The sequence below is a fragment of the Balaenoptera ricei genome, chromosome 11 (assembly GCF_028023285.1).
Source record: "Balaenoptera ricei isolate mBalRic1 chromosome 11, mBalRic1.hap2, whole genome shotgun sequence".
NCBI lineage: Eukaryota > Metazoa > Chordata > Mammalia > Artiodactyla > Balaenopteridae > Balaenoptera > Balaenoptera ricei.
Window position 1 is genome coordinate 38,228,850 of NC_082649.1, and position 141,318 is coordinate 38,370,167.

General features: G+C 50.9%; 3 protein-coding genes across 5 annotated transcripts; 1 reads left to right on the forward strand and 2 right to left on the reverse strand.

Moving 5' to 3' along the window:
• Nucleotides 1-13,038: 13,038 nt before the first annotated feature.
• CPNE5 (copine 5) lies at nucleotides 13,039-104,211 on the forward strand. Of its 3 annotated transcripts, XM_059938805.1 has the most exons (22): nucleotides 13,039-13,133; nucleotides 27,928-27,968; nucleotides 29,762-29,808; nucleotides 54,006-54,109; nucleotides 55,582-55,621; nucleotides 55,834-55,910; nucleotides 57,689-57,748; nucleotides 59,878-59,928; nucleotides 60,214-60,277; nucleotides 71,385-71,488; nucleotides 76,281-76,385; nucleotides 84,076-84,117; nucleotides 86,191-86,266; nucleotides 89,866-89,919; nucleotides 93,192-93,253; nucleotides 96,744-96,790; nucleotides 98,413-98,594; nucleotides 99,504-99,631; nucleotides 99,873-99,975; nucleotides 100,731-100,788; nucleotides 101,220-101,293; nucleotides 102,510-104,211. In XM_059938805.1, the coding sequence occupies exons 1-22, from the start codon at nucleotides 13,039-13,041 to the stop codon at nucleotides 102,726-102,728; spliced, it is 1,833 nt and encodes a 610-aa protein (XP_059794788.1). In that variant the 3' UTR covers nucleotides 102,729-104,211. The 3 variants fall into 3 exon arrangements, with proteins under 3 accessions (XP_059794788.1, XP_059794786.1, XP_059794787.1); XM_059938803.1 differs by lacking the exon at nucleotides 59,878-59,928; XM_059938804.1 differs by lacking the exon at nucleotides 59,878-59,928 and having other exon boundaries at nucleotides 98,413-98,573.
• Nucleotides 104,212-107,318: 3,107 nt separating this feature from the next.
• On the reverse strand, nucleotides 107,319-107,974 carry LOC132375293 (pyroglutamylated RF-amide peptide receptor-like). Its single transcript, XM_059940569.1, is given in 2 exon segments — nucleotides 107,319-107,539; nucleotides 107,542-107,974. Coding segments are annotated over 2 exon segments (654 nt in total).
• A 4,062-nt stretch (nucleotides 107,975-112,036) lies between these two features.
• RAB44 (RAB44, member RAS oncogene family) lies at nucleotides 112,037-138,831 on the reverse strand. The gene is made up of 13 exons (XM_059937483.1): nucleotides 138,614-138,831; nucleotides 130,212-130,323; nucleotides 128,334-128,508; nucleotides 126,926-127,072; nucleotides 126,170-126,260; nucleotides 125,668-125,763; nucleotides 123,482-123,669; nucleotides 121,431-122,893; nucleotides 117,531-117,612; nucleotides 116,402-116,516; nucleotides 115,229-115,330; nucleotides 113,620-113,696; nucleotides 112,037-112,127 (listed from the first exon to the last, which is right to left on the reverse strand). The coding sequence occupies exons 1-13, from the start codon at nucleotides 138,818-138,820 to the stop codon at nucleotides 112,037-112,039; spliced, it is 2,946 nt and encodes a 981-aa protein (XP_059793466.1). The 5' UTR covers nucleotides 138,821-138,831.
• Between the last annotated feature and the right edge of the window lie 2,487 nt (nucleotides 138,832-141,318).

The window sequence follows — 141,318 nt, forward strand, 5'->3', positions numbered from 1 at the left end:
TCCCCATGTTCAGCCTCTTTCTCCATCTTTCTGTCTCTTTTCTCTCAAAAACAAAAAAGCAAAACCCATCAACAAACTACGTAAATGACTTTGTAACCTCCCAGAGATGGTTTTGGGGTATAGAGTACTATTCTGGGAAAATAGAAATACATTTCTTTCAGCCTGGACTGGCTGGACATAATTGGACCCACCTCTAGGAGCAAAGAATAAGACACTCAACCACTGACCTTCCAGAATTAGAATCCTGAAAATCCCTGCTTCCACCCAGGTCATGAGAGTGGTGGAAACGTATTATCGCTACTTTGAGAAGTAAAGAAGGTTGTGATTACACTTGGGAAGAGAGCTACACAGGCACAGTTCCTTGTTTCTGGATAAGTATATCATATGTATGCCGAGGTGATCACACATGCAACATATGCCAGTTTTCATAAAGGATGTGACCTCAAAGAGTAAAACTTGAACTGTTTCAGTTTCCAGTGATTCTGCCAGTTAGCCAGAGATGTAGAAATTCCTGATTCTGTGTAAAGGGAGCTTGTGTAAAAGGAATCCTGGTTGATCCCTTTGTCATACGAGTGTCCACACCCTCTCTGGAAAAGTACAGTTAGGACAAGTCTTGTGGAAGTGGGGTGTGCTAGGGCACAGATAGCTCATTTCAGTCACAGCTCAAATAGATCAAGGTGAAGGTAGGTTATGCAGAGAACGCAGGATGAGTTTGTAACTTAGATGGAGATTAATGAAGATAGGTTGTGGGACTGTGAGAGCTAATCAAGGGACAGGAGATATATAGCTTTGGTGGGAAGGATAGGAGATTCCAGACTTCTTAGAGAAGGCTTGACGTTGGGAGTAGATAAGCCAACGAAAGAAGCCTTCCAACAAGTGCCCATGGGATGGGTTAGAAGTTTGGTACCCAGACTGGAAAGTGTGTGGCCCACAAGGGTCCTAGCCCAGGGCTTCTCACTCTTTGCCACACTCAAGAATCACTGGGGAGCCTGCTAGAAACCAGATCCGGATTCAGCATCCAGCTAGAGATTCTGTGTTTCTAACCAGCTCCCAGGAGATGGTGACTGCTGGTCCAGATACTACACTTTGAGTGGTGAGGGCCTAAAGGTTACGTTTGTCAACATGAAATTGGGGTGGGGAGTGGTTCCTAGAGCATGGAGCAATCAGGACAATAACCTTTTCTTCTGCCTCCTAGACCAGTAGTGGTCTTAGAAAACTGAAGGAATTCAAAGCTCTTGGCTTTGGCTGCTAAGATTGAGCTTTAAGAAACAATGCCCTTCCACCTTCCGTTGCCATTTAGTACACCACGGACATCAGACCATGTGTGACACTAAGATCCTGTGAGGGCACCAGAGTGGGTGAGATGGTATGGTTCAGTAGACATCACAGCAATTCAGGGGAGAGGTTATCAGCAATTATGACATTGAGGGTAAAGGGCTCTGGAACCAGACTGCCAGAGTTCAGAGCCCAGCTTCACCGCTTAGCAGCAGTGTGATGAACTATTAATAGTTTCTTAATCTCTCTGTGCCTTAGTTTCCTCAACTATAAAATGAGGATAATGGTCCTAACCTCATAAGGCTATTGTGAAGATTAAATGAGCCAGAGCAGGTACTTAGAACAGGGACCAGCATTTAGGAAACAGCTGTCCTTATTACCGGCGGCCCTTGAAGCCACCACATACTTCTCCTGCCTTTTCACACCAACATTTCAGCAGCCTGACCTTGCACACCTCTCCCTCCCGCTGGGCTAACCTCTGAGAGCAAAAGCCCTTGTCTTATTCCCCTCTGGGAGTTCTCTTAGCACCTTATGCAATTCTTTGAGGTTATTGCTGAATAAATCAAATTAAAAATTGTTCTCTGTCAGGAAAAGATTGAGATCCATTTGCAGAAATAATAGCATTACCCCAAGTCTCCAAACCCAGGCTTTAGCTGGTATGGCAGCAAAGCCTTTCCACTAAGCCCTGTGGAAGTCCTCAGCTGGATTTATTTTTGGACTGTGTCTCCAGAATATGTCAAAATAGCTTTCCCTGCACAAGGGAAACGATTCCTACCCTCAGATCCTCGAGCCAATCTGAGCTGTCAGCGTGGCCCTTTCTGGCACTACATTCTTGCAACGTGTGGAGGAGGAAACATTGAAGAGCACATTTGTTTAAGTGGCAGAGTTTACTGCCTACGAAGCACTTCGTGGCCTCAGAGCCCTGTTGCCTGTAGGGTAGATTACTATTTTTCAGGTAAATATTGGATAGGGATCTTCCAGCAACATTTTTTTTTACAGATAAAAGAGGGGAGAAAAACAACAAAAAAAAGCAAAGTGTAGGGGAAGAAAACGTGTTAGGGTCTCACTCTAAGGCTGGCTTGGTCTGATTTTGAAAAATGGGTCCTTATTTGTTCTTCCAAGTAGGTAATCCATGATCCCTAACTGTCTGAAACCACAGATGGCCAGTTTTGGGTCAGGTTTGTGGACAGTGAGATGTGAGGCTTTTGTGTGACCTTGGGCGAGTCACTTTACCTCTGAAACTTGGTTTTCTAATTCATCAAGCGAAGATCAGAACAAGGCCCCTATTAGCCCTAAATTTCTGAATCTAGGTCATTCTAAGAAGATTCCTTCAGCTGCCGAATTTCCATTTAGAATGCTGTTTTGGAAATTTGCCACTAGAGGCCAGTGTGAATACAGTTTAGCCTTGCAGCTTCTTCAAAAGGCAGACGCCTACCGATGCCTTTTCATGATTCTAAGCCAGGCCTGGCACCCCTTGGGTGTGGAAAACCAGCAGCTGCTCAGACTGAGTGGGGCCAGAATTGAGACATCAGCCTGGCATTGAACAGGCCTGGGAAGGCTCTCTGTCGGCACAGGCCCGCCAGCCCTCTTTCCTGTCTACTGGACTAGATGGAGGAGAAGCCCCCCGTGCATGGTGAGGGTGGATGAGCCCCTGTGCCCGGGGCCTGGTTCTGTAGCATGCCTCGTTGTAAAGAGCCAGCTCCCTCTTAGCCACTTAATGTTGCACTTTACAGTTGAAGCCATTCATTCAGCAAGTAATCTTGGAGCCCCTCTTTTAGGCCCAGCAATAGCAAATATTTTCAGAGTCAACCAGAAGGAACCTTAGAGGACTTCCCTGGAGACGCAGTGGGTAAGAATCCGCCTGCCAGTGCAGGGGACACGGGTTCGAGCCCTGGTCTGGGAAGATCCCACATGCCGCGGAGCAGCTAAGCCCGTGCGCCACAACTACTGAGGCCACGTGCCACAGCTGCTGAAGCCCATGCACCTAGAGCCTGTGCTCAGCAGCAAGAGAAGCCACCGCAATGAGAAGCCCGCGCACCGCAACAAAGAGTAGCCCCCGCTCGCCACAACTAGAGAAAGCCCGCGCGCAGCAACAAAGACCCAATGCAGCCAAAAATAAATAACTGGATAAATAAATTTATTAAAAAAAAAAGTTATTATTGCCCTTTCTCTGTTCCATGGTCTGTGGAAGCTTCTTATATGTATTTTTCTCTTAATCCCCAAAGCCATCCTCTGAGGTTGGCATTATTATGCCCATTTGCAGATGAGCAGACTGAAGACCAAAGACAAGTAGCACTGAGCCTTGTACAAAGTGAATGAATGTATGGAGTAACAGGCCCAGTGTTGCAGGGCTAGTAAAAGGCAGGCCTAGGACTTGAACTTGAGAACCTCTGATCCCAAGTTTAGCCCTTTTATCTCTATCTTTGACATACAGAGGAGGAAGATGAGGTGCAGAAAAAGAGAATGATCTGGTGGCGGGACAGGCGTTAGGACCCAAAACTCCTGCCTTGCAGGCTATCCATCCTAGAGCATCCTCAGCCCAAGCTGGCTGGGAGGCTCCAGCCTTAGCCATCTCCAAGACCCTTCTAAGCAGAGCCTGCACTAGGCCTGCCAAGGCACAGCAGGAGGGGGAGAAGGAGGGAGGGAGGAAAGGAGCACAAATGACCCTAATCAGTGTGTTTATTGGATCATAACGGTATTAGCCTCACCACTCAGCTAATCTCACAGACTCACTTTCCTCTTTGTGAGGATCTGGCCACAGCTCCATTAAAAGCTGCTGGCCCGAGTACCTGTGAGGAAGCTCTTGTACAGCAGAGGTGGTGGGGAAGGAGGGAGAAAGCAGTATTTCTACTTCCTCGTTTAGCTGATGGGGAAAATGGCCATTTCACATTCACTGTATAAGGAAAGCCCCCAAGGAAAGGGAATCCAAGGTTCACAACTGTCTTTGGAAACATTCAGCTCTAAGAGAAAATGTTCCCTTTGTGCGTCCCCTTTTTGAAAGCATTTGTGATACTTTTAAGAGAAAACAAGAGAAGGGAAGAAACTCATGTTTGGGGAACATACCACATGCCAGGTGCTTTACATGTATTATTCCATTTAATCCTCTGAAGGCCCGTAAACAAGACATCATAATGTCCATTTCATAGATGAATCCATTTCATGGATGAAGCTCCATGTCAGATGGCTGGGTCTTGGCAGAGCTGAGCTTCAGGCTTGGGGTCTGCTGTCTCCCTCGGTCATACCGGAAACTCCCACAGGAATGGTTTCCATACCATTCTTTGCCCCCTCCTCCCTCCAGCTCAGAAAATATGGAAGCTGGTTTTCGAGCCAGGTCATTGTGTAACCTCGGCAACTTCCTTGAGCCATAGTTTTTCCATCTATGGAATGAGAGGGCCAGACTTGGTTTCTCTGGTCTAAACCTGGGCAATTTTATGATGGTATTTTCTTGCAGCACATTCTCATCTAATTGGACTCTCATACCAATTTGGAGGGGATGGGCGTATGGGTATCATCATCCCCATTTTTTAAGCTAGGGGAACCTGAGAAGCAGAGATAGATAGAATGAGGGGTTCAAGGTCATAACATGAATAGTTGGGATGGAGACAACCCAGCACTGCCTCTTGCCCCCAGGCAGGCGGGCAGGCGGCCTCTGAGAGGCTGTCAGCAGCAGCTCCCAAAGCCTGACACCTGAGCCTCACCCTGGCTCCTGATAGAATTATCGGAGAACTGGGGAACACATACTTCCTGTAATCAGGGCAACTTTTCTTAGCCAGGGGTGGAGGAGGCAAGATGTGAAGTGTGTCTGATGAGCTCCTCTCTCAGTGCAGGGCCCAGAGTTAATAAAACTCAGGGAAATCACATCAGGCAGCTGGAGATGCAAGCAGACGGGCTCCAGGGGCAGGGCCACTGGGACTTCAGCTTCCACACAAAGCCAGGCTCGTGGCATTTTGTGCACGTTTCAGTTTTCTTCAGCAGCCAGGCAGGCAGATAGAAGCAGCTTGGCATGAAAATGAATTTAGAGCTTGGGGAAAAAAAAAAAGAATGTTTCACCCTTGGTGGCTTTTCAGACTGCCCAGTGCAGGTACAGCCAGGGGACATGCTAAGGAGCAGCAGTGTAGGGAAAATCTGAGGGCGGGGCGGGGTGAAATAGCCCCCCTCCCGACCCCATCAGCCTGAGGTGGGATGGGGCACAGAGTCCTGAGGCCTAGGCAGACCCTCAAGCAACTGTGGCAGGGATTTGGGGGAATAGACTCAATCAAGCCTTTCCAGTTGAAAGTCCAGCTGTTTCATCCCTCACCCAGGCCAATCAGGAAATCATCAAGTGTGTTGGTGGGAGGCTGGGACTTCAGGGAGGGACATAGGTTGCTTTTAAGCTTCTGAAGATTCAAATGTGAGGATTCATTCTCTAGTTCCCAAGATGTGCAAATAAGAGGAAATGGGCTGATATCAAGTGGAGAGAGAGTTCAGGAGGCCCAAGAGCAGACTGGCTGACTGGGGGGTAATATATTCAAATGTAATTAAATCCAGCAAAAAGGAAGAGAGGGAGGCTGAGGCCTGGGAAAGGCTAGGCTGTGGAGGACCAAGATCCAAGACCAAGGCCTTCAGGGCACACCCCCTGCTAGGCAGGAGGAGAGAGAGGTATCTACCCAAGAGAAGTGTTTTGGAGGTTCAATGGAAGGAGAAACTTGGTGACCTTGGGTAAATCCAGGCCAGCTTCCTGGAAGAGATTGTACCTGAAAGAAGGGTAGAATGTGGGCCTGGTGGAGAGGAAATGGCAGGAAGAAAGGCCAGGGCAACCATGTGGCTGGTCCTGGTTGGGTGTAAAAGGCTGATGGTGGGGGTGGGGAGATGGAGGTTCACATTGGCCCTTATCGCAAAAGGCCCAGAGATGGCACACTTGCATTTATAAATAAAGTCAAGGGGACCCATCCCTTGAAGGAGCTGAGGTGAGAAAAGAAAAGATCTAGGAGTTGATTCTAATCTGAACTCCTGTTAGTTTTTACCTCCAGTTGCTGCTTATTGGCAAAACAACCTTGGGCCAATTTCTTTCCCTCTCTAGGACTCAGTCTTCAGATTTGTAAAATCGAAGTGGGTTGCATTATCTTAAAAGTCCTTTGTAGCACTGAGGTTTCCAATACCGCAACTAACAATACTGAGCTAAATACTGGGTTAAATGTGTGTGTGTGGCGGGGGGAGGGCGCATAGTGACACGCTGTGATGTCTATGCTGGACAGGGTGAAAAGTGGGAGGGACAAGACTCTGAGCACAGATCACATGGTGCCGGACTAGGCCCCATGGACATGCGAGGGGCTGTGTTGCAGACACTGAGTCACCTAGACAAGCCCTGAGTGAAGACTGGAACAAGAGAGCCTGGTGTCAGGCGAAGACAGGGGCTTTGGTCTCACACAGTCCTGGGTTTGCATCCTGTCTCTGCCACTTATCCGTGTGAGCTTGGGCAAGCGAAGGCCCATATTCTACAGATTCCTACAGCGTAACTCAAAACGAGTGCTCCAACTCCACTGGACAGAGCTTCTGAGGAGACTGGGTCTCCCTCATCTCTCTATCCCCGGCAGTGAACTAGCCCAGCTCACTGCACAGAGGAGTAAAGTTCCATCAAATGAGACAATAGCATCATAGAGTTATTGTGAGGATTCAGTGTGTGATGGATGTTAAATTCTTATTTCTAAGCTTATTACATGGTAGGTTCTCAGTAAACAAAATAAATAGATAAGAATCCCTTCCCTTCTCCGTGCTACTGGTCAGGGAGCCCAGAGATTCTCAATCTGATAGTTGTCAATTCAACAGCTGAATTTGTAATAGATGCTCAATAAATGCTTGCTCAATAAATGGAAGGCTAGATGTGAGATGTATGTGGTAGTGAAGACTTGGGGGCCATGTTTGGGACTGCTAGGTGGAAGCCAAGGGTCCTCATGAAGGAGTCAGTGTTTCAGAGGGGAGAGATGAACTTTTCATGTAGTCATATGATCACCTGAGCACCTATTATGTGCTAGGCACTGTCTTTGGAGCTGGGAGTGTAACCATGAACAAGGCAAAGTTCTTGCTTGCATAAAACTTGTATTCTAGTGGGGGAAACAGACAAGGATAGTGCTCTGAGGAAAAGTAAAGGAGGGTCAGGGGGCTGAGAGTAACAAGGTACTGTGTTAGGTAGTGTGGCCAAGGAAAGCCCCCTGCAGGGGGGGCATTTGGGCAGAGACCTGGGGGACCCGGGACAAGTGTTCTAGGCTGAAGGAACAGCAGGTACAAAGGCCCTGAGACAGGGGCCTGCAGGGCCAATAAGGAGGCCAGTGTGGCTGGAGTGAGGACTGTGAGGGGGAGAGAAAGATGAGATGAAGTCAGAGAGGTCACAGGCCTTTATGGTCACAGAGCCCATGGCCCATCAAGTCCTTTTACCACAGAGAGAGATGGAAGCCAGGGCAGGGTCTGAAGCAGAGGAGTGACACAACCCGACTCTGGTTTCAAGTGGATCCCCTGTCTGGTGTGAAGATTCTAGTAGCTGGACTGTAAAGGCAGGGAGGCCTCCCTCACTTGGAAAAGCAGGAGAGGCTGGAAGGAGCACAAAAGAAGTGAGAGAGGAAGCCCAGGGGTGGTGGGGGGGGCGCAGGTGGGATCCTAGGGGCAGGAAAGGCTGCTGCACCAGCAGCTGGAAGGCCCTGGGGCTTCCCTTTGCCCAGATGACTGACCTAGCCATGCTGTGATGTGGGGAGAGGCAGAAAGGAGGGGCAGGGTGGGGTTCCAGTTGGGATGGTGGGGCATCTCCAGGAGGAATGGGGGCTGGAGGCGTGGAGAGCCCTGTGGCCAGCTGGTGCCTCTTCCTCCACCCCAACAGAACATGGCTGCTCCCCAGACCTTCTCAGGCAGGTCCGCACTGCACTTGGGTGCCTGACCTTGCTGTTGTTAGTGGAGTTTCTTATCGAGGGAAGAGTCAGGTGACCTTGAGTCCTTTACTCCCCCTCTCTAAACTTTTTAGTGAAAGAAGGGGTTTAACCTAGATGGTCTCCAACCAAGCCCCTTCTAGCATTTCTATTAATGGATGGAATCAGACACTGCATCTCCCCTACCTCTCTACTGCCACGGTGGTTTCAGGTTCCTGTCATGCCGTCTGTCTTTCCATCTCCCCAGGGCTCCCATGTACAGTGGTGCAGGGCATTCACCTCACAAGGGCACCCAGCCAAGGGAGTAAGTGGAGGCTCAAATCAAGCCCATAGTCTGCTCCACAAGCCATGTGCCCTGGCTGGCTCAGGGTTGCATTTACCCAAAGTAAAGAAGGCCTTTTTCCAGCTTGTTCTGAGGTGCAGTATGGACAGCCCCCACTCCCCTGTCCCATGCTCACTCCATCTTCTGCTCCTCTGTGTTCCTTTTGTCTTACCATCCCCAGCCTCAAACAGGGCAGATCTGAGGGCAGCATTTACACGACAGGCCTGGGGGAGGGCGGAAGGCAGCAGCTGCCTCATCTGTGAGCTCTGCCTCCCAAGCCCTGTGGTGCTTTTCCTCTCCTTATCAATGCTGCGGGTTGCCTCTCGAAATTGCCCTGCCGTCATTAACACCGCAGATTAGGTCAGATGAGAGCGTGTTTGCAGTCTTGGAAGGCAAAGGCAAAACGCTGATGCTGATTATTCCAGATCTTCTGGACATGGCCCATTCTGTGCTCACAGTTTGTAATCAGAGGGACAATCATTGGTTACATGGTGGGGTGGGCAGAGCTGTGGTTGGCTCTAATCCGGCTGCCAGGCCCAGACAACACGTCTGCAGCACCTGATGGCCTGCCGGCTGGCTTGCCTGAATATCACAGGTGACCTCAGTTCTTGACACTATCATATCCCTCAAAGAAGAAATGACCTCTCCAATGTCAACACCCATAGACTGCTTTTGAACCATCAGCAATTCATTTGCACGAGGACTGTGAGCATTTTGCTCTGGGCCTGATCAGCAAGTTTTGTGTTCTGATCAAACACAAAATTTTCTGCAGTCACTGGTTAGCTATGTAGCTATGGGGTGTCTTTCAGACCACCCCTCCTTCAGTGTCCCCTTCTGAAAAGCCTCTGTGCCCAGAGGAGGCCAAGGCCCATGGCCTTGCATCATGGCCCCTCAGCTTCTGGCCTCATATTCTATCTCTGCCACTTTCATCCTGTGCTCCAGCCACACTAGGGTCCCCAAACACAGCTCTCTGGCCCTTAATCATGCTGGTCCCCTGCCAGGAGCACCTGTTCAGCCTTGTCTTCCAGGCAGAAGTTAGTTCATCATCCGTAGCAGCCACTGTCCTGTCTGTACCCTCACCTTTACCACTTCAGTGCACTCCAGCCCCACATCCAACTGTCAGCACCTGTACTTCTTTGCCTGATGCTTTCTCTGGCTTCTGGAACATGCATTGCCACTTTGTGCTGGTCAGGCACAGAAGTGTCAGGGAATTAAAGCCCTCCAGAAGCGGCCCTCAGCCACTGAGCCAGTGACTGATGAAAGCTGGTGTATACATATCCCTGCTCCCTCGCCCCTCTGGTGGGCTAAGTGTGAGGTGTGTTTTGTATGGTCTCGTAGAGCTCCTCAGTGGGAATGAGCCTTAGTTGCCCACGGTGATAACTGGTTTGATAAACCACCCTTATAGGCTGCCTTCCTTACCTCACCTCCACACTCCCCACATAGCATTTCCTTAATCTCCCAAATAAACTGCTCACATTTAAATCTTTCTCTCGGGGTCTGCTTCTGAGGGAACCAAACAGACATCATCCATGTCCATCTCAGTGTCACCTCCTTTTTGCAGTTGCTCCTGACCCTCCCTTGTGCCCATTCCTGGGGTAGAGCTGTTGGTCACTCTTCTCTACTCTCTGGGCCCTTTATACCTACCTCAACAGCGCTCCTCATGCTGCACTGTCATTTATTTTCTGCGTGTCCTGGGGTCCCCACTGGCCTGGAACTCTTTGGGGACAGATACTATGTCCTTTTCACCTCTTTATTCTCTGAGCCTAACACAGCACCTGGCACAGAGACGGTGCCCAATATAATTTTTTTCCCCCAAAGAGCCAGCAATGGAAATGCAATGACTAAGAGGGAATGGAGAGAAACAGACAAGTTCCAGAATTTTTCTAGAAAGAGAATCAGGGGCTGCTATGCCAGATGCTGTCACATTACAAGGTTATGTGGTAGAACTTCAGTCTCACCACTCACCTGCTTAATAACCTACAATGGCTCCCACTTGTTGTCCTCCTCAACTGGGCCTAATTTCATGGATGACTTTTAAGACCCTCCATCATCTGGCCCCATCCTAAGAGGCAGTCAAGACTTGTTCAGTCAGGCTTTGGTCTCAATGGCCGGGGTTCAAATTCTTACTCTGCCAGTTCCCAGCTGGGTGATCATGCGCGAGTTACTTAGCTTCCCTGGGATAATAATACCTCATGCCTGTACTTATTTTGAGAATTTATAATCATGCATAGTCCTTGTAAATATATTTGAAACCACGGAATTGTACACAAAATGGTGGAATTTTGTAGTACGTAAATAATATCTTAACAAAAAAAAAATTAAGCATGGTGTCTGGCCCAGGATAGTCTCTTTGAAAACAGAATGGTGGTTATCACTGTTACCAAGGAAGTTTTCCAAGGGGCCCTAGCACCTGGCCAGGCACAGGGCAGGTACTCTGTAAATACTGGTAGAATGAATGGATAACATATTCCAAAAGTATGTCTGGAACATGTCTAGGACAGGTATGGGGTGGGGGGAGGGAACACAGAGTCCAAGCCCAGTTTTGCATCCCTCAGAAAACGAGGCCCAACTTATTATCCTGCAGAGAGGGTCTTAAGCCCAAACCAGAGAGTGGAGCCTTCCGACCCAGCAGGCCCCTACTGCCCTGGGCATCCCAGCACCTTTGTTCTTGTTGTCGGGTCCCAGGTTTTAGAACACAGTGCAGCCAATCCTGAGCCATGGGTAAAAGAAAAACACTTAACCCAGGCCGATGAATGTGTTCTTATTTATCTTTGACTCTGGCTGTATCTGATGTTCTGGGAATTGACTTCAAACAGAATCTCGAGGCGCCTGTTAAGGCCCAGCTGCCAGAGCCAGGCCCGCGGGGCGTGGCTTTTCCAGGGCCAGCCTCAGGCTCTAGGCCTGGCCAGGACCCCTCCCCGGGGCACAGAGGCGCGTCGCGTCCAAATGCCGGGCGGTGGGCGCGGAAGAGGTTTCAGCTCCGCAAGGGTGAGACTGAGGCTGAGGAAGGGTCGCGGGAGATTTCCTGGAGACGACCCTCTGTGCCAAGCCCTGGAGAGATGCCACAGTGCAGCAAACCCAGAAGGGCGAAACTGGGGCAGGGTGGGGCCGCAACGGGCCTGGCTGGGAGGGGGCCGCCTGAGAGGTGCCTCAACTCTCTCCTCGCTCCCACGGCTGGGATCAGAGCCCTGCACACAGCAGGCGCCTACTTGGTGCAGGTTGCAGAGAACCCCGGGGATCTCGGGCCACCCTCTATCTGGCTGGAGGAAGCTTCTAGACCTGGGGGCTGGTTAAGCCGTGTGGTCACGACAGGCCGGGGATGGGGAGGGCGCTGTCGCGTGGCTTAGGTGGCTGACTCCGCGTGGCCAGGCCCGGCGGGAACCAGAGGCGGATGGGGGAGCGCCCATGCACCTACTCTGCCTAGGCCTAAGAACCCTCACTGGGAAACCGAGGCGGCCCCTCTGGGCACTGGGGTCGGCCCCACACGCTTCCCCAGGAGATGTGTAAGCTGTTTCTGGACTGAGACCTGCCCTCCTTTGGGGCGCACCCTCAGCAGATATCCCCCCCCCCAAACCTCTGGTGGGGGGTTGCTGTCTCTTTTGCACAGGTCCCTCCCCACCCCCGCTCCGCATAGACCCTTCTCATACAGATGCCCCTTGGTTCACACATCCCTTTCCCTCCCCGGAGATGGAGACTCCTCAGGGAGGTGGGGAGTGGAGGGCGGGCGCAGACGGAGACGCGCACGGCCGAGACCATCTCTAGCTGTCACTCCCCAGGCTCCCAGCATCTGGAGCCGCGTCTCCACGCCCGCCACACGCACAGAGATTCACACGCTCGCACGGACACACTCACACTAGCGCGCAGACCCCGCCCGCGGCCCCGCCCCGGCCCCTGCGGGCGCCCCCTCCGGCGCTCGCGGACCCGGCGCGCAGCCCGCCCCGGGTGGCGGGAGGCGGCGGCTTCGGGCAGATTTGATTTTCCCGCAGCCCGGGAGCCCCGGAGCCAGAGCCCGAGCCGAGGAGGTGGCGCTCGCAGCCGCGTCCCCAACCCCGCCGCGGAGACCCAGCGAGAGGCGCCGCAGCCACTGCGCTCCGCGCTGCCTGAGTCCGGCCACCCCCGCAGCTCGCGCCCCATCCGGCCCCCCACACCCCTCTCCCTCTCCTGCACCCTTTCTGTCCCCGCCCCAAGCTCCCCACCCCTCTCCCGGTGCCCCCTCCACGACTCCGCGCGTCCCTCCCGGTGCCCTCTCCCCGCGCCCCTCCGCCTCTCCCGGCTGCGCCTCAGCTCCCTGTGCCCTTTGCGCCTCTCCGCTGGGCCCCCAGCCTCCTCGTCGCGTCACCCGCGCCCCCTCCTGTATCCTCGGCCCCCGCTCCCTCCGCCCCGCTTCCCTCTCTCACTTCCCACGCCCCCTCTTCGCTCTCCTCTCTCCTCCCTTTGCCGCCCAGCCCCGGCTCCGGAGTTGGGGGCGAGCCCAGGGTTTCGGTTGCTCCTGAGGAGGCGTGAATCGCGCAGGGATTTACTAATTTGGGGTGGGGGGCGCGGTGGGCTATGGAGCAGCCCGAGGACATGGCGTCGCTGAGCGAGTTCGACTCCTTGGCGGGCAGCATCCCGGCCACCAAGGTGGAGATCACCGTGTCCTGCAGGTGAGCCGCCCGCTGGCACCGGCCCCCCGCCCCGCCCCTGGCCCCGGAGCCCCTGCGCCCCTTTGGCTCCGACCATCTACCTCCGTGCGCCCCCTTCCAGAGTGTCCTCTTCTCCAGGACGCCCCTTTGCCTGTCCGGCAAAAGCCCCTGCCCAGCCACGGGTGGCGACCGCGGATTGGGAAGCCAGGCTTAGGGTCGTATCCCAGAAAGTTTGCACTCTGGGCCGTTGTTGCGAGGAGAGAAGAAGACACAGGAACGGGGGTCCAGACGCCCGTGTGGGGAGAGGGAGGTAGTGAAAAGACATAGCAGGGTCTTCACAGCAGTCTATTTCTGATCATCCCCTCCCCAAATCCAGAAGAGAGTGATTTGCCTCATCCCTCTCAGGCGTGCCCAGCCTCTGCCTTCTGTGCCCTCCTTTCCTCTCTTCTCCCCCCTCCTTTGCCCCAACCAACACCCTCATCCTCTCCTCCCTTACCCACCCACCATTCTAGACCCCAGAAAAACCTTTCTTCACCTCCAACAACAAAACTGACTCTCAGGAAAGGATCAGATTGACTCATTCATACTGAGATGTGGATAATTGATAACAACTTAAAGTTGCACCATTAAAAAAACAATAACTGGGGTACAAAATCTTAAGCCAAAGGACTAGAACAATGAGTGTGGAATTTTAGAGTCCAGCAGGGGAGGGGGAGGAGAGTTTTTGTGGGCTACCACCCCCAAATCCTCAGTCGTGTCACACAGGCTTTGGGAGTCACTTCTCCATCTAAGCTGGGTCTCCCCCAGGTTCTCCTATCTGAGAGGAAGGCTGCCCCAGGCAGTAAGGGATACAAGTGGGGAAGGGGGAATTTATCCCTAGTGCAGTCACCCTGTGGCTGGCCTAGGGTCACTGCCTTGCTGGGATTGTGAGGGGGCACTGTGGCCTACGCAGAGCCCACCTCTTGAGTTTCCGCTGGAAATGCCATTCCCCTGCCCCAAGTGACCAACAGCATTTCCGGGGTCCTGGGTGTGCACTTGTTCCAAATCGCCCAGGCCTCTCTTTGGTCAGACCTTTCACCCACCCTCGTGGCACCCCAACCCTGTGTTCCCAAGTTGTGGCATTGGGGAGGTGTAGATGGAGCCAGGGGAACTGGGCTGGGATGTGAAAGAGGGAAGGACTTGGGGGGGGGGGCGGCTGCGGTTTAGGGTGTGTGGGAGTGAGGGCTGATGGAGTTGAACATAGCTGGCCCCTGCATCAGGCCCTTCTGGGGCCTCCTGTGATAACCCCACATGTCTCCCCTATGGTCCAACACACGGTTTTGTCAGAATTATCTCCCAAGGCCATTTGCATCTTGCCATTACTCTGCTGGGAGATTCCTGACTGCCCATTAGCTCCGGTCTCACCTCCTCAGCCATCCACAGCTGCCCCAGCCTGTCTTCCCTTCCCTGCTGGTGCACAGCCCTGCGCCTGATGCTGCTTCCCAGCCTTCAATCATGCCTGTGTCGGAGCTGTCTCGGGAGGCTTTTCACCTCAGAGCCTCTGAACAGCACATTCTCCATCCATATCTCACTCTGCCTTCATCTCTGCTAGTTCGTGTCCCCCCCCATCCTGAAAAGCCTGGCCTCGTGCTCCCCACTTCCAGCCATCCTTCTCACCCTTGAGACACACGCAGCCCAAATCGCTGCCTTCTGTGTTCCCTGGGTCCTGAGCACTCAGCCTGGGCCACTGGGTCTCTCACATACTGAGCACAAAACCTCTGAAGACATCTCAGGTGTGTAGACTTCATTCCTCTTCCCCCAAAGCAACTTTGTAAGCATTTGAGGGCAGGGATCCCCACCCGGACTCAGACCCACGAACCCAGAGGAGGCAGAGGGCACAGGGCATTGTGGCTTTGGAATCAGACACTTTAAAATGGAATCTGCTCCACCACTTGGGGCAAACTTTTAGCCTCGCTTTCCCCCATTTGTCAAGTGTAAACAGCGAACCTGTTATTCATGGAGAAACCTTATTCACAGAGGTAGCCCTCATGCTTGGAAGCATGGCTGGCATGTAGCAGGTCCTCACGGAATACTGTTGGAGGAATTAATTTACTGGAGTAGAGGATCATGAAGCATCCAGCACGCTGCTTTGCACTTGCTTTGCACACAGTAGGTGCTCAATAAATAACTACAATGATTACTGTAAAGCAGTAGCACTTGGCCCCTCCTGTTTGCTCTCTGGAAGCAGAGGTGTCCAAAGACTCAAACCTTTTGCCTAAGCGGTACCTAGGGATGCAGTTGAGTTCCTGGGGGATGTGGTTCTGGAATCAACCCTAGTGTTTATTCCCTTTCATGGGACATCAACCTGAGGAGGGCATGACCCAGGCTCTGCTCCTGCCCTCCCAAAAGCCAGAGGGTGGGGAATAATGAGTTTTGGTAGGAAGGGGTGAGGAGGGAGGAGTCACCTGGAACAGAAGGGAGGCAAGAAAACAATGTGGGTAAACTTGAAATTGTAAAGCCATCTCTTTGCCTCAACCAGGTCTAACTATCCAGTTTCTAGAACAGATCGAGAGAGGGAGAGAGAGAAAAGGAAAAGGAGGCAAGGAGCAGGAGGATGGGGAGGAGGGAGAGCTGCACAGAATGGCTTTCTCCAGCATATTCTATACTCCATGGCCACCAGTTAATGAGAGCCAAGGCCTCCTCCCCTGCATCTCATGGTCAGCATTGACTGAGCCCAGGGGAGGAGGCTACAGGGTGCCCCTGCCCTGAGCATCTAGGTGACACCTGCTGGTGGGCAGGGAATAGTAGGGCAGGCAGAGGGGTTGGTGGACTGAGAGCTCCAGGGGGCTTCAGAATGGGCATCTGGGGATGAGGGGGCCAGTGTTTCAAAGAAACTGGAAACTAGCATTCCTGGGAGCTAGTTCCCTTCCCTTCTGCTCCTTAGGAAGGTCCCTGCCATCCCTTGCAGCCCTAGGAGGTCTCTGCTTTTGCCTAGGGGAGGACCTGACCCCCACCATGCCTATCCTAGGACACTCCTAGCTGAGTAAAGCTGCCTGGCACAGGGGCATGTCTGAGCCCCAGCACAGGACCACAGCAGAGGCCCATCCAAGCCTCTGCTGAAGGCAGGTGACACTGTGGGATGGACATGTTTGGGCCCCTGCTTCTTTGTGTTGGGTATCTCCTGGGCTAATCTATAGTCTACTCCCAAACAATTGTTTTCACTGATTTTGGTAAACTCGGGCCAAAGATTTTAAAGCCTCTGGTTGCCTGGCTCAATGCTTGTAAGAACATGAGTCTATGGGGTCTGTCTACCTGGGTTCAAATCCCTGTGATTTTGGGTAAAGCACTTAACTTGGGCCGTGGTTTCCTCACCTGTAAAGTAAGTGTAATAATCCTTATCACAGTAGAAGGATTAATGAATGAAGCCATGAATAGTAATTTATGTTGCCTATTATTTGACACCTGAAAGTAAATAAAAATCTGTCTCTATAGCTGGTTTGTGTGGGTCCTGGAGATCTGATCCATCTAGAAAGTTCTATTTCCCCCCACCCCCAGCTTTATTGACATATATTTGACATACTGTGTACATTTAGAGATTCTGAGGGGTTGTTTTGGGAGTAAGGTAGATGGTTTGTGAAACCAGATTCCAGCAGACATCGTAGAAAGTGTGAGCCACGAGCTTCTCTTTCCTCTGATGGTCTGTTCCAGACCTTTCCTGACTTTATTAGCCTCCCTGCAGACCCAGTCAAAACTCACCTGTCCAGTGTCCCGTTCCCAAGGGCCCCACTATTTCTCTATGCCTCGTCTGATGCAGGGATCCAGACCAGCGTGTTGGTTAGAAAGAGCAATTTGCATTTTTTATGTAACAAGAAACCTGTGCACTTCTGTGGGGTCTTGCTGGCAGAACCACTGCACGGTTCTACATGGCGGGGCTCCCGAAACCCACAGGGAAGGCAAGGAAGGGAGAGTCCAGAGGCAGGTGGTGGCTTAGCCCTGCTGGGATCTCTCAAGCAGCTGCCCTCTCCCCTCCAGCTGACATGGGGCTGGTGGGCAGCTGTGCCTCTGCCCCAGAGATGTTGTTTTCTGCTGTCTGTTCAGGTTGGCATTTTGGAGAGGCAGCCTAGCTCAAGAGCTGTGCCCTCAGCCTCTCAGAAGGGTTGTGAATGGGCTCAGAACACTGTCTTCTGACAGGCAGGGGGAGGGTGGCTTTGGGGGAAGGAGGAGCCTGGGGGCAGTGTGGCAGCTGTTAGAGCCATTGCTAGGAAAAAGAGGTCCATTCAGCCACTGACTACATTAAGGTACTGTTTAGTGGAGCCAGAGGAATAAAACCAGTGGGATTTATTGAGTGCTTACTACATGCCAGGCACTTAACATCTGTACTAGGCTGAACCATATGCAATTGCCTGTACTCAGCTGTTTTTAACCTACTCAAATAGCAATTTGGTACAAACTCAGACTATTATATTAGTTTTCAATTGCTGCATAACAAATCACCACAGTCCTAGAGCTTAAAACAACAGCCATTTATTATCTCACAGTTTCTGTAGGTCAGAAGCCCAGGCACAGCACAGCTGACTTGTCTGCTCTGGGTCTCTCCAGGCTGAAATCAAGGTGCCTGCAGGGGCTATGATCTCATCTGAGGCTTGGGGTCTAAGCCAAGCTCATTTAGGTTGCTGGCAGAGTTTAATTCCTTGCAGCTGTAAGATTAAAGTCCTGTGTTCTTTTTGGTTGTTGGTTTGGGGCTCTTAGCTCCTACAGGCCACCCTCAGGTCCAGCCATGTGGGCCTCTCACAACATGGCAGCTTCCCTCTTCAAAGCCAGCGGGATAATCTCTCCAGAGTCTGCTACTTGATATAAAGTAACAGAAGTGAGTATCCTATCATATTCCCAGGTCCCACTCACACTCAAGGGGAAGGGATTGTGCAGGCTTGTACACCAGGGGGCGGGAATCTCAGGGACCAGCTTAGATTTCTGCCTACCACAATTACTGCATCTTTTTTAACCTTACAACAATCCTATGAACTAGAAAAATACGCGTAGTATTTTTCCCTTTTTGCTGATTAGGAAATCAGGGCTCAGGTTAAGGAACCGGCCCAAGGCTGTACAGTTAGTGTGTTTTGGAGAGGGGGATCCAAATCCAGTTTCCTCAGACTTCAAAACCTTGAGAGCCTCTTGAGTTTGAGGATTGGGGTCTCCAAGCATGAGAATCATGATAGGGCCTGGGTACCAACCATGGTAGATGTAGCCAAGAAGTAGGTACTCTATCTCCAGGGATGAGAGAGGCCTTCCTTGCTCAGGAATGCCAGGCAAACCCAGAACCAGAGGAATCCCTAGGGAGCAGAGACCAGAGAGTGTCATGGGATGGCAGCTGGCCTTCCCTGGCATCTAGACCATATGGTAGTAGCTTACCATCTGTCCTGTCCTAGCCCACAGGTCTCCCTGCTCAGACCTAAGGCCATTGCTGGAGATGACCTACCATTGGGAAGAGAGGGTGGGGAGGAGGTGAGGGGAATAAGGCTGGAACAAGCTTTGGGGCACAGAGGAATCAGATTCAGTTAGGAATGCTTTGGCTGTAGGTAACAGAAAATCTGATAGTAGGTCAAACCCAGAATACATTTATTTTTCTCAGATCACAGTGAGTCTGTACGTAGGTTATCTCAGTTCTGGTTTGTCAGCTCACTTTGCCATCAAGGATGCAGCTATCTTTCTATTCTGCCATCATCCAAATGGTGGGCCTCATTGTTACAAAATGACTGCCTCTTTTCTAGGCATCATGACCACATCCAAAGACAGGAAGCAAGACATTGGACCAAAGACCTGTCTCTGAAAATTTCTTTTTATCTAGAAAGCACAGTCCCTCCCAAAGTCTCTCAGCAGACTTCCCCTTCTATTTCAGGCCAAAGGCAGGTCTCATGTCCACCCCAGGCCAGTATATTAGTCAGTTTGGCTGGCAAAACAAAATACCATAGACTGGGTGACTTAAACAAGAGAAAGAATTTATTTCTCAGTTTTCAAGGATGGAAGTCCAAGATGAGGGTGTCACATTCTGGTGAGCACTCTTTCCTGGCCTCAGATGGCCACCTTCTCACTGTTCTCGCATGGCAGAGAGAGAAGGTGAGAGCAGAGAGCAAGCTCTTCTTATAAGGGCACTAATTCCATCGTGAAGGACCCACCCTCATGACCTCAGATAACCCTAGTTACCTCCCACAGACCTCATCTCCAATACCAGCACATTGGGGGTTAGTGTTTCAATGTATAAATTTGGGGGTTACACAATCAGTCAACAGCAACAAAGGACAGGAGCCTACCTTCTCTGACTTCAGGCCATCTGCATCAGATACCTGAACCAGCATGGATTCTATTAGGAAGGGAGTGAGGAATGCTTGCTGGGTGGACAGCCATGGCCTCCACCACAAGGAGGCTTTCCAGGTGACCCACAGACTACCTGAGATCCCTGGGGCTACAAGGGGCCTCGAGTTTGGTGTCTTTGAGGACTGACTCCTCAGATTTTCCTGCAGTCAGTGGACAGCCAGTGTTAAGTGACTGGGGACTGATTTTCCAAGCACAGCTTGGCTGGACCCCTGACAACCTCTTTTCCTGCTAGTTTCCTGGTCAAGAAAAAAAGACTTAGTGTGATTCCAAAACATTGCAAGGTGCCTCTGTCTCCTAATGTCACTCGCCTCTGCTGGCCTAGCATAGTGCCTGAAGGTCCCAGTAGGAGAAATTTTAAGACTTGATGAATGGGGTGGGGGGGTGGGCATGAGGGAGAGAAAAATCAAGCACACTTCCTACATTTCTGTTGTAAGCTATTGGCTTCACAACTGTACAAGGCAGGTATGTGACTGTGTGCACAGATGAGGAAACTGAGGTTAAGTAGCTGGTGCAGGGTCACAGAATTACCATGTGGCTGTGTGGAGATTCCAGTTTGAATGGATCTGAGGCCAGAGCTCAGGCTCTTTTCCCTCAGTCACGTAGCTTAAGAGGGACAGGTATTACAATAATTAATAATAACAAAAATGCAAATAGCTCCAGGAAGGAGAGCTCTTTAAGCCACGTGAAAATTGCTTTTAGACCTTGGTGAGGTTGCCTGGCAGGGAGACAGTGCGCGGGGGTGAGGAACAGGATTTGAAAGGGGAAATGGGCGAGTGCCAGGGGCTGGATGCCAAGGTCCCTCTCCTCCCCGGCTCCCTCCTCACCTTTCCTGGGATTACTTCTGCCTGTTAGGACAGGGAGCAGGGCAGGGAGAGATGGAAAGCCCTCCAGTCCTCTTCAGCTGTTCCTTTGCGAGCACCCCTGATGAAGCTGGGGGTAGGAAACGGGGGAGTGAGGATGTGAGGGGCGCTGCTGGTGGGGATTTGGGAGACCCTGGATTTTGGTAATGCAGGCGCCTCTGAATGGTCTCCGGTTTCAGAGTTCAGTCTCGGTGCTCCTGGCAAGCTGGGTGACACTGGCACACCTCAGCCCCAGCTGTCTTGTCTGTACAATGAGGCAATGTCTACCTCCCAGCATTGATACATAGGGTGAACAGGGTGTCAATAGGTTAAGTACACAACAAAGGATTTGGTGCCGATTATATCCACGGTTAATGTGGCCCCCTCCCACCCACTTTGCCTGCTTGGGATTAACCAGATGTTTGGTGTTGAATTGCTCCATGGAGAAATAGGGTGCATCTGGAGGGCCCCTCAAGCTCCGGGGTCTCTCCAGCCTCTTCTGGATTCCTGTTTCTCCCTGATAGTGGCTCACCTGTCCCCAGTCTGCTCTCCTCAATGAAGGCTGTACAACAGCCAGGTGGACCCTGATGGGCGAGGACATGCAGGTGCTCCAGGTCCTGATCAAGCCCAGCAGTAGGGAGCAGGGAGAGGAGAACATGGGGATTCCCTAGAAGCCACCTTATTCTCCACAGGGCTTTTGTGAGCATTTATTGTATGCCAGGCACTTAAATGCAAGTTAGTATGTGCCAGATACTGTTCTGTTTTGCATATATGAACTCCATTAATTCTCAGAAAACCTGTAGGAGAGAGGGACTATTATTACTCCCACTTTACAGATGGGGATACTGATGCATAGAGACGCTAAGTGAGGTCATACAGCTAAGGGGTAGAGCTGGGTTTTGGACCCAGCATTGAAGATCCAAGCTATGTGCTCATCACCACCAACTTTTTGCCAGAGGTTGGAGGGATGCTTAGGGAGGCTTGTTGGAAAGAAGTTAAACCATATTTTCAGGGACTTCCCTGGTGGTCCAGTGGTTGAGAATCCACCTTCCAATGCAGGGGACGCGGGTTCCATCCCTGGTCAGAGAACTAAGATCCCATGTGCCGCGGGGCAACTAATCCTTTGCGCCACAACTACTGAGCCCGCACACCACAACTAGAGAGCCCACGCATCGCAACAAAGAGCCCTCACGCTCTGAGTCCGTGCACCACAACTAGAGAGGAGCCCGTGCGCTGCAACTAAGACCCGACGCAGACAAAAATAAATTAATTAATTAAATACATTTTTAAAAAAAAAACCCAAAACAAACAAAAAAACCTCCCATGTTTCCTTAGCCTTTGATCCTCAGGAACCTCTTTGGGAATATGATGAAAATTCTGCAAAAAAAGTATGCATCCATATGGACCAATATGCCACATTTTGCTTATAGTTTCAGGGGGGTCCGTGGACCTTTATTAGGGACCGCCAGTCCAGGAAAAGCTGAGATTGAGTGTTCTTGGTGTGTTTCCTTTTATTCTATAGCCAGAGTCATTTGCTAGTAAATCCACGGAGCATGTATGGGCTTCGCTTAGAGACAACCTGAATGTGTGATAATCAGTTCACGGAGCAATTTAGCACAGGAGGGACTGTGTCTCCCCCCTCGGACTTCCTGAGACACAGCTGTGTCTCTTCTCAGACTGGGGCTCCCTGAGGGCAGGGCCGTGTCTCCCCTCAGACTGGGGCTCCCCGAGGGCGGGGCCGTGTCTCCCCTCAGACCGGGGCTCCCTGAGGGCGGGGCTGTGTCTCCTCTCAGACTTTTGCTCCCTGAGGGCGGGGCTGTCTCCCCTCAGACTGGGGCTCCCCGAGGGCGGGGCCGTGTCTCCCCTCAGACTGGGGCTTCCTGAGGGCGGGGCCGTGTCTCCCCTCAGACTGGGGTTTCCTGAGGGCGGGGCTGTGTCTCCTCTCAGACTTTTGCTCCCTGAAGTGAGGGCTGTATTTCCCCTCAGAGTAGGCCTCCTAAAGGCAAGGCTGTTTTCTCCCTCTCAGACTGAGGCTCCCTGAGGGTAGGATTGTTTCCACAGGCTGGGGCTCCGGAAGGGTCTGGCTGTGTCTCCCCTCAAAGTGGGGCTCCCTGAGACAGGACTGTGTTTCCCCTCAGACCGAGGCTCCCTGAGGACGGGGCTGTCTCTCCCCTCAGACCGAGGCTCCCTGAGGACAAGGCTGGGTCTCCCCTCAGGCTGCAGCTCCCTGATGGCATTGCTGTTTTTCCTCCGACAAGACTTCCTGAGCGGAGGGCTGCGTCTCTTCCTCTTTCTGACTGGAGAGCCCCAGCTTCTATTCTGACTCTTTTAAGCTTCTCGTTGCGAAGGTGTCACCCTCAGGCCCTGTCCTTTAGCACCAGGCAGGAGTTCTCATGTCAGCCTTTCCAGTGCTTTCTGTCTTTGCTGGGGTCTTCTCAACACCCAGTGCATGGTCATTCTTCCTGCAACTGTTTTTTTGTTTTTTTAAAAAAATTAATTAATTAATTAATTTATTTTTGGCTGTGTTGGGTCTTCGTTTCTGTGCGAGGGCTTTCTCTAGTTGTGGCAAGCGGGGGCCACTCTTCATCGCGGTGCACGGGCCTCTCACTATCGCGGCCTCTCTTGTTGCGGAGCACAGGCTCCAGACGCGCAGGCTCAGTAGTTGTGGCTCAAGGGCCTAGTTGCTCCGCGGCATGTGGGATCTTCCCAGACCAGGGCTCGAACCCGTGTCCCCTGCACTGGCAGGCAGATTCTCAACCACTGCGCCACCAGGGAAGCCCCCCCTGCAACTGTTTTTGAAGTGATTTTTGGGGGGAGAGCAGTGAGGAAAAGAGCATTTTGCTCTGCTCCCTGATCTTGATTTAAGGAACAAAAGAAGCCAAGCTTTAGGCTGTCACTTGGACATCTGAAGAACTTTATGCTTTTTTGGGGGGAAAAGTACATTTGCCTGTTGGAAAAAAAGTCTCTTTGAGCTCTCCAGAGAAAGATAGCGGAGAAAAGCACTTATGGGCTGGTCTCTCTGTGTCCTTGCGGTTTGAGCCCTGCTTCGCGTTGGAAGACCTGGTTTTTCACCCCTTGGCTTCTTACTGCCTCTGTGCCTGTGGGCAAGTCACTCACCATCTCTGAGCCTTGGAGTCCTCAGTGGATCAACCCCAACAGGGCACTGGGAGTGTATGTGATGGGATGGGCTTCCTGGGACCTGTAAGTAGAAGTGGCTTGTGTCGCCCGTCCCGTCTCTCCTTTGTCACCAAGAGAGCCTGAGCACCCACCAGGAGAATGACCGCTCCGCTCAACACCAGGCCGATGAGGACGACTAACCTGTCTGATGAGCCTCACTCTGTCCAAGTGCTCCACAGCAGTCCTAAGGGAGGAACTGTTGTTTTTTTTTTTAATTTTTTATTTTTTTAATGCTATTCTTGTCTGCTTACATTCTTTTTTTTTATGTATGTATGTATGTATGTATGTATGTATGTATGTATGTATGGCTGTGTTGGGTCTTCGTTTTCTGTGCGAGGGCTTTCTCTAGTTGTGGCAAGCGGGGGCCACTCTTCATCGCGGTGCGGGGGCCTCTCACTATCGTGGCCTGTCTTGTTGCGGAGCACAGGCTCCAGACGCGCAGGCTCAGTAATTGTGGCTCACGGGCTTAGTTGCTCCGCAGCATGTGGGATCCTCCCAGACCAGGGCTCGAACCCGCGTCCCCTGCATTGGCAGGCAGACTCTCAACCACTGCGCCACCAGGGAAGCCCGAACTGTTTTTTAACTCCACTTTACAGGTGGGGAAACTGAGGCACAAGGAAGGCAAGTAACTTGTCCAGAGGTGGGATGTGAACCCAACTTGTCTGACTGCAGTCCACATACTTAACCATTAGGCTCTACAGCTGAGAGGAAGTATAGGGGCCGGCCCTGAGCATGACCATGTTGGGAGACAAGAGCCTTGCTCACCCATTGGCCATTCCTTTTGATTTTCCTTCATCCATCCAATTTGCCAGGACCCTGCTCTGAGTCAGGTGCCGGGCTGGCCTGGAGCAGAGTTGGGGTCCCTGCCCTGTGTGAGAGACAGAGGCACCCCTGATTTTGCAGTCCAGGGTGTGCCAAGTATGGTAATGGGTCCTATAAGTCAGAGGATGGCACAGTACAGGCCAGAGAGAGCTCAGAGGAAATGGTTGTTGGTCAGTGTCTGTCCAAGGAAGGCAGAACTGAGGAGAATGAACAGGAATGGTTCTGGAAGGATGGTAAGGATAATCTCAGCAGGGTAGGGGGAAGAGGGTTTGCATTATCTTCAGGTGCCATGGCCAGGATGACCCATGCCACAGGGCTCAGTGAGAGTCCCGAGGTCACTGGGCAGGGAGCCACCGAAGCTAGGTGGCTGGATTCTATTTCTTAGTCCAGCTGTGTACCTCTCACCCAGGCAGGTCCCATCTGCTTCTCTTTGAAGGTAAAACCCCATATCTGTATCTCTCTCTTTCTGTCAATCTCTCCCTCTCTCTTTCTCTCTCTCTCTCTCTCTCTCTCTCTCTCTCACACACACACACACACACACACACACACACACACGGTCTCACTCTCTTTCTCACTAGCTTAGACATGACTGAACCTGAGTTCCAGAACTAAACTTGGAGGAGGCACAGACCTTGGAGAAGTCAATTGCCTTCTCTCTGAGTCTCACATTCCTGATTTATAAAGGAATTAGAAAAGGTGACCTCTGAGGGCCTTTCCAGATTGAACATTCTAGAATTTTATGTAATTATAGAATTTCATTACAGAATTCAAAGATAAACCTCAGCACTTGCTTTAGTAGGAGTCCCCCTCACCCCACCCCCTCTTCCCCCATCCCCCAACCCTCTTTATTACTTTCCAGCTCCTCACTGCATCTCAGGTTCCACCACTGTACAGTCATCTTTGGAATTTAGGCATTTTGTCCTTTGTTTAAATCAAGACAGACACTCCTGCCCCGAATCCTAGCACACTACAGGAGGGGAGGGTCAGCCCAGGTCCAGGTCAGCCCACCTCGGTGTGGATGAGCATATATCAAATTGGTATCTTACCTGTAGCTCCTGCTGCCTACTTTTCAGAGCTGCCTGTGTATCATTTCATCTGATGCCCACTGCAGTGGGCTGGGAGGTTTATCAGATGGTTTCCAAAGGGACAGCCGCTGGGAGCAGGTCTGGGAGAGGGGTGATGGAGGCCAGCAGAAGGGTCCTGTGCCTTTGGGTCATGGAGGGCTAGCAGGGTAGCTGCCTTTGGGGAGAGGGCCCTGAATGAAGAGACTGGAGCAGAGGACGGGAATCTGGTCGGGGACCAGAGCTGGTATGATTGATGAGCACCATCTGGGACCTCCCCGGGTAGCAGAGGATGCCGTATCCTGGCACCAGGCTGCTGTTGCATCTGTCTGTCTGTTGGTTGGTCTTTGGCTCCCACCTCAGAGTGGGGAGCATGGGTGGTGGGGTTGACTGTGGGTCAAGTTGTCCAGACAGGCTGTCACTGCTGATGGCTTCAGTGATGGTGACTTAGGGTGAGGTCTCCTTCTAGACCTTTCTGGCTCTGCCACTGCTTGTGCAGCATGGCCATTCCCTGCCCCTTCCTGGGCCTCAGTCTCCCCCTCCTCAAGGAGAAGTTGGAACAGATGATCCTGAGGGGCCCATCCAGCTCTGATATTTGGAGTTGGCTGGCAGGAAGCCACATAGCCTAGTGTTTCTCCTCCCTCGGGAAAGGGTACAAGGGACATCGGGGCCCGTGGGAGAGTAGGGGAGTGGAGGCGGGGATGAGAAGACCCCCGGGGACATCTGGGAGGGAAGTGGGACATGGGTAAGATGGTTGGCAAGGGCAGAGCTTGACTTTAGGGCAGTGTAGGAGGGAGTCAGTAGCTCCAACAGGTGGGAGGGCTCACAGGAAGCCCCTTCAGCAATAAAGCCCTTGCCCGAGTCAACAAGGGTCTTCAATGAGCAGGTCTCCCGGTGGGCACCTCTGGGAGGCGGTGTGAAGCACAGCTCAGAGCTGTCCCGGGGGGCGTCAGGAAGCCGGGCATTTATCCTCCAACTCCTGCCCATCATTGGTTGCCATGGGGAGTATAAACTTCCTGGTATTTGCAGCCCTGCCTCCCCGAGAAAGCCCTCAGAAGAGAAGTAGGAGGAAACTGGGAGTGTGTACAGGAACTAGGAGGGCTGAAGGGGTAGGGCCGCGCATCAGCAACCTTCAGAGCTGGCACTCTTATCTCTATTGTACAGATGAGGAAACAGACTCAGAGAGGTTGAGTCACTTCCCAGCCAGAGACCAAGTTTTCTTCGAGCCATGTTGCTTCCTGACAGCAGCGGGTCACTGTGGAGTGAGGGACACCAGATGTGCCGGACATGCCCTTGCCTGATCTCCCTATGATCTCCCATCTGTAAGATGGGATAATGCCTACCCAATACTGATCTTGCAGGACAGCGTGAGAGTTGGGAGCTAATATTTGCAGAACGCTTAGCGCAGTGCCTGGGGTTCAGTGAGTAGGAGCCATGATTGCACAGAGGCAGGGCAGGAGGGACTCCGCTCCTGTTGTGAGACCTCTCTGCCCCCAAACATTGTGTCCATCATTTTTTTTTTTTTTAATGTTGAGTTTCTTTAGGAGTTTTTGTTTAAATTCCTCTACTTTTTTTTTTTAAATTTATTTATTATTTATGGGTGTGTTGGGTCTTCGTTTCTGTGCGAGGGCTTTCTCTAGTTGCAGCAAGCGGGGGCCACTCTTCATCGCGGTGCGCGGGCCTCTCATTATCGCGGCCTCTCTTGTTGCGGAGCACAGGCTCCAGACGCGCAAGCTCCGTAGTTGTGGCTCACGGGCCTAGTTGCTCCGCGGCATATGGGATCTTCCCAGACCGGGGCTCGAACCCGTGTCCCCTGCATTGGCAGGCAGATTCTCAACCACTGCGCCACCAGGGAAGCCCTGTCCATCATTTTTTGTTTGTTTGTTTTTTTGGCCACGCTGTGCGGCTTGCAAAATCTTAGTTCCTCAACCAGGGATTGAACCTGGGACCCTGGGAATGAGAGCACGGAGCCCTAACCACTGGACCACCAGGGAATTCCCAGTCATCTTGCTGCATGAGTTCAAGTCTAATTGTTAGGACCATGTGTTAGCTCTGGCCTTGACCACAGAAGGACCCTGTTCAAATGCGTCTGCATCCCCTGGGAGGTATCATTAATTAATCCAATGGCACAGGTGAGATGATTGAATAAACTGGCTGTAAGTAGACCCCTGAGAGAATGGGACATTGATGGCTTGATTTCACTTTATTTTTTCAGAGACAGAGAAGTGGTAAAAGGAGAATTTCTAGAACAATTTCTACAACATTGGGCAGATTGGGTTTCGGTCCAAGAGCAAGGGGCTGTGGGATCCAGGGCATCAGGGTCCGCAGGAGTGTGTGTTGGTGGCGGGGGTGAGAGACAGGAAGCACCACACACCCTAGGAGCTGAGCTGAGGAAACTCTGGGGCCCAGCCAGCTCCAATGAGTCCTAATAAACTGTGCTGAAGGAGCCTCCTGCTTCCCGTTTGCCTGAAGCCAGGCCCGAGGCAGCCTCCGGGTCTCAGTAACAGCCTGAATCCCCTGAGATCCTTGGGCTGTGCTAACTCCTGCTCTCTCCCCCTCTTTCAGGAACCTTTTGGACAAAGACATGTTCTCCAAGTCTGACCCATGTAAGTCCTGCACTGACAGTAATAACAGTAACAACAACAGCAACAGCATTATGTTTTATTTTTGTCTTTTCCATGATAGTTTATTCCAAGATATTGAATATACTTCCCTGTGCTATACAGTAGGACCTTGTTGTTTAACTATTCTATATATAGTATTAATCCCAAACTTCTAATTTATCCCTCCCCCCTACCTTTCCCCTTTGGTAACCATAAGTTTGTTTTCTATATCTGTGAGTCTATTTCTGCTTTGTAAATAAGTTCATTTGTATCACTTTTTAGATTCCACACATAAATGATATCATATGATAGTTTTCTTTCTCTGTCTGACTTACTTCACTTAGTATGATAATCTCTAGGTCCATCCATGTTGCTGCAAATGGCATTATTTCATTCTTTTTATGGCTGAGTAATATTCTACCATATATATGTACCACATCTTCTTTATCCATTCATCTGTCCATGGACATTTAGGTTGCTTCCATGTCTTGGCTATTGTAACTAGTGCTGCAGTGAACATTGGGGTGCATATATCTTTTCAAATTAGAGTTTTCTCCAGATATATGCCCAGGAGTGGGATTGCTGGATCATATGGTAGCTCTATTTTTAGTTTTTTAAGGAACCTCCATACTGTTTTCCATATTGGCTGCACCAATTTACATTCCCACTAACAGTGTAGGAGGATTCCCTTTCCTTCACACCCTCTCCAGCATTTCTTCTTTGTAGACTTTTTGATGATGGCCATTCTGACTGGTGTGAGGTGATACCTCATTGTAGTTTTTCATTTGCATTTCTCTAATAATTAGCAATGTTGAGCATCTTTTCATGTGTCTATTGGCCATCTGTATGTCTTCTCTGGAGAAATGTCTATTTAGGTCTTCTGCCCATTTTTTGATTGGGTTGTTTGCTTTTTCTGTTATTGAGCTGTATGAGCTGTTTGTATATTTGGAAATTAAGCCCTGTTGGTCACATCATCTGCAAATATTTTCTCCCAGTCTGTACATAGGCTGTCTTTTTGTTTTGTTTATTGTTTCCTTTGCTACAACGACATTATGACTACTACAGTAGCCAACACAGGAGCCTGTACTGAGTGCTCACTATGTACTAGGCATCGTTCCCGGTACATCAAGGCTGTCTAATGTTTCACCGATACTGTCTGGAGAAAGAGAACTTGGAGGTCTGACCCTTCCCAGCCCCCGTACTTGTGAAGCCTCAACACAACCAAGTGGGTAGGGAGGGCTCAGAAGAGCTCAGTCCCAGGGAAACCAGGGCATTTAAGAGCCCCAAATGTCTGTGGCCTAGGGGGATGAGCACTGATTTTGGAGCCCAGGGTTCTAGCCCTAAGCAATGCCGCTCAAGTATATGACCTCAGACAACTCATTGGCCTCCTCTGATCCTCAGTTTCCCCATCAGGGAAGTGGGGCTGATGATAATAATAGGCCCCATGAGGCCACCTTGGGCTCTGAAGGGACAAGCGGGTTTCAGATGCTCTCTCCTGCCACACCTCTGCCACTCAGTCCTCCATCATGCACACCTGTCTACCTGCCTCACACTTTACACTTGCTCTAGCCTAGATGTGAGTGACCCCGACCCTCCTCCCAAAGGGTGCCCCTCCCAGACACACCTCTGTTCTGGACCCCCTCCTCCAAGCCGACCCCACCCCCACCCAGACCCAACACTGCTACCCAGGCTGTAGTGTCCTGAGGCGCCTGACCCTCCAGGGCCCTCTGTATCTGGGGCCCACACCTTCCTCTTGGCCTGGGGTGTTAACGCTTTTTTCTCTCCTCTCCTCACAGTATGCGTCATGTATACTCAAGGGATGGAGAACAAGCAGTGGCGGGAGGTAGGTACAGCCCCTCTCCCACCGTGGAAACATCAGCCTGTTCCTGATTGTCTGTCTGTCTGTTCATCTAACTCTGCAGTCATCCCACCTGATGTGTTTCCAACTTCAGCATCTAAACCCCCGTGAAGGATAGTAAGGCATGCAGAGTCTTGTCCTTGCTGATGCAAGAAGAGACTGAAGGTGGAGAGAAAGTTCCTGTCCTCAGGGAGCCCCAGTCTGAGGGGGGAGACAGGGAGTCCAGGCCCACCAAGATCATGTCCTGAGACATGGGTACAGCATCTAGCACCATGTCTCAACCAGAGCAGCCTTCCCGTGGTTTTTTACTAACGTGAGTGAGTGTGGCTTTAGTTAAGTGATTCCCCTGCTCAGAAACCTTTGGTGACTCCTCTCTTCTTTGAATCAAGTCTCAGCTGCTTAGTCTGACTTCCAAGCTCTGCCATAACTCAGGATGGCCCGCTTTTCCAGCCTTGTCTCAATTCCATTGTCCCCACCCGAGGCCTTTTGCCCCTTGTGATAGGGTGTTTAAGGAGAGGGCAGACTTGAAGGGCTCGCTCTTAAGAATCACAGACACTTTTAGCGGGTGGCTGCTAGATACCTTCAGTCTATTCCCCACCCAGAAGCCAGAGGAATCCTATTAAAACCCAAGTCAAATTCTGTCCCTCCTCTGTTCAGAACTGTCTGGTAGCTCCCATCTTGCAAAACTAAAGTCTCTGTGGTGGCCCAACAGGCCCTACAGGGTCTGACTTCCTTTACCTGACTGAGCCATTCCCTACTGCTCACCCCCTCCATCACTCCACTCCAGCCACACCTGCCTCTTCCTGCCTCAGGACCTTTGTACTTGCTGTTCCTTCTTCCTGGAATGCTCTTTCCCCAGATGTTCACGTGGCCCCTCCACAGTTCCCTCAGATCTTGACTCAGACATCACCCTATCAAGGCCTTCCCTTGGCTACCCCATCTAACATTTCAGCCTCTCCACCCTTTCCTGCTTAATTTTGCCTCCTTATCACTTTTCACCATAAGCCATAAACGATACTCTGGTTTACTTATTTATCTTGTTTGTCATGTGTCAGCTCCATGAGGGCAAGGATTTTCATCTGTTTTATTAACTCTTACATTTTGAGCACCTGGAATGATGCCCAGTACACAGTAGGTGTTAATAAATGGCTGTTGAAGGAATGACTGGATTAGGAAAAGGAGCCAGGTGACAGAGGCTGGCAAGGATGTGGCAGCTGTTGTCTTGTTCCTGTCTCTGCTTCCTTCTTCCCTTAGACCTTCTGTCCCAGCTGGTTTTCAGGTGCAGAGAATAAAAGGGGGAACTGGTTAGGGGGGAGGGTCCTTGCAGCCCCTGGCTCCTGTCTGAACAAAGAAGGAGCAGACCTCCTCACTCTTGGAGAAGAGGATCTGGCCAAGCAAGGATGAGGTCAAAGTCTGGGAGGTGAAGAACGTTTTCTTCCAGGGTTGAGGAGGTGGGGGTGAATTTACTGGACTCAGAGCTGAAGGGGGTTTCCTGTGGCCTTCGTAGCTGTGCTCACTCCTTCTGGTGATCAGAAGAGGCCCAAGGATGGGACGAGAGGGAATTTGACCTTGGCAGCCCTACCCATGCCCTTCTCTACCCAGACCTGGGAGGGAGGCCCAGGGGCTCCGGATAGAGACTCAGCTTGGTGTCTCCACTGAGAGAGGGAAGTACCAATGGCTAATGGAACAGAGGCAGCTCCAAAGAGCAGAAGGACACAGGTCCAGACCCCAGGGCCTGCGGAAAGGGAAGGAAGAGGAGTGGTGCATGAGATGACCAAAGCCAAGAGCCCACAGGGGCGGTGGTCCCAGGTGACTTGATGAGAATGAGAACGGCCAGTATAGCTTCAGTAATTCAGACTTCAGAAATGAACCTCCCCTTCCTCGTTGGTGGACTGACTGGAGCGTCGCCTGCCCTGCTCCCTGATCTACCCTCCCTCAGGCTTGGCAGAAGCAAGCGGCCAAAGGGAATGAATTTTATCCATAAAATGTATGGGAAATATTTCCACAGGGGCTGGGCTAAAGTTGACTTTTTCTCCCTCTCCAGTACTCTAAGCCAATTAAAGCGTAAACCAGATTGCTGGGGAAATGTTTAGCTTAAAGGAACTAATTACTTTTGAGACCTTTTGGCCGAGCTTCATAGAGAACAGTAGTGTCCTAACGTCTCGGTGATTCATTCAGGAAAGTCTGGAAGGGCCTCTTCAGAAGGGTGCTGCTCCATGAACCCTTAATTACATCCTGTAATGAGACTTGTCTAATTTGGGTCAGGGCCCATGTTGCATCTTTTTTTTTTTTTGGCTGCGCCTTGCGGCATGCAGGATCTAAGTTCCCCAACCAGAGATCGAACCTATGCCCACTGCAGTGGAAGTGCAGGGTCTTAACCACTGGACCGCCAGGGAAGTCCCCATGTTGCATCTTGTTATCACACACACTGCAGGGTGGAGTAGAGGAATGGTGACAGGCCTTGGAATCAGATACACCTGTGCTTTCACTTCTGGCTCCAGCCCTTTCTGGAACAAGTTGCTTTTTTAAAAAATTAATTTATTTTTTTCCCATTAATTAATTAATTTATTTATTTTTGGCTGTGTTGGGTCTTCACTGCTGCACACGGGCTTTCTCTAGTTGCGGTGAGTGGGGGCTGCTCTTTGTTGCAGTGCGTGGGCTTCCCATTGTGGTGGCTTCTCTTGTTGTGGAGCATGGGCTCTAGGCACGTGGGCTTCAGTAGTTGTGGCACACGGGCTCAGTAGTTGTGGCACGTGGGCTTAGTTGCTCCACATCATGTGAGATCTTCCTGGACCAGGGCTCGAACCCGTGTCCCCTGCATTGGCAGGCGGATTCTTAACCACTGCGCCACCAGGAGAATCCCTTTTTTTTTTTTTTTAATCACAGTGTTTATTTATTTTTCTTTATTTCTTTAATTTTTGGCTGCATAGGGTCTTAGTTGTGGCACGCGGGATCTTTGTTGAGACATGCAGGATCTTTTGTTGCGGTGTGTGGGTTTCTCGCTGTGGCGCGTGGGCTCCAGAGCAAGTGGGCTCTGTAGTTTGCGGCACGTGGGCTCTCTCGTTGAGGTGCGCGAGCTCAGTAGTTGTGGTGTGCGGGCTTAGTTGCCCTGAGGCATGTGGGATCTTCCTTCCCAGACCAGGGCTCAAACCCGCATCCTCTGCATTGGAAGGTGGATTCTTTACCACTGGACCACTGGGGAAGTCCCCTGGAAAAAGTTGCTTTTAACCTCTGTGTTTCCACATATGTAATACGGGGATAACACCTACCTTGTAGGCCTGTGGTGAGGGCAAAACAAGATGATGAATATAACATACCTGCTGTGTAGTCATTGTCTGGTAAATATCATTGTACAGCATCATCCAGAGTGTTCGGGCCTTACTGGTCCCTCCCCCATTTCAGTCAATATTTACAACAGTAAGCATTCTTGAGATGGCGGGTGGGGGAAGAGGGAGATAGGCCAAAAGAAAAGTGTTTCACCGAAAGCGCAAGATGGAACTAGGGAGTTTGCAGCCTAGAAGGGGAGATTCCCATGCATGAATAATGCTAACAGAGGATGTGATGAGAGGTATTGATGAGAATAGAATGGGAGTTCAGAGGAGAGAAAATTACAGCCAGAATGTCATTTGGATTTTTCAGTGGAATTTGAACCTCAACACCAGCCATCTGGCTAAGGGATGCATGATGTGGAGCAGAGGAGAATGTGGGTTGGGAGGAACTTCAGGGCTCAGCTGGTTCACCCTCCTCATCCTATAGAAGAGCAGGATTGGCCTCAGGTGTTGGAATCAGGGTGCTTGACCCCAGTGCAGTGGCAGCGTCCACTTGGAGGAGCTGGGTCGATCTGGGTTTCAGTGAAGCCGGGGGGCATACACAAGGGCCCAGCATCAAAGATGGTGGTGAGGGCTTCCCTGGTGGTGCAGTGGTTAAGAATCCACCTGCCAATGCAGGGGACATGGGTTCGAGCCCTGGTCTGGGAAGATTCCCACATGCTGTGGAGCAACTAAGCCCGTGTGCCACAACTACTGAGCTTGCGCTCTAGAGCCCGCAAGCCACAACTACTGAGCCCACGTGCCATAACTACTGAAGTTCGTGTGCCTAGAACCTGTGCTCTGCAACAAGAGAAGCCACCGCAATGCGAAGCCTGCGCACCACAGCGAAGAGTAGCCCCCGCTCGCCACAACTAGAGAAAGCCCGCACACAGCAACGAAGACCCAACGCAGCCTAAAATAATAAATAAATAAATTTGTAAAAAAAAAAGATGGTGGTGAAAGCAAAGGCATGGAGGTGGCTGGAGTAAGCAGGCCAGTCCAGGTCCTGCAGAGTTGGGAGATATAATAAAGGGCTAATTATAAAGGAGTGGGCGGGATTCAGGGAAACCAACGTGGGCTGGTGAATCACAGGGGCTGGGGACAGTGGGACTACTCCAGGCCTGAGGAGGTAAGGGGCGGGGGTGGTTCCTGGAACCCTAAGGGAGCTTGTCTACAGGAGCAGGGGCCCTCAGTGGAGGGACATGGTCAGCCTGGGCAACCTCACTCTCTCCCCACCCTCTGCTCTCCTGCCTTCACCTCCCATTGGTGGAACCCCACTGGAAGACTTAGAGCGGGGGGCAGCTGTTGATCCAGTCCACACAGGTCGGCCTCCCGGGCACATAGCAGGGTGGGGAAGGGCTGGAAGTAGATCCAGAGGGCAAATGGAGACCATCCAAAACAGGGTGAGCAGATGAGTGAGGCTGGTGTTCAGGGTGTGAGGCTGGTAAGATACAGGGAGAGGCAGCTGAAGGGAGCTCATTACTCTCAGACTGAGGACTGCTGGGGTCATAGGGTCAGAATGTCAGAGAGGAGACTGACCCCATTTACAAGGGACCATCAGCACCATGCCCAGCCTTCAGGGGTGACGGTGGCAGAGCTCTGTTGCATGGGCTACCCCTGGGACACAGGCTTCAAGCTATTTCTGTAGAAGGAAAGATACCCTCGAACATATCAAGGCCCTACTTCTTTGCCTGATTCTTTGTGTGACCTGCAGAGGAAAGTATCAGGAAGGGAGAGTTTAAAGAATAATCCAGATCCATCTCTATGGAACTGTCCCTGGGATGGAAGCCTGTTTTTCCCAGTAAACACGAACCCATTCCCATGGCTCCACCTGCTAGTTCATTGCAAAAAGTCTCTCTGTTAGTGGAATCTTGGCCAAGAGATACTCATTCCATGGCCGGAGGGAGTCAAGTGCAAGCACAGCAGTTTCTCCAGGTAGGGTCTCCCATGTTTGCATAAGGCCACAGAAGGATAAAAGCTGCTCTCACAGCCCCTGGCTGCCAGGTTTCAGCTGATTTTAACTGTTTGGGTCATTTTAATGCCTTCAGAGAAAGCTTCGTCTTCCCATCACCTAAATCTGTCACTGCACTTTGTGAAAATTGACTCAAGATGTAATTTTAGCCCAGGAAATCGACCACTATTTGCATCAAGGCTTACTAAGCCCTTCTGCATGTCCCAGGAAAGGCAGGATGGCCAGGTAGGAGGAGTCCCAGAAACTCTCTCACTAGGAAGAGGGAGCTGTGCTTGGTTCCCCATTTGAAAAGTGTAGGGGTGCAGCCAAAATAATAATAATAATAATAATAATAATGAATTTCACATTGGGAATTCCCTGGCAGTCCAGTGGTTAGGACTTCATGATTTCACTGCCGAGGGTGAGGGTTCAATTCCCGGTCGGGAAAATAAGATCCCGCAAGCCCCACAGCCAAAAAAAAGAAAAAAGAAAAAAAAAAAAGAAAAGTTTAGGGGTGATCCCTGCCCCTCCCTTGCCAGGTGGCTATCCAGGCTGAGGGCCCTTCAGAAAGGAGGAGATGGGTATCATGGAATCTTAGGGTGTCCCACTGATCAACCCACACCACCTGCAGAGCATGTGGCCCCAGCCGCCACGCCCGCATGTCCCTGCCTGAGCACTCAGTCTATTTTTGAGCAACCTCAGCCCGCTGAACATCTTCACACCAGCTGGGAATGACAGTTCATCTCTGAATATTCGGGATGATCTTCCTCGGAGCATCTTGACATGAGCCTCCACATAACTTTGACTCAACTTACTGTGTGCTGGGAGATGAATGCTGGGGACACAAAGGGTGACCAGACACTGTCTACAGCCAGAGCTCACTTTCAATTCAGGGAGGTAACAAAAACAACAATAACTGCAATAGTAATGCTAATAGCAAACACATATCTAACAGTGATGTACCAGGCACTGTTCTAAAAAGCACTTACTGTAGTAACTCATTTAATCCTCACAACAACCCTGTGAAGGAGGTGGCAGCAGCATTATTATTGTTATTGTTATTATTATTATTGGCCCCATTTAACAAAACAGGAAACTGAAGCACAGAGTAGTTAATGTGAAAGTAGTTTCTAGAACATGACGTCAGAACTATAATAGAGTTATATATAAAGGGCAAAATTCCACTCGTTCCTAATTCCACACTCCTTAGATGTGCAAGTATGTTGATTTTCTCTTCCACATATTCTTATTTTTTTTTAAAATTTATTTATTTAATTTATTTATTTTTGGCTGTGTTGGGTCTTCGTGGCTGTGCGTGGGCTTTCTCTAATTGCAGCAAGCGGGGGCTACTCTTCGTTGCAGTGCACGGGCTTCTCATTGCAGCAGCTTCTCTTGTTGTGGAGCACAGGCTCTAGGTGTGCAGGCTTCAGTAGTTGTGGCATGCGGGCTCAGTAGTTGTGGCACAAGGGCTTAGTTGCTCTGCGACATGTGGGATCTTCCCAGACCAGGGCCAGACCAGGGCTCGAACCCGTGTCCCCTGCATTGGCAGGCAGATTCTTAACCACTGTGCCGCCAGGGAAGTCCCCCACATATTCTTTCAATGTTTGAGGACACCTCACATGGCCCTGTTAGTACACTTTGGGGCAGACCTAGAATGTGACAATTTCTATCAAGAGTTCCTCTTTATATAACTGTCTCTTGTCCCTTTGCCAATCTGGGCACACTCCCTGGAACACACTTCCATTTGTCAATGTTCTTCCCAAAGTGTGTGTCCTGCACCATTCCCTTCTCCAGCTCAGAGCAGCATGGGCTGGCTCCCTCCTCACAGGGGCTTGGACTAGACAATCATGCATTCTGTGTGTTTGTTTCCAAGGGTTATATATCTATCGACATTACCTAGAATTCCACTGGCCTTTTTGGCAGGTGTCTTCGACTTACTTCATATTGAGTTTTGGGGCTCCTGTATCCTCCTCAAACAAGCTGCTATCCAAACAGAATTCCTCCAGCTCAGATTTGGCAATTGAGTTTTTGAATCTAGATGTGAAATTTTACATTTATCTCTGTTACATGTCATTTGGCAGATTCAGTCTGTTGTTATGGTCTGTGAAGATCACGTTGAATTATGACTGTGCATTCAGCATCTTGGTTCTGCCTCCTTGTCCTGGGTCAGCTGCAGTCATTGTCCGCGTGAGTGATAGGGGTTGAATGGGATGGAGTGCTGTGGTCCTCCACTAGAGACCTTTTCCCAGACTGATCTCAGTTATCTAGTTGACCTTTGGGGAGTGCTGTTCAGCCACCTAGGATCTACATAACTTTGTTATAACCCATCTCGTATTTCTGCATCTGGTCCCTAAGGACATCATGAATAACAGTCAAATACCTTGTCAGTTGATGCCCTGAACTTGATGCCCATCCCAGCTCTGAGATTTACCATGTGACCTGGATGAGGTATTTATCTTCTCCAAGTCTCATCTTACTCATCTGTAAAATGGGGTTAGGAGAGCTTCTTGGAAGGACTAACTAAGATAATGCTTGTGAAATGCCTGGAAATATCAACTGCAGTGTGCCATTGCCCAGCTCAGGCACCCTCCTCAGCCTGGGGCTGTAGGACCTGATTCGCTCCAAGGAGTGAGGGCTTCCAGGGGGAGAGGGGCTTGAAGGGAAGCATCCCAACCCTGTGTGTGAGGAGTCCCTCATCAGGAGGGGCTCTTTCAGGAAAGGCCGGACACAGGGATGTCATCCCTGTGTCGTGCCCAGAGCATTGTAGCATGGCATACCAGCCACCAGGATGGTGGCTGCGGATGGTGCAGGAGCCCCGCTTCCAGCCTCTGTGGCGCCTTTGTCCCCTGCTGGTGTTTATCCTGGGTATCTCCTCTCAGTCTGCCCGCGAAACCCTGCCTCTCTGGTGGTGGCCTGTCTGCCTCCTGCCCCCTATAAGACCCCGACCATCCTCCCTGGCTCTGGCCCCAAAGGTCACCCCCAGGCTCATCCCCAAAGTCTCCTTTTTAGCTCCTCCTGAACAGAACAGGGCTTTTTCCTGTGGCTCTCCAAATCACAGCTCAGGAATTCACCCATTTCCCAAGGCTCTAAGACAAAACATCAACTTCTTAGCCTGGTGTTAGAGCCTCTCCCACTTGGACTACCCTAAACATGGCCATAAGACAGGAACTACCATGGATTCAGCACTTGCTGTGTGCTCTGCTGGCACATCCCTAATGCTGCAGCCAACTGTGAGGAGATGTGATTGGCCCAGATCCGAGGTAGGAACTGAGACAGGGAAAGCTGAAGCGGCTTGTGCAAGGCCATGCATTTCATCAGTGTGGGGCTGGGACTCAATCTGTTATGAAGCCACCTAACCCTGGTTGGCCGTCCACAGCTGCCAGGCCTTTGGGACAGAGACCTGCAGCCTCCCACAGTCAGGAGTGGGTGCAGGCACATCTCTGCTTCTGCTCAACCTCGACGCCAGGGCCTACACAACCGTGAAAGCAGGTCTCAGGCTCATTTCTGCCGCACGCACCTGTGAGTTAGATTGAACCATATGAATCTGCAAATTGAAAATTTTGGCAATTTCATATGGTCTAACAGTTAAGGTTAGACTCTAACCTAATATTAGTAAGTGGCCCCTAGTCACACACCTGTCCTTACAAGCTCAGAGAGGTCCCTGGGCCTGCCTCTTGCCTGAAAGTCTTCTGGAAGCCGGCCGAGGGATGATGTTCCAGGGTTGGTAAGGATCAGGCCACAGCAGCCTCCACCTGTGGGAGAACCCAGGGGTATCAGAAGCCCAGGCCCACTCCCCAAGGCATGAGGTAACTGGTCTCTGCAGATTCTCACTCCCTGCTTGTGCAAGTGCTTAAGTGCTTGTACAGCACTCCTAACCATCCAGATGTCTCTCTACACCTTCCTGTTGGTTGTGAAAAGTCATTGCTAACATCCCTCTGTTAATAGGGCTCTCCAGTACCCAGGAGATAACGTATTAAAGGTGAGGCCTCCTAATTAGGGTCTTTCAAATGTAACTCCCACTCATCAGATGGATGAAACTCATTAAAAAATAATTTAAAATAATGTGTTACAGACAGTAGAACAAAATCCAAGCTATTTGACTCCAGGCTTTTCCCTCCCTACCTCAGGGCCTGTTACCCGCTATCTTAGGGAAGAAGCTCTTCTTAGCTCTGTCCCTCTCCCTGCATCCAAACACTCATAGCTCCCAGTCTGGCGTACTGCCCACCCTCACTCTATTCCTCCAGAGGAAATTCTCCACCGTGCCCTTTCCTTTATCCAGCTCTGATCCACCTTAAGCTCTCTCTGAGCTCCCCAGACACCTCTGTCCCAGCAGCCAAGATTGCTCCCTGATAACTCTGATTATTTAAGTTACTCAAAGAATCAACCAAGATGTATGGAAAATCTGTGTAACAACAGGCATCCTTTACTGAGTGCCTGCCATGTGTCCAGCATCTCATACTCATCATCCCTAATCCTTATAACAACTTTGCAGGCAGGTACAGATTATGCCCAGACCATGGAGGAGGGGTGGGGTCCTGGGCAGTTTTAAGAGTCAGACAAACCTGGGTTTGTTTCAGGACCCTGGTACTTAGAGCTGTGTGGCCTAGACACTTATCCCCTCTGAGCCTCAGATTCCTCACATGTAATATGGACAACTAACAATACTTATCTTCTGGATTGTCTAAGGATTTGAGATAACATAGGATAAGTTGGAGGAGCCAAGTAGGCACTTGGTAAAAGATAGCTCTTGTTAATAGATCACTGATGGTGCCGGGCAATGTACCAGGCAGTTTATATACTTTATCCCAGGTAGCCCATTCTATAAATAGCAGCGTGGAGGCCAAGAGAAGGGAAGTAACTTAGGTAAGACACTGTGGTATCCTCCAGGGTGCAAAGCTGTAGCAGGGAGGTCCCTGCCCTCAGAGACCTTACAGGGAGCTGGGGAGAACAGACACATATATAGAAGGATTTATTTATTTATTTTTTAAAATTTGTTTTATTTATTTTTATTTTTTGGTTGTGTTGGGTCTTCGTTGCTGCACGCAGGCTTTCTCTAGTTGCGGCAAGTGGTGGCTTCTCTTTTTGCGGACCATGGGCTCTAGGCACGCGGGCTTCAGTAGTTGCAGCGCGTGGGCTCAGTAGTTGTGGCTCATGGGCTCTAGAGTGCAGGCTCAGTAGTTGTGGTGCATGGGATTAGTTGCTCCGCGGCATGTGGGATCTTCCTGGACCAGGGCTCGAACCCGTGTTGCCTGCATTGGCAGGCGGATTCTTAACCACTACGCCATAAGGGAAGCCCTATAGAAGGATTTAAAAGCCTCATTTATTCATCTTGTTGAGGGTGTTGGAACAGATCCTCTCTGAGACCCCAAGTTCCAGACCACAACTAGTCCAAGAGCCTCCCAAGTAGTTTAGACATGAATTCTCAGCACTTCACAGCAGGGAGAGATCAAGAGGGCTAAGGAGGCTTCCAGGGGGAGACAGCACCATACTTGGGACTTGAAGGATGGTGGGAGGAGGAAAGGGCATTCCAGGAATGGGACCCGACATGAGCAAAACCTGGGGGTGGGAATGGCCTGCATGTCCATGAGCTAGCTGGCTGTGACTCAGTCCAACTGCAGTCCAGGGTGTGCTGGAGGGAGGTTAGAGATCAGCTCCAGAGGGGAGGGTGGCGCCCCCCTGGGAGCCCTGTTGGGAGTATGTGGTCTTAGATTTTATCACAGTTTCCAGAATCAGGAGTCAAGGAACAGGCATTTATTGAGCACTTACTATATGCCATACACTGATCCAGGCATACAGTGGAGAACAAGACAGGCAGAGTCCCTACTCCGGAGAGGCTTAGTGTAGTCAGCAAAGAAATTGGATAATTTCAGGTACTGTTTGATCAGTGCCGTGAAAAAGATAAGACAGTGTGATGAAATAGAGACTGACCTGGGAGAAGGGAGCTGCTTTAGTTAAAGGGGCGTCAGGGGAGGCCCTGCTGAGGGGCTGGTGATGCGAGTTGAGCCCCAAGTGGTGCCATGCATTAGTCTGGGGGTGGGGAGGTTCCAGGCAGAGGGAACAGCAAGTGCAGAAGCCCCAAGGTGGGAACAAGCTCTTTTTGTCAAAGGACCAAAAGAAAGACTGGTACAGTTTGAGTGGTGTGAATAATAAAGACAGTGGGCCATATGGTCACAGAGTTTGCACGGGCAGATCCTGCAGGGCTTTGTAGCCCATGTAGGAGTTCAGACACTGCTCTAAGTGTGATGAGAAGCTATTTGAGGGTTTTGAGCAGGGGAGTGATGTAGCCTTGTTTATGTTTCAGAAAGATAACTCTGCCCCTTGTGTGCAGAGCAGATTGCAGGGGAAGGGGCAGATGCAGGAAGACAATTTGCAGTGTTTGTGGAGCTCCTGGGATGAGATGGGGTGGGCAAGGGCAGTGGGGATCCGCTTGGTCCAATGGCCAAGAGTTTAAATGTGAAATGAAATGACCTTCTGCCCACTAGGCTGTGAGCCCAATTGGGATCCCTGATGACCAGCACAGGACCTGGCCCCCGTCATAAAATGTAGACCTTTATCAAAAGATTTAAAGTAATGAATGGACTGTTATTGTTGCTAAAGCCCAAAGCAGGAGGCAAGCCTCGCTAGCAGGTGGATTCCCAGGCCAGCATGGGGTTGGCTTTCCAGACTCTCCCCTTTTTGCAGAGAGGAGTCTGCCTCTGCAAAGAAAGGGCCCTCTTGAGCCTTGGGTCCCTTGGGCAGCCTTTAGTGGTTTTTGCTCTTGTCACACAGCTGAATTTCCAGGGCCTTGACTCCCTGTCATCAGGAGCAGGCAGTCTAGGACCAAGGCCTTACTTCAGGGACCAGGTGAGTCCACAGGTACCTGTTCCCAGTTTTAAGGTTAGGGCTTTAGAACCTGCTTACAATGTCCCTTCAAATCCTGACTTTTCCACTTCCCTTAACCTCTCTCAGTCCTAGTTTTTTTCATCAGCAAAATGGGACCCTGGGACCCTGATGCCTGCTCATTGGGCTGTGATGGGACGTAATGACAGAATCACCTCAGTGCCTTGTTGTGCTCAATACTTTAAATATTATTATTATGCAATACAGTCAGATAAAGCTATGAGGCGGCTCTGTCTCGGTCCTGCTGATCCTCAATAGGAGGATGACTGACATTCCTACTACCCATGCAGTCTCCACATCAGCAGCACCGTGTGATCTGCCTTGGCCCTCACCACATCCCAGATGAGGAAGCAGTTGGATGGAGGGGTCCTCGCTTCGCCCAGCGACTGCTAGCAAGTGGCAGAGCTGGGGTGTGGTGAGGTCTTCTGAGTCTGAGTCCGGGCTCCTCTCATCTGCCCAGGCCACTGACTTTCAAAATGGGCTTTTCTAGCTCCAGGGTTTGATGTGGTGCCTCAGGGGCCAACTGTGAATTTGTGTGTGGCTCCTGCCACCCCTTCCCCCATTCAGCCAGAGGTGTTTGTTAGTTCTGTGTGATACATTGGACAGGAGCCTAAGATTCCCTTTAAAGAAAGGAGTCTGCCTTTCTAGTAAACCCCGAGGATCTAGGCCAGGTCCCTTGGTAGCTGATAAATCTATTTACTCTTTGGCGTTAGTGTCCAGGCACACTTCATAGCTGCAGCTGAACTGTTGAGAGCGTGGGCTCTGAAGTCAAGGTAACTGGGTCCAAATCCAGGCCACCACCTTCCCAGCTGGGGCGCTTAGGCAAATGCTTAGGCTCACAAGCCTGCTGTGAGGATTAAAGGAGTTAATTCATGTAAAGGGCCTGGCACATAGAGAATGCTCGATAATGGCTCTTCCTATAAGAAGCCCTTAAGTGAGAAACCACCGATGCTATCATTTCACTGATGGTGTATAAGAAGAAACCACTGATGCTATCATTTCAGACGTCTTGATGCCATTTGATAGGAACCATAGACATTTTAGGGTGTGCTGGGGGACAGGTGCGATTGTGGCAGGCTTTCTCAGGCTCCCCCATTCCCCCAGAAGTGCTGCAGCCAGACCCAAGGCTCAGCCGCTCAGGCAGGACCAGAAGGACAAGCCAGTGGAGAGTGTTTTGCCAGCAGGTCGGCAGCCGGGCTTATTGGTAAAAGGGCCACTCCCCCAGGAGCTGGGACAATTTAACAGATTATCTGGAACAATGGCTAATTAGGAACTAAGCTTTTTGGCAGGAAGTCTTTTATTATAAAGCTTGATAAAATTTCACAGGCCACTGCTGGTGTCTGGGGCCAGAACTGGAACCTTCTCTGTCCAGGCCTGAGCACTGCGAAGGCCATTGGAGCCTCAGGTCCCCCATCTCCACCTCTGCCCTTCCTCACCTAGAGGCCTTGACAAAACAGGAAATGGTCTGGGAGGCCACCAGGCCACATAAGTCATGGTTTGCTCTGTGTGCCTTTAGGTAAGCCCCATGCTTTCTCTGGGCCTCGTTTTCCTTACTCTCCAAGGAAGAGATGACCACAGAATCCTGGACCCCTCCCGTGAGAGAACCTGAGAGAAATTTCCAGACCCAAGATGGTGGTGGACCTGGCATGGGACTTCTGTGCCCCTCCCCACAACCCATGCCCTCCTGCCTGATGCCCAGACCTCTGGCCATTCTCCCCAGCCCTGGACACCCACCCAGTCCCCTATTCCCAGAGCCAAGCAGATTCCCTTGTCCTATTTGTATTTGAGTCAGATAGATTTCTGGCCTCTAATTTTAATCCCGGTGAACATGATTCATGAGGGCTCAGGGGCTGGGCTCTGCAGCGAGACGTTAGAATCTGCCATTAAGGAGCCATCAGTAATATATGAAAATTACAGGGGAGCTCCCGCTGGGGAAGGGTGGGCAGCTTGGAGGTAGAGAGCTGTCTGTCAGCTCTGGCCTCCTTCTGTCCTGGCCAGCACAGTCACTGGGGGCTTCGCAGCTGGGAGGGAGGTCTCTGAAGCTTCATCCAGCTGTAATTTGTAAAAAGGCAAGAGCTGCTTAATTCAGGGGCTGTTAAGATCGTTCAGGCTTGCAGAGCCACCCACTCACTACTGAGGCAGGGGATCGCGGTGAACACCGAGATCCTGTCACTCCTGGGAGCCCTGGCCCTCCCTCCCGGCCTCCTGGAGCTCTGTTTCTTCATCTGTAAAATGGGGATGATAATAAAATCATCTCCATGGGGGTCAGTGGGGGGTTAAATGAGATCATGAATGTGTGGAAGTGTTGTGAAGATGAGAAGTCACGATACAAAGCGGAAGGAGGAGGAGGATTTGATGGAAGGGAGAAACCTGGGAGAGGGGGGCATAGACAGGCTTCTGGGACAAGAGGGCACTGCTCAGAGCCAGAGCCCCGCCTGGCCTGGGCTCTTGTCATTGCCCGTTTCCTAATCAGCTATGTGACCTCTGTCAGAGCACCCCATCCCTGCTTCCCTGCCTCTCTTTTCTCATTGGTTGAGAGGATCTGGTTCCTTCTGGCCCTAAGATCTTCAGTTCTGAGTCAACTTGTTAATCAATGAATGTTTACGGAAATCATAGGAAGGACCAGGACTGTGGGTGTGTGTGTGTGTGTGTGTGTGTGTGTGTGTGTGTGTGTGTGTGTAGGGGTTAGAGGTGGGGTGGGGGTTGAGCAGAGGAATAGATCAGGGGCGCTCACCTGTGCCACCTGACCTGTAGAACCACCCAGCCCCACAGGAGGAATTAACCAGGTGGAAGGGACAGTCAGCACTGAAGAAGTTCAGAGGTTGGGCTGGGGTAAAGACTGATAGGACACAGTCCCAGCCTCATTCACAGTATTAACCTCTTATTGGTGAGTGACTCGATCAACTCCTAATTGATTAGGAGCCAGAATGCCTGAGTTTGAATCCTGTTCCTTCCACCCATTAGCTGTGTGACCTTGGGCAAGTCACTCAGTCTCTCTGAGCCTTATCTTAGTTTACTTTTCTGTAAAATGAAGATGATAATAGTACTGCCTCATAAGGTTATTATGAATATTAAATGAGTTAATATATGGAAAACACTTAGCACCTGGCACCTGGTAGGGCTTGGTGACAGTTGTTATCACTGTATTGAAGACCAACTGTGCAACAGATGCTCAGTGCAGCCTTTCATGCACATTTCCCTCTAGCTTTCCCCTGAAGAAGGAAGGATGTTCTGTTTTAGCGATGGGGAAATGCACCTTCCGAGGTGTTACCCAGGTGGTCTCACATAGATAATAAGTAACAGAACCCTGGCCAGTGGGGCTCCTGGGCCACTGGCCTGGCTACCTCTCTGCACCTCCCTGGCTCCAGCCCCCAGTGCCTACCCCACCAGCCATGGGCATCTGTGGGGAGTTGACCGACATGGTGGGAGACATCCCTGAGCTGCTTTCTGTCACTGCCCCCAGCAAGTGGATTGTGAGGAAGAAGAAGAGGACCAGATTTTAGAAATCTGGAAGCAACAGAGAGAGCCTCTTCCCAGGCTGCCTTTGTTCTGCATGTCTAGTGTCTGAGCTGGGGATGAGTGGGCCAAGGGCACCCCTCCCCCCATTCTCATTAGCAGCCTCCTTGCCCAAGGGCTCCTCCTACCTTCCCTTCCCTGCAGTGGCCAGAGTGAATTTTCTTCTCTAGGCCTGGGTGGCTAAGCAAAATTTACACATTCTACTGCCTTTTTTCTAACTGAGGTGTTGAGGGGAGCCCACAGGGAGGGCAGAGCCTTGATCTTAATGGAGCAGCTGGTTTGTAAGAGCAAAGGGCCAGCCCTGAATTTTCCCCTCAGCCTCACCCTGTATGTGGAAGTTATGTGGAGAGAAACCACACAGAACTGGGACCTCCAGGGGACTTAAGCACAGAGGACCCCTTTAGATGGAGCATAGAAACCTTCTCAGGCATGGAAGGTGGGTAGGAAATGTTAGCGGTTAGGGCCAGGAGCATCTCAGAGTTCAGAGACTTGGGAGATATATACTTCCTGGGTGGCTGGGCCAGGATTTGGGATTTATAAAGAACCAGAGTGTGGAATCACAAATTTACAGAGCATGTTTTATGTCCCAGGCTCTTTTCTAAGTATATTACATACACTAAATCAATTAAGCCTCCAACAACTCTATAAAGTGTGGATAAATGGTCATTTCCATTTTATGGGAGAGGAAATTAAGGCAGAGAGGTGAAGGTGTTGCAGGAAGGGGGACCCCTTCCAAGGCCCAAGGGTGGGCTCTTGTCTAACACTCGGAAATTAATTTTCTGAGGAGACACACACGCTGACAAAGCAAAAAACTTTATTGGGAAGGGGTGCCCGGGTGGAGAGCAGCAGGGTAAGGGAACCCAGGAGAACTGCTCTGCCACGTGGAGCACAGTCTCAGGTTTTATGGTAATGGGGTTAGTTTCTGGGTTGTCTCTGGCCAATCATCTTGCTTGGCCCATATTTGGTCTGACTCAGGATCCTTCCTGGTGGTGCGTGCATCTCTCAGCCAAGATGGATTCCAGCGAAAGGATTCTGGGAGGTTAGTAGGACATATTATGGGCTGGCCCCTCCCAAATTCTTCCAGTTAGTTTTCAGCAGCAGCACCCTGTTCCTTATCAGGACCTCCTGTTGTGAGAAACTTATACAAGTGGTTATCATGGTGCCTGGCCAAGGTGGGCAGTTTCGGTCAACGGTTCCCTAACAAAGGGATTTAGCCAAGGTCACACAGCCAGTGAATAGCAGAGCCAGGATTTGAAACCAGGAAGCCTGGCCTCAGACTGCTCTATTTACTACTTCACTTTACTACCTTATGTGGGAACCCCTAAGATCTGCCTTCCAAAGCTAGAATTAGTGGTTCTTAAAGCTTTCTGAAGACATGCTTCCCTTTGAGAAACTGATGAAAACCATGGCTTCTCTCCCCAGAAAATGAGGACATGTACAGATATTTGCATTCAATTTCAGGGTGTCACAGCCCACTCAGAGCTGGTTCTAATCTAGCAGTTGCCCTTCCCTGCTGGGCTCTCTGGCATCTGTGTGGGTGGGGCTGGGATGACTACTTTCTACAAAGCAGAGGCTGTGGTGAGAGTCCCCACCAAGGCCCACAGGTAGGATGGCTGGGCTGGGACCCTGCATCCCAGAGGGCTGTCACAGACCTTGGGTACCTAGGCTGCATGGGCAGGAGTCACACACTTTACTGGTGACATGAACGTTACCGTGTCTAAGAAGAATGGGGTAGGGGTGGGGACCGTTCTTCGTTTGTGTTCAGGTGAGTTGGAAATGGTATGAGTGTGTGCATGTGTTTGTGAGAGAGAAAATATATCAGTCAGGGTCCCAGCAGGAAAGAGAATTCTACTCAGTTGTTTTCACTGAAGAGATTTAATGGATTTCTTTCAAAGGTACGGGTGAGGTTGAGGACACCCACAAGGGACAGTGCAGCACCCAGGGCCTGGCAACAACAGGGAGCTGTTTCCACCCAGGCTTGCAGGAGCAGTGGGAGGAGACAATGTTATTGTGTGTGAGTGAGAGGTGAGCGTGGTGGTGGGCGTGGGGAGAGCAGCCCCTCCCAGAACCATGGTGCTGAGACTGGGCCAGAGACGGAGGAAATAGCCCACATTCTCTCATCTCCCGTCTCCCATCTGCCATCTGCCATCTGCCAGTGCCTCCCACTGGCCAAACCCAACTGGAACCCACAGAGCAAGGGGACCAGGTGATGGAGTTTGACAGGAAACAATCTCCTGGAATGTAGAGCAGGACGGAGAAGGAGCTGGACAGGGTGGGGCAGCAGCAGGAGACTCTCCGGCATGGAGAACAAGCCTCCAAATCAGTCTAGGACTAACTGCCAGCCCAGTGCCCCCTGCAGGTCAGGAGGCCCATGTCTTGACATAGGCTTGCCCCTTCCCGGCCTTGTAGTTGGATGTGGGAAGGGAAGACCTTACTGCCTGACCTGGGTTCTCAATCCCAGCCCTGCACTGGCCCTTGTCCCAGGGCAGTTTGGCGGGACAGCTGCCCACCTGCCCCCATAAATCTCGACTTCTATGTGTAGCACAGCCCCTGGGAGCCACTTAATTTAGTCCTCAAAGAAGTTTCAAGTCTGCCTCCCCTTTGAGGGTCTCGCTCAAACTGACGATATGTAATTAATGCTGCTTAATTGATATTCTTGGGACTTAGTCATAGGGGTTTTAGGAACCCTTGGGAGCATCTTTTGTGACATGTCAGAAGCTTTTCCCACTGGGTTTTGTTGCCAGGGACAAGAAGTAAGCTTTTCAGACGGTGAATACCCTAATTTCCAGGCTTATTTCTCATTTGTACTTTCTCCTCTCTGGGAGGCTGTCCCAGCCCCTGGGGTCAAAGTCCCCTCACCTCCCCGACTGCTCAGCCCCTTCCCCAATTTCACACCACAGCCTCCCCAGTCCACACTTGCCACCTACCCAACAATTCTCTAGGGTTCTCTGTATCAGAATCACTTGGTAAAACAAAGCAGATTTTGGGCTTCCCTGCAGCTTTGTTAATCAGAGAATTCCTGTGCCTACCAGTGTTTGGTGGTCTGTGCCCCAGACTTGAGCAGTGTCAGGCCCCCTCCCATCCTTAGAGACCAAGTGTGGACAAAGGGCTTCAGAATGGAATGGAGGGAGGGACAGGCCCTTCCGGGGACCTGGAAGGGCGTTCAGGGCTGGCTTGGCGCAGGATTGCGAGTGGTGAGGGGTTAACCTACCTTCCCCTCCTCCCCAAGCCCCCCTTAGCAGAGTCAGATCTCGTGCCTTTGCGTGCCTCCCACTGCTAAAACCTCATCTCTCCAAGTCCCTTCTGGCTTGAAATCTCTAATTCTCTATGTAGAACGAAATACAACCAAATTATTATTATTATTATTTTTTTAAACATCAGTTCAGCTGTGTTCTGACCATCATTAATAGGGGTATAAATTGGGTCTGACACGGACCCAGTGGCTTCTTGGATTTTTAAAATCCAAGTTTTCACATTTTGTTTCCTTTGTTATTAGCCCAAGTAATGAAGGCTATAAAACATCTTTAGTAAGTCCCTGGGTTTAAGATTTCATTCGCAGTAGTTTAGGATGTGCATATATGTTAATTACCCCGGCCCTGGTAATTTATCACTGCCCAGCCAGGCTCACTTGTCCCCTTTCCTGCTCTAGGAGATATTGGGTGCCCTTGGAGTCCCCCTCCGTGTCCTGTTTCCAGGGGAACTCCATTTTCTTCTCCAGCAGAGATCAATCTCTAGGGAATTCCCCCCTACTGAGCTTCAAGTGCCATTTTAAAAGCAGCGCTGTCATCTTCCCTAATGGGTGTTTTCCTTGGAGTCTCTGCCGGGAGTGGAGGGAGATGGAAGGCTGCACAAAGGAATACTTGTCCCTTCTGGGCTGGGGTTTATATAAAATTCTGTCGGAGGGATTTTTTTATTGTGTTTGAGAGAGGAAGGCAGTGCATTGAGGAGGAGGTAGGTCCCTTTCTTAAGAGAGGATTCTCTCGAACCTGGGTGTTTTCCTGGAATAGTCTACATTCTAGAAAGCTATTAGGAGAAATTTTCTTTGCATCTGAAGACACGTAGTATTAAGAATTAGAAAGGGCAGGAGAGGAAAATGCAGGAACTCTTTTGCAACCAGAGTTATAAGATCGTTATGGAATTTGTGGGGTGGGGCAGGAACCCAGTCTTATTCAACTCAATGTCCTTCCCATGGCCTTGCACACAGGGAGGCTTCTATAAATGCTTGTGAAGTAAACCTCATCTTTATTTGGCTTTCATAATGCTTGAGGACTCTTGGCAGTTAGATGAAGTAAAAATATAATGAGCCTTGGGGAGTATCTCTGGGCTTCCTAGATGAGATGCTGCCCGATTCGTGAATCATTTAATAAAGCCAATTAGATCTTCAAATTATATATATATATATATATATATATATATAAATATAAAATGAGCTTTGGAGTTAGACATTCTTAGGTTTAGATCCCAGCTGTGCCTAGCTGTGTGAGCTTGGGCAAGTCACTTAACCTCTCTGGTTTTCAGTTTTCTCACTTGTAAAATGGGTAAATGGTCACAGGGTTTTTGTGAGAATTGAATGAGATAATTCAATGATCCACTTGATCTACTAAGCATTCAGTAAGGGGCTCAGTAAATGTTAGTTTTCTTCCTTCCTCCTACCGTGTTCCTACTGAGAATCTGTGGTTCTCAACTCCATCTGCATCTTAGAATCATGTAGGAAACTTTTAAAAAATACAGTTGTTCAGGCCCCACCCATTGAGATTCGGATTTAATTGGCCTGTGGTAGGGCTTGAGCATGGATGGGGTTTTGTTTTTGTTTTTGTTTTTTTTGCTGCGCTTCCCCTACCAGGGATTGAACCCTCACCCTCGTCAGTGAAAGCACGGAGTCCTAACCACTGGACCTCCAGGGAATTCCAAGCATGGGTATTTTTAAAAATCTCCTGTTAAAGGATACGTTTTTTTAAAGATAAAATCACGATTCCCATAGAAATAGAAAATGAACACACGGCAAAGATTTATTCAACTTATTAATCAATGAGGGACCCAGAAAGATGTTATAACTGGTTCAAATAATTCCAACAACACACACATATATGAGATCAGGAATGCTGAAATGAATTTACAAATAGCTGCAAAATTGGTCTGTATCCACAGGGTAATAATCAAATAATCAATTGCATTCCACTGAGGAAAATCCATTTGCATTTCTATGGATAAAATCATCTGCATTACTCTATGCTTTCTGTAATTTACCGAGTTGTAACGTAGCTCAGAGATGATGAATGATGCAGACCTCTATGAAATCAGATACCTGGACTAGTATATGAAACAGGACGCCCTGTAATCTGCTTTTTTGTACATTTTAATAACTTTCACACTTCCCCAGCCAGGGGGGAGCACCCTGCCTTAGACCTTTGTATATAGTTCTGTTAACAGTGTTATCACACTGTATCGTAGTTATTTGTGTTTGAGTTGTCCCACCTATGATAGAGGAGTACTTAAGTACAGGATTCGTGTTCTATTTATGTTTGTAACCCAGCACCCACCGCACTGCCTGGCCTACTTTATAAGTGCTTAAAAACTGTTGAATTCATAATTGAATTGAATTGGATAACTCTAAGAAGCAAGCAGAACGAGTATTATTCTCCATCTTCTGATGAGGAAACTGAGGCTTTGAAAGTCTCCGATCAAGTCACACAGTCAGCTTGTGATGAAGTTGGGACTCAAACCCTCTCATCGATTTCCTCATTCAACCTTACTTCATTCAACAATGAGTACCTACTGTATATATACCAGTCACTGGGAGCAGTGGGCTTCTGCTGTCCTTGCCCTCAGGACCTCAGGATATGTAGGGCAACATGGCTTAGAGAACGTGAGCCAGAATGCCTGGGTTGTGCCTTGAAGCCAGCAATTATTAGCCATGTGACCCTGGACAAATTATTTGGCTTTTTGGTGCTTTCATTTTCTCATCCATAAAATAGGGAAGCCTACCAAAAAAGGATTAAATAAGGTAATACGGTGTGAAGTGTTTACTGCAGCTGCTGGTGCTCTAATCATGTGGGACTGTGAGCCTGTGACTCTGTTAAACACTGTGTCAGGTCCTGAGCTGCAAAGATGAGGAAAACTTGGATCCCCCCCCCCATTGCTTGAGAAGCTCAGTCTAGTGGGATGGAAAGAGTAGATCATTATTAGGTCTTGTGATGAGTGCAGCCATAGGGATGTGAGGAGGATTATGGGAGTGCAAGGGAAGGGGTGGGAGTTAGAGAGCTGGACTTCCGGGGAGCTGAGTCCTTAAGCATTAGCGATTGGCCTACCTGGGGGTACCTGCCAGGAGGTGGCTATTGCAGTGATTGAGGTGAGAAATTGAAGAGTCCTGACCAAGGCCACGGAAGAGAAGGCAGGGAGAGGGGAGAGATTTAGCTGATGGAATTGACGGGAATGAGAGATTGATTCGCTGTGGGCCTGAGGGCAGGAAGGTGCCAAATCTAGTGCTCCCCAGATGACCCCACACTGCCTTGGGTGGGAGGTTCTCTTTGCAGGTTTCTAACTTACTTCAGGGGAGAAGGGGACACCTAGCTATGTCCCAGATAACTGGAGACATGTTAAGAATGATTGACAACCTATTTAAAATATTTTCATTTTGTCTGCCTATCTTGTTTAGTTTGGGGAATATCATGCCCTACCATCCATCATGGAGTGTACAGTGCTTTTACACGTTATCTTTTAGACCCATATCCCTTTTTAAAAATAAAATCTCACCAAATATATCTAGTGGATTGAAGACGTAAAAGAGCTGCTTTGATGGAACTGGTAACCCGGAGCGGTGCCCACACTGCCCCCCCGTCCATGACATGGGAAGGCTCCTGGGAGCTCCCAGCTCTGTGGACCGCAGTCTAGCCCAGTGGTTCTCCAAGGGAGGTCCCTGCACCAGCAACATCAGTGTCACCTGCATTTTTAGAGGTACAGATTCTTAGCCCTCATCCTAAACCCACTGAATCAGAACCTACAATCTATGTTTTAACAAACCCTTTAAGTAATTCTCATGCCCAGAAATGGGGAGTGACTTGCTTTAAGTCATTCAGGGAGTTTAATGCGATTTAATTATTGAGTGTCCAGTGTGTGCCAAACTCTAGTGTATATGTTGCAGGGGTTACCAAGAAAGTTAAGTCTCTGAATTAGTTATGCATTGCTGAGTAACAGATTAGCCCACAGCTTAGCCACTTAAACAACAGGGTCATGGATCTGGGTGTAGCTCTGTGGAATCCTTTACGTCAGGGTCTCTCACAAGGCTGTAGTCAAGGTGTTGGCCAGGGCCTCAGTCTTCTCAAGGTTCAGCTGGGGCAGGATCCACTTCTAAGTTCACTCAGTGGTCTTTGGTAAGATTTAGATTCTCAGGGGTGGGTTGGCTGATAGCCTTGGTTCTTTGCCACATGGGCCTCTCCATAGGGCAGCTCACATCATGGCATGTGGCTTCATCAAAGTGAGCAAGCGGGCTTCCCTGGTGGCGCAGTGGTTAAGAATCTGCCTGCCAATGCAGGGGACACAGGTTCGAGCCCTGTTCTGGGAAGATCCCACATGCCACGGAGCAACTAAGCCCCTGAGCCACAACAACTGAGCCTGCGTGTCTGGAGCCTGTGCTCTGCAACAGGAGAGGCCGTGATAGTGAGAGGCCCGCACATCGCGATGAGGAGTGGCCCCCGCTAGCCGCAACTGGAGAAAGCCCTCGCATAGAAACCAAGACCCAACACAGCCAAAAATAAATAAATAAATTAATTAATTAATTTAAAAAAAAAAAAAGTGAGCACGCAAGAGAGAGAGGGCGCCCAAGACGGAAGCCATAGTCGTTTATAACATAACCTTGGAAGTGACTTGTGCTCTAGTCCAGTCTTCATTAGAAGTGAGTCACTAGCTCCAGCCCACATTCAAGGGGAGGGGATTACACAAGGGCATGAATACCAAGAGATGGGACCTTAAAAGATCCCACAGTCTCTGTCTCTGCCTTGCATTTACAATTGGGGCATCAAATCAATACACACCTAATGAGGAATCAGTCAGAGAAGGAAGGTGGTCATAGAGGTGGCACAAGTTCAGTGGTGGCTCAGAGAGAAGTAATTCTCTGGTTGGAGGAATCAGGAAGGTTTCCTGGAGGAGGCGGCATTAACAACGGACCTTGAAGGAGTGGAGGATGTGCCATTGACTGAGAAGGGGAGGCCTGGTGGAGGACACAGCCTAGGCAAAGGCAGTGAGGTGAGCAAGTGAAGGGCCTGCTCAGGTATCCAGGTATCAAAACCATCTCACTTGAGTGGAGCCTATATAGAGAAAGGGAGAATAAAGTGACACTGGAGATTGGAGCCATAGGTGGACGGCTTCCACTGTAGATGTGGGAGCTCTCCCCTTGATGGGGGGGGTGGGGCAGGAGCTGGGAGAGGTGTGGCTTCCATCATTACGGGGTTCAGGACTGAGGGGCTCCGAGCCCAGTGCTTCCCTGTTCCACCAGCCTGGCCGTGCGATCCACGCCCCATCTCCTCTTGTAGTTCGGACGCACTGAAGTCATCGACAACACACTCAATCCCGACTTTGTGCGCAAATTCATCGTGGATTACTTCTTCGAGGAGAAGCAGAACCTCCGTTTTGACCTGTAAGTAGAAGATAGTGCTGAGGATGGAGCTGGGGAAGGAACCATGGCTGGGAGGTGGGGCTACAGGACCTGTAGTGGGGCGGGAGTTTCCTCACTAGGGAAGGTAGGGGGGAGCTGTGATAGTAGAGGAACCCAGGGTTGGCCTGGGATAAAAGTGACAATTAGCTGAATCCAGCCCCACCTTCATCAGGAGGTGGAAAGGAGGTGGGGAGGGGGAACAAATGCACCCCCCCCCCATTTGTCTCAGTGTGGGAGGGTGCTGGGCAAGCTACCTGATTCGGGGGGGTGTTGAGGAAAGATCTTGGGGGCAACCCAGCTCTAATTCTGGGGAACCCTTTTCCCCCCAGCTCCTCATTGACCTCTCCCTCTGTCAAAGCTTGTTCTGGGAGAGGGTCCCCTCCAGTTCCCCTCCTGCAGAGGTAACTTGGCTGATGGGGCTCAAAGCATCTGTGTGTTTATCACGAAGATGCAGAGTGCCCCTCTCCTGAGGTTAAAGATGATGGTGGGATTTTAGTCTGATGAGCAGGTGGAGGAGTGGTGTTTTGTTGTTTTTTCGGGGTCTAGGGTGATTAGAAAGGACTGTGCCCTAGAGAATTGTGAACTGAGTGGGGAAGAAAAGAGGGGTTGGCACCTGAGAGAGCAAAGGAAAAACATGCAGTGAAAGGAAATGACTTTGGAGGCAGTGATAGGAGGACTTGAGGCCCAGAGCAGTCAATGCAGCCCATTGTAGTGAAGTCACCTGGTGACACTTTGGAGAGAGGAAGTGCTCAGGGAAGGGGACTGGCACAATGACGACTGCCCCTCAGCAGGAGTTGTCTGTACCTAGAATGACTGTTTGGCTACACAGATGGCCAGTGTGAGTAGAGGCGGGATGCAGGAGGGAAGGGCTGCAGGTGAGGCTGTGGGTGAGCCGGCCCCAGGTGAAGGGAGGTGCCCAGCTGCAGGATCAGCTGCCTGTGGCGGGCTGAGGTACAGGTATTCATGCCTCCCTCTTTCTTGAGTGCCCAGGCCTGAGGGCAGGTTGGGCAGGCCTGGGCAAAAGGGAACAACCAGGGAAGGTCAAAGGCAAGGTACTGAAGTCCAAGGGCAGCTGAGCCTTAGCTGGGAAGATGGGAGAACAGTCAGTGAAGAGCAGGGTGGCTTGGGTACCTGTGAACCAGCCAAGGTGGCAGAGCAAGTTTATTTTATTTTTTCAATTTTTAACAAGTTATGACTTATATATAGTGAAGTGCCCAAATCTTAATAGCGCTACCCCAATGATGCATTTTGATATCCATTTACCACCCAGATCAAGAGACAGACTAGCACCTTAGAAGGCTCCCATTTGCATCTCCCTGCTATTACTCCCAGAAATATCCACTGTGTTGGTGCCTGGTTTTGGGGGAGCAGGGGTCCTGGCTCAGCTCAAGAAGCCAGGCAATTTGGGGCAGGATGCCCCAGCTGCCTTCACCATCTCTCTGTGTTCCCTGCAGATATGACGTTGACTCCAAGAGTCCTGATTTATCCAAACACGTGAGTTCTGCCAGTGCCTGCCCAGCAATTCTGAAAGTCTCTTAAATGCCAAACTGAGTTGGCCTTGGGCTTCACTGTGACACAGAGTGTGTCTGATGCTGCATCCTGTCATTTCAGAGCCCTCATACTTCCAGGGGTGGGGTGATGGGGGAGGTGGGATGGCTGTGAGCAGAGTGGGTGACAGTGGTCTTTTCTGTACTCTGGATGTGCAGGATTTTCTGGGCCAGGCCTTCTGCACCCTTGGAGAGATTGTGGGGTCCCCTGGGAGCCGCCTGGAGAAGTCCCTCACGTAAGTGTTCAGGGGAGTGGGACCTGTCTGGTTTGCTTCCTCAGTGATGGGCCAACTTCCTATTCATCCTTGCTGAGGGCTGGCTCAGGGGAGGGGCAAAGCAGTCAGCCAGTCATAACAGACAATCGAAAATAAGGAGACCTCGTGGGCCTTGCCCTTGCAGGGCTTTTAACCCAGTTATCTTGGAGGGACCCTGGCTCAGTTATTAGAACCCCATGTTCCTTAGCATGGCCCGAGATACTATCTACCCCACTCCCACACCCCACCCCATCATTGTACAGGGGAAGAAACTGAAGCCCAGAGAGGGAAATTGATTTGCCCAAGGCCACACAGCTAGGAAGTAGAAGAGCTGGGATTTGAACCCAGGGATCTACTCACAAAGAGTATTCCTCAGATTGTTCATACCTTGTTGAGGCCAGAGATGGGCATGGTGAGGCCCTCCCTATCCTGCCCTGCCCCTGCATCATAGGGTTTTAAGAGCTTTTAGGGGAAGACTGTTATTACACTGAGCAGGCTCTGGGATGTGGAGTCCCAAGGCTTCTCACAGTGGAGCCTGAGGGTGGCTTCAGGGACCAGCCAGGTTGGCCAGGTGATGGGGTGACCTCTCTTGTCCCTGTTTCAGGAAGCCCCAGGAGTAGGGCCCAGGCAAGAGAGGCCTGCACACTAGGACAAGTGTCCAGATCATAGGGCAGGGTGGGCAGAAAAGCCCCCCACTTGCTTCTGCCAAGTTCACACTGGATGCTGTCCCCTCACCGTGATCAATAACTGCAGAATGTGTTATTGTGTGTGTGGGGGGGTGGTCTCTCTCCCAGGCCCTTGTCTCTGACCCCCAGTAACTATGTGGTAACTTCCGGGTCCCCAGAAAGGCCTCACTATCCCCCCAAAGGTCTCCTCCTCTGGGTTCACAGAAAATAGTGATAAATAGCTATCATTTATTGAGAACAGGGAGTAAACTTATGTTTTGGGGCTCTGAAGTTTATAGAGTTTGGGGTCCCAGGAGTGAGTTTGTGTCTGCCCCTCTCAGCTCCCCACAGCCTGGATCAAATGCACATGAGTTATTTGGGTCTGTGCTGTCCCCTGGCCCACCTTTGGTGGAGGGACACACCTTCAGGAGGGATCAAGGAAGACTTGGGGTAGGGGATGGCTAGTGGTAGGAGCCTTAAAGGGTAAGCGGGATCTAAAATGTCGAGATGCTGGGTGTTGGTGAAGGAGGGGGGATCTACTCTCCCCACTGAAGACACATGAAGTTTTCATGTGTCTAAGTCTAGTTGTCTCCCAGGCTAGACCTATGAATGGCTCCCTTTCATTGGGCATCTATTCTGAACCAGACAGTCTTTTGTCTCCATGGCCTCATGTGATTAGCTCAGCAATCTCCCCATTTCACAGCCCGAACACTGAGGCTCAAAGAGGTAGAGCAGAGGTTCTCAAACTGTAGCAGGCATCAGCATCACCTGGAGGGCTTGTTTAGTACAGACTACTGGGCTCCAACCCCAGGTCTGGGCAAGGGCCTGAGAATTTACATTTCTAACACATTTCTAGGGGCTGTGATGCTGCTTGCCTGGGGTCCACACTTTGAGAACCCCTGGGGTTGGAGCTGCCCAGGGCTTCACAACAAGGTTTGGGAAGAAGACCTCTCCTTCCTCTGGCCTGTGGCTCTTGGTCCTGTTTTGATGTTTGACCCAGAACAGAAACCCGTCTCCAAGAATCTAGATGCCGAGTGCTCTGGCCTCTCAGGATGGGGGTACTCAGCTCATGACCTGCTCTCTCTCTCTCCACAGAATAGGAGCATTCAGCCTGAATTCCAGGACAGGCAAACCCATGCCAGCTGTATCCAACGGGTAGGCCACCAGACATCTCTGGCCCTGGAGTCCTCAGACATTCAGCCAGCTCTGCAGAGAGGGCCTCAGAGCCCTGGCCCAGTCCCTGCTCCTACCACTGTGCCTTCAGCCCTGGTCAGGGACACAGAGAGGGTCCTGGGTCCCTCCTAAAGTGGCACTTTGGGCCACTCCGCAGCTGGCCCTCCCCCCGTCCAGGCTAGAGCTCCCTCATCCCCAACCCTAGTGGCTCATAGGACTTCAGGGAGCAGGGTGGGGCTTAGAGGTAGGGGCTGTTTCTGGGAATCAGCAGGGGCTGGGCACTCTTCCTTCCCTTCCTCTCCCCCGGCCAGTTTTCTTCCACCTCCCACCTCCTCTAACCCTTCCCCTCTCTTCTCTTCATCTCCTCCCCGTCTTCTCCATTGCTTCCACTGCTGGATGTCAGCCTGCTCACAGAGTGGCTTCTGCTAAATCCTTACTTTCCGCATTTGCTTACCAGCTGCGGTGGGCTGGCCTTGTTCCCTCAGCCCCCACCCTGAACATCTGCTTTTGGCTGGCGTCACGCAGATATGGCAACAAAGACCCTCCCACTCTTTCCCTTTCCTCTCCTGGTTGGAGAAAGGGTCCTCACCTGGCAGGGGTGGGGAAGCCAGGGTAGGGAACATCTGCTTGGGGGACCAGCCTGGAGGTGCCTCTGGAGACGAGCATTTTGGCTGAGTAAGCAAAGCTCCACTGGCCTTTGCAGAGGGCTCCTAGAAGTTGGGGTCCCAGCAGCTGGATTGGCCACCAGACTAGCGGGATGTGGGAAAGAGGCCTTCAGGGGACCCAGGGATGCTCACAACCCAGGAAGTATATGGATGCTGGTTTATAAGAAGAGTAGAGAAGCAACAATTGGAGAGGGAGCAGGAGTCAGAGAGAGAAACAGAAAGGGAGAGCAAGAAAGACCAGAGAGAGGGAGGGAGGGAGAGAGAGAGAGAGAGGCCGAGCGAGCGGGTGGGAGCAGATTGGGGCTGAGAGCGTAGAAGGAAAGATTGGAAATAGAAGAGGGGCTAAGAGGCAAAGAGAGGAGCAGATGGAGAACCATTGGACAGAGGAGGCTGGTGTGAGGATTCTATCTCCCTGGTCAAACAAATCAATCTTTACTAGCAAGGAGGGCCAGATTGGGGGGCGGGGGAGGTAGGGAGGGGCTTTGGGTTACTCAGATTAGCTGCCCAAGTCTAGGGGGACAAGCTGGCAGGCACTGCCACCTGCCTATGGCAGGGGAACCTCGAGATGCAGCCCCTGCTCTGCTCACCTGATTTGGAGAGATTTGGGCTGTCTCATCAGCCCTCAGGGCCAGCTCCCATGCCTCCCCTGTTTGAGAACCTCTCCCTTTAAGAGCTGGCACGGGGGAGAGCTCCATCAGTGGTTCTCAAAATGTGATCCACAGTCAACATGCTGGTGGCCCTGAGGCTGGCCCAAGTGTGGGGCTGGATTTTATCAGCTTTGCACAATTGTAAAGGAAACCGGGCAGGGAGAGAAATGGTGCTCTTGAGGGCCTTCTCTGTGCCAGGCACTGTGTGTGTGCATATTAGTTAGTAAAATGGATGCTACAATTACACCCATTTTATGGGCCAGGAAACTGAGACTCAAGAGAGGTGTAGTAGTGAGCCCAAAGTCACACAGCTACTGGACAACATGCCATTTTCTTCTCCCTTCCAGTGGCCCCTGGCTGCACTGGGACCCCCCTGGGTTAGTCCTGAACATCGGAGTGGGATGGGCTGGTGCCTGGGGGAGGGGTCCCTCCTGATCAAAGGAAGAGGTAGTGCAGATCCCCTGGGTAGAGCCCCACCCTGGGAATTGCCCTCCTAGAGGGGATTCTCTGGGTAGGCTGACTTCATGTCCTGGTTGCCTCCCTCACAGAGGACGCACATGATTGGCCGGGATCTCTCTCCCCCAGAGAGACCCCAGCCAAGAAGTTTAAGGGGAGGGAGCCATGGGAGAGGGCCCAGCAAACTGCCACCAAGAGTATACCAGTCCTCCTGCTTTACCCCCTCTTACTGCTCTCCCACCTACGATGAATCAGAGTGGCTCAGAGCTGGAATGTTCCGGGACTCTGGGGATCAGCTGGGCGCAGGGTGGGGTGGCTAGCCCACGAGGTCTTTTGCCCACAGAAGTGGTCTTTGGATGGAAAGTTTGAGGACCACTGGTCTGGAAGCCTCCGGGTGAGTCTGGATGCTTTTCCAATTCTAGGACTTTCACTGCAGACAGTACCCTTCTTGGCGGGCTCTTGGGGAGCAGGGGGCGGGGCAGCTCCAGGCCTGGGGGCCTGGCCCAGGAAGCAGTGCCCTAGGCCACAGGAGACTCTGTCTTCTTAGGGGCTTTGGGGCAGATCTGCTGGATGGTCGGTGGGGGCGGGAGGAGGATGAAGAGGGCTGATTCAGGGAGAGTTCAGGCTTGTGTCTCTGTCTTTGTCTGACTTTCCATTCTTTCATCTTCTCCTCTCCCAGTGGTGTCCCAGGGAAGAAATGTGGCACCATCATCCTTTCCGCTGAGGAGCTCAGCAACTGCAGGGTGAGTGGCTGAGGGACTCCAGGACAGGACCTGGTGGGGGTGGGGATGAAGCAGTGACAGAGAGCAAGCTGGCCTCTCTGTGACCCTGGGACCACAGGGTCGTTATGTGTCGTTGGAGGGACTGGGGGAAGACAGGGCTCCTCAGTCTGACCTGGCTGTCGTAGAAGTCCACAACATCGGAACTAGAAGGTGTCTTCCCTTTTTACAGCTGAGCTGAGGCCCAGAGACAGGAAGAAACTCGCCCACAGTCAGCAGCAGAGCTGGGCTGGGAGCCCTGGTCCACTCCCCATCATGGCCACCGCTCACTTGTCCTTGAGCCAAGACTGCCTTGGCACTGACACTGGCAACAGAGGGGCCTTTTCAGTCTTGGAGCCTGGGCGCTTGGCATTTAGTCGTCATATTTCACTTTTAGCTCTGGAGTAGAGTGACACCCCTGCATGGGGCTGAGGGAGTGAGAGCATGTGGTGTGTGTGTGTGTGTGTGTGTGTGTGTGTGTGTGTGTGTGTTGGGAAGCCAGAGTCTGCAATCCTAGGCAGCCCTTGGTTTTGCTTCTTCTGTGGCACCGTGGAAAAGAAGGAGATGGGGACAGCTGGCAGGTAGCCAAGCACCGAAGAAGGGGCTCAGGGGACCCAATAGCTAATAATGCTGATAAAATGCAGTAATGATGATAGTTTCTGTCTGTCAATGTCTGGGCATTTTACATGTTATCACTACTTCTGACAACAATCCTAAGAGGTAGGGTAACCATTGTTATTCCCATTTTATGGTTGAGGAAAGTGAGGTTCAGAGAGGCTAATCACCTGTTCAAGGACAATAAGTGGTAGAGCCAGGGTTCTAATCCAGGTCAGCCTGATTCTGAAACCCAGGCTTATTCCCCTAAACTACCCAGGCTTGCATGCCCCTTAGGTTAATTAGGAGCCACAGGTGAGAACATAGACGGTCATAAGGAGAAAAGGAGACAGCGACAGTGTGAGCACAAGACCAATTCTGGGGTAACCTGGGAACTCAGCTTCCTATGGGGCTGGATCCAGCTCAGATTAGAGGGCCTGGGAGGGATGAGGAGAAACAGCATTTTCTGACCTTCCTGGGAAGGCAGTATAACTATTGTATCCATTAGCTATCAGTATTTACCATATTAGAAGTTAAAATTGAGGGACTTCCCTGGCAGTCCAGTGGTTAAGACTCCGCGCTTCCACTGTAGGGGGCGCAGGTTCAATCCCTGGTTTGGGGAACTAAGATCCCACATGCAGCAGCACAGTGCGGCCAAAAAAAAAAAAAAAAAAGTAATTTAAATTATGTATTAATTCATTTAAAAATAACAATAGTTTAACCCATTATAGGTTAACAGAAGTAACATCTTTTTTGAAAAATAACTATATTTTCCAAAATAAAAGTCATTTAGTGAGAAGGGTGCTTTGCTTTATATTAAAAAAAATCGCTTTAACGTCTGGCTTAACAGAAGAGCTGGGTTCTCATATCAGCTTCTGCAGTCAATCTGTTATGATATCACTGTTGGATAACTTCTAGAAAACTCCATGTCTTATCAGCATTATTATGAAAATAGCTTTGGCCTCGTGGACTCCCTTGGGGGTTCCTGGTCCATACTTTGAGAACTACTGGTATGTATGGAGGTATAAATTGTTAGCCAACATTAATTGAGCGATTATTCTGAGACACACACTGCGCTAAGTGGTGTATAGTATCAGTTTATTTATCTGATATATGTATCCGTAGAATGATGTATTATAATATCTGATGTATTATGGTCCTCATTTTACAGAGAGGTTAAGGGACCTGCCCAAGATCACACAGCCACTGAGTAGAAGAGATGTGAACCCAGGCAGTCTGGTCCTAGAGCCAGGGTCTTTAATGACTAGGCTGTAGTGTCCCAAACTCTGCTTTCAGGGGCTTCCAGTTGGAAAATAAGACACAGAATTTTTAGGACGGGGCAGTATAACAATGACCAAATCACCTCAAACACAATTGCTCAATCTGGTTTCTCTACTTGTCTGTTTACCTCAGTGGGTCTGGAGGAACTTGACCGCAGGACTAAACCTCCCCCTCGTATACACCCAGCAGAGGGCGTGGCGTGCAGTAGGTGATCACAGGGCTTCTTTCGTGAATCTGTGATTGAATGAATAGGAAGCACAAACCAAATGTTTAGTAGCAGGTGATGATGAAAACTCCTATGCCTATACGTGCTGGCGACCTCAACGCTGTTAGAGTCCCAACAAGGGAGAGAATGCAGCTGATGTGTAGACTAGAGCTTCTGTTCAAGCTTCCTGAGCCTCAGTTTCTCCACATGTATGCTGGGGCTGATAGGCTGGCTGTGAGGATTAAAGGAGATCGTGAAGGTGACTGTGCCTAACAGGGGCTGGGCTCCTAGTGGGTGTCTGGGAAAGGTTGAATCTGAATTCCCTGAAGCCTAGATTCAGTTTGCCCCCATGCTTATAACTCAGTCGGTGACTTCCTCCCTAGTTTATAATTAAAGTAATGTAAGTGAAAGTGCTTTGGAAATTCTAAAGCTGTAGACAGTGCTGGGTGCTGTTATTGGTCTAGTTTTCTGGGATTGGTAAACAGTCTGAGTTTAATACCCATTAGGCTCTGCCTCCTCCTCCTCCTTCCCCACTCCTCCCTTCCCCTCCTTCATCCAGGGATGACAGCAGTTTCTTTGATTTAAGCTGTTTCAGAGCAAGTGGGGTTTGGGGGGGGGGCTCCCTCCCTTCCTCTTGATATTGTCAGCTCCTTTTCTTTTGGGGCATCTTTGGCTGAGTTCTGTCTTTCCCTAGAATACTTGCAAGGAAAAGAGACTAATTCCCAGCATCTGGCTGAATTAAAATAATTACATCTGAACGGCTTTGCTTCTGTCGTTCCAGCATTCAGTAGGAGGATCAAAGGAAGAGGGTGGAGTCTGAGAGATGGTTTTTCACCAGAGCAGGGCTTCCTGCTCAAATGAATATATTCTGCCAAAGCAGACAAACCCTCCCTTCATCCATGGGGATGGTGTGGGCGGGCAGGGACCAGCAAAGGATTAGAGTAGACTCCAGCGGGTCACCAGCGTGCTTTGATGGGTTATAGAAAAACCCTTCTCATCTGGAATTTAAATACCAAGAAAGTTCCAACAATCCGAATTTGATCCAAAATATTATTCAGTGATGCTTGATGTTGACAACGACGAGTTAATCTCCTGAAGGGGCTCTGAATGACCAAAGAATTCATTATGCTCATCAGTAAAACAATGATTTTTCTGTGTAATACTGAGCAATATTTGCATAGTCCTCAGAGTTGACCAAGACTCTCATGTTAACAGTCTATTTGATTGTCACCATGGGGCTCAGGCCTGGGTAGGTGTGAGTAACCCAGTGTACACATGCAGAGAGGTTGAAGTGACCTGCCTAAGATTGCAGGATTCTAGCCCAAGCCTTGGTTCAGGGAGTCTTTCCCTCACCCAGGGAAGTCCCGAGTCTTCATGGTACATGGAACAGCTGTGGGCTTTGTGGTCTTTGTCAGGCCAGTAGCCTTTAGCAGGCATGGTGAGTGGCTGGGCTTCTGGAGAGAGGCAGGGGGGTGTTGCGGGTGCAGGGAGCAGAGAGCTCCTTGCCTTCCCCTCCCCAGACCCTTAGCTACCCTTAAGGCTGCCAGCCACCCAGACCAGCCTTGCTCTGGAGCCAGGAGATCCTGGCCGGATGCACATTCTCACTGCCTCCCAGTCAGGTCCTTGCACACACTGGCCAAAGTGTGGCTCACCTCTCACAAGCCAAGGGAGTCAAAGCTTCACACTGCAGCTGCCCCTCCCCCACCTCTTTTAGGTATCACCAGCCTGCTCGTGTATTCATTCATTTCATTTCATCAGATATGCTTTGGCTCAGTTCATGCCCTCCCAGAGTTTCCAATTTAGTATGAGAGACAGAAATTGCCAACCAGCAATCAATCACAGTACAGCAGTGGTCCTCAACCCTGCCTCTTTTTTATAACAAATATTTTATAGCACTCTTTAGTATCCTGAAGGAAAATTCATGGATATACTATACGCTATTCCAAAATACATACAGGTGAGGCAATGAGCCCTTGCAGCTACCTGGGGGAAGATGGATCCAGGCAAAGAGATTAGCTCTTGCAAAGGCCCAGGAACAGGAGAAGAGTGATGAGTGACATCAGAGAGGCAAGGGTGTGGGTGAGTGTGGGGGCCAGGTTGTGTGGGACCTTGTGGCCGGGGAGCTTAGCTTTGAATCCTGTTAAAGTCAGAACTCTCATTGTTCTAAAGACAAACTTCAGAGAGAGCCCAGTGTCTCTATATGGGAGGCTCAGGAAGAGTCCTGGGAGGGAGGGAGAAAGATAAGAAGAAAGAGGTAAGGTGAAGTGGGGTGAAGTGGTGAAGGTTTTCTGAGTGTCAGAATATGCAGGTTGATGTTTGGGAAAAATGTGTGTGTGGCCAGCATGGGTGTAAGTGTCCTGCATGATAAATGATCAGGATTCAGACATCACCTTTTAAAAAAGTTAATTTGTAATGTTTTGGTCTTAGAAATTATCTTTCTTTCTGGTTAAAAAAAAACAGAATGAAAGAAAACAAAACAAAAACATTTTTCCTGATGCTAGAAAAATAACATGTTTCTAACAGACAGTTGGAAAATACAAAGAATAGAAACATCAACAAGAGATAATCACTGTTGACATTTTGATGCATTTCCTCCAAGGTTTTTTTTTCTGGGCGTACAAATATATAGTTTTTTCTTATAATTAGTAGAATATGGTAACCAGATTTATTTTCCCATGTCACTAGATATTCTTGGAAGACATTTTTAATAGCTGTATATCATTTTTCTGTTTATGGATGGGCCATAATTTATTAAAGCTATTCTCTTAAAGGAAACAGTATAATTAATACTGCAGTGAACATCCTCATAGCTGAATTGTTCCATTTTCCTTTGAACTTTAGTTGATGGATTTTGGTTAGTATCCCAGACACACAGGCTCAGTGAGCAGGAGGAAAAACGGTCAATCTGGACTATTCAGCCTCTGAATGACCAAATCAACAGTTACACAACTGTTGGATTGCTTGAGAAGTCAGTCATTAAGACAGCAGAGAAAAACCAGCTTGACCTCAAGGTGGTTATTCCCATCAATGTGTAGCAACAGGCCTAGTCTCCTAGACCAACTTTAATACTCACCATCTGCATTAGAATAAACTCTAGCCTATGGGGTCTTTGCTTCTATCCCTGAATGCCTACACCCTAGGTCTCCTGCTTCTGCAGTTTTATCCAGGCGGGCTGGGGCTCTGGGCCCCTCTGTGAATGCAGAAGCCCTTCTGAAGGTCACTGGTCACAGAATCACCCCCAGCTCTGAGTTGTGTTTCTCTCTACTGGAACGCTAAATTTCAGAGTTGTGGCTAATGATTCTTTTTATTTTTATTTTTTAATTTAATTTTTATTTTATATTGGGGTATAGTTGATTTACAATATTGTGTTAGTTTCAGGTGTACGACAAAGTGATTCAGTGATACATATACATATATCCATTCTTTTTCGGATCCTTTTCCCACATAGGTTTTTTCTTTTTAATCAATGTCTTCTTTTTTCAGACTAAAAAAGACAATGTACTAATTCCAGGAAATTTGGAAAATGCAGCAAATATTAAAGAGAAGACAGTAAATGTCACCATGGTTCCACCATCTATTTAAAAGTGCTTCTTAGGGTACAGCGTGTGAGCAGTAGGGCAAAGTGGTTAAGAACTTGGGCTCTGGATCCAGACCAAATGCCATTGCTTACGAGCTATGTGACCCTGGGCAGGTTACCTGACCTCTGTGTGCCTCAGTTTCTTCATTTGTAAAATGACTTTATTTAGATTTTTGATATTTTATGTATCATGGATTTTTGCATTGATTTTGATTTTTAAAAATATCGCATTAGGGACTTCCCTGGCAGTCCAGTGTTTAAGACTTCGCCTTCCAATGCAGGGGGTGCGAGTTTGATCCCTGGTCGGGGAGCTAAGATCCCACATGGCTCGAGGCCAAAAAACCAAAACATAAAACAGAAGCAATATTGTAACAAATTCAATAAAGACTTTAAAAATGGTCCACATCAAAAAAATCTTTTTAAAAAAATATCACATTAAAATCTTTGATTATTGAGATTTTTGGAGTCCCTTAAATTTTGCACTTGCCTTATCCTTGCTCTGATCCTGGGGGCTGCCAGCAAGACGGAAGCCAGAGCAGCCTTCCGTTCTCCTCCCCGCCCCGGGTGTTGCTACCCTCTCCCAGCCTTCAGCCCACTTGCTGACCTCCTGGGTCAGGGAGGCCTAACATGCTGGAGTGGGCCCGGCCACCACCCCAGAGAGAAAGGCTGTTTGCTGTGGTCTCCCAAGCAGCCTGATTAACATGCGGAAAGATGCAAATTGAGGCAATCCTGTTGTTTTAGAAGAACTTAATATGCTTTTTTAAAAGATAGGGTGAAAAGGCAGAAATTGCAGAAAATTATATATTGCAGGAGCTGTTTTATCATCTCTGCAGTTGATTCCAGAGATGCTTCTGGTTTGGGAAAGGCATATCATGTGTTCAGAGAGCCCCACTCTCAGGCTGAGAATGTCAAACAGCAGGACCTCTGACCCTCAGCCAGAATTTGCTGCTCCCTGATCCTGCTGGCCCAGTGCATTTTATTGCCGCTTCCCTAGCCTCTTCCTGGGGTCACATGTATATCAAGGGTTGATTCATTCATTAACCCTTGTTTAAGGGGAACAGTTGAAGCATAGTAAATAGGACTATTGACATAACCCAGAGGCACCTTCAAAAGCAAGTCCCCAAGCAGCTCCATGCTCCTTGTCTCACGGGCTCCCCATGGGCCACACACCCATTAGGGAGGAAGCTTTCCTTGGTTATAGCCTAGAAAGCTCTCTGAAGTTCTGTCTTATGCCCATGGATTTGACAATGGCCCCATACAGTTTATCATAATGGGCTTTTGGCGAATGTTTCTGGGTCTGGGTGGTGTTAGGGAAGGCAGATCAGGTTGAAGAACGAAATAAGCCCCCAGCAATGCCTCACACATATTTGCCATGGGGGTGGTGTGGGGGAATGAGATGTGGCTCACTGGAGGATGTTTCCAGTTAGATGAATTTCAGAGTCAGTCTTTTTTTTTTTTAACTAGCTTGCATAGAGGAGACTTTTCTAAAATGGATTTCACACTTCTCTGACTTCTCAAACTGAGGCTACAGAACATAATTAGACTTATCTTGATGATTCGGGGTCATCATTTGGAATCTCAGTTATTAATCTTTGGAGCCAGACTGTCTTGTTTCAATCCAAGCTTCTCCTTTTACTAAGCTTTGTAGCTTCAGGAAAGGGTATTAACTTCTCTGTGCCTCAGTCTCCTCAGCTTTAAAATGGGAATAACGATTGTAGTTATCGTAGATAAACACGAGTTGAACATTGGCAATTCCATATGGGTCAGCCCAGGAGTAGATGGCACTCGGCGAGTGCTGGCTTCTATTCTTTTAGCTGTTCTATGCTGGGCACTGTGGACTGGTACTTAACATATATCATCTCCCTTGGTCTTCCCAACAGTCTCACAGGAGGCATTATTACTTCATTTTTCCAGAGGAGAATACCAAGACTTAGGTTAAATTGCTTGCCCCAGGCTGCTCAGCTAGTAGATGGCAGAGCTGGGGTTCCAACCAGGTGTCTGTGGCTCCTTTGTACTGTTCTCTCTGTCAGGTGCTGTGCTGGGACCGTGGCCCTCCCAGTGGAGCACTAAATAGTCCTGGAAGTTAGGGTCTATTAAGTTCTTCATTAATATTTTTCTGATATTCCTACTCCCCTCCCTGATCTTGCAGGGCTCACAGGGGTTCTCCTAGGAAGGAAAAATAAGAGATTAGCCTCTGGATTTTGTGGCATCTGTTTTGGTTGTTTCAAATATATGTGTGTATTTCGTAGTCAACCAGTATAGGTGTCGTGTGCGGCTTGCCTGTGTTCATTCAGGAGAAGGTGTCACACAGGTGACCTCCAGACGTGGGAGAGGTCACTGTGATAACCACCAAGCTATGCCTGGGGAGGCTGGAGGGATCCTGGATTCCCAGACTGTCCCCTGAGCACCAGCCTTCCCCAGATGCCACCCCTTTCCCAGTATGCTCCCTGTGGCATCAGCACCAAAACCTAAACCGCCCAGCTGAAAAGGACAGTGGTGATCATCCTGTACAGTGCATCACTTTATAGATGAAACAGGCTCAGAGGGCTTGAAGGACTGCTGGGGCAAACTAGAACTCAGAGCTTTGCATTCCTTGCTGGGGCTCCTACTCAGCAAAGTCTGGTCTGTTTTCTGATGCCGCTGATGGTTCCATCCATGGGGAGGAGCCAGGGCCCACTTTATGGGCATGTGATCTGTTCAGTCACACAGGACCTGCTCTTGGTTTAATGCTCTGCTGTTACAGTCTTGAAATCTCTTAATACTCTTTGAACAAAGGACCTCACATTTTCCCTTTTTACTGGGTCCCACAAATTATATAGCCAGTGCCGGGAGAAGCCTACCAGGTCCTAGGCTTCCTCCTCTTTCTAGGCCTTGGGATGGAACTCCCCAGGATGGCATTTAAAGTGCTCCCTCCATCCAGAATGAGATGGGATTGGAACTTTCTCCCTGGGAAAGTTAGTGACTGCTGGGGATGGACTTAGAAGACTAGAGATTTTTCTGGGAGGGTGTGAGGGAAAGCCCTGAAGTCTAACTGCCTTTGTTACCACCACTGTGTGATCTTGGACGACCTCTAAAAGCCTCAGTTTCCTCATCTGTAAACTGGGGAGACTAGAGGAGTTACTTCATACTGTTATAATGAGGACTCAGTGAAATAATGTATGTAAACAGAAGGCTTAACACAGCACCTGGCATCGAGTAAGTGCTTGATAAGTCAGCCATTCTCTATTCCAGGTCTGAAGTCCTAGATTTCTCAGGAGGCTCTCAGATTCCTGGGGCTTCTAGGCCTTGGAATCCCCCAATCTGGCCTCCTTGTCCCTCTCAGGTGGGCGATGCTGAGGGACATGATAAAAGCCATCATTACCTGGGCGCCTCCGTGTGCTGGCCACTGTGCCCCAGCACTGCCCCTCAGGGCCTCCCTTCAGGAGACCCTCTCAGCCCAGGCTAACCTGAGTCCAGCCCTGACCCGAGTCAGAAGAAATCAGCAACTCTAAAGATACAGGGAAGCGGGCCACGTGAACTATAGTGTGCTCTGTGCTGGAAGAGGCATGACTTTGAAATCATGTTGAGTTCATACATGTTGAATTTCTGCTCCACCAGTTGCGAGCTGGTGATCTTGGGCAGGTTACCTAGCTTCTCCAACCCCCAGCATCCTCATTTGTAAAAAGCAACAAAGGGTTATTCTGAGGGCTAAATATGATAAGGCTGTAAAGCACTGAGTTCAGTGACAGGCCCACATAGATGGTATCTAATAAATGTTTGTTGAATGAATGAATGAGCAAGTGAATGGAGGGATGCTCTGTTTGCTGTTGTCAGATGTCCTTGAGGGAAGGCATATGAGGTGGTAGAGGTGGGAGTGGGGCAGGGACAGAGACAGAGACCACACACAGTGCGCGGGGGGAGGGGAGAAATATCCAAATCATCATAACTTGTGCACACACAGTACTTAGTGTGTGCAATATACTGTTCTCAGCGCTGTACTCAATTAACTCATTTCATCCTCACAAGCCTATGAGGTAGGCCTTGCCTGTACCCCCATTTTACAGATGAGGAAACTGAGCACAGAGAGGGTGAGTAACTTGCCCTAGGTCACACAGCTAGTAAGGGGGTGGAACGGAAGCAGGCAGCCTGGCTCCAGAGACCACATTCTTAACCATTATATCATACCCACTGCCCCAACCTTTGACCATGTCCTTCAAGCTGTGAGAGGTTGCATCTTTATCCCTGCTACCATTTTGGTCCTCACTGGGCTGTAGGACACTGATCTCCAGAGACCCTCTTCGCCACTGAGAGGAAGCGGGCAGCGTGAGAGAGCTGGGTGGCTTGCTTCCTGACAGGCCTGGCCCTTGAGGGCAGGCCAGGCCCCAGGGATTATTGACAGAGCCTTGAGCTCTGGCCAGTTGGCAGCTGATTTGTCGGGATGCAGAGCTTTCAGGTTGAAGAGATCACAGGGGGATGGGCAAAGAGGAGGACACAGGGGCATCTCTGCCCAGTGCCCTGTTGGCTGCAGCGAGCTGAGGAGCTAGGAGCCATGTGAGAGGAGAGGTCAACTGATTCTCACTAGGCCTGGTACCTTCCTTATGCTCTTGGGTTGAGTGTTGGGTCTGGGTCAGCCAAAGTCGTGAACTAGTCAGGGGAGTTAGAAACCCAGGGCTCTGTTTGATAAACTTGTAGGGGTTGCTCCCTGCTCTGAGCTTTAGGCTCCTCAGCTGTAAAATGGGGGGGGGGGGGGTCGTGGTCCAGCTATAGCTACCTCAGAGTTAGATGAGCCTCTTGTGAGTCAGTGCATGTGAAAGTGATACTTAAACTTGAATGTCCTCTAGGAACCATACAGTCATGTAAGGGAATGAGGCGATGTGGCCAGCGAGGGCTTGGGGTTAGGGCGTGGGGTTAGGTGACCAAGCTCAGAGTGGCTTGAGTTAGTCATTGCACCTCTCTCTGAGCCACTCAGTACAATAGTGATGATACCTCGTGCATGAACCTTGACCGAGTGGGTGACGTGCCTGCGCTCTGCTCCAGACTTCGCACACTTGATCTCATTCAGCCCTCACCACAGCCCTTTGAAGTGTGTACTGCAATCAGCCCCATGTTACAGAGGGGAAACTGAGGCTCTGAGAGGTTACCTCCCTTGCCTGGTCACACAGCTACAAAGTGGTAGAGCCAGGATTCAAACTGGGGCAGCCAGCTCCAGAATCCACCTGCTTCACTGCCCGGCTGCTCTGCCAGACCTGCCGGGTGGGGTTGTTTGAAGATGAAATGAGACCCTCCGAAGTGTTAGCTCAGGGCCTGGCACGTGGTGCGGGGCAGTGTGAGCTGCTGTCCTTTCTAACTGGCTTGGGGCCCAGAATCCCCAGGCCCTGGGGCTGTGTTCCCATAGGGGCGGGGCCCCCCTCCAGCCTTCTGTGCCTCACACCCCTCTTCTCCCTCCTTCCCACCAGGATGTCGCCACAATGCAGTTCTGTGCCAACAAGCTGGACAAGAAGGATTTCTTTGGGAAGTCTGACCCCTTCTTGGTGTTCTACAGAAGCAACGAGGATGGAACGTGAGTTCTCCGGCAACGCTTCACCCCCACTTCTGGGGGCATGGGCTTGTGGAGGAGGGATGGACCGTGGTGACCTGCCGGGCAGGGTGGCTTGGGCCATCTCCTCCTGCTGCTGCCCTGAGGCCCCTGCTCTAGAGAGGGCAGGGGCTCTAGGAGGTCAGGGGCTCCAAGGTAGTACCCTGGCCGCACAGATGGGGCTGGTGGGGGATTAGGGGCAGACTGCAAGCGCACAGTGCCATTCTGAGGGTCATTACTAAATGGCTGGCGCTGGGCATGTCAAAGATGGAGGGAGCGGGCAAAAACAGGGCTAGGGCAGGAATGAGGGGCCCCTCTGATAGTCCATTCCTTCTTCCACATGCATCAGTCCACATCTCTAAGCCTTGTCCTCGCTCACCCACAGCCTTCCTAACACCCCACTACACATATTCCCCCCACTACTTCCTACTCAGCATGGCAAATCTGGACCCCTTTCCCCCCTTGGCCCCAGGCTTCATTCAAAATCCCTCCCATCTTTGAAGCCCCCATTTCCTTCTCTCCTCTCCCTAATCTGGAAGCCACCCACAATATGAAGGAAAGACACACAACTCGTTGGGCAATGTAGGAGGTCAGTGATGTACACAGAGGGACAGATTCTAGGTTGAGGGTCTTGGGACCTAAGTCCTCTTCTCCAACCTGCTCTGTGACCCTAGACAAGTATGCCCCCTCTCTGGGCCTGTTTTCTCATCAGTAAAATGATCTGGTTAGATTAGGTGGTCTCCATGGTCTCTAAGCACCACAGCTCTGGAAGGCTGCGGCTGCTTAGCTGGGATTCTGCAGAATGAGGAAGCGATGGGACCAGGGAGGTTAATTAGAGAAACGCTGCTGGAGAAGGGAACTAGGAAGAAGGTTTTGAGGGAGAGGGAAAAAATGGGTCCACGGGGTTTGGGGGTTGGGGGTGGGGGGAGGAGCAGGGAAGAATAACAAGCTAGAGAAACAGTGTGTGCAAAGCAAGTGTGCCCTGAACAGAGGGCAAGGAGGCCTCGCTAAGTCCCCTAGAATCTGAAACTCTGGGTGTGTGTGTGTGTGAGTGTGTGTGTGTGTGAGTGTGTGTGTGTGTGTGCGTGTGCGTGTGTGTGTGTGTTGGGGGGCAGGGCAGCAGCAGGGAGGAGGTATGTTTCAGTCGAAGGGAAAACTGATTTTTAAACGAACGTACAAAACAAGGGAAATTAGGTACGATCATTTGCATAACAAAAGGATTGTCTCACCGTAGGACTCTTAGCAGGATTTCTTTAAATAATTCTTGTTGACTTTGACTTGACTTGAGGGAGGGAGGAAAAGGTCTGAGTGATGTTCTGGGCGCCCATGGAAATGTCCATGCAAGTCCCCTCCAGAAAGGAGGGCAGGGGCCTCCCCAGGGCTTGTCTCAGCGGCGAGGGCTGACTGGCCAGCAGGAGGGAGGGATTTGGGTTGTGGAACAGGAGATGGACATGTTGCAGAGTGTTTGCCAATGATTATTCTAGCAGAGCGGTGTGTAGGTTGGGTGGGGAGGGGGCGGGGGAGAGGGAGAGACTCGTGACTGACGTGGTGAACAGGTGGGAGGTGCCGTGCCAGGCAAGCTGTGGAAATGCAGGGGAGGAGGCAGGGAGGGGAGGACATGGGCAAAAGGGCAGGGCAAGACCTGGCTCTGCGGAACTTGGGTGGGGACCGCCGTCACCGCCCCCTCCCTGGCAGACGAGCTGCAGGGAACCCAGACTGTTGAAAATGGCAAAAGAGCTGGTCAGATGGGGCAGGCGATGGGAGTTTATTTGGGGGCGAGTTTCACTTAAAGCATGGGCTGGATCTGTCTGGGGTGAGGGGACATCAAGGGCAGCCAGAGAAACCGATCCAGAGGGACCAAAGGGAGTGAAATGTCACGCCTGCCACGCCAGGAGGGAAAAGGGCAGGAAGCATCCACAGAGCACCCGTGCTCCTGGCACTGCACATACCTTGTCTTCTTCAGTCAGAATCACTGGTCTGGGAGCAAGAATGTGGTGATGGAGAGCGGGCTCGGCCAGTCGCTGCCAATCATTAACTCTGTAATTTTATGCAAGTGTCTAACCGAATGGAACTTTATGTGATGGTGGAGATGTTCTGTATCTCACTGTCCTTATGGTTGCCATCAGCCACGTATAGCTGCTGAGCCCTTGAAAGGGGCTAGTGCGACAGAGGAACTGAATTTTTTATTTCATTTCATTTCAGTTAATTTAAATGTAAATAGCCACGTGAGGCTAGTGGCTACCATTCTGGACAGTGGGGCCCTACCCTCTGCGGTTCAGTTTCTTGGTGTGTGTGACGGGGAGAATCATAACACCTCCCTCCCAGGGAAGCCGTGAGGATTAAATGAGTTAATTCCAGTTATTAGAACAGGGTCTGGCAGCGTTAGTTACGGTTCTTTGGGAAGCTCAGTCACTTGCCCAGGGCTGCACAGCTGGAGGTACTGGTCTTGGGACCGGAGCCCACATCTGACTGACCCTGTTGGTTCACACCCTCACCCCACAGCCACGTCCCGAGTGTGTGTTGAAATGAATTGAGTTGAGCTGGGAGATGACTGCAGGGACCATTTCCACACTAGGGTCTCATCCCCCACGGCAAGTACATCTGGGGATCGAGGGGCCTGTGAATTTAGTGATGGCAAAGGGGGATGGGGGTGGGGAGTTTAAAGAAAGTGGTTTCAGGCAAGAGTCTGAAGCAGAAAACAGACCACACAGGGCTCAGGAAGAAAGACCTAGGGAGGAAATGTGGCTAATAGCTTAGAAGACTTGGTCAGGCAGTTTGGCTGGCAAGCGAGAGGAGCTAGAGAAGGCAGTGGTTCCAAAGAGGTGGGGAGACGGGGAGGGTCCACAGCAGGTCTGTGCGACTGTTCCAGGTGGGAGGTTAGGGCTTCTGCAGGGTGCGAACCTCCCTCCCTTCACCACCAGTTGCTGCTCCTGATTCTCCCTCCTGCCCCCTCCCCCAGTCCAGGCTCCTCTTCTTGCCCGACCTACTGCCCCAGCCATGGGCAGCTGTGGCCCCTCCTTTCCCCGTCCCCATTCCTGTCCCCATCACCAGCTCTGGAGTGTGTGGGGAGGTCTCCCACATGTACCTCACACTCCAGTGGGTGGGCGAGAAGGAGCACAGAAGAGAAACGCTGAGCCACGGTGACAGGAATGACATTTTGACTTGAAAATTGCCAGAGAAGAAATGGCACAGGCTGTGTGGGTATGGGCGGGGCCCAGGCACCTTCCTGGGTGACCTTTCCAAGCCAGGAGGTAGCTGGGGTGGATGCTGGGAAATCTCATGGGGACAGCCCCTGCCCTGAGCTCCACTCTGGCTTCTGGCTGCCCCTCCACGTGGCAGGGCAGGCTTCCAGGGCGGGGCCAGTCAGGCACAGCAGGGGGAGTGGGCAGGGGCGCTGGATTGGGGCCCAGCTGGGATTAAGCCAATTCTGCACTTTTAGTTTGCAAAGCAAGCTCATGGATTCAGACTACAAGAGCTGAAAGGGTCTTAGAGATCATCTAAGCCAGGGGCTTTAATTTCACTGGCTTGAAATGCCAGTGAGAGCTATGGAAACTCTCCTCTGAGAAATACATTTATTCATTAGTTCATTGTGAAAAAAATATTACATGAACACCTTACTAAGTGCCAGGTGCTATTCTGGGCACTAGAAATATACCAGTGAACAAGGAAGACAAACCCTTGCCCTTATGGAGCTTACATTTTAGTGACAGACTGTGAAAGAAATAAGGAGAAAGATAGACCATGTCAAATGTCAAATGGTGACAGATGGGATGGAAAAAGCAGTATGGAAAGGGACTAGGAGATCTCAGAGTCAGGGGACCAGGGGGCTATAAATTTTAGATAATGGTTCTCAGGGCAGGTGCTTATGTCAAAGAGATGACAGTGGAGCAAAACCTGAAGGAAGTGAGGAGGTGAGCCGTTAACATGGAAATTTGGGAGAGAGTCCTTCAGGCAGGGGAACAGCAAGCACATGAAACTCAGGCAACCAGTTCCACTGACGATTTCAAGGGTTCACAGACCCCTAAAGCCCATCCCCAGATCCTTCCATGGATCTCAGATGAAAAAAGTCTAATAGTGGCCAACTCCCTGGGTTTAGAGGCGAGGAAATAGAGGCCGAGAGGGGGACAACCTTGCTCAAGGTCACACAGAGAACAGGGGCCAGAACCACATCTCCTGACACTCCTACCTGGTGCAGGAATCCTTTCTGTAGTGTTATCAAGAAATGGCTGTCTAGGAATAAAGATGCAGATGTAGAGAATGGACTTGAGGACACGGGGAGGGGGAAGGGTAAGCTGGGAAGAAGTGAGAGAGTGGCATGGACATATATATACCACCAAATGTAAAATAGATAGCTAGTGGGAAGCAGCCGCACGGCACAGGGAGATCAGCTCAGTGCTTTGTGACCACCTAGAGGGGTGGGATAGGGGGGGTGGGAAGGAGATGCCAAAGGGAGGAGGTATGGGGATATATGTATACGTATAGCTGATTCACTTTGTTATACAGCAGAAACTAACACACCATTGTAAAGCAATTATACTCCAATAAAAATGTTAAAAAAAATAAAATAAACTGAAGTTTATACAAAGATAAAAAAAAAAAAGAAATGGCTGTCTAGCTTCTGCCTGGATGCTGCTAGTGACAGGCAGCTCATCACCTCACGAAGCCATTGTTTCTACTGTCTGGCAACTGCAGAGATTAACAAGCCAGCCCCTCTGGTGATCTGAATTCTGCCTCCCTTGGGGTCAGGACTGACAGTCTTCCCTCTCTTCTTTGCCAGGTTCACCATCTGCCACAAGACTGAGGTCATGAAGAACACCCTAAACCCAGTCTGGCAAACTTTCTCCATTCCTGTGAGAGCCCTCTGCAACGGGGACTATGATCGGTGAGATGAGAAAATGTCCCCTGTCCCCAAGCACAGGTGCGGGGGGCACGGTCACGTTGATGAGGGCCACCCCATCAGTACGAGCGAGCAGAGCCTCCTGGAGCTGCGTGCTGCTGGCCCTGCACAGGGTGGATCTGGGGATCCCTCTGGCTCCCTGCCCTTCCCTCACCACACCCCGCCTTTTTTCCTCCCAGTCTGACGTTCCCATTGGTGGAAGACCTCCCAGGCTGGGGGGATGGGAGGTACCAAGGATTTCAGAGAAGCCCTGGTGGGTGTTGGGCGCCCTGCCCGGAGCTCAGTAGCTGGTCTTTTCATTGTGCCCAGTGAGGGGCAGGTGGGGGCCAGACGGCAGCTGCTCTAGATGCAGGTAGAGGTGACCTGGTCCCCGGCAGCCCCAACTCCTGGCTGAGGGACTCTGGGGAGTCAGGATCCCAGGATATGCGCTGCCAGATGGATGAGTTGCCATAAAAAGGGGGTGAGGGGTGCAGTGCAAACAGCTCATGGAATTTTTTGATGCTACAAAGCCTACTCATAATACACGTCGTCATTGCTTGAGGGTAGACTGTGGAGTATAGATACCGGATACCTAGTTTCCAATCCTGGCTCTGTGACGAGAAAAGCACTCTCAACCTGGGCAAACTTTGACCTGTCTGAGCCTCAGTTTCCTTATCTGTAAACTGGGTACTTAAACATCCACCTACCTTGTAGGGCTGCTTTGAAGCTCACAACCTACATGCTAAGGCTCTGGTATGCATAAAATACCGTTCAGCATTTCATCCACAAACGTTTATTGATGCCCTACCATGTGACAGGCACTGCACTAGATGCTGGGAAGTCAGGAGGAAACAAAACACACAGTCTTCACCCTTCACCCAACCTCTTGGAGTTCACATGCTAGTGGGGGAGGCAGACATTAATCCAATAATTGCACAAAGAAACATAATTACAAATTGTGGCAAGTGCAGGGGGGAGAGGGGACACGTAGGATGGGAGCTGTAACACGGTATTGGTCTGTGTTAAGTCACAAGAACCCAGCCTGGTTTCCTGGTGGTTGCTATAGCAGGGGGGCAAGCTGGCAGGGGCTTGTCGGGCAGGGCTGTCCAGGCAGCCCTGAGGAAGCTGGGCCTCTGCTGGCCACTCCGACAGGAGCCCTAGGGTGTCAGAACAGATACCTCAGGACATCCTGGCTGGGGCCTTGGCATGGGCTCCCTGGCACTCTGTTCACAGTGGCTACTGTCAGGGTATGTGCGGTGGGGTGAGGGGACAGGCATGAGCAGACGGATGGCCTCCAGGCACCCCTGTCTCCCTCCCTATTAGGATGCTGACCCAGGAGATGAAGTGGCTTCTTTTCCTGCCTCTCGGCTGGGACAGAAAAGCCAGTCTGTTCCATAGGTGGTCATTGAGCACCTACCATGTGCTCAGCACTGCGCCTCCAGCTGTGCGGCATTCAAGGGAATGTAGCCGCATTTCCGTCTTCAGGGGGCTTACAGGGAGCTCAGATGTGCACACGTATATTTTAGATAGCTAAATAGTTGTGCAAAATGAGACTGGAAACAAAAATAGGCACTTCAGCCAAACAAACCGCTGTTCCGTGTCTGGCCAGGTCCTGGGGCTTCTGGAGTGGTGGGGAATGGGAGGGGTTGAAGCAATAGGGTCTAAAGGAGGCTCAGGGCAGGGTGGAAGGTTAGGGGGGCGGCGTCAGTTCCTGGGGACAAGGGATGTAGGAAAAATGGTTGGGATAGAGAGGAAGGGAGGGGAAATTCAAGGTTGGGGGATGGGAGAACATGGCAGCTCCAGTCTCATAGGGGTGGAAGGAATTGGGATTTCTGACCACACTGCCTAGAGGTTTCGGGGGGTGTACAGCTGACCCCCCACAACCCGCATCCCAGGGAAGGCCTCCTAGGGCCTCAGAATCCAGCCTTGTCAGAGGCAGTAAGGAGGGCAGCCCAGCTCAGAGGCCTGGGCTCTCCATTCAGCCATGGGAGGAGGTGCGGGTGTGGGGGCGGGGGGGGGGGGAAGGTGCAGGCTTTGCGGAAAGCCCAGGTGGGCTCCCATCCCCCTCCCAGGCTGAACCCTGGACTGGCTTCCCTCCAGGATGGCTGGGCAGCTTGGGCCCTCCTCCAAAGCCAGGGACAGATGAACTGTGATGTGACTGACAGTGGTGCTAATGGAGGTGTCAGGTGTGTCACATTGGCCTGGTGAGTGAGCAGGCCTGCCCCCTGCTGAGCCCTAGGGTCACCCACATACCCAACAGCCACTCAGGAGGTGCAGGCATTTGGGAGGCCCCCGTAGGGCAGGAGAGGGTGGGCCTTGTTCAGGAAAACAAGGCCGCTTTCCTCTACTTCTGAGGCACCTCTTGAAGCCTCACAGTACACATTGGGTTTAATCCAGCAGCCCTGTCTTCCAAGCCAGCCAGGCACCAGACACCGTGTTGGGTGCTGTGGGCACAGTGAGCTCTCAGACCCAAGTCTTCTGAGGTTGCTCCCAGGCTAAGGTTGGAGACATGGGTCATAATAATAACAGGAAAGGCTCCTGTGGCACTTCGGAGGTAATTGATGTATGTGAACTAATTTAATCCTCCCAACAATTAGTACCTCTTCTGAAAAAGGTACAAATACTATCCACATCTCGTAGGTAAGGAAACTGAGGCCCAGAGAGGTTAAGTAACTCACCCAGGGTTTTACTGCCAGTAGCACCAGAATCTGGACCCAAGCAGGCTGGCTCTAGGATCTGTGTTCTTAAACTCCAGTGCTCTGCTGATGAATGGTCAAGGCGTGGGGTGAGTGGGGTGGGACACTTGGAGGACAGCTCTAGGAGAGTTTGCTCAGGGGCTTGAGCAGGTCTGCTTCGAGACAGGAGTTAGAAGGAAGACTCAAAAGGCCTTGACAGCTGCCTGGATATGGGAGTGAAAGAGACGTAGAGATTATTAGGGTTTGGAGTTTGGAGGATGAGAGACGATGGTACCACTGGTGGAAATGGGAAGTGTGACAGGGAGCCAGAGTGTGTGGCTATGGGACAGGTACAGTGGTGTTCTTCCCAGGAGAGAGGAGAACAGAGGTCTGGGAGTCCCCGGGAGGGGGGCTGGCAGAGGTCAGGAGTAGGGGGATGTCAGAGAGATAAGAGGGGACCAGGGGGAGGGCAGCCATAGTCAGGGAGTTGAGAGAAGAGAGTTCAAACAGAAATATCAACTACTATTGTGAAAAAGAGGGCCAGGGGATGAGAACCAGGGATCTGCTGAGAAAGGGCAGTTTTCTTGGAATGATGGGGATGGAAATGAATTAATCTTATTAAGCTTTACTGAGTCTTTAGGACATGGGCCAAATTGTGTCCTAATTGGTTTAAATACAGTATCTTATTTTGTGAGTTTAAATTTCACAATAACCCTAGAAGGTGGGTACTAGTGACATGCCCATTTCACAGATGGGGAAACAGAGGACCACAGATTATGTCACTTGCCAGGGCAAGGAGAAGGTGCATGTTCCTTCTCCAGAAGTCACTTCTGGGCTGGCCCTCTAATTTGGGGTTCCCCTGGTTTGGGGTCCCCCTGCCTTTACTGTGTTTCCAGTCCACACAAGAACAAACCCAAGTGACCCAGCTGAGCAGAACCTGAGTCAGAGGAAGTGGACTCAGGGTCAGAATTAGTCTAGCCCTCCAGTGGGGTGAAGTGGGGTGAAGGGTGATGAAGGCACTTCTCTTGCCTTCCCTGAAGTCCCCCTGCTCTGTCCTTGAATATTCTGCAACTTGAGGATTTGTCCCTGTTAAACCAAATTCCTCTGGGTTGGGCTGCTATCACTCACTCACACCTTCATGGTGAATAAGTAGGTTTTAAAAGGGTGTTAAGGGTACTGGGTCTTCACCTGGAGAGGGGAGAGGGTTCCCAGGAGCTGGGGGGCTGTCACATCACCCAAACTTCGGCCCCCTGGATTGAACCAGTTGCTTCTCCTTTGAACCCCACCACACACTGAACACCGGGAGGGGCTGGGCCCAATACCATGGCCTCAGTTAGGAGTGTCTTATCCCTGGTTCACACATGCACAAGCTGAACTCAGACACAGGAGCCACAGTCAGTGCAGTACAGCTGGGGGTGCACAGCACCTCTGCCATCAAGCCTCACTGCCTGGGCCTGTGAGGCTCGATGCTCTTCTTCCTCCCAGCAGCTTCTCAGAGTAATGGACTGACTCAGTTAGTTTAGGGCGAACCCCTCAAGGCCCGTCAGCCCTCGGGACTTGTAAGCATCAGGGAAACATACCTTTTCCTGCCTGGGAGAGGGAGAGGCTCATTAGGAGCAGACCTGCAGCTCGGCTCAGAGGAGGCTACGGACAGAGCTGCTTGGTGTGCTGGGGGGGAAGCCTGGCGTCTTTGCCAGCATCCCCCATCCTTGCTGGCCTGCTGAGGCTCACACACCCCGCTCTGTCACTCCTGCCCCACGCGTTCAGAGACCCACAGGACACTGGCTCCCTGCCAAGAGGCCTGGTGCTGCTACTGACCAGCTGTGTCTGGCTTCTGCCACTGCCTTCCCCTGCCTCTGGGCACCTCCTTCTTCCCCAGTTCTGGAGATTTCGGTCTCCGAGCTAATTTGACTCCCTGCAGCCATCCCTGGAGCCTTGGCTGTGATTGCTACTGGGGTGAGTTGGCACAGGAATCTCATACTCAGTGGTCTCAACCTCAGCTGCAAGTTCAAATCCCCTGAGGAGCTTTTAACAATTCCCCTGCACAGGCTGCACCCCCAGACCAATTGATTCTGAATCTCTGGGGTGAGGCATCAGCATCAGGATTGCTAAAGCTCCCCGGAGGGTCCGATGTGTAACCAAGTTTGAAAACCAGTACTTTCATCTAGAGAGGTTAGCGGCTCTGGAAGCACATTAGAATCAGCCAGGGGACTTTTAAAAACTACCTGTGCCTGAGCCCTATCCAGACCAATTAAATCACGGCTTTTGGCAGTGAGATTTAAAAAAAATTCTCCCCAGTGATTTTTTTGGGTATCCAAGGCCGTGGCTATGACTGGGGTCCTCCTATAGCCTCTGAGCATGTGGCTGTCACTGATCTAGTCACCTGAGGGACTGGTGTTGGTGGTCTGAGGAGAGGCACTCTTTGCTGGGGTCCCTGAAGGTCCCCTGCAGAGCTGGGGGGCTCTGGGGAAGGACTGGGAGGCTTCAGCATTGGGGGGCAGGGTCCTGGCTCAGACCCGCACCAGCTGTGTGACCCTGGGCAAGTCACTGGGTGCCCTTAAGGCTCAGTTTTCCCATCTGAAAATGAGGGGCTGGAGGTCATCCCTCCAGAACATGCACAGCAGAACCACTTGGGAAGCCTTTCAACCTAGATTCCTGGGCCCAGTCCAGAGCTGCCAAGAACTGGACCTGGGGGTCTGTGTGTCTGAAAAGCTCCCTGGTGATCTGCCAGGTGGCCAGGCTAGGATGCCACCAAGGTCACTTTCAGCCTTGTCATTCCAGCAATTGGAAGTTGCAGAGCCCAGGTACCCAGGCTCAGGTGTCCCTGATTTAAGTAAATTCTATGTGAAAAACTATGCCAGGGCTTCCCTGGTGGTGAGGTGGTTGAGAATCCGCCTGCCAGTGCAGGGGACATGGGTTCGATCCCTGGTCTGGGAAGGTCCTGCATGCCACGGAGCACCTAAGCCTGTGCGCCACAACAACTGAGCCTGTGCTCTAGAGCCCGCGAGCCACAACTACTGAGCCCACGTGCCACAACTACTGAAGCCCATGTGCCTAGAGCCCGTGCTCTGCAACAGGAGAAGCCACTGCAATGAGAAGCCCACGCACTGCAATGAAGAGTAGCCCCCGCTCACCGCAACCAGAGAAAAGCCCACGCACAGCAATGAAGACCCAACTCAGCCAGAAACAATAAATAAATAAAATAAAATAATAAAATAAATTTATTTAAAAAAACAAAAAAAGGCAAAAAACAAACAAACAAAAAAAACTATCCCAGGTGTGGCCCAAATGCTAAAGTGGAGAGGAGGCTTTTTAAAAATTTTTTAAAATTTTTGTCTGTGTTGTGTCTCCCTTACGGTGCGTGGGCTTCTCATTGCGGTGGCTTCTCTTGTTGTAGAGCACGGGCTCTAGGCACGCAGGCTTCAGTAGTTGTGGCTTGCGGGCTCTAGAGCGCAGGCTCAACAGTTGGGGCGCACGGGCTTAGTTGCTCCACGGCATGTGGGATCTTCCCAGACCAGGGATCGAACCCATGTCCCCTGCATTGGCAGATGGATTTCCAGCCACTGCGCCACCAGGGAAGCCCAGGAGGCATTTTTATAGAGATCCAACGCATGCCAGGCAGTTTTACCAACTTGTCTCCACAGCTATTCTGTAGGGCCGTTATTATCCCTACTTTAAAATGATTTTGTGGCTCAGAGAGGTTAAGTGACATCTCCAGGTCCCAGTGCAAAGGGCCCAGCATCCAAGTCCACACCCCAGCCACTTTCCACTCTTTCCAGATCACCAACCTACCTTTAGAGGCCTAGATTTTATTTTCTTTCTGTAATAATTCTCCTCAGAGAGACATAGTTTTTTGTTTTTCACAAAAATTTAAAAGATTTCTCTAAATGGTGGGCTTCTATGCCTGCCCCATTTTACATTTTGGTAACAAAAATCCAGTTGCTGCACAACATACTGGGCATCCCTTCATTTCCTGAGCAGTTTCTACCCTGATGCAGGAGAATCCGCCTCCCACCCCCATGCCCCATGGAGGCTCATCTGAAGGGAGACAGCGCCTCCTTCTGGGGATTCTGGAACTCCAAGGCCGACTCCCTGCAGACTTGAGGAGATGGGCCGCGGCCATCGGCCAAATGATGAGATATTCATAGAACACAGGCCTGGGCAGCCGCCTCTGTGTGCCCCATTTAGAACTGAAGGCTGGAGACCCAGCTCCCCCATGCCTCTTCCACCTCTCCAGACCCTGACCCTGCAGAGGGACCCTGGCATCTGCCCCATCCCTGGGCATCCCTGGAGGACTGCTGATACCAAGGGTTAACCTGCAACCCTCCACCTCCCTCCTCTGCCTCTGGTCTGCTAGCCTGTTGCCATAGAAACAGGCTAAAAATAAAATGGGCTCCCAAAGCCCAGCCCCAAGCTCAGAAGTCAAAACAAACTAATTAAAGCAGCCAGGCTAAAATGTGAAGATAATTACACCCTCACTCAGGAGCCAGTCTGGCATGGAAAAGCTCAGCAGGCCATCCTGAGTCAGGACCCCTGGGTCCATCCCTGACATGCGGGGTAGCTCCCCACCACTCAGACTCCTCGGACCCCAGGGTCCCACCAGGAGAGCCCACCCTGCTTAGGCCTTGGATCTAGGGAGCACCACCCTCACACTCTAACGGCCCCACCCCTGATAAACTGCAGTATGGCTTCATGCTGGGATCTGTGCCCCATCTGGGGTGGCCAAGGAGAAGGTGGGGTGAACTGAAGTCTGAGGCTGCTTTTCTACATCTTCCCTGAAATTCAGGGAAGTCCCAATGCAGCTTTGGAGCTGCCTCTGTCCCTAAGACCTTTAAAGGCGTCAAGATAGTTCCTTTGTCTCCTGGGCTGCTGCCTCTTCACCGAGGGCCCTCGGAGCCTGGTGGGGGTTCCTCCATCCCCTTTTGGCCCAGGAGCGTGAGAAGGCCACGCAGGTGGCCCCATTCTCAGGCCACGCAGGTGCTGGGTCAAGTCCATCCCACCATGGGCCCTTTGCCTTACAGGACCATCAAGGTGGAGGTATACGACTGGGATCGAGATGGCAGGTAAGCTGGCAGAAGGACAGAAGGTGAGCAGGGATGGGGACAGCCCCTGGGAGGAAGGTGGGTCTCGCCCTCTCATGGAGAGAGCTGTGCCCAGGTCCCCACCCATGGCAGCTTGGGGGGTAAGGGACCTGGGTTTTCCTGTGGAGGGACCACTGCCTCGGTGGCTCGTCTGTGCCCAGCTCCACTGAGGCACCAGAGGGCCTGTGTCCTGCAGGACATGGTGCAAGGAGTGTAAGAGGCCTCTTGTCCTCAAATAGCTGCCTAGCGGCCAGCCAGTGTCTAAAATCTCCCCACGTTTGGAAGAATGTAGGCTTTTCTGAAATGTGCATGTTCTAAGGTACAGGCAGATATTAGTGACCTCCTGAGCATTCATGACCGCGTTCTCTGTGTGAGGCTAAGCATCGTGTGGTGACTGAAGTGCAGAAGATGAGCTTGGCTCTCAGAGACTCCCTGAACTCTAGCAGGAGGCCCTTGACTCCTCAGAGGAGTTGTTTGTGGGGAGCAGGGCTGACGGAGTGGGATATGGGAAAGGTGAGCATATGAATGGACCCCGGAGCGGTAAGGCAGAGCCTGAGTAGGGCTGAGCCTAACCTTGGAGAGGCCAGGGGCTTCCTCTTCTGTGGATCTAAGTGCCCCCAAGGAGCCAGTTATCACAGGGAATTCATAGAAGGGGACCAGAACAGGCCTCTCACAACTTTAGTAGATCCCTCACCGGCTCCTGCTTGTCTGTTGAACCAAATCCAACCAAATCCAAGTATGTCATCCTTCCTGACTTTTGTGAGCCCTCCATCCTGTGGTGCTACCAGGGGTGTCATAGAGGGGCTTTAAGCCCTCTAATCTCCACTGGTGCCTATCAAGTCTGTGACATGGTTGGGGGATGCCGTGAAGGGCTGTGTAAGTACAGCTCTAAATTAGGCCGGAGCTCCTTTCAAGGAGCTCACCTGTCCAACACCTTCCTATAGAGAAATTCTAGTGCCAGCACTACTCTGCCAGCTCACTCTGTCCCGTCCTCTCTTTGCTTTAACCACATCACAGGCAAGTCAGCTTCAGGCTTCCACCCATGATTCACCTCATCATCTTACCCTGGAGTTCCCCATTAACTTTCCTTTACCAGGGAAGCTGGAGACAGCTACCAGATGCCATTGGGTCCCACCATCAGGGAGCTCATAGTCTGAATGCTGAGAGCTGTAAATATGTAGACAAAAGACAGTGTGGACTCAAGGTGGGGCAAGGCCCCAGGGGCACCTCCTGGGCATCACACTCCAGCAGGCATTCCCAGCCAGCAAGTTAACCACTGCCCTCTATCAGGGAGAGTGGTGTCGAAAGGCAGCCGACCGAAGGGGAGATGGGAGTTCTGCTTTGTTCAAGGTTTTGCTGCACTTACCATCAACACACGCTTGTGGGGCAGAGATGCAGAAGGTGTAAACACTGCAGAAGACACCTCAAGCTGCCTGGACGGACCTAGAGCTAATTGTCTTTTCAAAAAATGTTATTGGAAAAATGTCAAGTACACAGAAAAGTAGAGAGAAGAGTTTAATGAACACTTTAAGCCTATCACCTGAATCTAACAAGTGTTACATGTTGCCATAGTTGCCTTATCTATGTTTTGATGTAGTTTAAGTTACAGTTCATGGCATTTTTACCTCTAAATATCTCATTGGGAATGTCTAAAAAATAAGGGCATTTTTCTACATGACTACAAATGTCATTATTGCACCTGACACATTGAACAATAATTCTTGAATACCATCTAATATTCATTTCATGTTCAAATTTCCCCAGTTGTCCCCAAAATACATTCTATTGCTCGTTCGTTCAAATAAGAATCCAGGTATTAGAAGTGGGTCCTATTCTCCAGGACCCTGCTCTTTGCTGGGTGGCTGTTGGGTTTCTTGCTCCATGGGTGACACTGGACTCTTCCCAGGGGCCCACCCTCTCTACTGGTGTGTACCCCTGGAGCAGAGGCCCCAGGCAGAACTGGGAGCCAGGGGAAGGGACATGAGAGGCGGGGGGATGAGCAGAGGCAGCGCACAGCCTGGGCCTCGCGGTCTCAGCAGCAACTTTCCCTTGCAGCCATGACTTCATTGGGGAGTTCACCACCAGCTACCGGGAGCTGGCCCGTGGGCAGAGCCAATTCAACATCTATGAGGTGAGGCAGACACCTGAAGGCTGGGGTTTGCTCTGACTATATGTAGCTCCCAGTTGCTGAGGACTAACAGTGAGCCATGGCTGGGGTTTTTGCATGTTCTCCTGTGAGGTGGGTGTTATTGTCCCATTTCACACTTAAGGAGACTGAATCTCAGACAAGTGAGGGGACTTGACCAAAGCCCAGTAAGTGGCAGAATCAAGAGGCAAACAACCTAAGCTTATCTGACTCCAAATCATTGAGGTATAGTGTCCCCCCCGAGAGAGCTCTTCCAACAAGGCGGGGGAATAAAAGTGCAGGTGGGGCAGAAGGTGGGGAACAGTATCAGAAGGTTCCAGGCCCAAGACCTGAGGTCCTGAGTTCAAGTAGCCTTCTGCCTTTAATCAGAGCGGTCTCAGGGCCTGCAGAATATCTTCTCTTTTCTGGAAGGAAAGAGAGGAACAGGAATCAGGATACCTCCATCTAGACCAGAGAACCTTGGACAAGACACCCTATCTCTCTGGAGATAATATAGTCTGCCCTCCAAGGACACTTTCTACTGCTGAGCCTTTGCCTGTGTGTGTGCTCTCTCTCAGGATACCCTCCCACCTTCCACATCTAGCTCAGGTCCTACTCCTCTGGTGGCCTATTTTCTCCCACTTATGAACTTCATGGACAGCATAGTTCATGCCAGACCTACTGAACTGCAGATACTTATAACCCTAATTTACAGCCCAGGGTTCATATCATGACTCCACCATGTATTAGCCTTGCGACCCTGGCTGAGTTCTTGCCCCACTCTGTGCCATGCACACTGAGAATTAAATAAGTTACTAGAACACTGTCTGGCCACTAGTGAGCATTACGTCAGTGCTATCTCCTAGTTTCATCTGTTGAGCGCTTGGGTGCCAGGAGATTTACATTTCACAACCATCCTACGCTGGCTCTATCTTTACGTCACTCAGCTAGAGCTGGCTTTGCCTCCCATCTCTGAACCCTAATCCCTCCATGCATCCACTCTCTCAACCTGTATCTCTGTTCCGAGTGGGCAGGTCTTGTGTTCCAACTAGACTGAAGCTCCCCAAGGGCAGACAAAGTGACAGCCCTTCCTGTTGCCCTGGTCACATTGGCCTGGGCCCTCCTGGGCAAACAGTAGGTGCTTATTATACATTCACACTGAATTCAATTGAACAAGGCAATTTGTGAGAATGGAACGTGGATGGATTTCTTTGAAAGAGCTCTGATCCTCACAGTTAATTGCTTTGCTTTTTGTAAGGACAAAGGACGGAGCTGTCTCTGTCCCCTCACCCAGGCAGAGAGAAGCAGGCTCCGTCTTTGGACTCTTTTAAGGAGATTTTTAGGGAAGTGAAGGGAAGGGGTCAGGTCTCTTGGAGTTTGATTCTAAGGATGCTTGACAGGCTCGGATGAGGCCACGATCTCTCAGGCTTCAGTGACTTGTTTTCTCAGTCATTGATCCCTGCCCCCTTGCAATCAATGAGAGAAACTGCAGCGCTGGTGAAAAGAAGTGCTGTCTTTACACATCGGAAACGCCATCAGGTAGAAAAGGAATTAAACTCTGGCAGCCCCGGGGCAGGCCTTGCACCATGGAGGGCATCCCTGGGAGGCCTGTTTGGGCTCAGGAAGGCCTTTCTAGAGTCAGAAGTGCCTGAAGAGAGAACAGGCTTCTGCCAGGAAAGACCCTCATCTCAGGCCCTGGCATCAGCCTGGGTGTCCAACGCATATGCCCAGCTGTCTTCTGGCCACTCCTTAGACTCAGACTTCCCAAACTGAATGCACTGGCTAAAGTCCCTGCAGCCCTCCTCTCCCCGTGGCCAGCCAGCTCCTCCTCCTGTGTTGTCATCACAGCGGTCATGGCACCTGGGGAGGCATCCTTGACACCTCCTGCCCCTCATCCCACACCCAGTCCATGACTGAATCCTACTCCTCCTGCCACCTAAATATTCTGACATTTGTCCCCTTCATTCCCGTCTACCCCCACTGTCACCGTCTCCCCTGTGTAGGGGCTTTGTGACAGCCGCATAATGGCCTTTCCGCCTTCTCCCGTCCTCCACTCAGTAACCCAAATACTCCTCCAAAATTGTAATTGACCACATTGCTGCCCTGCTTAACACCCGACCGTGCATGTCACCCACTGCCTCTGCCTGGTTCGCACAGGGGAGGGGGGAGCCTCCACACCAGCTGAGATCCTAGAGGGCCCTTTACGTACAAGGTGAGTCCAAGCTCCTTCACACGGGTGCCATGCCCCAGTGACCCGCAGTCTATGTGCAACCGGGGGCGTGTGTAAGCAGCCATATACATCACAGCTCTAGGAGCCCCTAGGGTCTAGCCCTGTCCGCTTCCCTCTACCCATCCCCACTTTCAGCCCCATCACGCCATCTGAGGCTCTCTGAACCTCCATGCTGGCTCGGTCTCTGTGGCTTCATTTGTGCTGGTGCCTCCCTTGGGGCTCCCCTTGTTCTTCTTCACCTGGTGGGGCCTCCTGGGCCTTGGAGACTCCCTTTGATGTTCTTCCCTCAGGAAGCCTCCCCCTGCACACCCACTCTACCCCAAGGTCTGAAGTGAATGCCTCTCCTTGGTGCTCCTGCTCCACCCCCCCACCCCACTCCCATACCTATTACCTGTTTATCATACTTCCTACCCCCTCAAAGACCACGATGTCCTCAGGAAGGGGGGCAATGTCTTACCACTGTATCCAGAGCCAGCACAGCTGCTGGTCCTGGGAGCCACTCAGCGCCCCCTTGCACAGGAGGGCAGACCCCACACCTGCCCTGGAGACCCTGGGGATGTGAGGAGAGGGAGAGGAGAAGGCTTGGAATTCCAGCTCAGGAGTTGGGAGGTTGCTAGGCTGGCCCCTAGGGGGTGCTGGTCCCCCATAAGGAGTTCGGGTGCAGCCGCTTAGGGCTGGAGAGGCTGGTACGGGGGGGAGGGGCTGTGTGCCGGGTCATGCATGAAACCTCAGAACAAACAGGATGCTTTCTCAGTGCCCACTTCACAGGAAGATCTGAGAACAAAACAGTGCTTTAATATTAAAACAGTTGTAATTAGAGAGTGGAAATGTGGAATACAGGCAAATTTAAAGAAAACAGAGAAGACTTCAAAGAAATGTGCTTGTGGCCAGAGTTTCTGGCGACGCCCAGGCCCCCAGGAGTCCATGTTCATTCTCCTCCACTGGGAGGGCTACTTCGGAGTAACAGTTTGAGGTCTGGTAAATTCTAAAAGTTCCACACCCTCATAGAACAGGTAGGGAAACTGAGACGCAGTGTAGTCTTGGGGCTGCAGTGTGCCCTCATCTCAACAGGCTGCCTAGCAAGCTGTCGTCCCACGAATATGTCAGTGAGCGCCACGTCATCTGGGTGACTTTCATGCCTGTGCTGGCTCCAAGGTTGTTCTGGGCTTCTCGCCCCAGGCTCTCAGTTTCCACCTGCACAGGCTGCTAGCCTCCCACCTGCACTTCCCACCTGTGCCCGAAATCCAGTTCTTTCTTCCTTCTGTGTCTACCTAGTCACCCATGACTCCTCCCTCTCTCCTGCCTTCAGGGCCACGCACAGCCCTGACTGCTTGGAAACGCTCCTTCTTACCTGGTAACCGGTTTTTTTCTGCAGGTGGTAAACCCGAAAAAGAAAATGAAGAAAAAGAAATATGTGAATTCTGGCACAGTGAGTAGCCACCCCCTTTCTGCCATGGGTGTAGACATCCTGAGCCCGAGCTAGGTCTGGTGGCAGGAGTCATGTGTGTCTGTGTGTGCTCCTGCGGGGTGTGGGAACCAGACCTGGAGGGTTAGGGGTGGGGAGGGATGGGGCCGATGGAGGTAGACGTGCAGGAGACGCATCAGGCCCTGTGATACAGAATGAGAAATCCCAGAGAGAAACTACCATGGGGACTTCCTGTGGAAGGAAGAGGAAAAGGAGTCGCATTTATTGGGCCCTTACTCTGGGAAATTCCCCATTTGGCTGCTTTTCACAGGTTGTTTCCTTAAGAGGCAGACATTATCATCACCTCATCATGAAAGCGGAAACCAAGGCTGCAGGCAGGGAAGTGACTCAACCAAGGTCACAGAGCTAGAAGGTGGTAGACATGGCAGTGAGCACAACAATTAAATTCAGAGCTTGCAGCTGCTGTGGGCTGTACCCCTGGTTAACCATGACCATGCTGGGATTATACCGGCCCAGTGGCTTCTGGGGGCTGATCTTCAGGACATTCGTGCCTTTCTTCAACAAATATTTACTGTGTGCTACCATGTGCCAGGTGCCTTTCCAGGCACGAGGGATACAGCTGGGAACAAGACAGACCCAAATCCCTGCCCTCCTGGTGCTTATCGTCTAGTGGGGGGGAGACAGAACACGAATATACACACAAATACCTGTGTGTGTCAGGTGGTTGTGATTGCTGTGGGAAGAAGTAGGGTGAGGTAAATGGATAGGGAATGCGAGAGATGAAACTAGTATTTTATTTATAGTAGTCAAGGAAAGCTTCTCTGAGAAGGTGACATTTGAGCAGAGATTTAAAGAAGGTGAAGGAGCAAGTATTGAGGATATTGAGGAAAAAGAATTCTAGCTGTAGGGATCAGCATGTGCAAAGGCCCTGAGGTGGAGCCCACCAGTGCATTTATAGAACAAACCAGTGTCTTTGCAGTGCAAATGTACCCAAGTCTGTACCCTTCGTGTCCCTCCCACTCTAGAGGGCCACAGCCCCATCACCGAATACAGCCAAATGTAGCCATTTGAGTCAGGCCAACTGCAACTCCAGACTAGAAGAGGTCACAGACAGGGAACTCCAGCGTTCCTCCAAGGAACCTTATTTTCTCCATCTGTAAAATGGGGCTAATACATCATCCCTCCCCTGCTTAATGCACAGGGTGGCTGTGGCAGACACATGGGAGATGCAGGACTGTAAACTGTAAAGTGCTCTGCTCATTCAGAGGGGGCTGACCACTGCTTCTCTGATTGTAATTGTTTCACACGCAGGCTTGGAGTAATAGTTCCTTTGTCTGAAGCTGCAGTGTTTCTCAGTGGGGATGCTGTCGGTATTTGGGGAAGAATAATTCTTTGTCTCACATGACTTCCCCATACATGGTGGGAGGCTTAGCACCCCTGGCCTCAGCCCATAGCTAGCAATAGAGCCCCAGTCATCATGAGACCCCAAAGCTCTCCCTCACATTCCCAAATACCCCTAGGAGAGGCAACACGTTCCCCAGCTAAGAAATATTAGATGTACAGCTAAAAAAAAAGGTTGAAAACCACTGATCTCATCCAGCTGTCTTACTTTAGAAGTAAAGAGACTGAGGCCCAGAGAGGAGGTGTGATTTGTCTCAGGTCACACAGTGAGTTAGGGACAGAGCAGGACTGGGCTGAGGTCTCCTGACTTTCCCTTGCTCCAGTATTTCCCAATCTTTACCATACAAAAAATCACTCAGGGTCCAGGATGCTTATTAAAATACAGATGCCCAGGCCAGTTTCCTGGGGTTCCATTTTAGGAAAGCCAGGCTGGAGCCCAGGAATCTGTATTTGGTGCTTCTCATACCTTACTTACTATGTGCAGAGTCTCCTGGGGATCTTGTTAAAATGCCAAGAATCTGCATTTCTACTCAGCATCAAGGTGATTCTGATGCTGCTGTTCGGGGACCATACTTTGAGTACCAAGTCCCTGGGTCAATCCATATGGCCAGGCAAGTTAGGCAATTACTTCATCCCAGGGCCTGGAGCAGGGTTCAACCCTGGCTGCAGGTTAGACTCATGTGAGGAGCTAAAAAAAAAAAAAAAAATCCAGGGCCAGAGCCCTGTCCCAGAAACCCTCATATTATTGGTTTGGGGTCCTCACTCCAGCTGCAAGATGTTTTAAAAGCTTCCCAGGGAGTCTAATGACCACAGTCAGAGTAGAGGCCACTGTCATAGTCCATTCCTAGAGAAAGGAGACTTTGTCCATCCAGGTGCCTAACACTGTAACCACAGCGAGTGGGGGTCTCCCAGGCCCAGCTCAGTACTCACAGACCCTCCCATTATTCGGGCTAATGGCTCGTCCCCTTTGTCAAGCAGAGGCACTACCTGGCCTCCCACTGAGTTGATAAAGATGACTGAATCTGTACCAGTAGGGGCCGCCCCAAATCCTAGAGTGGAGTTGTCTGACACAGGTAAAAGGTTCCCCGCCCCAATCTTCCCTCCTTTAATTGATATTAACTGCCAACCTTTTCACTTGTCTCCACCATCCTAAATCATTTTCATAACGAGCTGCCAGGTAGCTACCTGTCTTTGGAAAGCTGATGCCAGAGAGCTGCCAGGGGCATAGATCAAGAGACCTCTGCTTGGGAGAGGGGGCTCCAGGTGCTCAGTTACCTCCAGGGAAAGGACAGGCTGCTTAGCAGGAGGGTCTTGTGTCTGAGAGGGTAGAGATCAAGACGCTAGAGGGATGAGGTGGGACAAGTAAGATTTAAAACCATTGCAGACCAAAGAGACACATTTCAGGATTAACAGTTAGCGGAACATGGAAGCATGGAGCTTGTCAGCACTGGCAGATCGTGGTCCTATGTCAGGAAGACCCCCCTCTCCCTCCACACTCCACACCCGTGTCCACTTAGGGGAAACTCGATTCCTTGGCTTGAGCCCCTGTACTCCAGTGACAGAGACAGGGCCCTTCCAAAGATGCAGTTTGGCATCAAGGTCAAGAGCACAGCATCTGGTTCCAGACAGACCTGGGTTCCCATCTCAGTTGGCCATGTCCTGGTAGTGTCCTTGGACACACTGCATCACTTCTTTGAGCCTCAGTTTCCTTGGTTGTAGAATGGAGATAATAATAGTACCTCATAGAGTTGTTGTGGGCACTGTTTGCAGTGAAGTAGGCAAATGCTGGCACGTGCTGGCTGCTCCATAACTGTCAGCAATGCTCTCCCTCTGCCTAGTGCTCCCCGCTGACCAAGCTTCTTTTTGTTTTCAAGGTCACACTGCTTTCTTTTGCTGTGGAGTCAGAGTGCACATTTCTTGACTACATCAAAGGAGGGTGAGAAGAGATGCAGCCTCGTTTCTTCGGCCTCAGGGAGAGGGAAGGGGCCCCGCACATCGACATGAGCAGCTCTGTCCCCACCTGGCCTCTTCAAGGCCCTGGCCGAAGCCCACGGTCATGGGCTCTGAGCAGACCCTCAGACAACTCACCCAGAGCCCTGCATGCCCCTGATCCTGAGTGGCTGCAGAGGGCACTACTGAGCCACGGAGGCCAGCCTGGGTCCCGTGAGGTCCCTGTGCGGAGATGGGACCTGCTGGTGGTAGGGACTCCATGACAAAGAGAAATGGGCTTAGGGAGGTGGAAAGAGCCCCGGTCTGGAAGGCAGGAGGCCCAGGCCCTAGGCCCCTCTTTGCCTTGAATTTGCTGGGTTACTTTGGGCACATCACTCTCCCTCCCTGGGCATCAGCCTCCTCTGCACAGAGAGTTGGAATTAAGTGAATTCTAAGGTTCCTTCCTGCTCTGAGCTTCTGATACCGACGGTCTCTCTGGTGGGGGGCGGGCAGTGATTAACCTTCCCAGTGTCATTAGAGACCTACAAAGGGCAGGAGGAACTGGGAAATGAGCCAGGGGATGGTCAAACACAAGTTTAAGGAGCAGAAAGAACCAGAAGGGTCGGCATCCAGGCAGGCAGAGAAGCCTGGTGGCTCCAGCCAACAGCTCATGGAAAGAGAGCCTGACTCCAAGGTGAGGTCCTACCCAGCACGCTCCCTGCCAGGACAGGTGCCAGGGCCAGGTGTGGGTAGCCGAGCGCACAGGTGCAGGCAGGTGAGTGACTACACCTGTCTGGAAAGGAGACAGGCAGGGCGGTTGCCAAAGGCTCATCCCAGCCAAGCGGGCGCTTGGCCACCTGGTTCTCTGGGGCAGAGGGAAAAGTCAGGCCCTGGGAAGCCACACTTACTTTCTCATGACAAGGCTCCCTGCTGCCTTGAGCCTGCAGCGCCCAGGTTTCGAGCTCTCCTCCTACCCCCTGAGCACATGCCCTTCCTGCAGTCACCCACAGGCTTTCCTGCCCCTCCTCTGTGCCTTCTCCAGGCCCTGCCCTGGCTCCCTTCCCCCACCCAAACTGCTCTGCTCTCTATCCTATTAAGCAGCCACCCCTTATATTCCATGGTAATTTTCAAACAATCCTCATCCTGTTTATCCTTCTTATTTGCATAGTGCCCCCAATTTACAGAACACAATGGGCTGGGTGAAGATGATTATCTCCATTTTACATAACGTGTCCAAGGCCCCAGCACCTAAGTCGGTGGCAGGGTTCTTTCGGTCACCACATGCTGCATTTCTTCCATAGTAATGAACCCCCCTCACAGCTCCCAGGTGAGGTGTGATAGAGACGGATGAGTTGAAGGGCTGGGTGCTGTCTCATTGAGAAGGAGCTCACAGAGGCAAGCCCTGGCCCTCCTCCTCCGCTGTCTTCACACTCTGGAGAACCTGAGAGGCCGACGTGTGTGTCCAGGCAGGCAGCTGATGGAGGCCTCTGTCTAGGGATTCTCTCCTCCCTGGCCTCCCTCCCCCGGCCCCCTGGACCAGGAGGAAGGCTATGGGCACCTCTGCCCCCACGTCAGAGTCCGAGATGGAGCTGGTTGCTGAGCAGCCTGTGTTTTGCCGTTAGGCAGGAGGGGCGAGCCTGCAGGGAGTAACTGTTCCACAGAAGTAGCTGCTTTCCAGTCCCTTCCTTCTCTGAGCTGTTTCAGAACCCAGAGCAGGGTTTTTACTTAAGGAGTAAAAAAAAAGCCTGGGGCTTCCCTGGTGACGCAGTGGTTGAGAATCTGCCTGCTAATGCAGGGGACACGGGTTCGAGCCCTGGTCTGGGAAGATCCCACATGCCGCGGAGCAACTGGGCCCGTGAGCCACAACTACTGAGCCTGCGCGTCTGGAGCCTGTGCTCCACAACAAGAGAGGCCGCGATAGTGAAGAGGCCCGTGCATCGCGATGAAGAGTGGCCCCCGCTTGCCGCAACTAGAGAAAGCCCTCGCACAGAAACGAAGACCCAACACAGCCAAAAATAAATATAAAAAATAAATAAATAAATAAAAGATTACTATTAAAAAAAAAAAAAAAGCCTGACTCTCCCCTCACCCTTTATTTGGAAGAGCCAGGCCAACAATGTCCCTCAGCTGTAGTCCTGCAGGCCAGACCCACCTCTTGCCGCCTTGTGGCTCCTTCTCCCTCAGAGCTTGGAGTCTACTGAATGCTCTGCCCCTAGGCAGCAGACGAGGGGGAAAGAGTGTGGGGAGGACTGTCTCTGGCCAGCAGACCCTGGGTGGGGTCTCCTGCTAACCATGTCCTTCACCTTTCCTGGAGATTGAAGGGTCCCTGAGCAGCAGCTCAGCTGTGATGAAGTGGAAAGAGGGCTGTGGTTTCTTATAGGGACCATCTGCTAAATGCAGGTGAGGTGAGCCCTGCCTCATCTTTTTTTTTTTTTAAATACATTTATTTAGTTATTTTTGGCTGCATTGGATCTCCGTTGCTGTGCGCGGGCTTTCTCTAGTTGCGGTGAGCGGGGCTACTCTTTGTTGCAGTGCGCAGGCTTATTGTGGTGGCTTCCCTTTGCTGCAGAGCACGGCTCTAGGCGCATGGGCTTCAGTAGTTGTGGCACGTGGGCTCAGTAGTTGTGGCTCACGGGCTCTAGAGCACAGGCTCAGTAGTTGTGGCACATGGGATTAGTTGCCACGGCAGTAAAAGTGCCCAGTCCTAATCACTGGACTGCCAGGGAATTCCTAATTATTTTTTCATCTAGTGATTCCCCCAAGCACGTGAAGGATTTGCTAAAACAGATTCCTGCACCGCACCAAGGGATTCTGATTCAGTAGGTCCAGGGGGGGCCTGAGACTCCTCACAGATTCCCAGGTGATCCTGATTCTGCTGGTCCATGGGTGCTCTTCCAGGAGCGCTCCTACAGAATTTCCCACAGACCCACAGACTGGCTTTTACTGGCTGCATCCCCCATGGTATCATTTAACATATTCCTCTATCCCCTGTGTTTCCTGTAAACAACTGGTAGATAGTTCCGGAAGCTCAGTTAGATTCCAGTTCAATTTCTTGGCAAGACGACTTCATTTGTTCTTCCCTCAGGAGATGCACAATGCCTGTTTGTCTTTCTTTTTTGCCAAATAAGTTTTAACCCTGAATCTGACTCCAAATTTGCGCCAGGAACACAGGGAAACCCTACTTCACTGGCCTCAGGTGGACCCAGGGGCAGGGTTTGGAGAGGAAATCAGAAATCGCAGCCATGTGCCCAGCAGAACATAATCATCTTCAGAGAGCTCTCACACTGCCTAACTCTTTTGATGCTCACAACAGTCCTTTGGGGGAGGGTGTAGCTGATGATACTATCCCGGTTTTCCAGAACTGGAGATGAGTGAATTCACCAAGGCTACATACCTGACAAGCAGTGGGGCTGGGGTGGAAGCCAGGTTTCTCACTCCCTGTCCAGTACAGGCCTGCCTTTGTCCAGATTACTCCCCTGCTGTTCTTCCTTTTCTAGGACCCAGATCAACTTCACGGTGGCCATCGATTTCACAGCCTCCAATGGTGAGTGGGGGCATGGGCAGAGGAGCTGAATGGGGGCTGGGGGCCTGGAAAGGGGAGGGCTTTTCAGGGCTGTGGTAGTTGGCCCTAGCTGGGAGCAGATCTCCCATACTCTCTGGCCTCATCCTCACGAAGAGGAGGAACTTAGGCCTAGAGAGCCAAAGATGCAACCAAGGTGGCGAAGGTACCCCCAGATTGGATCATGGTCACTAACAAATCCGGCCTCTGGGCCTACATACCCTGAGCCACAGCCTTGCCCTTGAGGATACCCACTCTCCCTAGGGGAATAGGACAGCTTCTCTGGGTCCATGGAGAGCCCTGGAGCAGAGGTATTTCCTCACAGGATCAGATTGCACAGCCCCTGTGCAGTCCACCCCACAAGCTGGAGGGGAGAGCCAGAGGCAAGACTGAGCCTTGTGGTCCTCAAGGAGGCAGGAACGCCCAGGAGCTCTGGTCCTCACCCTTGCTCGGGCTTCCTTCCTCCTCTGACCTTCTCCAGTGTCAGGCTGTGACCAAGTGGCCGGGAGCAATCAATGCCAAACTTTACACTGTTAGAAACATCACAACCTTCCTTGGATTCTGGACCCCCATTAGCAGTGCTCAATGCTCATTTTTGTGCCAGTCAGAAGATGCCCAGGTCTCGTACTCCACAGGTGTGTCAGAAACCCCCCTTATGGCTGAGGGCCCTCCCATCACAGAGTGGTGGGATGTCAGAGCTGGGAGGGGCCTTAGTATTCATAACAGTGAGGAGAGTTATAATAACGTCTGTTTAATCCTCACAACAGTTCTGTGAGGTGTGGACTGTTATTACCCCCATTCTACAGATGAGGAGACTGAGGCTGAGTGGTTAAGAAACTTATGCAGGATCACACAGCTAGTAGGAAGTAGAACGGATTAATACTTGGCAGTTTGTGCTGTACTGCCTCTTATTAATAAACGAGTAACTAAAATATGGACAATATTAGTGGTGACAAGGGCTGTGGAGAAAAACAAGTCAGGAAGAGGGATAAGGAGTATGGAGGAGGCTGTAACTTTCAATAGGCTGCTCGGGGAAGACCACAGCAGACCTCAAGAGGTGAAGGAGCAAGCCATGTGCACATCTGTGGAAAAGCATCCCAGAGCAGAGGGAACAGCCTTTGCCGAGGCCCTGAGGTGGGAATGGTGAGAGGCCAGAGCTGAGTGAGTGACAGGATGGTAGGAGATGAGGAGAGAGGTAACCTCAGGCCAGATCAAGTGGGGTTTTGTGGGCCCTTGTAAGGACTTCAGATTTAATTCCTGGTGAAATGGGAGCACTGGGGCATTTTGAGCAGAGAAGAGGTATGATTAGCTGCCTGAGTTTTGACGTAGACTCGCTCTGGCTGGTGTGCTGAGTATGGACACAAGGGTGGAAAGACGGAGATCGGGCTGCTGCAGTCCTATGAGCAAGAGGATGGTATCATGGAGGAGGGGAGAAGTAGGTGGGATTCTGGATGTATTCTGAGGGTTTAGCAGCCATGATTTGCTAAAGGATTGAATGTGCGGTAAGAGAGAAAGAAAGGGGTTCCCTTGGACACCCCCTTCTGCATTCTGAGCCTGGTGGCTTGGAGTGTCCGGGCCGGCAAATGTCCCCATGCCCTGTCTTGCAGGGAACCCCTCGCAGTCCACGTCCCTGCACTACATGAGCCCCTACCAGCTGAACGCCTACGCGCTCGCACTGACCGCCGTCGGGGAGATCATCCAGCACTACGACAGCGACAAGATGTTCCCCGCCCTTGGCTTTGGGGCCAAACTACCCCCTGACGGCAGGGTATCCCATGAGTTCCCGCTGGTAGGAGGTCCTGGGAGAAAGGGCTGAGGGCTGACCAGACTGGGGGTGTGGTGACAGGCCTGGGGTGGGGGGCATTCCCATCCTGCCCGCCTAGGGACTTGAGGTGCAGTCTTTGCAGAGGTAGGCTGCCTGCTGGATGTAGGGGAGCTTGTATCAGAGCTTCCAGAAACCCACTCCGCACCTCAGTCACGAGCACCTCCCCTCCATGTCTGAAGCCGTCCACAGTGGGCTCTGCCCTCCTTTTCCTAACAAGACCCAGGTGGAGGTGGAGTGGGGATGTGGCTGAACTATTCCCCAAGGCCCCAGAAATGAGGCTAAAAGGGTGTGGGTTGGGTATGGACAACTGCGGGTAGTTCCAGGAGTTCCCTGGGTTGGTCTGAAATGGGGGCCCTGTGGAGATGGCTCCTCAGGCCACCTCCTTTCCCTCCCTCCCATGAGCTGGGGACACTCAGTCGGTTGCTGGATCACTCACAGCAAATGTCCCTCCCATGCCCGTAGGGTGCCAGGCACTGTGCTGGGCACAGGACACAGGAGGATGGAGCAGCCGCTGGCCCCTCCAGAGCAGCTCAGACTCTGCAGTCATTTTAGGGGGTGGTGGGTTTGCCCGAGGTTCCCTAAGCAGCCAGGGCTCTGGGGGTCGGGGGGATGCTGTCTGAGCAGGTACAGGGAGTAGGGCAAGGAGCAGGTCTGGACCCTGCTCACCTGGAGCATGTGCTGCCCTTCACGGTGGGCCCCGAGGGCTCCCTCCCCTGCCCCGAACCCCTGAAGCCCCACCAGAGAAGAGTCTAGGAGAGCCCAGGCCTGTCGGCCTCCCCAACCCTGGCTCTGCCGCCACAGACCACCCAGCTGCCCTCCTTCCCATCCCTCCTTCCTTCCTGGGCTCAGCCTCCTCGCCCTCTGTGCCCTCAGAATGGCAACCAGGAGAACCCCTCGTGCTGTGGCATCGATGGCATCCTGGAGGCCTACCACCACAGCCTGCGCACGGTGCAGCTCTACGGCCCCACCAACTTCGCCCCCGTGGTCACCCATGTGGCCAGGTGAGTGTGGCGGTCACTGGACCATCCCCACAGCTCGCAAGCTGCTTCCTTCTACCACTGTCCTCCCAGGAAGGTGGGAGGGAGTGTCCCTTCCCACTGGTTTGCTTTTCAGGGAGGCCTGACCCTAAAGAGACCCCCTCCCACCAAAGAGCTGTCCCCACCAGTGTTAAGGGTCCTTGAGTTGGGGGGACGACATGCCCAGAGTCCCACCAGACAGACCTCTGCCCCCACCCTGCCCCAGGAATGCGGCCGAGGTGCAGGACGGCTCCCAGTACTCGGTGCTGCTCATCATCACGGATGGGGTCATTTCGGACATGGCACAGACCAAGGAGGCTATCGTCAATGTGAGCAGGGATGGGGATGGAGCATGGGGAAACCTGGGGGTGCACCTCCCCCCCTCCTTTAGGGAAACCCTTGGGGCATGGCTCCTCCTCTCCCTGCCCTCTTTGGGACCACTCCTGGCTTCTTGCTGTAGAGCCTAGAGGGCCAGCAGTAGGGTTTGGGGGATGGAGGGGGTTCCAGCTGATGAAGGATCTGGCTGGCGAGCTCTCTACCTACCTCTTCATCACACTGGATGGTCCACTCCCTCCAGACTCCTATGGTGCCCTCATTAACCCATCTCTAGGGCTGCTGCCCCAAACCCCAGCCTGGCTTGGCCAGGTAGAAGAGGAGGGAGGTCCAAAGAGGGGGAGGCCCAGGAACATGGCTCCCTATATAGGGGCCCCAGCCACAGCTGGCCCTCCCTCTGGGCCCACGTAAAAGCTGTCCCACATGACGGAGGTCCAGAGGCAGAAGAGGGGACAGAAGAGGGTGTCTTGCAGAAGCAAACCTATGACCCATTTCACCCTCTGCCTCCTGCCCTCTCCACCCCCTCTTCCTCTCTGGTGTCCCTGTATCCTTGGCTATCCTCTCTCCCTCCTCCTCCCCCTTTTCTGTGTTTCTCTGTGTGTCTCCATCCTTCTCTCCTCCATTTCCTCCCTGTCCTCCTGCCTTTCTTCTTTTGACCCACCCCTTCCTGTCCTTACCTGTGATCTCCCATTTCTTTTAACTGGCCCCTCGGCTGGGTACCACCCCGCCCACCTCCCATGTTGTCTCCCAGGCTGCCAAACTCCCCATGTCCATCATCATCATCGGCGTGGGCCAGGCAGAGTTCGATGGTGAGTCCCCACCCACCTAGATGTTCCCCCAGAGGCTTCAGGCCCTTGGGAATGTCCCCTCCCAAAAGAGTGAGAGCTCACATCAGGGTGTGTGCAACTATCTGGATGAGCAGGCAGGGTGTGAGTGTGCGTTTGTTTGCACAGGGAGGGGTGTGTCAAGGTGTGTACCGCACACCCACACACCAAGGCTGTGGGGAGGAGGGCCCAAGTCACTCCTCCCTCCTCCACCCTGGGAGCCTGTGGAGGGTGGGGGAGTGGCACCATGGGCTGGAAGTCAGAGACTCACGTGGTTGGGCTCCTCCTGTCTCCTGGCCTCAGTTTTCTCATCTCTAACGTGGGGGTCTGGGCTGACGGTCTCTGTCCTGCCAGGCCCAGGTGCCCACCAATTAGTCTCCCCACCCCATGCCTTTGCCCCTCCCCCCCCCCCACAGCCATGGTGGAGCTGGATGGTGATGACGTGCGGATCTCCTCCCGGGGAAAGCTGGCCGAGCGGGACATTGTCCAGGTGAAGCCCAGACCCTGCCCGCCCCACGGAAAATGCAAGAGCCCCTCTAGGCAGGCTGACCTAACTCCCCCTTCTAGGGGCTTCTCTGGAAAGGGGCCCTGGAAGGAGGCACTGGGAGCCCTAATGGCTTGGCCTCACAGAAGGAAACAGGAGTCAGTCTTAGGGCTGGACCCACCTCTACCATGGCTGAGACTCACCCCTAACATTGTGTTGCCCTGACTGGAATGCTCTGCCGTGCCCTCCCTAAGCCCCAGGCCTCCAGGGTCTCCTGTAGAACACAGAGGCCTCATTACTTGCACCTTCTGTTATTTTCTTCTGGGCTGCCTTCCTAAGTGAGATGGCAAACCCCATGAAGGGTGGGGGAGGTGTCTTTAGTGTTACTGCAGCCCTTTCCAAGAATGAGTGTTGCTTGGTTGATTGAATCAATATCAACGTCTCCATGTAGGATGGCAAATGTAACGAGCAGACAGGTCTTTGTCCTCAGGGAATCCCTGTCCAGTCAAGCCTCAGAATGCACCTCAGTAAGCACATCCCTCTGTGAATCTCTTGCACACTGAGTCCCTAGTGCTTAGGAGATTCAGAATAAAAAAACTGACATTCTCCATACCACCCCCTCCCCCATTAAAAAAATTTAGGGGGGAGGGGTCATTCCAGGTGTAGAGACGAAAGACAGGGAGCTAGAAACTGGAGCAAGGGCAGTCTGGGAGGTGGGACCTGTGTATGCAAAGGCCTGGAGGCAGGAGTGAGGCTGAGGCACTGGGAAGGGGGCCAGACATCTCCTGGGCTGAAGCCAGAGGGGCCTGACTGTAGGTGTTGGCCCAGAAAGGGGAGAGCAGAAGCAGAGACAGAGAGCGCCCTGCAGGAGAGGTGGGAGGAGACCCGCAGGGCCCATTTTCCAGAAGCCAGGGGATTCCTTCAACATTTCCTGAGTGCCTGCTAAATGCCTGTGCTTGGTGCCAGGACTTCAGAGATGAAGGGATCTTGTTCAGCGGTGTATTGTATCCTGGCATGAATAAGTGTGCAGTAAGTTATTTGTTGAGTGAATGACAGAACAGGGACTCTGATACAGTCCCTCAGAGAATTCACCATGACGGGGAGGGCTTGAGTGAAGTGGGCAGAGGCTGGGGAGGAGTGGGACAGGATCCCAGACCTGGAGATTTGGGGGACTGGTGTCCAGAGGGAGACCTCGCCTGACCCTGCCTCCCGCACTGGACAGTTTGTGCCCTTCAGGGACTATGTGGACCGCACGGGCAACCACGTGCTCAGCATGGCGCGCCTGGCCCGCGATGTGCTGGCTGAGATTCCCGACCAGCTGGTGTCCTACATGAAGGCGCAGGGCATCCGCCCTCGCTCCCCGCCCGCGGCCCCAGCGTGCTCGCCTCCGCAGTCCCCCGCCCGCACGCCCCCTGCTTCCCCCCTGCACACGCACATCTGAGCCTGGTCTGCTCAGATGGCTGGGGCTTAGGCCAGTAGAAAGGGAGGCGGGGTACCCAGACCCAGCTACAGACCATCCTGCCCAGCCTTTGGAACACGTGTGCCTGGGAGGCCCACAGCGGGTAGGGCTTCTGGAGACTCCTTCCCATACTGCCCAAGCCCCTAGAGTTTGGGGGTACAGGTGGTGGAGGTGGGGATCTGCGCCCCTGCTCTTCTCTCCTTTCATTGACACCTGGTTCTGGACCAGCCAGGAAGATGTTAATCAGGACGACTGGGGTCCCGCTCAGCCCACCTGAGCTATTACCTGGGTAATCCCATCTGCTCCTATATCACCCTGAAGCCTGGGCTAAGCCTCCCACCTCTAGGCCCCCTTCTCCCTCCCCTCCTCCTGTGGTGTCTACTCCTATACCTGGCCCCTGACCCCCACCTGGTATCTATCCTGTCCCATTTCCAGTGAACCCTGTGAGGCTGCTGGGTTTGCAGGAGTGCCTGAACATGTGACCCCTCCCTGGGACCCTTGCATGCAGTGGGAGTCCTACAGACCCATGAAGGGTATGCTGTGATAGTGGATGGAGGCCACATGGTGGGCAAGGAATGGAGGCTTTTCAGGCACAGAGTTGCTTCTGGTGCCTCTCAAGCCCAGTATGACGCTGGTTCTAGACACACAGATGCACAGGCCTCTCCCTGGTCTGGGCCCGTAGGTACCTCCGCAGTTGGCTCCTAGCTCCAGGAATCCCCTTTTCTCCCCAGAGACTGCCCAGTGTCCTTTGTCCTTGTGGCACCATCCTCTGCTGCCCACCTGGAGGCCTGGGCAAGAAGCAGCCCAGCTCCAGCACTCCCACACTGCCCTTCTAGCCTATGGGGATAGGGGATGGGAGTCCTGGGTTCAAGTCCTGCCTCCAGCCCTTGCTGGCTGTGGGAACCTGAGCAAGGCCTTTCTACCTTCTGGGTCTTAGTTTCCACATCTGTAAGGCAAGAGGGTTGACCAGATGGCCCTGGGTTTACCTTCAGCTCTGATACCCTGAGAGTCCACATTCATCCCACACCCAGCTTCCCCCATCCCACTCCTCACCAGTGCAACCCCTTAAGGCCGTCTTGGCTTTTAGGGTCACCCTGTTCCATCCCATCACCCCAAATCCACCCTAGTCCTTCAGCCTTGGGCTCTGGCATCTGAGCCTGAGCCCTTGCCCCTGCTGTGGGAAAGGTGAGAAAGATGATCTCACCCCTGGGCCCACCCAGCTGCCCAGCCTTTACCCACATGGTCATGCATGCCAGTCCCTCCTGCCGCATGGGGCTCCTCAGCCCACTGAACCTCCCGTTCCTGGGTGGAGACCAGGCCCCACCCCGTCTGTTGCCAGACACTGCTTCCCTTCCTGTCATGCATGATGGTGGTGTTTCTATGCTGTCTGGTCCGTGCCTGTCTCTAAGACAGTCTCTGTGTGGAATTTGCCTTAAACTGAAGTAAATTTGGTTCTTTTACTAAAGTTCCTTGTTTTCCTTTCTCCTGTGAAAAATAGCACAGATGTTGCTGTGTGACAGAGTCCAGGTTCTCCTCTCTCTTTCTTCCATTCTTTTGTTCAAAAAAATGTACTGAGCAACTACTACGTGCCAGGGTCTATGCTAGGCGCTGAGGATGCAGCAATGAACAAAACATAGGCCCTGTCTCCACATGGAACTTACAACAGACACACAAATAGGACAGGGGAAACACAGTAAGCACATAATAGGTAAATAATATAATTTCTGGTGGTGACAAGAGTCACAAAGAAAAATAAGAGAATAAGAGGACAGAGAATGACAGGGTGATATTTTAAATGAGGTTGGTCAGGGAAGGAGGGCCTTTCTGAGGAGATGACAGTTAGATGAGCCCTGAGGCAAAGAGAGGGAGGCATGCTGATATCTGAGGCAAGAGGGCTCCAAGGAGACTGAGCAGCAAGTGCAAAGGCCCTGAGGTGTGTTTGAAGAACATTAAGGAGGCCAGTGTGGTTGAAGCTGCATTAAGGAGGGGAGAATGCAGGAGATGGGGTTGAGGGTAAAGAATCTGGAATGTTCAGGGCCTTGTAGGCCACAGTAAGGCCTTCAGCATCACTCTGAGTGAATCAGGGAGCCACTGAGGAGGTGAGAGAGGTGAGTAACATGATCAGATTATTCCGTGGGTGACTTTACTGCATTTGATCACTCATCTCTCAACAAGTATTTAGTGAGCATTAGTGCCAGGCCCTGGAGACACTGCCTGACACACAGTTGCACCCTCATGGGCCTAACCCCTGCTCTGGAGCAATAAGCAAGGAAATCCTACCACCCTGGGGTATCGACGCCAAACCAATGAGAGGGACCAGGATCTGTGGCCACCAAAGCGGGGCTCTTGGGGCAGCCTAAATGCCTCACAGGTCATGTGCCCAGGATGACTTACTGCTCCTCTGTGTGATGGGACTGTCACGCCTCCCTTGCAGGATTGTTGTGTGGTCAGAGTGACGTGTAGATGTGCACGCATGAAGCATGTGACATTCACAGGGCCTGCTGCCCTAGGTGCACAGTAAACACCACTTTCCTCCTTGTCCCTCTTCACGTGTAAGTCCCTGTGGCTGTGAGGGACCAGGATCACAGGGAAAGGGGATTTCTCCCTCCTCTGGGTGAGTTTGCTCTCAGATTAGCCCTGCAGGCGGCCATTCCCAACCAGCACATCACAAGAAACTGGTACTAATTATACCAAAGTTTGGGACTTGCTTGCTTCTTAGACGATTTTATGGTAAATTAGAGCTGATTCACCGCGGTCCTTATAATTAGATGCCCCTCTGACTTGCGTTCCGATCCACTTTGAGTGGGTACCGGCTGGAGTCACAGCTCGAGAAGAAGAAAGTTCCCATAACCAGCGGCCCGTTTTTCCCTCACCTTGGGCTCCCGTGGGAAAGCATCGGGAGGAGAAGGCCGCCTGGCAGGGCAGTCGAGGCTCAGAGCCGCTGCCACTGGTGCACCGAGAGTGTCTTTACTGTGCTCAACACGGTAGCTGGGTTCTTTCCCAAGGTGTGTTCCAAGGAACACTGGTTCCCTAGCATGGGTTTTGGGAAACTGCCCACTCCGAGCCCCTCTCAGAGAGTCCCCATGGCCTTCAGGGTATTCGAGGCTTTGATTAGTCCTGTGGCAAAGAGACTATTTTGACTTGGTTCATCCCAATGTTTTCTAAGCTTTTTGACCATGGGGTCGGGGTGTGTGTGTGTGTGTGTGTGTGTGTGTGTGTGTGTGTGTGTTTAGCTGTAACACTATCACCAAGCACAACATGTTGTCTTGGGAATTTCAGTAGAGACAATCTCCCTGGTTCCCAGGCCAACACAAAAGCCTGAGGCTTTTTCCCAGGAGGCCACAGGAGGTCATGGAGTTGGGGAACTTCTCAGAGGGGATGGGGTAGGAGAGGTGAAGACCTCCAGTTGGCTCTGGAGAGAAGGAAGGGGCCTCAAAAGGGGCCCCTGCCCCTGCCACATCAGGAAGAGAAACCACAGAGAAGAAAGGAGGGCGTTCAGAAATTCACAGGCCCAGACTCATGGCTCCATTTTGACTTTACTTCATGATATTCCTTTATCGGGCTGAGAGGTGTGTGTGTGACAGAGCTGGGGGAGGACAGGCAGAGAAGAGAGAGGCAACTGAAGGGTCCGCCTGGGCTATGAGCCCCTACCCAGGCAGCCCATTCAATCCCCAGGCCTTACCCCAGGATTGAGGACCCCAGGAATGATCAGCCCCCAGATCATTCCCCTACCCACTTCTCTGCCTTTAGAAGTCCCTTTACCACTCTCACGTCAAATGCCCCTGAATTAATAAAAATAAGATTATAATAATAATAGTAATGACCAACACTCCTATGTACTTACTAAGTACCAAGCATTCTTCTAAGCCCTTTATATGTGTTAAGAAAGTTTATCTTCATAACAACACCATCAAGAAGGTACTATCATGATCCTATTTTCCAGATGAGAAAACTGAGGCATAGAGAGGTTAAGGGACTTGTTCAAGTCACACTACTAGAAAGTAATGGAGCCTATAGTTATCCATCTGAGCCCCAAGGTGGAATGGGAGCAGCGACCTAGTTGCCATTTAATTGCTGTGTCACCTTTGCTGGGCTACCTGCCCTCTCTGGATCTTAGTCTCCCAACTGGTAAAATGGAGGGGATGGGATCTAATGTCATAGGGGTCTTCCCATCTCTCTTGAATCTCAGCTCTCCCATCAGCCTAACCTCTCAGACCCCCGCCAGACCCCATAGGCTTCCTGGGGCCCTGTCATGTCCAGGCTGGATGCTCTCTATCGCCACACCAGCCCCTCCCACATCCCTGGGATGCCTGGCTGCCATTGGCCTGCAGAAGAGGTCCCTGAGCCTTGCCGGGAAGGGGCGAGAGAGGTAGAAGCAGAGGATGGGACTGACAGCACAGCTGGGGTAGGCCAGGATGGTGCAGAAGCTGGATGCCACAAAAGCCACCGGCATGGCAGGCAGGTCACCCACAGCTGCCGCATAGCCTAGCACAGAGCAGGGCCCCCACATCAGCATGAAGACCGCCAGCGCTACAAGGATGAGCCCTGTGTTTCCTGGTGCTCCCAGATGTTCTACCCCCTGGGGCTACGGGTATGTCTCCACAGGAGCCAGCCCAGGTGGCTGAAAGGGCAGCCCAGCCTCATCATGCAAGGCAGGAAGGCCAGGGCTCCCAGCAGGGTGAAGTAGCAGGAGGTCTGAGCAGGGTTCAGAAGCAAGAGGCAGGCCTGGGCCTCCTCCTCCACGACCACTCGCTGGAACAGCCAGTTGGGTAGCGATGCGGTGAGGCCCAGGACCCACAGAACAGCAGGTGGGCACCCAGGCCAGACGGGAGGGCCACGTCAGGCCAGGCCACTGCCACGTGGCACAGAAGAGCCATGGCCACCATGCCATAGAAGGTGCAGAACATGGTGGCGTTGTTGGCAGCCTGGCTGATGGTGCAGATGGTGGGGCCCAGCCACCAGTCCTGCCGCAGGAAGCTCAGAAGGACCACGGGCACCACCCAGGCCAGGAAGAGCAGGTCAGACAGCGTGATGCTCGCCATGAGGCTGTTGGTCAAGGTGAGGAGTGGTGGGGGGGCGCCCGGACCCCAGCCCACCACCAGCAGCATCGGCCCGTTGGCCAGAAGCCCCACCAGCAGGACGAGGCCACAGACCCCGGCAAAGACGAGTCGGAGCCGTCGCTCAGGTGTAGCTGTGAGCCTGGTGGTGGATGTGGTGTTGGCCGCCATTCTCCTGCTCTGGACACACAAGGACAGTATAGAAACCTGCCCAAGGGCTGCCTCCTTCTTTCCCTGTTGAGCCCCCTCCTTTCACAGACCCCATGCACACAGTGGGTGTCCTTGGCGTGCACCAGCCCCTTTAGACCTCACAACAACCTGATGGGATGGGCTCCATCAATTCCCTGGGTTCAAATACTGACTCTGCTCCTTGGGAGCTCCATGATCTCGGGAAAGTTACCTCACGTTTCTCTACCTCAGTTTCCTCAACTGTAAGGAAACGAGGAAATAAAGGAAATAAAACAGGTGTCAACAGTAACTCACTAAAGGATGAGAGTCAGGTAATTTTCATTTTCTTCTTTTTAATTTCTGTATTTCTCAAATTTCTGCAGGGAGTACAAATTGAATCTGATAAACATTATTTATATATTTAGCATATATATTTATTATAGTATATATATTTAGTATATATATTTATTTATTGTGTATATATATATATATATTTTTTTTTAACAAAACCTTGCCCTGCCTGTGAAATGAGCAAGTTTTTTTTTATATCTTTATTGAAGTATAATTGCTTTACAAAAATGAGCAAGTTTTAATTTGAAGTTCAAGTGGGAAAATGAATGTGCAAGTACTTTGAGAAGGTATAAAGCCCCAACCAGTGGTTCCCAAGCATGTCTACACATTGGGATCAGTTGAGGAGTTTCAAAAATAGTAATACATGGGTCACACCCCCAAAGACCGGATTTGATTGGTTTGGGCTTTGGCAGTTTTGAAAGACCAGCCTGGGAACCACTGCCCTCTGTGGTCATGCTATGCGGGTTACCTGGCGGTGGGGGGGAGGGATGTGCTGCACCCCAGCTGTCAGATCTTCCTCCTCACCCCCACTCCCTCCGACATGTTGAGGACATGGGGAGCCCCCAAATGAGAGAACTCAGGCTGGGAGATGGGGTCAAGGCATCCCAGAGTTGGCTCAGGGGCTGATGTCACCATCCTCTTTTCTCCTACACTGGGGGTAGAGGCTGGAAAGCCCCTCTGGTAGTTGGCTCAGAGCCAGGGCTGGGGGTCCCCTAGGTCCCTCCTGCAGAACCCTGCCTGGAGGACTTGCTTGGTCTCCGGGGCCCAACGGCAGCCACTTGCCTGAAAACAGCTGAGAAGAGACCGGAGGTGGGGGGGTCTCTATAAATTCTGCCGCCGACGCCCCAGATCTCAGACTCTGGTTCCAGGGGCTGCAGGGGAAGGACACTGTTCCTGAGCCACTCTCTAGGCATTTGTCATTGCTTTTTTATTTCTTCTACATGGCCCAGGCTTGCCTGCTAATAATATGAAATATGATTGGGAAAGGGAGAAGGGAAAAGAGAAGGCTCAAAGGACCTTGTCCCTGCTCTGTCTAAGCATCCATACCTTCCTATAAGAAGCTCTATAACTTCAGGGTTAAGCTTATGGGGCACTGGAGCCTGGGGTTAAAGCCTTGCTCAACCATTTACTTAGCTATGTAACTGTGGGCAATCTACTCAATCTTCTATGCCTAACTTTCCTTATCTGTAAAATGGGGATAATAACAGGCCCCATCTCAAAGGGTTGATGTGAGGATTAAACGAGGTAATACAAGCTAAGTGCGCAGAACAGTGCCTGGCACATAGTAGGTGCTTGGTAAATGATGGCTATTGTTCTGATCCTGCCCACCCTCAGTTCCAAAAAGCTCTCTTCTCTGACACCCCTGCCCAGGCTCCATCTTATCCCCCTGCCCTCCCCTTCTCACTCCACACCCTGAGACCCATCAACCTAGTCCCACCCTCCATTTCTTAATCAGCCTCAAGCTAAGTTATGACCAGAGCCCCCTTGGCTGACATGCCCTGAGAACTCACCACTTGCCTGGAAGTTCACTCTGAAGTCTACCTTGAGTCCCTCCTGCTGCTCTCCTCACCTTCCTTGTGTTGCTCTGAGGTTCCCGCGCCCTGCTTGGTGACTTGGAGCCCTTTGACACCAGGAAAGTCTAGCGCCCCCTCTGCAGCTGTACTCTGCACAGAAGCTGGATCCAGCCAGAGAAAGCCAGGAGAGGCTTCTGGGCAGGTGTGCAGTCCCTTCTAGCACCCCACCTCCAAGGAACTTGAGCTAGCTGCCTGAGGTGGGATCAGAGCTGAGATGGGAGGGGCAGGCAGAGAGGCCATTTCTATACTGGATCCCCCAAAGAATAAGGGCTCTATCCACTCTACTGGCTCCCCCAGGAATCACACCCTGCCTACCTGCCTCATTAACTCACTGGCCCATAGGACAGAGATGTTGGTGCCTGCCAGATCCCCAGACCCCTGAGAGAGAGCCATTAGCAACAGTACGACCTGCCCCCCACTCTCAGCCAGGGCCAGGCATCATTTACCCCAGCTCACCTCTCCCTATCTCTCTGTCTGTCTCTGTCTTTCTCTGAGCCTACTACAGCCTAGAACCTGCTCAGAACAGGAGGAGGCTTGTGGGCTGACAGGATCCAGGAAGGGAGAAGACATTGGAGCTAAGAAAGAATCAGTGAGCAGGACCAGTAAGAGAAATGGCTGTATCACAGGAATCATTCTGCATTTACTAGTCTAGAGATTGAATGGGATCCATTAAGGGCATCTGATCTAACCCTCAGGTGGCTTCTGATACCTGAATCTTCCCCAGCTCACCTCTTTGCCAAGTGTTACCTGGTTTGGCTTGTATGCCTTTAGTGACAGAGAGCTCGAAGTCTTTTAGAACTGAGCAGAGGGATAGGGGCCAAGAGCGGAGACTCTGATTAAACTGATTGGAGGTCTCTTTCCTCTATCTCATGCCCTCCTCTTTCTCCTTCATGCTCTCTCTCTGTACCTCTGCCTCCGGAACTGTATTTGCTTGTCTCTGTATGCAACTGAGCTTTCCTCTGATTCAGCTGAGGAAGTCACCAGTACCCGAATGATTACAAAGTACCAAACTCAGCACCCTGCCCACACTGGACCGCAGTACCTGGTGAGCATTATTTTGGTTAACGGTAAGATGAGACAGTCGACATTTACAGCAAACACAGATGACAGGAGATAGTCCAACACCAAGAGGCTGTCTAAAACTCTCAAAGCAAGCTCCCTAAGGGCACTGAAATTCCCAGCCCCAGGCTGTAATGTGCAGCCACCTTTCAGGAGGCAAATGTTGTGCAATTCTGGGAACTCTCACAAAAGCTCCAAAGAGGAACCCTTGAGTAATCTGAATCCAGTTTCCCCTGCTGCTCCCCAGGCTTTACAAGCCACACCCCAGCTGCGCCTCAAGTGTATCCAGAGATTGACACGTCAAGGCAGAGGGCTGCACCAGGGGCACCATGGCATGGGGTCAGGAGTGGGATCCCCAAATGTGGCCCCTTAGAGGCACATCTTGGGGAAAGAGAGTGGGTTTGGGGCTCAGGGAGACAGGGGGTGATGGAGCATATCAGGGGCCATCAGCACATCGCTCTTCCCCAGGAATCGGATTCTGCTCGAAAGAACCCCATGCTTGCAAACAGATACAGTGAGTGTGACAGGGTTCACCGGCTTTGCCAGGCATGGAACAGTGGGGCTGCTTTAATAAACAGTGTACTTTGCGATTAACAGGCCATATCAATTTGTAATCAGCACCAAAGCAAGCTCTTTGAAAAGTTTCTCTCCCACCCCTCCACATTTGCCCTTATTTCTGACTACATAAGCAATACCCAGTCATTATAGAAGATCTGAAAATACAAATACATATAAGAAGGAAAACACCCTCACACATTTACCCTGTAAATTTTACCACCCAGAGATGTTTTGCCAATATTGTGGTGTATTTTCCTTAAGTCACTTTTCTAGACTCTTCTTTCTTTAGAGAGTTTTAACCCCTCCCCCCCCACCAGCCTTATTACTCAGAAAAGTCCTTTGGAGTACAAAGGGCAGCATTAGTGCAGCCACTCCCCTGGGATCCAAGTCCTGACCCGAGGAGGATTTTCCTGAACTTCCAAGCTGGCTGCCTCTGTCATTGCTGTGTCCAGACAGGTGGGACAGGAGCCGAGGAACAGGAAACCCAGGGAGGTGGCCCGCCTACCCTGGCCAGGCCAGGTGCTCAGGAGCAGCAGCCAGCTCTCTTCGGTGGCCTCTCGGGGGCCACCTCCACCAGTGAGCCCTTCAGGCGGTCTTCTTGCATCTTGAGTGACCTGCGTGAAGATGCCTGGGCATCAGTCCTCTCTCTCACCTCCCAGGGGCAGCAGGGAGGGGCCCAGGAGTGCAGCTGGGGGGCTGCCCACCCCCCGAGCTTCCTCTCTCCCAGCTGCTCTGCCCCTGTCCTGCGTTCCACATGGCACCAGAAAAATGGGGCCACGGAGACTTCGGCTTCCTGTCTCTTTTCTGGCATTCTCTGTAGCCTACTGCGTGCCAGGCACAAGGGACTCTGATTATGACAATGAAGCCATCATGTCCTTGCCTTGAGTAGTGAGAGAGACAGAGAGGGGAAGGGGCGATCAGGACCCAGGAATGGGGAGGCACACAGAGGGACTTCACACCAGGTCCTGGAGGGATTTAGGGAACAAGGAGGCAGAGATGGAGCTGAGACTGAGCGGTGGGCAAGGGTTCACTAGCAGAAAAGAGGGAGGGGTGTGTTCTAGGCAGAGGGCAAAAGCTCAGTGTCGAGAGAGAGCTTGCGTGTTGGGGAAGCAAAGCCACTTCGTTCATTCATTTATTCACAATATATTTACTGTGTGCCTGGCGCTGTCCTAAATCACAGAGCCTAAGGACTAAATGGCCAGAAAGAAGCCTTGGAGGCAGCAAGCAGGGATTCAGGGCTCTGCCGGCCAGGAAGCCACATTCAGGAACTTGGGCTTTTATCCTAAAGCAAAGGGAAGCCACTGAGCAGTTTCCTGTCGGAGGGATCTGGCGTGATCAGGTTTGCAGTTTAGCAATCTCACTCTAGCTGCTTTGTCAGAGAAGGGGCCCAGAGATCATCTGGTCTAATACTCCTCCCGCCTCACTTACTTCATTCATTTATTGAATACCTAGTATGTGCCAGGTCCCAGGAGGAGGGGCTGAGCAAAACAGGCATGACCCTGCCCTCCAGGAGCTACAGCCTGGTAGGGAAGGCAGGCAGCAAAAAGAAAACAGACAAATGCATGTGCAGCTACAGTTTGTCAAGAGGGGCTTTTTTGTTTTTTTTCAAGAAAGGCTTTGAAGGACACAAACAGAGAAGGTAATCCAGAATAGGGTGGGAGGGGGTGTGGTCAGGCAGGGTCCCTCTGAGCTGCTGAAGCTTGTGGGAGGGGGGGCGGGCGGGGAGATGGCACTGGAGCCAATACAGGCCACTGAGAGGCATTTGGATTTTACTCTAAATGCACTGCATTATTATTATTATTATTATTTTTTGCCGTACCGCTTGGCTTGTGGGATTTTAGTTCCCCAACCAGGGATCAAACCCAGCCCCTCGGCCACTGCACCAAGGCTCAGAGAGGGGACGGGAGACTTCCCAGAGGTGACGCAGCTAACAGGCCTGGTAGAATTGGAGTGAGGAGACTCCGTGCAGTGTTCTCTCTCCTTCCCCAGACTTCTGAGCCCTGTGCTTTCACAGGTGCTTCCTCGGAATGGGCCTTCCCCTCCCACATGAGTCAGCTGAAGGCTGTCCAGAAGATTCTGGGTGGGGAGCAGCGGGGCGGCACTCACCGGGCCAGGTTCACCACAGGCTCCAGGATGTTGTGACCCAGGGCAGCGCTGCACTCTCCAAAGGAGACCCCCAGCTCCTGCAGCCAGACAGATAGGGGTACAGGTGCCGTGGGGGAGACCACTGAGAGTCTAGGTGGCAGTGCCCACCACCAAAGACCTGATCATCAGACAGAGTCCCACCCAGTACACCCCCAGGCAACCCCAACAGGTAAGGCAGCCCATCTCCGTCTCCTTGTGGCCCATAGTGCCCAGCCTTGGCCCTCTGCCCACTGTCTCTCCACCCTGGCTGGACAAGGTATCAAAGATGCCACCTAGAAAACTCCACAGCATTCAGAGTGACGGTGGGAAGCCTGTGTCCCAACTTGGAGAATTGTCCTTGGGGACATTTTTAAGTCATTAGTTATATGTATTTTTAATTTCAAAAATATTTAATTGGGGGAAATATTTGAAAATGTAGCATAAAAAAGTAGAAATACAAAATATAAAACACTCCTGTTAGTGTTTGAGTATATAGGTCCATTCTGTTTTATATAACCCTTTTATTGGGGGGTGAGCGTGGTGAGCTAAACGTCGTTATACTTTAGGTTAAACCATATGAAAGTGCTGTTTTGATAGACACCAAACAGTCAAATATCAGCAATCTCATATGATTCAACCTAACCTATACCCAGAGATGCAGCTGCTTTTCTGACTTCACATTATATTGTAAGCATTTCCTCCACACCCTTAAATATTTTTTAGAACAGGATTCTTAATGGCAAATGCTAGCCTCTCACATGAAGCTCCACAAATTAACCACCAACTGTTGCCAAAGGTTTGTTCTTATAAATAACACTGTAAAGAATATCCTCATACAAATGTTCAATTATACATAATACACGGGTATCCAGTACATCATTAAGAATTATTATTTCTGACTCTTTCCTTAGGATAAATTGCTAGAGGAGGAATTACTGTGTCGAGGAGATGAGCTACTACTTTTAAGAGGAAAAAGTTCCCACCAACCAGGAGTCACAATGATGACCTCATGATCAGGAGAAATGAGAGAAGAAACAGGAAGGAAATACGATATGGAAATGCCAAGAGGGGTGGTGTCAGAGGTAGGGCAGGGAGCGAGTCTTTGTTCCACCTTTATTATTCTCCAGATTTTCTGGAATGTAGTTCAGTTCTATTCATAAATAAATAGTATCCACTGTCCCCTGTCTGGTGACAGGGATTTTGATGCAATCTTCCCAGGGAAGATTTTGGGTCTTAAGATAGAATAAATTAGAAGGAATGTTATGTTAATTAGAGACCAGAGATAAAATTAAGATTTGATTGGGAATTTTAAGTGAAGCTTAAAAAGATTTTGACTCTGAAGATATTTTTATGTAGGTCGGGACACTGTGGGGATTTGCTAATTCAACAGTGAGGTTCAATGTCACGCCCACTGTTACCGGCTGGTGTTTAGGTCTTAGGCCCGGGTGGGTGGGAGGCTGTCGGTCTTTGATTGGGCAAGGGCAGGAACGGATCCTTCTCTGTGGTCTTGGCCAGGGTGACCTATTCATTACCCTCAGGGAGGGGTCTGCCCAACCCAGGCTGGGGGAGGGGCTGATGCCCAGGTACTCACCTGGGCCAGTTGCTGCCCAGCCTCGGTGGACACTTGCCGATCCTCCTCACAGTCTGTCTTGTTTCCCAAGAGAAGGATGACCACGCTGTCAGACACTGCATCCTGTACACAGAACATGTTCCCTCAGCAACACATGTTGAGCACCTGCTGTGTGCCAGGCCCTGGGTAGATTTGGCCATGCTCTCCAGGAAGCTGACTGTGTGCCACTTCCCTCCACACATGCCCACATTTCCATATCACACCCACTCCACACTGTTCCCACCTCTGACACTTTCCCTTCCATCTGCAGTGAACCTACCCCCCTCTCTGCCTGCAAACATGTCACCCACTTTCCAAGGCCAACCTCAAAGTCACCTCCCCCAGGAAGCCTTCCTAGATTGCTCCTGACCATGCCCCTCTTTCCTGCCTGTGTTGAACAGCCCAGCATTTGATTACGCAGGCTGCCTTGGCTCATCTCCTAATTGTTTCATGGATAATAATAATAATACCTTCTGTTTACTGTATACCAGGTGCTGTGCTGAAAACAGTTATATCAGTTAATCCTCACAACTGCTCTATGAGAAAAGTTGGGAAATTGAAGTTCAGAGAGTTGAAGTCACTTGTCCAAGGTCACAAAGTTGGGATGGGATAGTTGGGATACAAACCCAGGTCTTATCAGAACCCAGAACCCAGCTCCCCTCATGTATCACCTTATCCTGCTTCTCTTGCATCTCTTCAAGTAGACTAGAAATTTCTAGAGAGAAGACAACATGTCTTTCTTCATACCCCTCTTCTGTGCTAGCACATACTGCAGAACTTCAGCATGTATACATACAGCAAGTAAGTACGTAGGGGAAAGAACTAGAGATGTGTGAACAGAGGAATGATCCCCTAGAGTGGCACTAGACTTGCATTATCCCCAGGTGTTAAGAAGACATCACAGAGCTTCTGTATATAGGAAAAAAATGGTCACAGGATAAAGGAAAGAGTTTGTTTTGGAGGCTGTACTATGTGGTTGTAGTTTCTTTGTACTACTATGTTCCCAGCCCATCCAGCCACATACCCTCAGTAGATTATGTCACCCATATGTCTGCTGTGTCATTTGTAATCCTGGGAGAAAAGAGGGAGTGGGAAGGATACAAGTTCCCTCTTGACTCCACACACGGGGGCCAACCCCAGCAGCCATCGGCTCACCTGGAGACAGTCCAGCCAGTAGCGCACATGGGCAAAGCTCTCCTGGGAGGTGACGTCGTACATGAGCACCACTCCATCAGCCTTGCGGAGCAGCTGCCGCGTCACGCTGTGGTACCTGCCCAGAGAGTCCGCATCAGGCCATGCCAGGCGGCCTGACCCCAAGCCCTGACCTCTCTAGGCCTCAGCCACTCCATCTGCTTCTAATTGCTTCCCAAAGAGAGCGTGCATGTATTTTCCTTCTTACAGTGTGCTTATTGTTGAATAGGTAACAGTCTTCATGGCTCAAATTTCAGAAGGTACCAAAGGGCACCCCGTGAAAAGTCTCTCCCAGCTAACCCCACCCTCATCCTGCAGCCACCCCCAGAGGCAGCCAGAGTTACCCATTTCTTAAATAGTTTCCCAGAGGTATTTTATATCTATACTGATACATAAATGTATATGTACACACACACACACATATACCCATATACACACTGTTTAAACAAATACGGTGTAAAACACTGTACCTATTAATATTCAGTCTTCTGTACTTTATCCACATTATAAAATGTCTTGAAGATATTTCCCTATTGGTACATAAAGAGGGTCCTCCATCTTTTGTGTGGCTTCATAATATTCTATTGTGTGGAGAGACTCTAATATATTTAACTGGTCCATTACTGATGGTGTTTAGGTTGTTTCCAATGTTTCATAATATAAAGAGTGTTGCTATGAACAGTCTTGGTCCCTTTGATATTATAGGCATGTATGAGTTTATCAATAGAATGAATTTCTAGAAGTAGAACTTCTGGGTCACAGAAGATGTGCCTTTTCAGTTTTGATCACTACGGCTTAACCAGAAAGTGGAAAGCCAGCGTTTTCAGAAGGACAGGCGATTGGGTGGCTGTCCCCTGTTGGGACGGCCATCACAGGTGCCCCGCCATGCTGAGGGGAACTCTGGGTCTGCTGTCCTGTCTCCTGCACGGGGACTGGACTCATCTCTCCATCCCTGACCTCCTGAATCATCAGGGGTAGAAGCTGCATTTGCACTTGGTTGCCTCTTAGCCCATGTTGGACTCCTCAGGGTCAGGGCTGCCCTCCACTCCTCTGCAGTCCAGGCTCAGCCACTAATGCCGACAATGCCCGTTACCTCTCCTGGCCAGCTGTGTCCCAGAGCTGCAGCACAAAGCACTTGTTGTCCACCAGCAGGGTTGTGACCCGAAAATCCACTCCTAGGACACACAGAGGAGAGTCAAGCTTACTTTCAAGTTACCATCCCGGACTTGCAGCTGAGACCTGCCTGAATACATACCTGTCCCCAGTACCAGCCAGGGTGGGATGGGAACCTCCAGCTGCTGGGCTTCCCTTTTCCTCTCCAAATCCCATCCATACTTGAGGGCCCACATCCTCCAAGAAGCCTTCCCTGACCATGCAGCTCCCACTGCATTCCCGCCCTGAGAGTTGGCCAGCGTGAGGCACCTTGCATTGTTTTTACCTCTACCAAAAAAAATCTGTCTTCTCAACTGCACGGCAGTGTTTATTCCTCAGGCTACTCAGGAAAATCAGTTTTCTTAATGTATTTTTTATAATACTTCTTGTTTCATTCCTAATTATTGCATGCATCTTCCCCCTTTACCCGGACAGCAGCTTGGGAGGGTGGAAGGAATGTTGGCTTCAAGGATGACCAGTTGGGCCGTGAGTTGTCCACCTTCTGCTGCTATACTGGCTGTGTGACCTCAGGCAAGTCACTTCACCTCTCTGAGCCTTCCTTCCTCATCTGCAAGGTGGCAATTTAAAAAGACCCACATCACTGGGTGGTTGGGAGGATTAAATGACTTATGTCCAAGGTTCAGCCTAATTTCTAGGGGGTGCTTAGGAGGTGGTAATTTTTTTTTTATAAATTTATTTATTTTGTTTATTTTATTTTTGGCTGCGTTGGGTTTCTATTGCTGCACGTGGGCTTTTCTCCGGTTGCGGCAAGCGGGGGCTACTCTTCGTTGCAGTGCGCGGGCTTCTCACTGTGGTGGCCTCTCCCGCTGCGGACCACGGGCTCTAGGTACGTGGGCTTCAGTAGTTGTGGCACACGGGCTCAGCAGTTGTGGCTTGTGGGCTCCAGGTCGCAGGCTCAGTAGTTGTGGCGCACGGGCCCAGTTGGTCCACTGCATGTGGGATCTTCCTGGACCAGGGCTCGAACCCGCATCCCCTGCACTGGCAGGCGGATTCCTAACCACTGCACCACCAGGGAAGCCCAGGAGGTGGTAATTTTTATTATCACTATGAATTCTCATCTCCCTGAGCCCCAACTCCTCAAGCAGGGCCCAGACCAGCTCAGGAAAGGGGCATCTCCTCATATTATCCCTGAGCTGGTAAGACCTTCCTCAAGGTCTAGATCTCTCATGACAGCCCCCAGAAGCACCTGCTGCTGTCCCTGGTGGTGACCGAAGCCACAGACCACCCCCCACACCCATGCTCTCCACAGGAAGCTGGCAGAAGTGGCAGCTGGGAGTCCTGACCTCAGCAAAACGCTGAAGCAAAAGTCTGTCTGTAGCATCCACTTCTCTTTTTTTTGGCTGCACCATGTGGCATACGGGATGCAGGATCTTAGTTCCCGACTAGGGATCGAACCCGTGTCCCCTGCAGTGGAAGCGCAGAGTCTTAACCACTGGACCGCCAGGGAAGTCCCTTTGTTTCTCTTTACTGCCCTCTTTCCTCAAGGTCTAAGGAAGCCCAGGGTCTGCAGGAACTTCTGAGGTTATCCAATCCCACCCCCCGAGATGATATCCAGCCTCTGCTTAAATACCCACTGTGTGATCTACTGAGCAACCCTAACCCTAACTAAACCCTTGCATTTAGTAACTTAACTCCCACTTTCCACCTCCCTGCCCATTACCCTCCTCAATCCACCCATGTAACCCCACACCCTCCCCCAAACATGTTACAACTTAACCACATAAACTGTTAGAAATATAATGTTTTCAGCTTCCCAAGTAATCTGCTATTTTACATGAGCAACCCCAGGGAGAGGGCAAGGCTGAACCCATAAGAGGGTAAAACTTCTGGAGTGGGGGCGCGTGCTTTGAAGGCAGGTGGACTCGGGTTTGAACTTTGGGGCCCAGGTAGGGCAAGAAATTTAACTGTGTCTTCAATTCTCTGTTCTCCTCATCTGTAAAATGGGGGTAGATACGGAGAAGCCTCAAAAAAATGCACAATCAGCTATAATTTGATTGGCTCTGGCTCTGGTCCTCCACCAGCCCTGTTCTCAAATGGAGGCAGGTGAGAAAGGGGGGTGGGAATGGAGCAGGGTGATGCTGAGTGGGGAAATGTTTATGGCTGAGGAAGCAGGAATCGTCCCCAGTGATAGTTAAACCAGATGGATGACAGCCACCAAGGGCACCAAACCACAGCTAGCAGTGGGACAGATTTGGATCACGCACCTGGATCTCAGGTCCTCCCAGCTGGCTAGCGGTGCATGCAGAGTTGCCTTGTCTTTTTACAGTTATGCAATCTGTATTTTTCTCTACTGAATTTTGTGGAAACTTCTTACCACATAATAATGGGACAGGCTCAATCACAGGGAGGGCTGATGTAAGGAATAAGGCATGTATGCCTGGTGCATTGTAGGTGGTCAGTAACCAGTAGCTTAGGTGATTAAGGATGGTGGCCTTGCAGACCCTGTGACCCTGTTCAACATCAGACCAGGCCTCCTATGGGTCCCCTTTTCCTGACAACACTGCATTTTTTTAAAAAAAAGTATTTGTTTATTTATTTATTTATGGCTGTGTTGGGTCTTCGTTTCTGTGCGAGGGCTTTCTCTAGTCGTGGCAAGCGGGGGCCACTCTTCATCGCGGTGCGCGGGCCTCTCACTATCGCGGCCTCTCTTGTTGCGGAGCACAGGCTCCAGACGCGCAGCCTCAGTAATTGTGGCTCACGGGCCCAGTTGCTCCACGGCATGTGGGATCTTCCGAGACCAGGGCTCGAACCCGGGTCCCCTGCATTGGTAGGCAGATTCTCAACCACTGCGCCACCAGGGAAGCCCAACACTGCATTTTTAACTATCTCCCCAGGTGAGGATCCTCAGGCAGAGAAAGTTTCAAGAACTTGTCCTGGGGGGCCTCTCTTACATAACATTTGAGAACTTTATCCACTGGTCTAGCACTGATCCCCATCAGCACGCACCCTGATGGACACAAAGACATGAATCCTTCCAACTTTGCCCCTAAGCTGGCTGTTCCCACGAGCTCTTTTCTGTGGCTCTATGCAATGTTCAAGTGGCCACATATCCCAATGTTTTTAAAGAGAGGAGGCTTTGTGCTATGGGACATTTCATTTGCAAAAGCCACTGAATTAGACATTATCAGAAGTTTACTTATAATAATAACCATAAAAATAACTAATATTGAGCACTTAATACATGCCAGATATTATTCCGAGAACTTGATATGTATCAACTGAACTAATTCTCACAGCCCCTCTATGAGGTCAGCACTACTGTTGATCCCATTATGCTCAGAGGGGTTACATAATTTGCTCAAGTTCATACCACTAGTAAGAGGCAGAGCTGGATTTTGAACTCAGGCACCTGTGTTCCTAACTTACCCCACTCTACAAACACATTCTGCGTAAAATATTCAACTTGCCAAAGGCCACTTCCTGCCAGAGTCTGGCTGACTGACCGAGGGTTGGTCCTGAGCAAATTCAAGCAGCAGGGACCCTGTGCCTGCGGTGGCCTGCCCAGGGGCCACATGGGTGGAGACCTGCTTGTTTTCACCATCAGCCAGTGCTGGCAGCTAAATTGCAGGGTGCTTTATTGATGTGGTACATTATTAGCTAATCAGATCAATGCAGAAAAAGCAAATTACCTGTAATTAGAGATGATTAGTAAAATAGCCAGATTATGCCCATATAAAATAATGTCTAATGCAGGGCCTGTGGTGAGGGTAGAACCTACAGCTTCCTCAGGGATGGCTTGCTCTGGGCCTGCTCCAGCTCTTCAGCCTGGTCCCCCGGGTCTCCCCTCCCTCCCCTGCCGCCCTCCCCAGGTGGCCCTTACCCACAGTAGCTGTCAGCCCAGTGGCGAAGGTGTTCTGGTGCAGCAGGTGCAGGAAGGATGTTTTGCCCACATTCGAGTCTCCCAGGAAGATGACGTGGAAGGCGTAATCAGGATTGGCCAAAGACTCACTGGCCGTGTGGTCCCGTGGGGATGGGGTCAGCCCAATGCCTCCGGAGTCCATTCCTGGATCTTCAGGCCTGTTTTCTGCCCTTGGCTCCCTGGATTGAGGGGGCCCTGGTTCTTCTTCTGCATGAGTGGTTGTAGGTTGGGGCCTGGGCTGGGCTTCCAGCTCAGCCCTGGTGGGGAGGGTTTGTGTGGGCTCCTGGGGCCCTGCTGCATCCCCAGGCTGAGCCCCTGTTGGGGGAGAGCCCCTTGAAGGTGATGGTTTTTCAGGAGCTGGGGCTTGTGCCTCAGCCTGAGCCTGTGCTGTGTCAGGTGGGAGAGGAGCAGGTGGGGAATCGTGCTGGGGGAGTTCCGAGTGCCCAGTTTTCAGGCCATGAGCCTCAACGGACAGCTCTGACCTGAAATCCTGCCCTCCTTGGTCCCCTGCTTTCCTTTCGTCAGCCCTGGGCTCCTCTTCCAGACTCTGGTGGGGTAGGGCAGGCAGCCCTTCAGGCCCAAGGACCTGGCTGTGAACTTCCTGTAGTCCCCCAGGACGGCCCTCCTGTGCATCTGGGCTCAGCTTGCCCTGCTCCAATCCCTCTGTGGGAGCCTGACCCACAGGCTCCAGGCCCTGGGAGGGCTCATCCAGCCCTGCTGTGAGGGCTCCAGCTCCTGAGGACCCCATCCCTGGCTCAGAGCCAGCGGCATGTGGGTCCTGAGGGAGGGCCTCTCTCTGCCTGGGTGGCTTGGCTGGGACAGGCCCAGGCCCGGGGCCCTCATCATCTGGGTATGAGGCCTGGAACTGTTCACTGGGCCCAGCTGGGGCCTGGGGAGGGGGAGAGGTCACATGAGGAGGGGCCCTATCCTCCAAAGGAATGAGCACTTCGAGCGCAGCTGCCACCAGGCCCCCTGACTCCCCGGCTGGAGCCCCTGGAAGCCCCCAGCGGAAGTGGACCCCAGGGCTAGGCCCTGACTCCTCCTTAGGTTCCAGGCTGGGGGGCTCTCCAGTCTGCTCTGGGCTGATGTCCTGCCCCTCTGGGTCCACTCCTTTCTCTTCCTTGGTCCCGGAAGGCACCCCAGGGGGGCTTCCTGGGGACCCATCTGGATCTGAAGGTGGCTCCTGACCAAAGAGAAAAGCACGCGGCTCCGACATGGAGATCTGCCTGACCGCTCGGGGTGTCTGGGGGCCTGAGGAGGCTCTCGGAGCTGGGGGTGGGCTCCTGGAGAGCTGCAGGGCACTGTGGCGGCTGCCGCTGAAGCTGCTGCAGAGCTGGTCCCAGTCATCACTGTCCCCAGTCAGTCCGGGCAGGGGAGCCTCCTCAGAGGAGACTGAGGCCTTCTCCTCACCTGCTCTGGGGACACTAGAAAGGGTGTGGGAAGCTAAGGTCAGGGGAGGGGCGGGTAGAGGTCACACCAACCCTGTCGGCATCCATCACCACTGGGTGTGCACCTGACCGCTGGCCCTTCCTCCCAGTCTTCCCTTTGGCAGCGCTTCTGTCCCGGCACACACTCCCTACCCTTCCCCACCTCCAATTCTGCTCATCCTTCCAGGCCTATATGGAGCCTCACCTCCTCCAGGAAGCCCTCCCTACCATTCTGGCCCATCCCACTCCTCTGACCTGTAACGAGTAGAGTGGGTGCTGTACCCGCCAAGGATCCAGCACTGCACTAGCCTGTGTGTGTGTGTGTGTGTGTGTGTGTGTGTGTGAGTGAATCCCAGTTGTGTGACTCATATGTCACGTGTGTCTGGGCACATGACTTTCCCCTGTCTGTCTCCTTGTCTGAGAAATGGGCATGATAAGCCCAGCCTGGCAGGGTTGTTGAGAGGTTTAAGGCGGGAGTCTGTGTGCTCTGGGCACTGAGCAGAGCCTCGGAGAACTCAGAGCCACCCTCCCCTCTTCCAGGAAGCCCCTGGTCTCCAGCCCAGCCCAGGGGTGGCAGCTACTTGCCTCGGTTCCTCCTCCATCTGCCAGGACACATGGCCCTTGGTGGCATTCAGGTGCCCCCTGGTCACCTGCAGCTGCCCCTGCACCTCTTCCAGCCTCCCAGCCAGGTCACGCTGGGCCTCCCGAAGCTGCTGGTTCTCCGAGCTGGCCTCCTGGTGTGTGCTGCTGAGGTGGTGGAGTTGGGCCTCCAGCTGCAGGAGGTGGAGGGTGAGGAGGAGGGAAGCCCAGGTGCCCTTCAGGGGAACAAACAGCCTCCCAAGGCCACTGTGGGGCACAGACTCCAGGCTCCTGGAGACCCAGCTTAAAACATAGGATAGGGGCTGGTGGGGGCGGTTGTTACCCCCCCACTGGCCTAATTAGCTCCATTACCTCCCACCCGGGAGAGACACTGGAATTTTGCGGATGGGGAAGAGAGAGGGAACTGTGTAAGAAACACAAACTGCCAGCACCACAAGGGCCTGAAGCATACATGGGATCACACCCTCCTCTGCTCAACGTTCTGCAATGGCTGCTCATCTCTGAGCGCATCTGGTCTACAAGGAGCTCCTGATCCAACAGCAGGTCACAAGACTGGGAGATGGAGAGCTTCTTGACCATGCCGAACGGAAGGCAAAGGCCTCACAATAGCCTCCAAGGCCCTGAACAGTCTCCCCCCCAACCCCACCTCTGTTACATCTCTGACCTCCTCTCCCACTACCACCCCCCAACCTGCTCCCGCAGTCTGTTCCAGCCCACAGGTCTCTTTGCTGGTCCTTGGACATTCACAGCACATCATACCCGCCTCAGGGCCTTTGCACTTGCTATTCCCTCTGCCTGGACTGCTCTTCCCCCAGATAACACATGGTCCACTCCTCACCTCCTTCAGGTCTTTCCTCCAAAGTCATCATCTTAGTGAGGCCTTCCTTGACTCCCCTATCAAAACCCTTCTGTCCCCCTGCCCTGCTTTACTTTATTCTCCTTAACACTTTCACTATCTAATATGTTATAGATTTTACTTGCTTATTTAGTTTATCATCTCTCTCTCTGACTAGACAATAACTCCACGGACAGGAGTTATTTGTGTCTATTATGTTCCTCAGAACCTAGAACAGTGCCTGGCACATAGTGGGTGCACCATAAATAGTTGTTGGGTGAAGGAATGAATAGCCTTGCGGGGAGAGGCTTCACACCCACAGGGGACAGGACAAAATGGTCCCATGTGGAAAGTCTAACCTCTTCCCTTGGTAGAAGGGGCCCGCCTCAGTTTCCAAGGAGCAGCTACTGCAGAGGCACCTGGGAAATCAACCCATGTCAGGAGGGTGAGACCAGGTAGCAGGACCAGCCAAGGCAACAGTGGGGAAGACTCTGGGAACCTGGTCCCGTGCTGAAGGAATGCAGGTTGTCCTGGTTACAACAGATGGTGGTTTTACTAAGGTCAGTGGTCTGGAAGTTGAGGAGGGAAGAGACAATGGGGCAGGGTCTCAGACCCAAAGGCTTAGCACAATGCCAACTGGAAGTGACTATAGGTTACGAGACCTGAGGTGTTGGGGTAGCAGGTATTCTGACCAGGAAGCTAGGTCAGGTTCAGCGACAGTAACAACTGTGATATGTAAAGCACCTACTACCAGCCAGGCACCATCTTAGGCCCTCAAATATAGTATCTCTAATAATCACAGCAGCCTTCTAAGGCAAAAGTTCTGATCTCCATTTCTCTGGTAAGGAAACCAGGGGTCAGAGAGGTTAAAAACCTGCCCAAGGTGACTCAGCTGACAATGGAGATGAAAGTTGAACACCATCCTATCACCAAGCTTCTCCAACGCTGAGACTTTGTGTTTGCCCAGTGCTTTCCTGTTTCAAAATGCTTTCCCATTTATTACCTCATTTGACACAACTAGCTGGGGAGATGCAGTAGATGTGGCTATTCCCATTTTACAAATGGAGACACTAAGGCCAAGACAAGCAAAATTATTTCCTCAAATTTGCATGGTTTTTAATTGGAACAGCAGGAATTTGAACTTGGACCTTCTGACTCATGTCCCAGTACTTCCACTGCACTACCCGGCCTCATCTCAGAAAAAGGCCAGAGACATCGCTTTCCTAGGGGCCAGCTCTGATGCAGGAGCCCAGCGAGCCCAGGGAACCCTCAGGAGATGGGTGTCAGGGTCTGTGAATCCTCAGAAATTGGGCTCCCGGGGAAACCCGTCACTCACCTCCTTCTGGCCCTCAGTCAGGCGCTGCACCGCACGTTCCTTGGCCTCCAGGACCTCCTGCATCTGGGAGCTGAGGGCCAGGCCCCGGGAGTCGCTCTGGGGAGCAGAAAGGTCTCAGCCCCTGTATTGCCGAATCTAAGACCCAGCTGGACTGGGCTGGCCCTCCCCACACTTCACCTCCACCCAGGCCTAGGGTGCAGGGTCCAGGATGTCTCAACAAGGAGGGGTCTCGGACAGCTGCCCTGGCTCAGGCAATGGGAGACAGAAACCCAGAGAGCAGAAGGAGTGGCTCCGGGAGACACGCGAGACCTGGCAGAGGTGAGCAGGGGGCCCAGGCTCAGCACTCCCCACCCCGCCTCTCTGAGGAATACGAGCTCAGGGATATGAGAAGATCTACTCCCAGCAGCCTCCTGCTGCCCACACTGGCCAGTGGCCGGCCCGCTGCTTGGCCAGCAGGGGAGTTCAGGGAGGGAGGAGAGGTTGGCTGTCGCGGAGAGCCTACCTCAGCCTGCAGCTGCTGCTTCTCCTGCCGGATTTGCTGCTCCATCTCCTCGTAGAGCTGCTGGACCGCGCGATGGTGGTCAGAGTCTCGCCTGGAAGGGGTGGGGGGCGGGGCCAGGCAGCCCATCAGCACCCTGGGACCCTGCTGCTGGCAGAGGTGGTCTGGGCCTGGGTTTGCAGCCTATGCTGCTGTCCACCTCACTCTGCCAGCGGTCACTGACCCCTGTCGCCCTGAGAACAGTCACCCCAGTAACAGCTCCTGACATATATGCCCTTGATATAGATCATCGGATCCCATCATGCCGACTCCCATAACCATCATCAAGATGTTGGTTCCTGTGGGCCTGTCTCATAGTCCCCAAAGCCCCATCACTCGGTCCCCACTTCCCGCTGTTGCTTTCCTCCTACCCCCATAACTCAGACTCCCTGGCAAGGCTGTGCCCATGCCAACCCCAGGATCACCACATGCATTGTAATCTATGTGAGTGCTGCCCTGGAGTTAGGTGCCACAGTGGCCCTGCACCAAGACACACTGACCTTTCCCTCTTTGGCTGAAGGCCTAACTCTGTCCTCCCCAATAGGTCCCCTTAGTCACCCCTTCTTCCAGTTCAGCTCTGCCCGTCCAGCTCCCAGGCCCTGCAGTGGACACCTGGCCTCCATTCTTTGGAGCTGAGAGAATTCAATTAAGATTCAACTAAAATGTAACGAGCACCCACTGTGTGCCAACACCGGGCAAGGCACCCCGGCCCCAACTCACTTCCTCAGGGTCAGCTCCAGAACCTCCTTGTCGGTCCGTGCTTCCTGCAGGCGACTGTTCATCTTGGCCAGAAAGCCCTCCAGGTTGCCTGCCAGCTGGGGCTCCTCCTGCTGCAGCTTCCTCCATAGCTGCCAGATTTCCTCCTGCCTGGGAGGGGAGGATAGCCAGAGATTAGACACGAGGTGGGACCAGGAGGCAGGGGGAGCCCCACTCCTCGGTTTTAACGGCAACGTTCCAAGAGACTTGGGCACCTGGGCCACGAAAATCTATTTACACCCTACAAGGTGAAGCTCAAATGCCACCTCCCCCAGGAACCTTTCCCAGTTGTGCCCTTTCCCTTCGTGAATCCCCACAACACTTTGTCTCTCTATGGTTTGGTGATTAATTGTGGGGTGGGGGAACTTGGGAGTCCGATGGCCCAGGGCTTCCATCTGTCTTCTCTCTTCTCCCACTCTAGCTGTGTGACCTTTAGCAAGTCCCATGCCCTCTCTGAACTTATTTGTAAAATGGCCACTGGAGAATGAGACACACCCAGTGAAAGCACCGGCTTGGGGTCTGGCACCCAGGTGGCACTCAATAAATGCTGCTTTCACATGGATTTAACTAGGTCATGAAGACAGATGCCTGAGGGCTGAGCCCAGGCCAAAGCTGCCAAGTGGGTAAATCACTCCCCACCACACCTGTCCCGCCAGGCTGCACCCCAATCCCACCCTGCCTGCCCCACAACAGCTGCCCCACCCTCTGAGAGCTTGTCCTCACAGAGACCTGCGGGGTGGGAGAAACTGGGAGAACCTGGGCAGACAGGTGAGGGCGATTCCCTTGTTGGTTCTAACAGACCCAGTGGGACCTGGGGGGTGTGAGAGGGGCATTTCTAGGCAGGAGCCCCTTCTCTAAGCATGAGTGAACGCCAAAAGCCCAGAGCCTGAGGCAGTCTCCAAGCTCTCCTGTCTCCAGTCCTGCCCAACTCAAAGCATCACCATGCCTGAAAAGCATCCCCCATCATACCCCTGGGGGACCCTCTTTTTGGCACCCTTGGGGAGCTTTGCATTTTTAAGAATTGAGTCCCCTTAGGGAGCTGACCCTTCAACTCGCTAATCCTTCTGAGGAGTGACCATGTAGGGCAGGACAGGGAGGGAGAGGTTGAGTGGGATGGACTCCTAGTGGGTAGGCTTTCTCCACACGTGGCTTCATTTAATCCCACAGCAGCTCTTATGCTCACTCTGTGGCCGGGGAAACAGAGGTCGGAGGTTAGGCTACTTGCCCGCAGTCGCACAGCTAACAAGTGGCTAAACCAGGATTTCTGCCCAGCTCTACCTGGTGACTCCCACTCGACCTTGTGTCCAGGAGAGTCCTCACCCCCACTGACCAGCAGTGGCTCTCCCTGCACCCACAACCATGCTGGCCTTACTCGGGAAGTGAGTGGCTGGCTGCCGGTTGCTCCATGAAGGCAAAGAACGCCTCCTTCTCCTCAGTGTCGGCCTCCTCCTGCACTGGGAAGCTGGTGGCTACAGATCCTCGCTTGGAGGACTGTGGCCTCCTTCTGTGGAGCCTGTGGGTGCTCGGGCTGGAGCCAAAGATGTTCTCTGTGAGACAGAGGGGTGCAGAAGGGAGCAGAGTGAGGTTCAGCTCAATCCCTTGACCTCCCACCTTGCCTTGCTCCAGTCACTGGGGAAATCGTTATATCTGTGTCAGTCACATTTTACTGGGCCAGGGTCATACATTCCTCACATCAACCTTTGGCGTCTACTCAAGGTAGACACTGTGTCCCTTTTACAGATGAACATCTGAGGTCCAGAGAGGCCAAAAGACTTGCTGGAAGTCACACAGCAGCTCCACGGTGGCCAACACAGTCTTTTCACTCAGTCAAGGGATATTTATTGAGCATCTACTATGTGCTAGGGACAAAATTGGCCAAAATCCCTGCCCTGGTGGAGCTGACAGTCTATGAATGCTGAAAAGGACACTTTTTTTTTTTTTTTTTAAAGTAGATTTGCCAAGTGAGCTAAAGGAATGAACAGGGTAATTTCCACTGAGAGACTAGACAGAGTCTACTTTAGAGGGGGTGGTTAGGAGTGTCCTGAGGAAGTGACACTGGAACTGAGATGTGACTAACAAGAAGGAACAAGCGATGTGGATTTCTAGGGAAGCATATTCCAGGCTGAGAGAACAGCACATGCGAAGGCCCTGAGGTAAGAGCCAGATTGGCATGCTGGAGGAGGCGAGTGGTATTGAGTGAGCCCAAGAGGTTGGAAGGGTCTGGATGGTGCTGGCCTGTAGGCCCTGGGAAGGGGGTTGAATTTTGTTCCATAGACCTTGGGAAGTCCCCAGTATAGTGGGCACAATGGACACAGATGTGAAGATGGCCTCTTGGGGCTACATGGACAAAATGTTCCCTCTGCCCCACTCCCGATTCCAGACCCTCATTTCCCCTCCCTACTCCCAGCTTCTCAATCACCAGAACTGGAGCAACCACCTCCTGGGGCAGCCCCAACCTATAAATGCAGATTCCTGGCCTCCCTTCCTGTTGTTCCCCAAACTCTTGGACACTCAGCAGACCGGAGAACTCCAGATGGCTTTGCAGACATTAAAAGCTGAACAGTGCTCTTCAGGATCTCTGCAAGGACACCACTCCTTCCATTCCCTGGGCCAGAAGGTCTTCCCCCATCAAGCTCAGCAGGAATATTGTGCACCTCCGGCTTTGGTGTCTTTAGGTCCTTCTGGGCATGTCTTGAGAAGCCGGTGTTGGAGTAACCTTGGCCAGTGAGGGCTAAGGAAGGGCTTGGGAAGCCCCCACCCACTAAACATCACCCTCTGCTGCTCCCTGGGGCCTCGATTTCCTTTAACCAAAGCCAGAATATGACCTTCTTCAGGCAGAAACAAGGCCTGTGGTCTCAAGAACAGGTGGTGCTTAACCTCTTGCTCAAGGGAAACCTTTTACTGGGGAGAAGACAAGGGAGGCATCAGAAAGCAAGCCTGGAGGCCTCTCTGGAGGAGGGGGATGCTCAGGGGAGCCACCAGCCAATAACTGCTCTCTCTGGTCGAAAGGAAGTCAAGTCTCCTGGGCTAGAGTCTTCAGGCTCAGCTCTGCCTCGAACCAACTGCCTTCCCACTCAGGCTTAGTGTTCTCCTCTCCACAGAAATCTGTATCATCATCCATGCTCAGAACTGCCCTTGGGCATGTTATGAAGGTCCTGTGATTGGCAGGGAGTCCTGGGGTCTTTCCTGTCTGCCCAGCCTTGCCTCATGCTGGGCACACTCCCCAGAGGCCCCCCCAGGACAGACATACTGAGCCCAGAGCTGAATTCTTCAAGGGAGAGGCGTCCCTTCCGCTCCACATCCACCCAGTCAAAGATCATCCCCGGCTCCTCCTTGCTGCCCAGGAAGCTGAACGTGGCCACCTGCAAGGAAGAGGTAAGTTGGGCGCTGTTCCCACTGGGGAGGGCTCTGGGCCACCCTCAGAAAAGGAGAAGGTGTTTGTCTTCAGCCATCCCCACCTCCCCTCTCCCCAGTTTTGGAGTCCCACCGCCAACCTGACCTCAAGGCCGACCCTTGAGGCTCTTGGACCCTATCCAAGGCCACCCTCTCAGCAGTGCCCTGAACTTTGTCCACACCTTTTCCCTTCCTCCATCCAACATCAAAACCTACCTGTTCTGAGTCTCATCCCTTTAGGACTCTAATAAAGGACAGTAGCCAATCCTCCCCAGAATGTGTTTATCAGTCTTCAAAAATTATCTAAAACTATTCAATGATGCAGTATAACAGACTATGTTCTGAATTAAAATATTAATATCTAGTTTAAAATTTTAATTAGAACTTGGAGGACTTCCCTGGTGGTACAGTGGTTAGGAATCCGCCTGCCAATGCAGGGGACACGGGTTTGAGCCCTGGTCCAGGAGGATCCCACACGCCACGGAACAAGTAAGCCCATGCGCCACAACTACTGAGCCCGCGTGCCACAACTACTGAAGCCCATGCGCCTAGAGCCCGTGCTCCACAACAAGAGAAGCCACCCCAATGAGAAGCCCGCGCACCGCCATGAAGAGTAGCCCCCGCTTGCTGCAACTAGAGAAAGCCCGCACACAGCAACGAAGACCCAATGCAGCCAAGAATAAAATAAATAAATAAATAAATTTATTTTTTTTAAAAAAAACTTGGAATTGCTTGTTCATGTTAAATATAGAATGAATCCTAGATTATTTTTTTTATTACATATGGGTTAGGATTAGGCTCAGATGTATTCAGCAAAAACAAACTAACAAACAATAACAGAAAAACTCAAATAGCTGAGGCTTAAATAATAAAAGCTGAGATAAGTAATCTGAAGTATTCGGGCCAGGGCTGCTGTGGCAGCTCCACTATGTCTGCAGGGCCTCAGACTTCAAGCTCGAGGCTTAACTGTCCCTCAGTGCCACCCTCCACATGAAGGTGAAAGAAGCCTCCGGAACTCAGAAATCTCTATTCCAGACAACAGGATGGAAGAAGCAAGAAATAAAGGTGTCCTCCTTTCCTCATATGAAAATAATTCCATCCCACCTTTCCCAGATGCATATATTTTACATAGCTGCAATTTTATGATGTATATAATGCTGTACCTTTTTCTTATCCATAATTTCTTCACATCCATAACTCTCATTGAAATTGCTCCTTCATACTCTTGAATGGGTGTTCCAAAATTACTTAACTTTTCCCCTATTCTTGGACATTTTTTGGCTCTGTTTTCACTTCTATAAATAAAATGCAATGAATACCGAAAAGAAAATTATCTAAAACTTGAAAATAAGTACAAAGAGTGGACAGCACATCCTTTCAGTATTCTACAGGGGGGTCAAGGCCACCCAAGCATCTTCTAGATTCTGTGAATGTACTTAATTCAACACATGGTACTGATTAGGGGTCCCAGACTAAATGAAGTCACATGTTAACTTGTAGATTTTGTCCAGGAGAGATGTAAATAACTTTTGTCTGACAGAACAGATAACCCCAAAGATTTATGGCCTGTTGTACATTAACCAGCTTTAAAAAAAATCTATCTCAGCAATCCGATTCTAACATTTCTTTGTTAAATTGTCCAGCTTTTAAAGTGTTCTTTCAACCATTCATAACATCTCTCATTAATAAATGAGTTAAATAAAACCTCTGGTATAGACTCATTTTATTTTTGTCTAAGGGTCATGATTTTACCTTTTTGGAAATTCTACTTTGACAGTTTTGGAGGTTCATGGAGATGCCCCAGTGGACTCAGCTGTCAGAACCCAGTAAACTGCATTGCTGGAAAAAGAGCCCCAGATGGACTCTGGGAACCCAGGAACTTTTTTTCTTGGCTCTTGAAGGGAATCCCAAGTGTGGCAGAACTTTAAGTTTGCTGACTGTTTCTCTAGTTTTTACGTTTTTGTTTTTACTGATTTTCTGCTTCTGGTTTTGGTGGTAACCATGATGGGGAATTCCGTTTTATGGACTGACCATTTGTAGATCTCCATGGGATACATGAAGGAGACCTAGTGTCTGTTGGTTGAGAGACAACAGAAAATCTGGTTTGCTAATCCTTTGTTGTTGGTGGTGGTGTGTTTGTTTTTCTAGGTGTGACCTGAAATCAGTTAAGAATTTTGTGCCCGCTGGGGAGGAGAACAGCTCTTTGAAATCTGAACTGGAGAGTTTTTGTTTCTGTGTTTACTTTTGACCTGTGGCTAGGGTTGGAGAAAAGAAGCCCTGTCTGTGTGTCTACATGTCTGTAATTCAGAACGGCCCTTAACTCTCATTTTGAGTGTGAATATTTTTCTGTATCTGGGTATTAATGACTTAGAGTACTACATCTCTCACAGGGGTTCTGTGTGGATTGGTTTGTAGAGACAAATAAATGTTTATATAAATCTAATGGCCCCCAAAGTCACAGACAAAAAAAAGAAACTGAACTTCTAATGCTTTAAATGTGCTGGACTTTTAAAAAAATCCCTCTTACAAGAAATTGCTAACTAAGAAAACTTTTAAGGATCCAGGTTCAGATAATTAAGGTGAATCTTTGACAAATTAAATTAAATTGGTTTAGGACTTCCCTGGTGGTGCAGTGGTCAAGAATCCACCTGCCAATGCAGGAGACACGGGTTTGAGCCCTGGTCCGGAAGATCCCACATGCCACAGAGCAACTAAGCCCGTGTGCCACAACAACTGAGCCCATGTGCCACAACTACAGAAGCCCAGGTGCCTAGAGCCCGTGCTCCACAACAAGAGAAGCCACCGCAATGAGAAGCCTGTGCGCTGCAATGAAGAGTAGACCCTGCTCACCACAACTAGAGAAAGCCTGTGCACAGCAACGAAGACCAACGCAGCCAAAAATAAATAAATAAAATAAATTTATTTAAAAATTTAATTAATTACTTAAATTGGTTTAATAATTTTGGTTTACAAAAGACAAATAATAGCTATCTCTGTTTTCTCCATCTTATATTAAATATAATACAAGTATACATTCTATTTTTCATAAGATCTGGATTTGTTTTTCGTGAAGAAACTAGTTAATCTGAATTTCCTACACTTCTCATTTTGTTTTACTTATCAAATGAGCCGACATTATCTTTACATGATGTTTGAGATTATAAAAATGTGAATCTGGGGACTTCCCTGGTGGTGCAGTCGTTAAGAATCCCCTGCCAATGCAGGATTCGATCCCTGGTCTGGGAAGATCCCACATGCCCTGGAGCAACTAAGCCTGTGCATTACAACTACTGAGCCTGCGCTCTAGAGCCCGCGAGCCACAACTACTGAGCCCGCCTGCTGCAACTACTGAAGCTCACGTGCCTAAAGCCCGTGCTCCGCAGCAAGAGAAGCCACAGCAATAAGAAGCCCACGCACCGCAACGAAGAGTAGCCCCTGCTCACCGCAACTAGAGAAAGCCCGTGCACAGCAATGAAGACCCAACGCAGCCAAAAATCAATCAATCAATAAATTTTTTTTAAAAAAATGTGAATTTGTGTTCAACTCAGTTGATTCATTATTGTAACAAATTTTATATCAACAGTACTTATATTTTTTTAGTGTGTCACCTTACACACAATTTCCGAGAGCCTTAGGTAACTTGAAACTGAACTAATAATAATTAAGTTAATTGATAAATAATTTTTGGCTACCTGGAAAATTTCTAAGAAAAATTTAATACTGAAACATTGATAGCTAAGCATAATTTTAAATATATATCTTTTTACTTATTTTTACATGCTAAAGAGCAGCTGTTCTTTGGGTCATGTTAGTGAGCGAATTCATTTTTTCCACTTTAAATAGTTATGCAAGGGAAAGCAGGGATTCAAGTAGATATGTGTCTACCCATATTCATATCAGCTATGTTAACAATAGCTAAAAGATGGAAGCAACTCAAATGTCCATCAAGGGATGAATGGATAGGCGAAATGTGGTATATACAAACAATGGAATATTATTCAGCCTTAAAAAGGAAGGGAATTCTGACACATGCTACAACGTGGATGAACCTTGAGGACATTATGTTAAGTGAAACAAGCCAATCACAAAAAGACAAATACTATATGATTCCATTTATATGAGGGACCTAGAGTGGTCAAATTCAAAGTAGAGTCGGGGTTTCCAGGAGAGAGGGAGCTGGGAGAATGGGAGCTAGTATTCAATGGGTACAGAGTCTTCTTTAGGGAAGATGAAGAAAATCTAGAGTTGGATGGTGGTAATGGTGATGGTTGCACAGCATAATGTCACTGAACTCTGCACATAAAAATGGCTAAAATGGCAAATTTTAAGTTATGTATATTTTATCACAATTTTTTTCAAGTTGTGCAAGGGATATGTGTGATCGTAGAAAGTCATGTTGTGTATTTGTGAGCTTTGCTAGTTTACTAAAATGCTGTCTAAGACAGTTCTCAATTATTTACCCATTAGTTTTTTCTGGGAAATAGAGTTTAATTACTTTGTTAAAAGTTATAATCACTCCGATGTTTGAGATGATACTAGGAACAAGAGTGACAGAGAAAAACAACTGTGTCTGCAAGGAAAATGGGATGTGCTTTTGCTTTCCAAGGGATAAGGGAAGTGGTTTTGTCTTAAAGTGCTTGGTTGTTCCAGGACATGAAAAAGCAAAATCTGAATGGATATAGAGAGTAGTAGAGGATTTGTTGAAAGGGAATCTTATTTGTCTTGATTTATAATACCTGAGTCTGAAAATAGACTATGAAGTATATGTTAACATTTTGCTAAATTTGGCTCAGTTTTGATGGGTTTAAAACTCAATCAATAGGGGGCTTCCCTGGTGGCACAGTGGTTGAGAATCCACCTGCCAATGCAGGGGACACAGGTTCGATCCCTGGTCCAGGAAGATCCCACATTCTGTGGAGCTACTGAGTCTGTGCTTTAGAGCCCTTGAGCCACAACTACTGAGCCCGTGTGCCGCAACTACTGAAGCCCGCGTGCCTAGAACTGAAAAGCCCGTGCACTGCAACGAAGAGTAGCCCCCGCTCACCACAACTAGAGAAAGCCCGTGCGCAGCAGCGAAGACCCAACACAGCCAAAAAAATAAATAAATAAATTTATTTAAAAAAAAAAAATCAATCAATCTTGTGAAAGTTTTACTGCCACATGTTATATTAATGCAAAACTAGAATTTGGCTCCATCTCTATTAAAATGATAAATTGGTCTTAGAGCTCTAGGCAAGGGTTAAAAAGGGGTTACTATTAATCTTCTGTGTAAGTTGCCTGGAAAACTGATTCCATGTCTCAGCAGAATAATTTTCTCTGCTTTATTTTGGCTTTATCATGTTCTAATTTTCTTTAAAACAAAAAGCAGAGCCACTTCCCCTATAAAAGAGCTAAATATCCTTGCAATAGTGTTGCCTTCTATGTTTATTTCAAAATGTTTTATTTTATTGTCACTTTGATTAAAAAGGAAACCAAGTACTATTTCTCAGGATCCTATGATTCTATCTTAATCTAGTGCTCTATCTTCTCTGATAGCTCCTTTGGTTTTGCCTTCCCAACATCAGATCCTAAATTAAAAAAAAAAATTAAATTAAAATGTCAGGATAAAAAAAAAAATGTCAGGATATCTTTCTCTTTATTTATTAAATACCTCAACACTATTACAAGAGCATCGTGGGAAGAACTGTCAGATCAGAAAAGATATTCAGCCTTTCCTAGGCTAAGTTTACATAGGTAAAACACTCTTAATATAAATATTTCAGAAACTGCATGCTTTAGGGGAAGGCCCTAGAGATTTCTCAATGTCTTTACTATGCAAAATATGTTCTTATCTTCAGGGGAAACACTGATCAAACTCTTATGAAATAGTTATATACCGTATCCCAATAGAACATTTTACTCTCTTCCATTCTGATATTATTAGTTACTGTAATAACTACAGGCTTTCAGTCTCATTACTAAACACATTTCTGCTTTCCTACCCTTGCCTGAAGGCTTGGTTACAAGCTGCAGGGCAGTTTGTGTCTTCCACAAAGCACAGACTCAAAGTCTTGTGGAAAAGGACTGTACCAGGTTCTATGAACTATTGATGCTTTACTTGGGTACAGGATTCCAAGCTGGCATTACCCGACTTTCAGACTGAGCCAGTGGATCACAATTTCTAGGAATCTTTTCAGTCCAGAAGCAGCCAGCTCACCCAAGATCCAGTAGATCAAGAATTAATCACATAGAACTGAATGAATGGTTGAAGGAAATCGAGTTGTAGTTATTTGCTGGGAATATAGTTGATATTATTTTTTTATTGTTTTGTTTTTATGGATGTATGAGGAAATCTTCTCTCTGTCTTCTTGAGCTGTCTCTAACCTTCAGTTTAGGAAATTATGCTTTCATAAACTGAAATTTAACATTTTAAATGGTATCTGAATCTCACTGAACCCCTCCTGATTCAGAAACCAATACTTTTCCTGAATCCCTTTCCTTTCTCTGGCAATATAGTTATTTACACAGTTTCAGTAAGAATCTGTCCTCCTTTTTACTGGGATATAGTTGAATAGATCAGTTGTGTAACTGGATGTTGTATTAAAAGATGATTCTCATTTAATCAAGTGTGACAAGCCTACTGCAAGGAGCACTTGTGGAAGCAATGCCTGCAGAGCTCTCACAGGAAGCTGGCCTGGAAACAGGTGATAAGGAATGTTACTTCTGGGCAGGAGAGGGACCTTAGAAAAATTGGGAACCTCAAGAAAAGAGGAAGTCCGTCACATTTATAGGTGCTGCAGGTGAAAGATGCTAGAGAGAGTCTTATGCTTGGTTTCCATATTAGTAGGGAGGCCCACTTGTTCCAGTTTGCCCAAGACTTTCCCAGTTTCAACACTGAAAGTCCCACACCCCAGGTACCCCTCCAGCCCAGGCAAACTGGGACAGATGGTCACTCTAGGTAGAAGAACGAATAACAGAGGTTTTAAAAGTCCAACTTAAGATTCCATATGAAAATTTCTGGAGAGAAGCTAAAATGGCTCAATACTTCAAAATTCTAGATTTGCAGAGCCCAGTCAAGGAGGTCCACATGCTTTATTTGCACCCTCGCTGCATCTAAGGAAATGATCGAGCCAAACCAAATGAGATCAGATTTTTTATGTCAAAAATAAAAAACTTTGGAGATTATTTATGATCACAGGAAATTATCTGAAACTTGGAAATAAGGCAAAAAGGTAGACAGCACATCCTTTCAATATTATATGGGGGTAAAGACTACTCAAGTGTTGTCTAGACGAGAGGAATGCACTTAGTTCATCTCATTGTTTACCTTTCATTAGAAGTCCCAGACTTATCGAAGTTACTTGTTAACTTGTAGATTTTGTCCAGGAGAGGTGAAAATAATTTTTGTCTAGTAGTACAGATAACCTCAAAGATTTATGGCCTGTTGGACATTAGCCATTTTTAAAACTGAACTCAGCAAATTTATCCTAACACTCTTCTGTCAAATTGCCTATAAATATTCCAGCTTCTCAAATGCTCCTTGAACCTGTCATAACATCTTACTGGTTCCCTCACTGATTGATAATAGTAATGAATTAGATAGATCTTTGATAAGTATTGATTTTATATTTACTCAAAAGTTTTTTTTAACCATTTTGAAAATTATATTTTAACATCAGCCATTTGTACTTTTCTGTGGCCCTGAGGGTGGAATATAGGAAGGGTCAGTTTTGATGGGGGAAGAACAAAGTCTGGAGTATAGAACAGTATCAGGAGGAGACAGCAGGTCCAGTGAGACTCCAGTAACCCACATAGGACCCTTTGTAGAAAATGAAGAGAAACCAAAAAAAAAAAAAAAAAAAAAAATCCAGCCAATCTTGGTCTAGGTCACAGCCTAAGATTACTTTTTGGCATGTACAACCTTGGCTGATCTTCTGTTTCATTGAAGTTTGCAGTCATTGACATGGTTTGATTTCCAGGGCCCTGACTGCTCCCAAGATAAACTTCCCTGCTCAGTGGGCCTGAAATTATACCATTTGCAAGTTACTTCTTTGACCTAAAACCTTTCCTTTGTTAATATGCAAATGCTTCTGGAAGAGGGTAACACAAAAGCCCTTATCAATCATTTACACATTAGTATAAACAAATTCCTAGCCTTTCCTAAGAGCAAATTTGAGATGAGAGAAAGGGAAAACAGCAGACAAGCTCTACTTTCCTGGGATGGGAGAGTCTCAGAAGGCTGTGGAAAAGGGATTCAGGGGGATGGGGCCTTGGACTCACCGTCAGGTCCTCTCGCGTGACAAAGCCCCTCTCCTTGGCACCACAGTCCTGGAAGAAGCCCTGCAGTTCTGCAGCTGACTCGGAGGACCAGGACTCTGGCTCGGGGGCCACAGAGGCATCCTGACCATCAGCTGGCTCTCGCATCTGCCGCCGGCGGCTGGAGCCTAGCTTCTGGCCCTTTCGGGGCACTCTCTGTCCACTCTCCATGGTGCTTTGGCCTGGGGACAGAGAGGTGAGGGGACACTGGGCTGCTGAACACAGTCACTCCCTGCTCAAAACTCTCCCATGACTCCCCATCACCCCTGGAGAAAACCCACGGTGGCTGACGAAGCCCTGCCTGATCTGACCTGCGCTGGCCTCTCTGACTCATCACCCACCCTCAGCTGACGGCCTCCCACACATCCCGCTCAGGGCCTTTGCCCTTTCTGTTCCCTCGCCTGGAATGCTCTTCCCTGAGGTATCCACATGCCCTCATCTCCTTCAATTCTCTGTTCAACTATCAAAAGTCTTCTCCGGGACTTCCCTGGTGGCGCAGTGGTTAAGAATCCACCTGCCAATGCAAGGGACACAGGTTTGATCCCTGGCCCTGGAAGATCCCACATGCCGTGGAGCAACTAAGCCCGTGCGCCACAACTGCTGAGCCTGCGATCTAGAGCCCACGAGCCACAACTACCGAGCCCACACACCACAACTACTGAAGCCTGCAGGCTCTAGGGCCTGCATGCCGTAACTACTGAGCCCATGTGCTACAACTAGTGAAGCCTGTGCACCTAGAGCCCACGCTCCACAACAAGAGAAGCCACCACAATGAGAAGCCCGCATACCACAACGAAGAGTAGCCCCAGCTTGTGGCAACTAGAGAAAGCCCACGGGCAGCAACGAAGACCCAACGCGGCCAAAAAAAAAAAAGTCTTCTCGAGACATCATAGGTTCTATTGCCTTACTTGGGGGTGGTTACACAGGATGGTCCAGGATCTCACTGTCTGAAAGACCAGAAAGAAGCAACTTGCTGCTCTACCAGCTTATCTCCTCACATCACAGCTTCCAGAAGGGGCTCTCTCCATCCTCCCTTCCTCCCTCTCTCAGCCTCACCTGGCCTCCAACCTCTTTTTCCTCCTCAACAACATTTCTCTACTCCTTCCACATATGCACCAGGGAATCCGTAGCTCCCCCACATGGCTTTTATGGCCTTTCAAGACGTGCGCATCCTTCACCCCCTCACCTCTGCATCCCATCATGGTCCATGTCAACCTTTCTGAACCACTCGCCATTCCTGGAATGCCAGATCCCCTCCCACACTTGCTCCCTTTGCCCCAAACCTCCCTGATTCTCTCACCCCCTTGCCTAGCTGATACCTCTTCCTCCCTCACCTTAGAGTCTAAATTCCTCCCTGAAGCTCCCCCATGCTTCAAGCAGGGTTCATGCCCCTTTATCTGTGACCCCATGATGTTTTGGGCTCCCCCTATAGGAATATTACTCTGTGCCTCGGTCCACACTGCTCCCAGCTCCCTAGCACATAGTAGGTGCTCAAGTAAGGGTTGTCAAATTCATTAATTGGGGTACTTTCATCTGTCACTCAAGGTCAGTTAGTCAATTGGTAAGGATTTTGATGGATAAGGATTTGTCCAGGTGAGGCCTCAAGGTAGGAGAGAAGGAGGCTGGAGTCTGGAAGGAGTAGAGTCTGGTCCTAGTGGGGGGTGGCGAGGGGGAGGTGAGAATAAGTCTGGGGCACGTAAAACTGTATAGGGTGGGAGGGGTTTGATGTGCACATAGGCAGCTTCCTGCAGGTGCTGAGACTTGAGCCAAGCTCTAAAGGAAGCGGGTAAGATTTAGAAGCAGCGAACAGCATGTATGAAGGGACTGATGAAGCAGGAGCACTGCACCCACCCTGGACTTTTCCTGTTGGGGGTCAAAGGTCACAGACAGGCTGAGTGGAGGGATGTGGGCTCTGCCTCAGGGGTAACGGGCTCATTGCAGGGGTCTGGAGCCACTGGTCTAGCCTCCCCTTGGGCAAGTTCCTTCACACAGGTTGCATAGAACCTGAATGAAGCAATTCCTCACCCTTGGGGAGGCCCCAAACTTTAAAGTGAAGTAGAGTCTCTGACTCCTCATCAGTTATTGCCTCTTTCTCTTCCCTTTCTGCTTTTTCTCTCTACCTGTTACTCTCCATATCTCTTTCTGTCTCTCTCTTGGGGCCTTCAAAGTCTGCTTCAGATGCAGTTTTAAGATTATAGATGTAAAACTGCAGTGGTGTGCTGGAGCCACATATTAGAGGCTTGCAAGAGCCAATTGTGTACCTCTCTTCCCAACTCAGCCACCTGCAATCAGCTGCTGTGGGAGTATTTACACCATGGGAATCAGCATATGCTACAGATCAGGGGTTTTTTCCCCCAAAGAACAGTTACCAGAACATCTCTTCTGCCTAAACCCTTCCCAAGATCTAGCATGCATTTAAGCAACAACTGTTCACTGAGCACCGACTGAATGCCGGCACAGTGGAAAACGAGCCTGCTGTGATGTGTGAGGCTCCATTAGGCAAATTAGGAAAAGTGCCCCTTCCTCTGGGCAGATGCAGCCCAGTGCCAGGGCCCACGGGTTGGCAAGTGGACTGTGGGCTGGATTCCAGTCCCCACTCACCCCCTTGGCCAGGTACCCTTGTACAGGACACAACATACATACCCAAGTGGAGCGCCTGGCCCTGTAGT

Excerpts from the sequence above, each read along its gene's own strand:
- CPNE5 (XM_059938805.1), top strand. The coding sequence starts at position 13,039 with ATGGAGCAGCCCGAGGACATGGCGTCGCTGAGCGAGTTCGACTCCTTG. Across the intron at positions 76,386-84,075 it reads TGCAACGGGGACTATGATCG|GACCATCAAGGTGGAGGTAT; the intron begins GTGAGATGAGAA and ends TTTGCCTTACAG. Across the intron at positions 89,920-93,191 it reads AATATGTGAATTCTGGCACA|GTCACACTGCTTTCTTTTGC; the intron begins GTGAGTAGCCAC and ends TTTGTTTTCAAG.
- RAB44 (XM_059937483.1), bottom strand. The coding sequence starts at position 138,820 with ATGGAGAGTGGACAGAGAGTGCCCCGAAAGGGCCAGAAGCTAGGCTCC. Across the intron at positions 130,324-138,613 it reads TCACGCGAGAGGACCTGACG|GTGGCCACGTTCAGCTTCCT; the intron begins GTGAGTCCAAGG and ends TCTTCCTTGCAG. Across the intron at positions 117,613-121,430 it reads TGGGCTGACAGCTACTGTGG|GAGTGGATTTTCGGGTCACA; the intron begins GTAAGGGCCACC and ends TGTGTGTCCTAG.